This window comes from Tasmannia lanceolata, unplaced genomic scaffold (assembly GCF_043159265.1).
Source record: "Tasmannia lanceolata isolate RefF3 unplaced genomic scaffold, GAP_Taslan_0.1 ptg000026l, whole genome shotgun sequence".
In the NCBI taxonomy this organism is placed as follows: domain Eukaryota; kingdom Viridiplantae; phylum Streptophyta; class Magnoliopsida; order Canellales; family Winteraceae; genus Tasmannia; species Tasmannia lanceolata.
In genome coordinates this window covers 5,564,523-5,708,701 of record NW_027518703.1, presented here as the reverse complement: position 1 = coordinate 5,708,701, position 144,179 = coordinate 5,564,523, and the positions used below count along the sequence as shown (strand labels likewise).

Sequence of the window (144,179 nt, the reverse complement as noted above, 5' to 3'; positions counted from 1 at the left end):
TGTCAAATCAATGGGCAATGAAAAACTCGAGAGGATAAATTGATCCCTTATAATACATATTTGGAATCTCTGGTTAAAAAATTTAAGAATATCATTTTTACTCACTTGTCAAGAGTCAGGAACCATTTTGCTGATGCTTTGGCTACTTTGGCTTCGATGCTAGACATCTCTGCAACTATGGAGGTCCAACTCTTAGCTGTGAGATTACAGTGGGCTCCAGCTCATGTGAATGGGATTGAAAAATCAGCCAGGTGTCCAAATGGGAAGCCATGGTTTATGGACATAAAGAACCTCATTTCTGGTAAAGGACATCCTCCTGAAGCTTCAAGTAAAGAGATGAAGACTCTTCAGAGATTAGCTGCCAACTTCATCATTTGTGCTGAAGAGCTGTACAGGCAATCTTTTGACGGAATACAACTCTTATGTGTTGATGAGGATAAAGCTGCAGAGCTTATTGAGCAGACTCATGAGGGAGTCTGTGGCCCTCATATGAATGGGAAAATATTATCCAGAAAGATTTTGAGACTTGGTTTTTATTGGCCCACAATGGAAGCAGATTGCTTTGCCTTTGTGAAGAAATGCTACAAGTGTCAAGTCTATGCGAATCTTATTCATATTCCTCCTTCAGAGTTGCACTCTTTGTCTTCGCCATGGCCATTCTCAGTATGGGGAATAGACATCATTGGAAAGATTTATCCAAGATCCTCGAGTGGTCATGAGTACATTTTGGTAACTATCGATTATTTTACAAAGTGGATCGAGGCTGCATCTTATGCTTCCATAACTTCGAACACAGTTGCGAAGATTATCCGTGCAAACATTTTTTGCAGATACGGAGTACCTCATGAGCTGATTTCCGATAATGGATCACATTTAAAAAAGAGGTAGTACACCTCTGTGAAGAATTTAAGATAAAGCATCATAAGTCATCTCCTTACAGACCTCACACAAATGGAGCTGTAGAGGCAGCGAACAAGAATATCAAAGTCATTATCAGTAAGATAACTGAGACTTATAAAGACTGGTCGAACAAGCTACCATATGCCTTGTGGGATTATCGGACATCGATCAGGTCTTCGAAAGGTGTGACTCCGTATTCTTTGGTGTACGGAATGGAAGCAGTTTTGCCAGTTGAGTTGAGAATTCCCTCTTTGAGAGTGATGCTAGAGGCTGATTTACCAAAGTCTGAGTGGACAAAAGCCAGACACGATGAATTGCAGTTGATAGATGAGAAGAGGTTGAGAGCTTTATACCACATTGAGGGATATCAAAGGCCGATTAAGAGAGCTTTCAACAAGAAAGTTCGTGTCCAAGACTTGAAGCCTGGAGATCTTGTTTTGAAGTCCTATAGGGCACCGGTATTTGATCCGAGAGGTAAATTCAGGCCAAACTGGTCTGGTCCTGTGGACCCCGATCCGAGAGAGAGGCGGCGGCGGGGGGCGTGCCCCACGCTAGGTCTCAGGATCATCCACATGAATGGAGAGCTCTACCAAGGAACTCTCGAAAGAAGTGCCTCTCACAGCATGAGTGGCGATACAAAGGTGAGATACCTCTCGATTCGTGGACTAGCCCAGATTCGAGGCGTACCTTAAACAAAGAAGAGTCGCCATCCAAGGAAAAAGGCAAATGGGCCCTGGATCCCATACTATGCTCTGTTGCAACGGATAACCAGAGATATAAAAGAAGGTTCGTGCTTGGTTACGAATTCGGAAGGTCTAAAGAGCACCTCATCCGCCCAAGTGCAAACACCTGGTCTCTTATGCCATTTATTTATTAATTTTGAAGAGTTTTGGGCGAAAGTCAAATGAAATGGGAACAAATATCTTCGAGAAGACGTCTATCCAATCATGCATGTCTCGGAGATGAATAATAAACACACAAAAAGAAATAAAATAAGTGTCACCTAGGGGTAGCTAGATTCTGAGTGACAAGCCTAAAAAAAACTAAGTTATGAGTGACATACCTAATTGGTGCCTGAGTTCTGGTGTGCAAACACATGTATGCTACAGCTAAAGGTATAGGATCTGTACATGAAAGTAAGAAAACACAGCAAAATATATAACACAAAACAATTCTAAACATTACTGGATAAAATGAATCCTAAAACTCTAATGCATTGACTCGGACCAAGATGGCCGTCCATCTCAGCTGCTCTACGTATCCCGGCCTCGGGAAGAATCGGAGTCAACGTAGTTCGATGACCTATTCTAAACTACGATGCCTAACCATCTAGAACCACTATCCTAGACTCGATCCACTAGACTCGACTGATTTTTAAAGCTTTTTTGCACAATTGCTTACGTTCAAGTGAATTGTAGTTTTTAGGATTCTCTATATGCCCTAACTAATGCAAGTTGATTAGCCTTAAGCTAATGCAGGTGAGCCCTACATCCTATGTGTAACTAGGCTGTGCAACCTAAGGAAAACCACGGGCTGACTATATGCTTCCTAGTCTAGCCATCAGTTCGACTAAATGTCTAACCGATCGACTCGAGGCCTCCTAACTCTAGGGACACTCACACGATAGGACACACCATATCAATATAAATCAGGACAGACTCCTAACTCTAAAACACCCTAAACAGCTAAGACAAACTCCTAACTCTAGGGGAATATATTTTTGAAAAGGTTTTGAAGAATTTTATATTTTTTTTTAAGGTTTGAAATGTTTATTTTTAAAAGTTTGGCTGGACTTGGGATATGGATCCCAAGCTGCACTACGTACCCTGTTGAAAGGGATCAAGCCAACGTAGTTCGGAAAGAATTTCCTAACTACTCCTAATGACTCAAGATTTTTGAGATTTTTGGTTTTTTAGATGTTTTTGAATGTTTTTGACACAAAGGGACAAAATTCTATCATCATAAGGGCAGGATAGACTCCTGATATCCCGCAAAGGTTGGACAGCATCCTATGCTTTGCGGGGAAAAAAGACAGAATAACAACTCTGCAAGGGTTGGACAGCATCCTATACCTTGCAGGAGCGGATAAAAATCACATGATGAGAGGTTGGAAAGAAATCTAACCCCTATGATGATAGGACAGACTCCTGAAAGACTGACTCTCTAGCTAAAGACAGACTCCAATGCTAATGGAAAGACTCTTATACGAAATAACTGATTCCTAGTGCACAACCTCAAGAGGGGAGTGCAAATGAGACTAGGCTAGTCTCCTAAAAGAAATGGAGATAAAGAAGGATGCTAGTAAGACTGGAAAATTCTCCTAAAAAGAGAGAACACAATGATCAAAGAGACAAAGCCTGTCTCCAGAAGATTTGACTTCTCTGCTGAGACATAGCTTGTCTCCTAAAGAGATTTGATTTTTCCGATGAGACACAGCTTGTCTCTCTAAAAGGTTGGCTCCAGCTAGAGCCATCATTGCCTTTGCCATGAATGGAGACCTAAGATTTAAGGAATGTACCTCTAAAAGACTAGACAAGTCTTTTAAACAAAAGAGGGGAGCGCTACTTAGACTAAGCAAGTCCCCTAATGATAGGCTTGGGCTAGCGCCTTCATCGCCCGCAATGATAGGAGCTAGTGTCTAAGGGTGTCTAAAAGACTAAGAAAGTCTACTAAAAGGGGGTACGACTTTGTATCGAGACACAGCTTGTCTCCTAAAAGGGAAACTCCAGCTAGCACATCCTTATTATTATCAAGCTCCACCAAGCTAACATAATATTCACAAGCAGATAAATTTAGTAAGGATTACACAACTCGGATACATGACTATGTAAGAATAATTTCTATGCAAGACCAAAAGAGCAATATACCAAAATCTAGAACTAATCAGCTAAGGCACCCAAAGCTACTAAAGCATCATAATAGAAAGAAAAAAAATGATAAAAAAAAACTTAAGCAAATCAATTCGAAAAGAGAACAACCCGAGAAAGTATTGTCATGAATAGACCTAATTGTCATCAGGAATGTAATTGTCTCATATGACATGCAATTCAGTTGAAATCGTCTTCCCAGGCATGCTTTGAAAACATTCCATAAAAGATAGTGAGAAGATAACAATCCTAGTTCACCTGTGAAATATTTTGCAACTAAAACCTAATGCCCATTCAAGCTACTTTACATGCAAACCAACTGATTGACCACATTTTGACAATTGTTAGGATCAGATAATCAAAGCAACAAGGTATATGAGGCTGGTAACACAAAGAACTCGAGTAGATGATCCATAACTGTGTGGACAAGTAATGAATGCCTTAATTTTGAACAACAACAAAAAATGGGTATTGATGAAATGGTCTAATCTTACTCTCTATAATTCTTTGGAAAATATAAGAGATGAGTCTATCACCAAGATTAAACCATGGAATAGCAGCCAAAGAACATCAATGAATCCATCTCTAAATTACAGACCCACAGCTGAAAATCTCTTTCTTAAACTATCAAAATGATGATTTAAACTACTACTATCATGCTCTTATCATTTTCAAAACATTTACAAACATATTGAGATGTCTAGTATAAATGAAGATGACATGTCTTGGGACACTAGAAATTGAAATTCATTGACTGATATTCGAGCGAGGATCATATATATGGAACCCAAAACAAGGCAAATGGATCATGAATACTCCAACAGAACACAAGTGGGCTTGGTACACTTATCCAAACAAGGGTAGCATGAGATGAATTTGGAGCCCTCATCGAAATAGGGTTCACCCAACACATCATATGAATAATGGCTTTTCGCATGCTACACTGATAATCAACTCCTTTATAAAACTTTTTTAAAAAAAAGCGTTTCAAGTAACAATTAGCATATCTATATTATCCCAAGGGAACTCAATTTAATGTAAACATTCGGTACTTGGAGGCAATTAAGCAAACAGATCATGAGCAAGAGTAAAACACAGACATATCCTTTTTTTCTTTTTTTCTTTTTTTTTTTTAACCAAAACCAGATAAAGCAAGAGAAAACTGGAAATAATATTAAGAGAGAAAGATAGAGGGAGAGTACAGAAATCACGAGATGGAGCTCTTGGACCTTAATAGAGACGAAATCACATATTAGATCCTCGTAATAACTGATGTTCTTAAGGCTGCCAAAGCTTGAAATGGAAATGCTCGAATTGAGAGGGACATCAACAAGATCTCCATTACTATTAACAGAGCTTCGCCGGAGAAGATAATCCTTGCCGGAGCAAGTTGATTTCTTGATCGGAAAATAGAGATTGCAAGTTAGAGTTTCGAATGAATGATCTAGGGCTTGGATTTGATCGGAGCTTTACTGGAGGCTAGCCGGTGATCAATCGGAGAAGAAGGAATCATAGCCAAAGTTTACCGGAATCCGGCCGGAGTCTTGCCGGAGAAGATGATTTGCTAGGTTTTCAATCGAGATCCCCTTTTTCTCACTTGCTTTCTCTCAGATTTTATCTCTCCAAAATTAAAAGAAAAGGTCAGATCTGGTCAGAGCTCGCCGGAGAAAACGAATTAGTCGGAGAAGAAGACCGGTAGATTAGGTTTTCAGAAAAAAGGGATTTTCTCTTCTCTCTCTCTCAAACAAATTTTTTTCCTTTTTGAAGTTTATAACATTGGAGAAAATGAAATTGAATCCAAATTTTCAAGAAAAGAAACCTGGTCAGAGCTCGCCGGAGCTCAATCGGAGCTTGACCGGAGGGATCGGAGAAGAAGATCTAAACAAGAAACCCATTTTCCCCTCTCTCTCTCTCTCTCTCTGAAATTTTTTTTTTTTAAAATGAGATTAAGTCGGCATTTATAGAAAATTTTGGTGATGATATTGGCACTACCACTTTTTATAAGCGCGCGGTTGCGTAAACTTCTGATGATCGTGCGGAGAAATCTTGTCTTATTCAATCCATGCTCTGCACCTTCCAGTATAAATCACCCCCCTTCTGCGGTTTACGCTATGGTCTTCTCGCGGTTCGTTCGCTAAGCAAACGCACTCCGATTTCGACGAAATTTTATGGGAACCTAGCTGGAACCCTAACCTACCTTGGGGCGAAATTTGGGATCCTATAGCCTTAGTTTGATAGGGTTTTGCTCAAACACGGGAGGTTCAGGGTACGGTCAAAATGGGGTGTCTACAAGTCCTTACATTGTCGATGAAGTCCTGCCTGAAAAAGCCGTAAGATTCCTCGATGAAAATGGAGAAAACTTAAATGAAACTACAAACCTGAATCAGTTAAAGAAATATTATGCCTAATACACCAGGATGCCATCTTTGATTGATTTGAGCTTTGAGCCAACAACCTACATGTTTAAAATCATTTGCAAACCCTTTGGGCCAATATAAAAAAAAAAACTTCTTTCTTTGACAAATTCAAATCAGGGTCATCTTTTATAACTTGCATCATAAAAGATACTGGACCTGAACTACGTTATGAGCTGATCCCTTTCTACAGGGTACGTAGGCAGCCTGTTCATTTCAGGTTCGGTCGCAACCTCTCGCAACCTTTTAAAAATAAATAAATAACAATCCTTGAAGTCCCAATGGGCGAACTACGCAAACCTGATTCCCATTTCTTCAGGGATACATAGGCAGTCTGGAGGGTCCAGATTCGGTTTAAATACATTCAAGCACATCAATGTTTACCTTGTTTGAACCTGAGCCTACCTGAAAGTCCTTCTGTTGTATTTAAGCCCAGGTTTGTAGAAAAACAGAAAAAAAGAAAAATGATGGAGTCTTAGACCCGCTAGACTGAAAACCCGTACGGGCGGTCTAGGCAAAAGTAAGGGTCATTCACCCGCTAAGTTGAAAACCCGAAAGGGCGGCTTGGGCAAAAATTAGGGTGCTGAGCCTGCTGGATGAAAATTTTGCAAGGGCAGACAATCCAGGCAATTTGGTCATGGCAGCGACTTCATGCAGAGAGGACACAGCTTCTAAAAGCCAGCTAGACTTTCATTTTTCTTTGGCATCACTCCAGTGTCTGAGTAAGCACCAGTAGAGCTTCCTTTGGTACTCTTTGAGTTAGGGAGGTTGAAACTAAGCAATCCAAAGGGATAATAACCATGACGGAAATACTGAAAAGAGGAATAAAACATCTTTAAACACGGTATTCAAAAGACTCTAAGAGTGGTGGACTTTTAACCATTTTAAAATATTTATCAGACTAAGAAGCAGATTTCAGTCTCTCTTAGTGTTGAAGTCATGTGTTTATAAACGTCATCGTTCATTGTTCGTCAAAGTCCTTCCTTTGTCGAGTCGAGTTCAAGTTTCGAGGTCTTGTTAGTCTAAGTTCTCCCAAAGCCGGGGTGATGAGTAAAAAAAAACCAGAGAAAAGAGAACATATGGCTCCTGTGTGCAAAATGCAAAGCAAAGCAGAGTTCAGAAGGTGACAGGCTGTTAGCCCATTTTCAGCATCAGCAGATGGCATAGATGAAAGAAGATTTTGAGCAGAGCTATATTCTTGTACTTGTAAAACTTTGTAAACCCAAGTGTGCATTAATGGAAGCCTTTGGCCTTTCTCTTTTTGTGTTGCTCTCTAATGAATATTTTTATGAAAGTAATCATACTAGGGGTATCTTTTATAACTTGCGTCATAAAAGATATCAAATAAGCAATGGTATTTGAGATGGATATTTTCATCAAATAGAGATTGGAGAAGTTTGAACACTCTTTGAGATGAACTCCTCGATCAAGTTGCTTTCTTTTGGAGTCGAGTTTCTTTCAAAAATCTTATCCCCAGAGGAGTCTAGAATTTGCCTCTGCAATCTTTAAACCTTAGCAGAATGATTTGCGTCTTTTGAAAAGGGTTACAACCCGAAAATTCCTTCAAGTTGCTTGAGCCTGATCTTTGGTAAAGATCATGCGCTTTTATGATTCTCTTCGGGAAGTGTTTCTTCCATCATTGACGTATATCTGAGATAATCTTTTTTATTTGCTTTTAATAAGGAAGAAATCAATAGATTCCGTGATTCATGGCCTAGTTCTTTTCTTCCATCTTTTTTATAAAAAAAAAACCTTTAGTTTACATTTGGTTTGACAAAAATTCTAAAATAGCTATAAAAGAATCCTTGAGTGATTGGTCTGTACTTGTTTGATTTGTACTCTTTGAGTATTTGATTTGTATTGGCTTTGATAAAGCCCAAAAAAAAAGAGAAGAGACTCATTGAGTGTTACAGACTCTGAGTGTTGGAGGTGTGCTTGAGACTCTTTGAGTGATTGACACCCTTTGAGTGTTGCAGACTCTTTGGGTAGTTGAGACTCTTTGAGTATAAAGGTTTCTGTGTGTGTTTGAAACTCTTTGAGTAGTTGAGACCCTTTGAGTGTTGCAAACTCTTTGGGTAGTTGAAACTCTTCGAGTATAAAGGTTTATGTGTGTGTTTGAGACTCTTTGAGTAGTTGAGACCCTTTGAGTGTTGCAGACTCTTTGAGTAGTTGAGACTCTTTGAGTATAAAGGTTTCTGTGTGCTTGAAACTCTTTGAGTAGTTGAGACCCTTTGAGTGTTGCAGACTCTTTGGATAGTTGAGACTCTTTGAGTATAACGGTTTATGTGTGTTTGAGACTCTTTGAGTAATTGAGACCCTTTGAGTATTGCAGACTCTTTGGGTGATTGAGATTCTTTGAGTGTTTTGGTTTCTTTGGGTGATTAAGACTCTTTGAATGATTAGTTTGAGACTCTTTGAGTAGTTGATTTGTGTTTCTTTGAGTAAATAATTTGACTCTTTGAGTGGTTGGTTGAGACTCTTTGAGTAATTAATTTGCATCTGTTACAATGATTGATTTGTACTTGTGCAATTGAAATGATTTATACTCTTTGAGTGATTGTCTTTCGTTTGTTTTTGTTAAAGCTTGAATTTAGAGATAAAAAGTGTCTGTGTTCGGTATTTGTGTGTTGTTAATAGGAGTTCTTGTGGGCTGGTTTAGATGGTTGGGTCGTGAGCGTTAGAGAGAGGCTATCTCTTTGAGATGTCATTATTTTCCTGTTAAGAGTTGGCGAGAGATTATTCCCCTATTTCTTGCAGTCTTAGAGTTACCTTTGTAAATACTGTTTTAGAACTAAAAACCCAAAAATTTGCTTTGCTTTGTTTTTGGGTCGATCAAAATGTGTTGTTAGTTCAGCTTTGACATTCACGCGTCAGGCACGCTCTGCCAAAGAGGGGCATCTATAGACACCCCATTTTGACCGAACCCCAAATAGCTTGGGTCAATTAGAAACCCTATTAGATTAGTGTTTTAGAGCCCCAAATTATGCCATATGGTAGGTTAGGATGCCATTTAAATCCATTTAAAATTTTGTTAAAATCTGTCGAGGTTTGCCTAATAAGGCGAGCATAATTCATGAGATAGTGTATACATAATGTAGCAGAAGGGGAGTGCTTTATCCGGTTCAGAGGGTGATCCGGTCAGCATATTTTGCAGTAGATAGGTGTTCCTGGGTAACTAAAGGGGCGCGAATTGGTATCTTATTTCATTAAAAACTCTTCTTGTGGATCACCCTTACTCATCCAAAACTAGTGCAAACATGACATGGGGGGTGTCCAACAAACTTAAGGGGGTCAAAAATTTTCTAAAAATCTATAAATAGAGGCTTAAGGCCTCATTTCTCACTAATTGGGGATTTTGCTAACCCTAGCAGAGCATATTTTTTAGAGAAATAAAACGAGAGATCGTCCAAACCCTAAATTCGTTCCTTTTTCTTCTCCGATTACAAGCTCTCTTCTCCGGTCATGCTTCGGCTAAGCTCTGGCCAAGCTCCGGTCAGCCCTCACTATGTTGATCTTCATCATTAGTCCCTTCTACTACTGTCATTCCTCTTTGAGCATCTTTTAAACCTCAGTTCAAGTTCTCAAAACCCTAGTTTAGACTATAATCTTTAGATCTATCTTGGAAAGCTTTAGGTCTACTCCTCATACGCTCAGATCTAGAATTTTGAGCGAAAATCATTGTCCTTGGGGGTCTAATCTGAAAAGTTCTGATCTGATCTTGCATTCTCGGATTTTGTAATCTCTATTTTGTTCTTCATCACCGCAAAGCATTGGAGGAGTATTGAGAGAATTGAGTATTTCAAAAGGAAGAAGAAAAGCATAATCAAGCTCGAAACTTAAAGAAAATAGATCGGAATATTAGCGAATTTTCTTCAGGCTTTGGTCAGTAATTCCAAGCGCAGCTCATTTGGTGTCTATTCAGTCTCTACATCAGCATTTCAGGTAATATTCCTATACGTTTAAATTTTGGGGCTAAAGCTAGTCATTAGTTCTTGCTTTAATTCATATGATGTAAGTGATGCTCGTTAAATAATTTGATATTAATGTATGTGAGTTCAGGTTTTAGATGCTAGATTGCATGATGAACAATTGTTTTTAGCTGAAACTTTAGGTTATTTTTTAAAAAGAAATAAAATGAGCTTTAAGATCGAATTTTTTTTTTTAATTTGCTTCAGCTGATTTTCTTTGGATTATAGATGTGAATGACAGTTGATTTAAGAGATAAAAATGAGTTTTGGTTTAGGCTTAGTCTGTTTCAAATGGATGACAAGGTTTTATTAATTAGCCAATCAGTTTTTTTACAGGCTATATCAGTGCATATTTGTATTATCTGAAATTGGTTTTAAGATGCTTCTAGGATAACAAAATATTATATTTTATAACACATTTGTTGGAATGGCTATGAAAACGTCCCTCCATTAGGCATTGGTCATTTGCAATATCAGATTTCAATCAGTATACCCTGAGTGTTTGAGAAATTTTAAAAAAAAAAAAAAAAGAATGTAAGAGTGAAAAGTTTTGGTTTTTGAACTCTTTTCTACTTGGTCTTTAAAGAAGAATAAAGGTGATGTGTCTATGTAACTTATTTTTCTTTATGTTGGCCTCTTGAATGTATATACAGAAAAGTGTAAGATGATACTCTGTTTTCTTGTTATTTTTAATGCCATCTAAAAATTCATTTGTATTTACACAGCTATGTTTTCATTTGGACCTTAATTTCAGCAACTAAAATTACTATGACTACCAACCTGTCCTAAGTCATTCGTTTGTTTTTGTCTTTAGGCTTTTCTATTTCACAAGTGTTATACTCTGTACAAGTAGCATTAAGGTTGCTCCAATGAGAAATTTTTACGCAGTTAGATGAATAGTTAATTTTTTTTTAGCATAAGTGACAGTGTAAGTTCAATTTATTTCGTGTATGTACTGTTATCTAGATAGACTATTTGCTTTCACACTTGGTATACTTAGTTGAAGTGAAGAAAATTTACCTGCTATAAGAGGCAAAGTAGCTAGTGTAATTATTAAATATGGCTATGCTGATAATATTTCTTCAAGATTAATTAGGGGTGGCTGATATCTACATTATTGTGTTCTTGAAAATGGCAGCCCTCATCTATTTATGCTACTAACAGCCCTCATCACTTTGATTTTGGTAACGATTGATTTGATATTTGCAGTCCTTTCTTTCATTTTGTACTTTGGCAGCCATCATCTCACTATGATATTGGTAGCCCATTTTTGCATTTTTCACATGTTTCTACCCTTATTTCCTTTTCTTTATAATTGATATTACCAGCCCTCTTACCTTATTCCTTAGCCCTGCTATGTATATGAGAGGGTTAAACCATGTGGAGTTGATGAGATGGGTGGTTTTATAAAGTAATACTATTTTCAAGAGAGCTATTAGGGAAGGGATTTATATTTCAAAGTAACTTTTATTTTTATTATGAAACTTCACCTGATTATTTTTCTTTGGAGGTTATTGTTGTATTTGGTGGAATTGATGAATTGGTCTAATCTGGTATGTCTATTAAATATAAGCATGTCATGATAATGCAGTTTTGTTTATGTTTGGTATTGGCATGACTAATGGCTGCCCAAATTGGTGAACTTTAATTCTTCATTGGCCCTTTTCCATACATATGAGAATTCATAGTGAAGTTAGAATAATCTAAAACAGCTCTTATCAACGTGGGTTCTTTTATTTTAACTAAGGTTCGTGTTCATTAACAGATTGCGTTTCAGTGAAATGTTTGAGAAAGTAATGAATGTCTCTTAGATAGTTGATAGAAATGGTTTGGTTTTTATAAAAAAAAAAATGTTTTGTTCTTATATCCTCTCAGGTCCTTTGAAACAGTGAGCTCATTTGAATACATTTGGGTTTAATTTTCAGTTTCACATATACTAGTATAAATTTCAGACATTATTTTTAATGAGGGGTGTGTTTAATTAATTTCAAACGTCAGTTGAGATGGATAGCATAAGAAATGTTCACATTGATTTGTTGAAACTATTCAGGCTGATGTCTAAAAGATTGTTATATGGAATAGTGTTAATCTTAATTTGATTATGTTGGTGTAGTAGATATTCTTTAAAATATTGATTGTACAGAGCTATTCGTTGGTATTATAAGTATGCCTGATAATATGCTAAAGTGATATGGATTCTCTTTATGGCATACTACTGTTGGATTTATTTTTTCATGAGTTGGTTAACTAGTTTACATATACGTCACTTGGACTTGAGTATATATATATATATATATATATATATATATATATAGCAGTATGAACAATAGGTTTTGTCAAAAGTAGTAGTGTAGATAATGATTGTAGAATGTTGGAGCTAGTGGTATCTTCTTTTTTTTTTTTTAGTGATGGATCATCTTATTACTGTCACATTTTGTTTATTTCATCGACTTGTAGGGTTAAATTTATAACCTCATTCTTTTATACCTAAGAATGTTCACTGGTTAGAGGATTTTTTTCTTTAAAAAATTTTGGTTTAAGACTCTACTTTAGCTTTCCTTCATTGCAAAGGCGATGAAGACGTTAGCCCAAGCCCATCATTTTAGGAGACTTACCAAGTTCTAGTATTATTTTCCCCTCATTTAGAAGATTGTCTTAGACTCTTAGATACCATGGAACCTTTTCAATTCATTGTGAGGCAATGACGGAGTTATCTAGAGCCCCCATTAGGAGACACTCTCTGTCTCAATAGGTAGTTCTCTTTTGGAGACAAGCCTCATTTAGAGCCTACCCTCAGGGAGGTTACCATGACTTTGATAGATAATGTACCCATAGGAGGCATGCCTTGCCTCATTCATAGAGGTCCTCTCTAAGTTGTACTCCAACTTGTACCCGTACTAGTTGACGACTAACTTGGTCCGTTAGTTGCCTAATCCCTTACTTTATCATTGCAAGTGCAATGATAAAGATACTTGGAGCCCACCTTTGTGTCTAGGAGACATGTCTTGCCTCATTTATAGAGCCCTTATTTGGAGACAAGCCTTGTCTCATTTAGAGAGTTTGCCCTTTAGGAGGCTTACCCAGCCTCATGTTAGAGTAACCCCTTTTTTTAGAGCGAGTCTTTGACTTATTTGCCTTCATTTTGGTAGTATTATTAGAGAGTCTCTGACTCATTTGCACTACCTCTTTAGTATTGTTAGTTAGGAGTTTCTCCTTTAGAGTTGTTACTTCATCTTGGTTAGAGACTAACTCAGTCTTATTAGAGCTTTGCTTACTTGGGATCTTAGATCATTTTCATTGTTCTTAGGACATTTGTTCACTTGTTTGTGGATTGTTACATCTTGTTTTGGGATACTAGTTTGTTGGTTTGGGGTTTCCCCTTTACCCAAGGGTGCTACTTTGTGTGGTCCCTTTGGCCTTTGACCAAAAGGGTGAAAGCATTTAAAATTTTAAAATCCAAGAACATTGAAATCATTTGAATTTAAAAAAAATATTGTAAAACTTTAAACTCCAAAAATATTAGAAACATTTGAAAATCAAAAACATTTGAAAACATCAAAAGCCTTAAATCATCTAAAGTGTTCAGTTTTTAGTAGTAGTTAGGAAAGTTTATTTTTCAAACTAAGTTGGCTTGATCCTCTTTCACGAGGTACGTAGTGCAGCTTGGGATCTTTATCTTAAGTCCAGCCAAACTTTGTAAATTGACTTTATAAATCTTTCAAACAACTTTAAAACCTTATTTTTTTCAAAAGGATCTTCCTCTAGAGTTAGGAGTCTGTCCTAAATAGAGAGTTTTGGAGTTAGGAGTTTCTCCTTGATATGTTGCTTAGTTGTTGTGTGTGTGGTTTGTGTTTGTGTTAGAGTTAGGAGTTTGTTACGCCTCCGTCCGGTGAGTCGGCGATTCACTTCACTGATTGATGACTAGGTCTAGGATGCGTTAGTGATCCCATTGTTTTCCTTATGACATACAGCTTAGTTACACATAAGTTGTAGGAACCACCTGCATTAGTTTAGGGTTAACCTGCATTTAGTTAGGGCATATAGGGTGTCCTAAAATCCACAATCCACTGGAATTTAAATAATCCAAAAGAAGCTTTAATAACTAGTCTGGTCTTTTAGGTCAAGTCTATGATAGAGATCTAGATGTCTTAGGCATCATAGCCTAGAATATGTGCGAAGAACTACTTGACTCTGATTCTTGTGTAGGCGGGGATACTTAAGCTTCTTTGGATGATCATCAGATCATCTAAGGACTCAGGTTTAGGCATTAGAGTCGTAGGATTTGTTGTTAGTACTTCAGGCCTTATGTTTGTATATTAATTATGATTTCTTCCATAGGATCATGATAGTGTGTGATCATTTTTTTACTTACTCACATGTTTAGCTGTAGTATCCACTTATTTACTTGTTTTGATTACATGCTTAGCTATAGTATTATCCTACTTATTCGTCTCGATTACATGCTTAGCTGTAACACTTACCTGCTTTGATTATCGGTTAGCTGTAGCGCTTTACTGCTTATCATATCTGTCATTTACTGCTTTCTAGATGTGATGTGTTAGGATTTTATATTATATTAGGCGCTATGTATTCGCCCCAATGTATATAGGCATTATGTATCCGCCCTTAGGATTTGTAGACACCCCCATTTTGCTACACTTTAAAAAAGTAAAAGATTCTGTAGTTTGTCAAGTTTCGAGTCTGTATTCCACTTAGATTAGGCATCTGCGCTTTTTATGGTAGATTTCGCCTCGTTGAAAGAATTTTGAAGTTGATTCGCGATCCTAAAGGTTTCTAGGGTGTTCCAATGGGTATCTAGAAGATGAAAATTCAAGTTTCCAAGCAAGCGAAAGAACCTGCTATTTTTAGAATTTTCGGGGTTTTCCTTAGTCTCGCCAAATTCTTGCACCTCGGGATAATTTGGTCTTTTCTTGTGTAATTATTTTGATCCCCGAAAGGTGTCTGAGAGATTATGAATGATTTCTTGAATTTTGAAAAACCTGCTAAACTTTGAATTTCTCAGGGGTTTCGCTTAATTTGGAAATTATGAGTGTTGAGGGCATTTTGGGTATTTTCAGGGGATACCAAATGATCATGTTTGATATTGCTCACCGAAAGGACCCAGCTTTAAAAGTTTCTATTTTTTAAGTTTGACCACAAAGACTTTCCATTTTTTTATCAATTTTTTCCTTTTATGGGTGAACCAATTGAGGGTATTTTGGTCGCATTTAAATGTGTAATGGTCAAATAGGGGAATTTTGGTCCGAAAAGTTCTTTTCCCAAAAAAAGATGGTTTGATCACGTGTTAGGGGTACACTATAAATATCAGATGAGTTGGGTTCAACAATAAAAATTTTGAATTTAAAGGATTTTATTGAATTTTCATTGAAACAAACCCAAAATACATGTCATAAGGCCTATTGGGCTAAAGCCCACAAGGTGGGTCCATGTGGACCCACCCATGTGGGTCGGCTACATAAGTGGGCGCCCCACATGAGGAGGCCACATGCAAAAACGTCTAATATGTGATGAGGTGGTTGGTGACATCATATTTGTTTTAGAAGAATAATAAAGAAATAAAGAGTTATAATTAGAAAGGGCTTGTATGGTCAGGTTACTAAAACTGCCATAACGTTTTACTGTTTTGTCTCAAAATTTTGTTAATATACTTGTTTCGAACGTCTCGAAAAGATCTACAACTTTCTAGTTGATGACGTTTCCTGAATCAGCATCTAAATAGGTCAAAAATAAGGTCAAACGTCAGGCAGTCCTTTTTGAACGAAAATCATTCATAAAAGCTAGTGTCCTATGTGAGAAGACTTCTAGATTTATCTTGAATGATCTCCATTGTGTAATTTAGCATTGCTTGGTTTGCAAGAAATCAATATTAGAAGTAAATACAATTTAGAAGGTAAGGAAAAAGCAAGCCATATGTGAGAATTAAAAACTAACTAAAGATAAGAGTCCTCACATTGGAAACATTTAAATCCAATCTAACCCTAACTTTTTCTATAAAAACAAAGCAAGCACAACCTTTGGCCTGGCTCTAAAAAAAAATGCATCGCTCTCTCTCTTCCTCCTTGGAATTTATTCCTCTCTTCAAGTGTGTTCACTCTCAAGTGTTCTTCACAAAAGGGATTCTTGAACTTCTTCTTCTTCTCCAAGGCATCATATAATCAAGGATTATTGGAGTGTTATTTGGATCTTTTTTAGCGTATAAAAGGGTTGGACAAAGTGTATATCTCGGATTACCAACCCTAGAGACAAGGATCGCGATCAACGGTAAGGATCTCTCTTCTTTGCGAATTAGAACAAGCATGCTAGGGTTTTATTTTTGAAATATCAAATCAATGAGTTTTCTTTTAAAATTCCAGTATGTTATAGTATAGATTAAAGGCTTTCAAAATCCAAAATTTCAACAAAAAATTAGTTTTCCTCCATATAAATATTAATTTTCTTTCTTTACTCTTCAATATGAGTTTAAATTCAATTTTCAAGGCAAGTTTTTGAAAACATAATCTTTTTCAAAAAACAAATTTTTTTTAGGTTAATAAAAATTTTAAAACTACTGGAAAGTGAAATTTTGGACCACGGTTTGACCGCCTCGATTTCTGTTTTATTTTTCGAAAGATAACCCGGCAAAGGGTTATGTCATGAAGAATAAAATGGAAAACGGGTCAAATCAAATCCAAATTTCATGAAAATTTGGTTCCAACCTGACTTTTGGATTTCCAGTTCACCATAAAAAAAATTAAATTTTTAAATTTTTTTAATCTGGTTTTAATTTATTTTAATTTTGGGTTATTTTTAATAAATATCAAATGATTTTAAAATTTATGAAACTTTTCAGAACTCATGTTTAATTATAAATTGAAGTTTTCAGGGAATAAAATTTTGAAAAAAATATTTTCTTTACTGTTTTCTAATCGATTCTTCGGTTTAAGTGCCGTAATTCTTTTTTGGAAATTAAATTGGTAAATTTTTTAAAAATTTCTTTACAAAGCAGTAACTTAGGTTACTGGAATGTTAGAGAAAATTTTTCAAATGGTTTTGCAAAGTTTTTGTTAGCCCAAGAGTTCCCCATGGGTTCACTCAATTACCTTGTTTTGATGATTAACAAACGCAAATTGATTAGTCATTTATGGACTAATTATTTGCCTTGACTGTTGTGCTATAGACAGGTAATTCACAGGTCAATCCATTCTAGCAGACACACAGATGGCCTAAGCTTGAAGATGAACCAACCAATGGACAAAGAAGCTAGAGCATTCTTGGACAAATCACACCTTGGAGGATCCACCAAGGAGAAGCTCAACATCATCCATATCAAGCATTAAACATACAGAGAAGTTCATGAAGGCCAAAGCTGGAGGATCAAGAACCTAATGAAAAGGACCAAGGAGCTTGTACCTCAACTTGAAGATGTCAAGCATGGAAGCTCAACCATAGAAGATCCCAGCTCAAGAGAAGAGTTCAAGAGAGTGATAGAAAGGGTAGAATGTATTCCTATCTCTCTTGCATTTCCTCTTATCAAGGCACATCTTAAAACCCCTAAAAATATATTTTTCAAAGAGACTAACACACCCTTTAAAGACTTAAATGGATAAGTGAATGGCCATGGTGGTGTACCAACATGTTGGGACCCATATGGCATTCAACACAAGAATGAACAAAACAAAGTTCCGAAGCAATAACCTGGACCAGCAACTAAATCCTATCAAAACTTATTTATAACATTTTCAAATATTTTTGAAAATATTTTTAACAGATAGCTCTCATTTTTCTCATATCCGTAGAGTATAAGAACATCGAAATCCGATGAGAAACGAATGAGATATGAATTTTTCAAATAGGACACTGTTTGCTGGAAATCCAGTCTCGGAACTCCGAGAATTATTCTCGGAGCTCCGAGCTCGGAACTCCAAGAACATTCTCGGAGCTCCGAGAAATGGTCCAGGTTCTAAAATTAAAAACTCTGTTTGTATTCTTGGAAATCTGAGAATTTGGTCGGAATTCCGAGAAATGTTCTCGAAACTCCGAGAACACTACGAACTCAAAAAAAAAATAGTCGTTGGAGGACCAACGGCTAGTTGACTGTTTGACCTGAAAATTACTATTTTGCCCCTAAAACGGTAATATGGTGTTGGGAACTTATATATACTCATTATATGAGTTCTAAAGACTTGATGAACATGTTCCAACCTTAACAAACCCTAGAAACTTATTTGCAACCATTTTTGGGTGAAGCGCTTAGAACTCGGTGGAGAAGGAGAGTCATTGTAAAGGTGGACGGGCATCCTTATTTAATTCCCTTGGATTGTAAAAGCCTTGGAGCCGGACGTCGTGGAGTCTCAATAGTGGAAATCCTCAAGTGCGACCTTGAGTAGAGTGGAGTAGGCAGTTTGCCGAACCACTATAAATCTTTATGTCACTTGTGTTGGTATTTCTCTATCTCTCTCTCCCTCTCACTCTCTTATTTATTTGTGCTTGTATTTTTACATATTTGGAATTGAGTGAGTAGTTAGCATTTTGGTTGTGATTGAATATTTGTACCGTGCTAACTAGGCTATAAATCACCTAATTAAGCTTGCTAATCAACAAGGGTTTTTGAACTAATATTAATTTGTAATATCGTTTAAAGTTCAAATATTTCAAACTTAATTAAACAAGGGATAAGTCTTGGGTGAAATTTTATAAAAAGTTTCTAAAAGGTAAAGTTTCATAAACATCCTATTCACCCCCCCTCTAGGTTGCCAAACCAAGTCACTCCTTGGATTTCAGTTTTACTATTGTTTTGTAATTTATTTTAATAAACGGGTTTCAATTCTTAGGAACTAAATTCTCCTTTTCTATTTAAAAATTAATTTTATTGAAGCGATTTAATTTTTAAGTTTTAAAATTTTGATAGAGAATTTTATAATCTATTATATATCTACTAGAATATTTTATTTGATTTTAGGATACCATTAGGTTTGCTTTTAAGTAATTCTTTGGTATCATCCGATTTTTGTGTGAATTTCAATTGGTATCAAATCGTAATAAAAATTCATGAAAGTCATACACTAATCTAATCACTGTAAGAGTTTGAGTCGATTTGAAATTGATATGCTATAGGTTACTGTGTTAATATATAATCTGATTTGAATTTTGAAAAATCAGAAATTGATATCAAACCTACTAATTCATGAAACTTTTCCAGTAAGCTACAATAATCTATATCTTTATTCTGTGAAAGTTTGGATTAATTTAAAATTGATATGCTATAAGTTACTGTGTTAATCTATGAACTGATTTGAATTTTGAGAAATCAGAAATTGATATCAAATCTTAATGACAGTTCATGAAAATTTTCCAATAAGCTATAATCATATATATCTCTATTTTGTGAAAGTTTGGATTAATTTAAAATTGATATGATATAAGTTACTGTGTTAACTTATGAACTCATTTGAATTTTAAAAAATCGGAGATTTATATCAAATCTTAATGAAAATTGATAAAAAAATTTCAGTAATCCACAATCATCCATATCTTGTTACTGGAAAAGTTTCAACGGATTTGAAGTTTGATTAGTTAGGCCTTCTGTGTAATCCTAGCAATCTGGTCTTAATATTAATAAATCATAATTTAATAGCAAATCAACACAAAAGTCAGTAAGAACCTCCAACAAATCTTAACTTTACATCATGAATTTAATCCTCAACTTGTTTGAAACCGAAACCATAGGGTTTATAGATCTCCCATGTAAATTCGTTATACCGCGATAGTCTAACTGCCGAGATCGCAACCACAATCGTATACTAATTACGATTAATCCTGCATAATTGGAGTGCGTAAATTATAGTATGATTTTGGCTCCGTGGTTCACTATCCATGGAAATCCCAAGAAACATGCCAGGCAATAAGATAATATAACTTACATGATAAATTATACAAGGGTTGAGAGGACGATTCCCATCCATGGTTGCGATTCTAGGCCAAAACTGGCAAACCATAGAACCTTTGGTATCCCTTAGATATTTACGAATCGAAAATCCTTAAAAATAAAAAATCAGTCAATCTAAAAATCACCAATATCAACAAATTGAATTAACTTAATCAAAGTCTTATGAGCCGTTGGATTGCGGTCTCCTATCGTAGGAACCTTTTAGGGCCCCTTAGGAACACTTATGTCACGTTGTATCCTAGGTTTTAGGGGAGTTCAGCCTCATCACTGCCGTTTGATATGGATAGCAGCCGTGCCATAGATCTAGTTACACTAGTAACCCAATTTTTCCTTAGGACAAACCTAGTTACCTAGGATGTAGGTTAACCTGCATTAGTCTAAGGGACGACTTGCACTTAGATAGCACCATATAGCATCTTAGATGAAGTCCTAGGATAATAAAATCTTCAACTTGAATTAAACAATTTCTCTTAAACTGTTAAAACAGTAAATCCAGTCTAGATAGGTGTCCTAGATGAATTAGGCATAAGTAGCTTAGTTCAGGTGCACCGAACTACGATCGACTCTGATTCCAGTGAGGCTAGGAACGTAGACAACTTAGATACTTGAGTGGCATACCAATCCCGAGTCGGCTCCACACATAAGTGGTGGGGTTTTGTATATTAATCCTTAAATTAAAAGTAATTAAATCACTTAGGACTTTCCATGAAATTAGAATTTTAGGAGAGCTTTCACTTAGATTAAATTCAAACAAATTAAGAAAATCAAGATACACATTCAGGAATTACATTAAAATCTGATTTTATGATGCATGTCATGTAGTTCGCACTCAAGAGAGTTAACTATTGGAATTGAAGACCGGATTATCGGGCGAGGATGGTGCATGTGGTGGTAACTCACCATACCTTCCATTCTCATAACCAGGTAACGAGTTTAGATTTCTGGTTATTTATGGGTCCTAGATCCCTCATCTAGGCGGCAACTTTGTCATTCTTCTTTGTGTGAAATTCGGATTCCTTTAGTGATCCCAAGTTCACGGAAAGGATGAATTAAATCACACCTTGCTAGGCTCGCCGGCTTACCCCTGTCCTTGTGGGTACTGGGTTGCAGGTTTGTTTGCACCCTATGGCTTGGTTGTTGCCGGCTAGTTGGGTAATCAATAATAAATAAAAAAGGCACACGCCAATCGCGTGGGTACGAGAGACAAAGAGAGAGTATGGCGCCTCGCGCGCTCGCAACCCTCTCGCGAGATCGGGTCCCACTGACTGACGACTCTGTTGGGGACCACCTAACTTCATTAAAATTTCAAAGGATAACTCATTTGAATCTATTTTAATTGGCTCATGAAAACTCTATCTTATATGTTTGCTAGATTAGTTCTTTTGTCTTGCTTTATTTTCTCATCACATCATACTCAAACTTAATCTAACAAAACCTGAAGGCATCATAGATTGCGCAAACATATTGCACACAATTACATCACTTGCATCTAAATCCCTGCATCTCACATGCACACACGTCTTTTTAGGAACCCGAAGTGTTATCTAGCATGGTTGACTGGAATTTCATCACCTAGTGCCTCTGTGCTAGAGAAGCATTTCACCCTTAACCTAGTACATTTATGGTGCGTAAACAGATTCATTGGTTCACGTACTGATACGCCGGACACTGGTACAGTATATCGAACACGGATTCACGTTAAGGGAACTCTTGGCCTTACCCCTAGATTAACCCACACATGCATATAGTATACGAACACACGTACATCACGTGTGTGAGCCTACCTTAGGATATCCTACCCATTTGTGTCTAGATTAGGCCGTAGTCCATCTTCCAATGGCTACGATCGGTCCTTAGGTACACAAACAAAGTCAAGAGTCGAGATTCTTTCTCCACTCTGCTAGATTAGGATTAGGGTTGATGCCTTCAGGTAACCCTTGTTAAAATATAAAAAGATGAAAAAACTTTTTATTTGGGATTAGGATATAAATCCCACATTTCCTAAGTTCTCATAGGATTAGTCATTCCTGATCTACCAGTTGAAAGCAATCCTATGCAATCTCATCTAATCTTTTGATCGTGTGTCTTTCATTCTTCTATCATACGATTCGATCATATCTTCAAACAATCCCCTAACTGCCAGGAACAGAGTCTCACAATCTTTCGATTATGCAATCCCATGATCTGATCATACTTGGTCCAGATGATCCAATCTTGTTTTTATCATTGGTCTCTTCCCACTCTAGGGGTAGCCTGTTACAAGATTATTTCGATAAGCCCCTCAGAGTCTATTCCCATGACCCTTAAACTAGGGGTATCCCCTAGTGCATTCGTATCGCCATCATCGTGTCTCAGTTATTATAGGATTCATTCTATCATTTCAATTGCTTGTTTAACCCATAATCATCTTTCAGTCGTCACTCCTTGAATGTCAAGCTTACATCCTATGTTCCTTGTTTCCATTCCAAAAGCTGTCATAGGCATGTCCATCATTTCTCGGGTTGGGATCAATTCATTATTACAAATGAGGTCTGGCTCTCCACAAGCTTCCGTTGTTAATCCAGATTCTGCACCACCTCCTGCGTCAGCTCCTATGGCCGAAAGCTCGAGAAATACCCAGTCCAATACCACTCCTGATACCTTGGCTCTTATCCTCCAACAATTGCAAGAGCTTAAAGAAGAGAATCGCTGTATCATGGCTCAATTGAATGGGATATTTGGCTCAGCTGATGTTACCTCTAAAGGCAAAAGCCCTAGCTTCTCCATGGCTCATGGGTGTTCTCAAAATTCTGCGGCTATGAATTCTGAAAGATTGATTGTGAATCTCTCTAAACAAGTGGCCACCCTCGCACAGAAGATTCATCAAATGAAGCAACAAATGCAGACAAATTATTTCCACCCTCAGGACTCCAAGCACCAAGCTGATAAAGCGCAAAGCTTTGTTATATGGAACTCGGCCAGCCAAAGCTCTAAGGAACCACTTGAGTCTCTGACTCATGAGCATGATCATGGAGGACCATCCAAAGCAAATCACATAATCGAGCTCAGTAGCAGTGACAGTGACAGTGATTCAGATGTCGGAGGAGATCTAAACGTAGTGTTGCCAGAAGGATTCCTTGATCCTTTGTCGCCGGATGATCTCGATGCTTAGACGACCCAGGGTTAATAAAAGGAACAGTTCTAGTTATGAGCCAGCCCTCTCCGAGCCTCCAAAGCCAGACAGTTGCAACAGTTTCAGTCCTTTTATTATTTTAATTAAGTCCAGTCATGATGTCGAGTTCGGTTATCGAGTGCAGTCTTCTAAAAGTTTGAATAAATTCCTAGTCTAGTTGAGTCTTTTCTTACTTTTATTTTTGAGTTAAAAATATGAATCCTGAGTCTGTTCAGGATAAGTCTTATCAGATGTAGTCATTTTCAATTCAATGAAATTTGCTTTCTCTATACATTCCAATGTCTGCTTCTGACTTTAATAAACAATGAGAATAATACTCCCTCCTCGAATGAGAAAAGATGCCGACGAAACCCCTCTTGAGTTGCAGCCTATGCTCAAATAAGAGGAGGAGCGCCGAGCCCAGCCTCTAAAAGAGGAAATTGAAATGATAAACATTGGCACTGAAACTTTAATTCAGTATATGCCTGTTGGAAATACATTGCCCTTTGAAGAGTGTAAAGGATTGGTAAACCCATTTTGAGGATAAAGAGATGGTCCAGTAAGCGCTACCATTAATGCCAGGAGAAAGACCTAGATAGAAGGTTCAAGAAAGAATGAAGGAAGTGAATGTCACATGTTATACAAGGGGCATGGATTGGAAAAAACTTCCATATCTCTAGTCAATGGCCCTGGTCACTGGTTTCACTGGTGATAATGAAAACCCATCGAATTCAATATGAAAAGTACGAGAGCAATCATCTCAGAGCGATCATCAAAATATTAAGGGACACCGATTCAAGGATGAAAGGATGTCAAAAAACCAGTATGCACTCTCAAAGTCAAAGTACTTAACAATATCCAGAAGGAAGAAGAATCATTATCTCTTCCAGGGAAATGCCGTCAAACTCCGTGAAAAAGAAAAAATAAGCACCAGAGGTACTCTAGTAACCTAGATCGATTCCAATTCTGAACATCGGGAGGCCTCCTTTGGCCGAATAAATTCCAAAATCATAACTCAGCGTTAAACGAATACCGGTTTGCAAACCCTTTGAGCCTGAATAAAATTTTCTTAAAAACCCATCAAACTAGGGCCCTGACCTACGCGAGACCTGATCCCTACACTGGAGTACGTAGGCAGCTCGGTCAAACCGAGTTCGGTTATTACAAAAGGAATAAAATCCAATAGCTCCAGAATTGAAAAAAAAGAGAGGAAAAGAACAAGTTCTCAAAGAAAAGAAAAGAAGAAGAAAAAAGAGGGACAAGTTCCAAAAGAAGAGAAGTCAATCATTCTAAAAAGAAAGAAAAAAAAGAAAAATCAATTAACCTTCAGACAATTTACCTTCAAACTAGGGGCATTCGCCCTAAACTACGCACGACCTGATTCATACCCTGGGATACGTAGGCAACCTGTTCACAGGTTCGGTCGAAATCTTTGCAAAACCTTAAGTCATTCTTTAAAAAGCCCTATCCACCTATAAAGTCCTTCAGATGTTCAAAATCAAAGATCTAGGCCTAAAAAAAATGAACAAGAAAAAAGAACGAAGTTTGAAGATCTGCTAGACTGAAAACCTGAAAGGGCGGTCTAGGCAAAATTTAAGATCATTCCCCTGCTAAGCTGAAAATTCGAAAGGGCGGCTTAGGCAAAAGCTAAGGGGATAGCTTGCTGGATCGAAAACCTAGAAAGGTGGTTCAGGCTAAACTTAAGGCTAACACGCTCCGCCAAGTTAAAACCCCCGAAGAGGTGACTTGGTCACGGTAAGAGAATCATTATAAGAAGGCTACAGCCGGTATCAAGACTGAATATCAACAGAAGTTCAGGCAAATTCAAGTGTCATCCTCAAAACTCGAGGCATTGAATCTAAGCAATCTTAGGAGTCGTAATTAAATTCTTGAGGCATTACTGTTTTAAGGAAGAAGTCCAGTGTTTACCAATTGAGAAACTATTCCTCGAAATGATAGACTTACCAAACAAAATATTAACTAAGTCAGAAGCATCACTCTATTTGTCAGTATAGTCACTCAATCTTTGTTATTCTAAGTTCACTCATTCAGAGCTCCTTAATCCTTTGAGTGGTGCCTTTTATCTAAGTTTTCTCTTTAGAAATAGTCAATCGTCGTCCTTGTGTCCAAATGATGCGACTGTCTCTGTGAAGGAGGCCCAGCCTCGTCAGCTCCCTGCGATTGTACCTGAAAGAGCTCGAGAATCTAGTCAAACAGCTTCATTTCAAAGAAGATCAGCTCAGAAGAATTCAGAAGTAGAAACATCAGAAAGCCCAGTTCCCATAAGAAGATCATACCCCAGGAAGGCACCTTAAGCTTGGAAGAGCCTCAGATGCAATGGTGGTTAAGCCAATTTCTCAGAAAGATGAACCATTAAAATTCAAAATTTCCTTCCAGTTAGTTAAATACTATCCTGGTCAAGAAATGTTTATCTAAACACCAGTCAAGAGGCAAATCCCACTTTTCCATGTTAGTATCCAAGAGAGCCGTTGTTCTAGATTACCAATATCAGGTATTTAGATCAAGGTTTCAGTTATCAAAATTCCCAGAAGACAAGACCAACAGTCTCTTTGCGTAAAATCTTGTTGAAGCTTCATGAAAGTGTTCCTAAACCATTCTCGTTAGTCATACTTCTTCGTTCCTAAGGTTTGTTGTCTCGACATTCATCAAAGTCTTATTTTTCTATATCTTTATCTGGCACGATCTCTATTATCCCTAATTTCATTGATTTCAAAAAATCTAAAATTCATCAAATCCAGTCTTACATCAAAATTCAAATTCATCAAAAATCTCTAAATTCTTCGTTGTTGAATTCATCAAGCGAAGCTATCTCGTTTCTTAGAGCCCGTTTGAGAACGGTGTCTCATTTTTCGAGTCCATTTGGGAATGGCCTCTTATCTTCTTCGAACCTGTTTGGGAACGGTGCCTCATTTTTTGAATCCATTTGGGAATGGTCTCGTTTCTTCCAACCCGTTTGTGAACAGTATCTCATTTTTCGAGTCCAGTTGGGAATGGTCTCTTAAAATTCTTCGAGCCTGTTTGGGAACGGTGACTCATTTTCCGAGTCCAGATGAGAATGGTCCCTTAAAATTCTTCGAGCCCGTTTGTGAACGATATCTCATTTTTCGAATTCATTTGGGAATGGTCTGTTCTCTTCTTCGAGCCCGTTCATTGATTTCAAAAAATCTAAAATTCATCAAATCCAGTCTTACATCAAAATTCAAATTCATGAAAAATCTCTAAATTCTTCGTTGTTGAATTCATCAAACGAAGCTATCTCGTTTCTTAGAGCCCGTTTGAGAACGGTGTCTCATTTTTTGAGTCCATTTGGGAATGGCCTCTTATCTTCTTCGAACCTGTTTGGGAACGGTGCCTCATTTTTTGAATCCATTTGGGAATGGTCTCGTTTCTTCCAGCCCGTTTGTGAACGGTATCTCATTTTTCGAGTCCAGTTGGGAATGGTCTCTTAAAATTCTTCGAGCCTGTTTGGGAACGATGACTCATTTTTCGAGTTTAGTTGAGAATGGTCCCTTAAAATTCTTCGAGCCCGTTTGTGAACGATATCTCATTTTTTGAATTCATTTGGGAATGGTCTGTTCTCTTCTTCGAGCCCGTTTGGGAATGGTGTCTCATTTTCCGAGTTCATTTGGGAATGGTCTCTTATCTTCTTCAAACCCTTTGTGAACGGTGTCTCATTTTTTTGAGTCCATTTGTGAATGGTCTCATATCCTCTTTGAGCCCGTTTGTGAACGGTGTCTCATTTTCTGAGTCCATTGTGAATGGTCTCTTATCCTCTTTGAACCCGTTTGTGAACGTTGTCTCATTTTCGAGTCCATTTGTGAATGGTCTCTTATCCTCTTTGAGCTCGTTTGTGAACGGTGTCTCATTTTCGAAGTCCATTTGTGAATGGCCCCATATCCTCTTTGAGCCCATTTGTGAACGGTGTCTCGTTTCCAAGTCCATTTATAATTGGTTTCTTATCCTCTTTGAGCCAGTTTGTGAACGGTGTCTCATTTTCCGAGTTCATTTGTGAATGGTCTCTTATCCTCTTTGAGCCCGTTTGTGAACGGTGTCTCATTTTCCGAGTTCATTTGTGAATGGTCTCTTATCCTCTTTGAGCCCGTTTGTGAACGGTGTCTCATTTTTCGAATCCATTTGTGAATGGTCTGTTATCCTCTTTGAGCCCGTTTGTGAACTGTGTCTCATTTTCTGAGTTCATTTGTGAATGGTCTCATATCCTCCTTGAGGCCGTTTGTGAACGGTGTCTCATTTTCCGAGTCCATTATTGAAAAGCCTCATATCCTCTTTGAGCCCGTTTGTGAACGGTGTCTCGTTTTCCAAGTCCATTTGTGAATGGTCTCTTATCCTCCTTGAGCCCGCTTGTGAACGATATCTCATTTTCTTCTAAAAACCATTTGAGAACTATCTTTGTTCCTTCTCTTCAGAATTCATTCGAAAATGATATATCATTCTCTCATTGCCCGTTTGTGAACGGCACCGCATCGGGATTATTTTTCATTCTAAGTTGTGTGATTTTCGCTCTTAGATTGAACTCATTTCTCCATTTATTCTGAGCCACCAAACTCAGGGTGTTCAAAGTAAGTGACTCTTTTAATTTTTTTAATTCTAGGACTTCATCTATGGTTTTGCATTAGGAAGCATTTAGGTTGCATCGCGAGTAGTGAATATTTTTGTTGATTAAAGCTACGCAAAATGGTTCTATCACTTTCGCTTTGGCATTTGATGACTACGTCATCTCTACCAAAGAGGGGCATCTGTAGACACCCCCATTTTGCTACACTTTAAAAAGTAAAAGATTCGGTAGTTTGTCAAGTTTCGAGTCCGTATTCCACCTAGGATTAGGCATCTGCGCATTTTAGGGTAGATTTCGCCTCGTTGATGGAATTCTGAAGTTGATTCACGATACTAAAGGTTTCTAGGGTGTTCCAATGGTATCTAGAAGATGAAAATTCAAGTTTTCAAGCAAGTGAAAGAACCTATTATTTTTAGAATTTTCGGGGTTTTCCCTAGTCTCGTCAGATTCTTGCACCTGGGGTAATTTGGTCTTTTCCTATGTAATTCTTTTGATCCCTGAAAGATGTCTGAGAGATAATGAATAATTTCCTGAATTTTGGAAAACCTGGTAAATTTAGAATTTCTCAGGGATTTCGCTTAATTTGGAAATTCTAAGTGTTGTGGGCATTTTGGGTATTTTCAGGGGATACCAAATGATCATGTTTGATATTGCTCACCGAAAGTACCCAACTTTAAAAGTTACTATTTTTTAAGTTTGACCACAGAGACTTTTCATTTTTTTTACTATTATATTTCCCTTTAGGGGTGAACCGATTTGAGGATATTGTGGTCGCATTTGGATGTGTAATGGTCAAATAGGGGCATTTTGGTCCAAAAAGTTATTTTCCCAAAAAAAGATGGTTTGATCACGTGTTAGGGGTGCACTATAAATATCATATAGGTTGGGTTTATCAATAAAAATTTTGAATTTAAAGGATTTTATTGAATTTTCATTGAAAAAAACCCAAAATACATGTCATAAGGCCTATTGGGCTAAAGCCCACAAGGTGGAGTCCATGTGGACCCACCCATGTGGGCGACCACATAAGTGGGTGCCACACATGATGAGGCTACATGCAAAAACGTCCGACATGGGATGAGATGGTTGGTGACATCATATTTGTTTTAAAAAAATAATAAAGAAATGAAGAGTTATAATTAGAAAGGGCTTGTATGGTCAGATTACTAAAACTATCATAACTTTTTACATCTTTATCTAATAAATTTGCGAATATACTCGTTTCGAACGTCTCGAAAAGATCTACAACTTTCTAGTTCATGACTTTTCTTGAATCCGCGTCTAAATAGGTCATAAATGAGCTCAAATGTTAGGCAGCCCTTTTTGGACGAAAATTATTCATAAAAGCTAGTTTCCTATGTGAGAAAACTTCTAGATTGATCGTGAAGGATCTTCATTCTGTAATTTAGCATTGCTTGGCTTGCAAAAAATCAATATTACAATTTTTTCAGTAATCCACAATCCTCCATATCGTGTTACTGGGAAAGTTTCAATGGAGTTGGAGTTTGATTGCTTAGGGTTTCTGTGTAATCCTAGCAATCCGGTCTTAATGTTAATAAATCATAATTTAATAGCAAATCAACACAAAAGTCAGTAAGAACCTCTAACAAATCTTAACTTTAAATCATGAATTTAATCCTCAACTTGTTTGAAACAGAAACCTTAGGGTTCATAGATCTCCCATGTAAATTCGCTATACCGCAATAGTCTAACTGCCGAGATCGCAACCACAATCGTATACTAATTACGATTAATCCTGCATAATTGGAGTGCGTAAATTATAGTATGATATTGGCTCTGACGTTCACTGTCCATGGAAATCCCGAGAAACATGCCAGGCAATAAGATACTATAACTTACATGCTAAATTATACAAGGGTTGAGAGCACGATTCCCATCCATGGTTGCAATTCGAGGCCGAAACTGGCAAACCATAGAACCTTTGGTATCCCTTAGATATTTAGGAATCGAAAATCCTTGAAAATAAAAAATCAGTCAATCTAAAAATCACCAATATCAACAAATGAAATTAACTTAATCAAAGTCTTAGGAGCCGTTGGATTGCGGTCTCCGATCGTAGGAACCTTTTAGGGCCCCATAGGAACACTTACGTCACGTTGTGTCCTAGGTTTTAGGGAGTCCTAGAGTTAGGAGTCCAGCCTCATCACGGCCGTTTGTTATGATTAGCAACCATGCCATAGATCTAGTTACACCAGTCACCCAATTTTTCCTTAGGACAAACCTAGTTACCTAGGATGCAAGTTAACCTGCATTAGTCTATGGGACGACTTACACTTAGATATGACCATATAGCATCTTAGATGAAGTCCTAGGATAATAAAATCTTCAACTTAAATTAAATAATTTCTCTTAAACAGTTAAAACAGTCAATCCAGTCTAGATCGGTATCCTAGATAAGTTAGGCATAAGTAGCTTAGTTCAGGTGCACCAGACTACGATCGACTCTGATTCTAGTAAGCCTGTGATACGTAGGCAACTTGGATACTTGAGTGGCATACCAAGCCAAAGTCGGCCCCACACCAATGCCAGCGGATCTTGAGTCTTTTGAAAGAGTCTTTTTACCAGTTTACCTTTGTGAATGTCATTTTAGAACCAAAAACTCCAAAATTTGCTTTTCTTTATTTTCGAGTCGATTAAAATGTGTTTCATGTTCAGCTTTGGCATTCGTGTGTCAAATACACTCTGCCAAAGAGGGGCTTACTGTAGACACCCCATCTTGGTCGAACCCCTTTTATGTCTTGTTTTAAATAAATACCCTAATAAACTGGTGTTCTGAGGTCCCAAATTGTGCTTTAGGCTAGCTTAGGGTCCCACCAAGGTCCCTGTAAAATTTTGTCAAGGTCCAAGCATGTTTGCCTCGCGAACGAACCTAGACAGTATCGTGGTGCAAGTTCAGCATGGGGTGAATGTATCCTGAAAGGGGGTCATATTGTGGAAATGAGGTCGCCTGGCCAAAAGAAAGTAGGAGGGGGGCCAAATATACTATGTAGGGGCTGTCCATGGAAGAAGGGGGGTGAAATACATCATTTCCCATGTAAAGGAGGACATTCTTGGGAATTTATGTTGCTTCCCTCACAAGCAATCTTTGGTGGCCGTTAGATCAGATCAAAGGGTTAGGAATCATGTATAGCTGAATGAATTTTCGCCCTGTTTTCTCCTTGGGCCAACCCTGCTAACAAAAATGAATAGTTATAAATATACCAAAAGGGCTGTCTCGGAAGAAAAGCGGTGTGTGAATTTGTCATTTTCCTCATATAAACCCACTGAATTAGGGTTTGAGGAGGGGAGGATCTCATTTTTCGTAACAGAGAGAGAGAAGGGTTTGCTTTCTTCTCCGGCAAATCCATCAGACATCCGACCCATATCCATCTCCTATCTTCTTCTTCTTCTTCTCCTTCCCACCACCAGCCGAGCCACCCACTTCCATCTTATTCTTCTTCTTCTTCCCCAAATCCACCACCATCTCCAACAGCCACCACTCCCACCTTTCAAACCCACTTCATTTTCATACCCATTTGTTCAACCTCCATTAAAATCTGCCCACCACGGTCCATTATTTGACCTCTCCCATGGCCTTAAACCCTTGTATATCAATCTCAGAAGAATTTTGGTTTAGGATTACAAGCAACAAGAAGGCAGTTTCAAGGATTTTGAAAGAAGAGAAGAAAGGGCTGTGCAATCACACTCATCACCATCTCAGATCCGACCATCTTCTCCGGCCGGATTACTGGAATCCGGCCAAGCCACAGTCTCTTTTTCTATCTCAGATTTTGGGGGTTTTATTTTCATTAGAGAAACAGTGTGAGAGAGGAGAGATTGGCAGAGAGAGAAGATAGGGAGCCACCGTCCCCACCTTCAAACCCATTATCATTCCGCCATCTCCACCACCATACCTTCATCTCCCCTATCAAACCCTCTTCCATTTCAATCCCAGCCACCATCTCCTTGCCCCATCTTTTCCCATTTACAGTCACTTCCATCTAATTCCCAACCACGACCACCTCTGCAAGCTGATCTAACCCCTTTGAAAGCTGACTCCATCTTCCATCTCCAATCAGCTATAGGCCTATTTCTACCCCATTTTTTTCATCTATTAACGTCCATCACAACAATTCCCCATCGCCATTAGCCATCGAAGAAAGGAGCATAGAATCAATAGTTCGGTTAGCTCACGAGATCCACTTCGTTTCTACAATTCGATAACTACCATCATTATCAGTTCAAGTAATGTTCTACCCTCTTCTGGGGTTTTATATTTGTGTTAACATGCTCTGGAAAATGGCATGGAATTGGTTGTTGCATCTCAAATAATCTCTTAAAATAATTTCTAGTCATTGAAATTTTTGAGGTTGGGAAGAAATTGATCTCAAGGGTCTTCTACCTAGTCATGACTTGTTTAAAATGATACATCTGATGCTATAATCATAGGCTATATTGTTAATGTTTTATGTCATTGAATTAATTGGGGGAAGAGTACTTAGACCTAAAAATGATTGTTGGATGTTAGGGGTTCCAAATGCCTGCACGCATGTTTTTTTTTTTTTTTTTGTTGAATGGCTTTAAAGGAAAAGATGAAGTTCTGAACTTGTTTTTTGTTCCAGCATCCCTTAGTGTTAAAATTTTGAGTTACACATTTAGATAGCCCTATGATCAGTTTATGACGCCTAATTAATTCTCGAAACCCAAAGCGAATAGGATCTTAGACATCTGTTTTCTTTGTTCATTATTCTCCTGAAATTTAGTTACAAAGCTGAGGTGTGACAAATTGTCCTCCTTTGGAGCTTGTATTATTTCCCCTAATATCTCAAGTTGTGACTCATGATCATTAGAAGATTGCTTGCTTATCACAGGCCTGAGGATTGGGTCATCAAAAGGCTGAAAGAAATGTGGCGAGTTCGTTTTAATATCCGAGCTATTTTGTCCCAACTAAAGGCATTCCTCAGTTCTAATGGATCCAGCATTATTTAGATCACTCATCGGCTTATACATTTTAAGCATTCATCAGCTCAGGGGATTTCATGGAATTGGGAGCTTGGGTCAAACTTTCTGTATTTAGTGTGATTTTGGTTTTCATTTCCCTTGAGGCCTTGCTGTCACCATAACAATTAAAGATGAGGGCAATGAGTTTACTGTTTGAATTCTTTCATTATCTAGTCGCTCTTAGATTTTAATGATTGTACAAGGGAATGGGGCTTACTTGTTTTTATACTATCCTTAAGGGATGCACCTAGAATTCAAAGGATGTGCATGGAAGTACGTTAATCTTTAGGGACCTAACAAATTGTGCACAACATTTGATCCCTATATTGCAACCACAATTGTTGGGTTATGTTCCTTTAAATTCAGACATGTTGAATCGTTATTTGTTCATACACGTTTGAAGCATTCATTATTTTTTTTTATAGTCATGTACTGACTACCGATTTAAGTCCTTTGTGTCCTAAACCGCACATACTCTAGTGCTTTGATTATTTGCATTTTGATGATTGTTTGAATTTAATCAGTTTTCTTTCAGCTTAATCGGTCAACAAGATTGTGTTGTTGTGGCAGTAAGATTGTGTTAAGATGGCTTCTATGTCGTTTCGTATGGAAGGATGGGTGGAGTTGAGGTGACTATAAAAACAGAGCGTAGTCTACTCGAAGGATTTATTGAGGTCATGTAGTCTTGTTTAGTAATTCCACTAGATTTCATGGGAAATGTTGCTCACACCATTATACTTTAATGAGATGCCTTTATGTATCTCATCAAAGCATTGCAGTGTCGATGTCATTGCCCTTCCCTTGTGGTGAGTTAGTTTCTTCTTCTTGGCATTTAGCTTTGCATCACCGAGTATAAGTCGAAACCCCTACTTTCTTTTCTCTTGTTCCTGTCCAGGCTTGGATTTCATTTAGATTTCCTTGAGCATTATTTTGTTATTAGGGGTTCTCTTTAGGGCCTAGAGTTCTACTAACATTTGACTTACTCTATGTTTCTCGGGAACTTTCTCGTGGATTGTGGGCGATGAAGGCGCTAGCCCAAGCCCATCCTTTTGAGGGACTTATCTGAACATGGTAATACTCTCTTTCTTCTTTCTTCCTCTTCTTTAGGTAGAGGCTTCTTATCATTTTAGGTATCTTTAAACGTCAGTCCCCCCTTCATTGTAAGGGCGATGAAGGCGCTAGCCCAAGCCCATCCTTAGGGGATTTGCTCAGTCCAAGTAGCTTTCCCCTCCTTTGTATAGTAGACTTGCTTAGTCTTTTAGACGCCTTTTAGATATTAGTAGCCCATTTCTTCATTGCAAGGGCAATGAAAGAGTTATCTAGAGCCCCCACTAGGAGACATGCTTAGTCTCAGTAAGGTGTTTCTCCCTTGGAGACAAGCCTTATTGTTTAGGGCCTACCCCTTTGAGAGTCTATTTTAGTTTGATAGAGAGTTTATCCATAGGAAGCATGTCTTCCCTCATTTACAGAGCCCCTATTTGGAGACAAGCCTTGTCTCATTTAGAGAGTTTCCCCTTTAGGAGGCTTACCTAGCCTCATGTTAGAGTGGCCCCATCTTCTAGCGAGTCTTTGAGTCATTTTTGCCCCTATTTTAGTAGTGCTACTAGCGAGTCTTTGACTTATTTGCCCTCTCTTTTGGTAGTGCTATTAGAGAGTCTCTGACTCATTTGCGCTCCTCTTTTAGTGTGGTTAGTTAAAAGTTTTTCCATTAGAGACTAACTCAGTCTTATTAGAGCTTACCTGCTTGGGATATTTTAGATCGTTTTCTCTGTTCTTGGGACCCTTATTACTTGTTGTGGTTTGTCTCTTTGAGACGCTAGTTGCTTATTCGCGGTTTCCCCTTTAGATTTAGGACTTTGCCCTAGTTTGTGGTGTTACTTGCGTGTTCCCTTTAAGAGTGAAGCATTTAAAGGTCCAAAAATATTGAAGAATTTTAAAATCCAAAAATATTGAAATCATTTAAAGGTCCAAAATCATTGGAATATTTGAAAACTCAAAAACATTAGAAATTTAAAACATCAAAAACATTTGAAAACATAAAAAATCTTAAATCGTCTAAAGTGTTGAGTTTTTTTCGGAGTAGTTAGGAAAGTTTGTTTCCGAACTACGTTGGCTTAATCCTCTCCCACGAGGTACGTAGTGCAGCTTGGGATCTTTATCCTAAGTCCAGCCAAACTTTGTAAATAGACTTTGTAAATCTTTCAAAAATCTTACAAACAACTTTAAAATCTTGTTTTCAAAAAGATCTTCCTCTAGAGTTAGGAGTTTATCTTAGATAGAGAGTTTTAGAGTTAGGAGTTTGTCTTTGATGTGGTGTGTGTCTTGTTTGTATTTGTGTTAGAGTTAGGAATCTGTTACGCCTTCGTCCGGTCAGTTAGCGATTCACATCGCTGACTGATGACTAGCTCTAGGATGCGTTACTAATCCCATTATTTTTCTTAGGACACACAGCCTAGTTACACATAGGTTGTAGGAACCACCTGCATTAGCCTAAGGCTAACCTGCTGAAATTCCAATGATAGGCCAAAGTGGCAACCTAAAAGGGGATTAGGTTTATAAAAATAAAATTTACCTTTTGAAATTTTAACCCAATTATTTAAACTCTCTAATGAATGATTAAGAGATTAAAAAATAAAACAATTTAAGCAAGTAAGTTAAATCTAAAGTGCAATGCAAGAAAGGAGCAAGAGACAAGAAAGAGTGCACCCGAGATTTAAAGTTGTTCGGTCCTCAAACACACAAGGCCTACTCCACTCCACCAACCAAACCCGTTGATGGCTTCACTATATTGATCTTCTTAACCTTGCGAAGACCGGTGCCAATTACAATCGCTTTAACCTTGGTGGCAATCCTCACCACGGAGAGAGGGCTACGCTTCTCCGAACACTTGCCCAAATACAATGAAAGAAAATAAAAAATTACAACTTCCCTCTTCAAGGGTAGATAGCTCTTCAAGCTCACACAAATTCCACTCTTGAAATGATGTACGAATTCAAGCCTAGGTCTAATCCCTTTAGATATCCCAAATTGAGGCACAAGGGTGATTACCACTCTCTAATATGTTTAGAACATGTTTAGGAATGAGAGAGATGTGTTCTAAGGCATAGAGAACACATATATAGAGAAACCCAAATATGACCATTACAGGGGCATAGTCGTAATTCTGTGAATTTTCCCAACGGCTATAATTGTTTTTGCCTACACAGTGTTCTCGGAGTTCCGAGAGATTTTCTCGGAGTTCTGAGAAATTCTCTCGGAGTTCCGGGAATTGAAACAGAAGTTGGAAAATAGTCCCTGGACCATTTCTCAGAGCTCCGATAACTTTCTCAGACTTCCGAGCTCGGAGCTCCGAGAATATTCTCAGAATTCCGAGAAGCCTAAATCAGCAGATTTTCCAGATTTTTATGCTGATAATTTTTGGGCTTCATGGGCTTCCAAATTACACATAGATGGGATTGTTATTCCAATTAGGGTCAGTTATTTGGTGACTCCATTATGCCTCAAGGTGAGGTACCTAATAGGGATTAGATGTACAATCTAACACAACACTTAAGCCTTCAAATCTTCTACTTTTGAAGCACATCTTCAAGTCTTGAACTCTTGCACGGATCACCTCCATTTCTTTGGCTCTTCAAGATCTCTCCTTGAATCCTCCAAGCCTTCATCATCCTTTAGCTTCAAATGGTGTTCAAGGATGTACAAGCCTAGATCCATGTCGTTTTCCTTGATCTAAGTCTTTAAAATGCTTGAATCTTCAATACATGCACTTAAACATCAAACACGTTAGAAATACAACACATTTCAACTTGTGTTTGGAATCATCAAAACATAGAAGATTGCCAAGGTAAGAACCATTGGGCTTACACCTGCATTTAGTTAGGGCATATTGGGTGTCCTAAAATCTACAATTCACTGAAATTTAAATAATCGCATAAGAAGCTTTAATAACTAGTCTGGTCTTTTCGGTCGAGTCTAGGATAGAGGTCAAGATGTCTTAGGCATCATAACTTAGAATAGGCGTGAAGAACTACGTTGCCTTGATTCCAGTGGAGGCGGGGATACGTAGGCTTCTTTGGATGAACATCAGATTATCTAAAGACTTGGGCTTAAGCATTAGGGTCTTAGGGTCTGTTGTTAGTACTTAGGGCTTATGTTTGTATATTGATGATGATTTTTGCATAAGATCATGATAGAGTGTGTTTATTTCTTGGCTAACTCACATACTTATTCTTTCATCTGCCTGTATTTCTGTTTATTCTTTATTTCGTTTATTGTATCTTAATTCATTTCATGATTAACTGCTAGTTTTAGATTTCTCATCCTGTGCAGACCTTGCCTATCAGAACTTAGACACCTATTAGGCATGACACTAATAACCTAGCTATTATTAGGTGACATTTCTTTCGGTTCTTTTGTGTGTGCTTATTTTCATCTCCGAGACATGCATGATTAGATAGACGTTTTCTCAGAGATGGATGTTCCCATTTCACATGATTCTCGCCCAAAACTCTTCGAAGTTAATAAATAAATGGCATAAAAGACCAAGTGTTTGCACTAGGGCGAATTGGGGGTGCTCTTCGGACCTTCTCCATTCGTAACCAGGCACGAGCCCATATATATTTCTGGTTATCCATTGCACAGAGGATTTGTTTTTGGGGTTGCATGGCCTGTCCATGGATGGCGACTCTGAGTTTATTTAGGTACGTCTCGAATCTGGACTTGTTCCCGAATTGAGAGGTATCTCATTTTACATCGCCACTCGTGCTATGCTGTGAGGGTGGCAACCGTTTCGAGAGTTCCTTGGTAGAGCTCTCCTTCACATGTGAAGGTCCACAGGCTGTTGGGGACTTGGTCCTCAGCATTTCTCGGGTCGGGGTCCACACTTACCCCTGCCCTTGTGGGTACTCGGTTGCACGTTTGTTTGCACCCTATGGCTTGGTTGTTGCTGGCTTGGTTGGGTAATCAATAATAATAATAATAAGGCACACACCAATCGCGTGCGTACGAGAGACCAAGAGAGAGTATGGCGCCTTGCGCGCTCGCGACCCTCTCGTGGGATCGGGTCCTACAGGATTTTATTTCATTACTGCTTATCATATCTGTCATTTACTATTTTCTAGATGGGATTTATTAAGATTTATATTATATTAGGCACTATGTATTCGACCCAATGCAGATAGGCGCTATGTGTTCACCCTAGGTTTTATTTTATTATCTTTTTATCTACCTGTCATTATTGTTTATTCTTTATTTGATTTACTGTATTCTTAATTCAATTCATGATTAACTGTTAGTTTTAGATTTCTCATCATGTGCAGGCCTTATACCTTTAGCTATAGCATGCATGTGTTTGCCCATCAGAACTTAGACACCAATTAGGCATGACACTCATAACCTAGCTATTCTTAGGTGACATTTCTTTCATTTCTCTTGTGTGTGCTTATTATTCATCTCCGAGACATGCATGATTAGGTAGACGTCTTCTCGGAGATATATGCTCCCATTTCACATGACTTACGCCCAAAACTCTTCAAAATCAATAAATAAATAGCATAAGAGACCAAGTGCTTGCACTCGGACGAATTGGGGGTGCTCTTCGGACCTTCTCCATTCGTAATCAGGCACGGACCCATATATATTTCTGGTTATCCATTGCACAGAGCATATTTATTTTTGGGGTTCCATGGCCTATCCATGGATGGCGACTCTGAGAGTTATTTTAGGTACGTCTTGGTTTGAGGAGTTATACTTGGATCAAGAGGTATCTGGTTTATATCGCCACTCGTGCTATGCTATGAGGGTAGCACCTGTTTCGAGAGTTCCTTGGTAGAGCTCTCTTTCATGTGGAGATCTAGAAGATGTAAGGACTCGTTTCCTCATCATCCTCATATCGGGGTCCACACATTCTACCGAATTTTTGAGGACTAGGAGCGACACCACTTCTCATGCATCGTTGTTTTGCTGAAGTTCGGAGAACTCGGAGCTACACCACCCAACGAGTGACATTACGCCGCCGAATTTTCGGAGCTATACGTACTTTTTCGGTATATTTACATTACATTTCCAGGTTTCCATATTTCAATTATAAAACTTGGTAGTGGGTAGTTATAGGGTTTGGGGATCCTCTTGTCATGAATCCTCTAGCATAAATCCCTATACTTCCTCTTTGTAAATAGGGTCCCGTTCGCTCTCCTTATCCCATCACTCTGTCTCTGATCATACCATAGACAGAAGAGATATAGGTGAGAGCCTAGTGCTCCGACAGTGTTGGACAAACGGAGGGAATCAAAACCCACATTTTCTTTGTTTTAATTATTCAGATTAAGGTGGTCGCTACGTGATTCGGGTAAACTCTTGAGAACCCAAATCACACAATAAACACCCCTACTTTGGATAATATTAACTGATTTTTCTCGTTTATTCATTTTTATTCAGAATAGGGACATGATTAATTGTAATAAAGGGGGAAAAAGCGATGGTTTTTTTATAAAGTTCTTTAAAACTGCCAAGTCAAGTCAAGAGACCAGGGTAACCCGGGCATGAGGGGGTGCCTAACACCTTCCCTGAATGTAACCATAACCCTTACTCAGATCTTTGTAAAGACTGTGCTTTAAAAACAGAGTAAAATTACGAGTTCTAGTCCCTAACCTAAATGGCGACTCTGAGATTCTCTTTTCTATGAAATTCGGATCCCGCTCCCAAGTTCACAGAAAACGCAGATATACATTATGAAATAGTCAAGAGGGGGGGTGAATTGAATTTAACTCAATATTAGGCCTTTTGAAAATTACCTATGAACCCTAATTGGAATTTTTCTTCACTTAATTAAATATTTGGTTACTGCAAATATAATTGAAAAACAAAATGAAATGCCAAACCAAACAATGATGGAAATGCAAGAGTGAAAAATGACACACCGATATATAGTGGTTCGGCCAACGGCCTACTCCACTCTACTCAAGGTCGCACTTGAGGGATTCCACTATTGAAGACCTCCACGATGCCCGGCTCCGAGGCGGTTACAATTCCAAGGGATATTAAACAAGGATGCCCTTACACCTTTACAAAGACTCTCCTTCTCCGCCGAGTTCTAAGCGGTTGCTCTCTAGGGAATTAAAAACGGAATGCCCTAGCCACCTATACAAGATATGAAAGATTGATAGCTTGGCTTCTTCTTGAAAGCTTGATGCCCTTTGTAGTTCATTGATTGCTCTTCAAAAAAGATTTGCAAGTGATAGCTCTAAAATATCCAAACTCAATAGGTTCACAAGTGAAAGGCAAGTTTGGGAAAAACCAAAAATCTTAAGCTTAAAAGGGTTGCAAGTTAGCTTGAGTGCTTAAGAGGGTTTTTCAAAAATCAAGAGCGAGGAAATAATCCTCTAGATGTTGTATAAATAGTCTCTCCTCAAAATATGACCGTTTGGGGGTGTAGATAACAAAAATCAACTTTTAAATCAAAACCCAACGGCTCTTTTTTGAGCTGTCGCAAGGTTCTCGGAGTTCCGAGAATCATTCTCGGAGTTCCGAGAAATATTCTCGGAGTTCCGAGACAACGGCCAGAAGAAATAAAATTTCTACTGGACCATTTCTCGGAGTTCCGAGAAAATGTCCAGACGCTACTGGACCTTTTCTCGGAGTTCCGAGCTCCAGTCTCGGAGCTCCGAGAAAAATCTCTGAGTTCCGAGAAGCCTAAAAAATCTGATATTTTAATGTGTGATTTTTGGCTTTTGGAACTTGACTCCTATGATAATTTTGGAATGTTTATGAGGGTCCCAACATGTTGGTCCACCACATAAGCATTCACTAAACCGTTGAAGTTCTTTAAGTGTTATTTGAAAAACAATTTTGAAAACACTTTGAAAATACTTTGCCTTGACTTGAAACTCTAAAGAGAAAGGATGTACAATGATACCTATGCAATCTTCGATCCTTTTTTAGCTTTGGTCTTCAAATGATCTTCCATCTTTGGATGCTTGCTTGAGTGATGATGTGAGCTACACTTAGCTCCTTTGGCTCTTGTTTGGTACATCTTCAAGCATGACCAAGTTGAGTGTTGGTTTCTTCAACGATCAATCATATCTTAAACACAACACTTCAAAGCATATTGATTAGTATTCAAAAACACAATCAATTATGTTTAGAATCATCAAAACAAGATTCGAGAGTAGACCCTTGGGCTTACAATCTCCCCCTTTTTTATGATGACAAACAAAATTGATTATGAGGTGTATGTGGAGTGACATAGTAGGCAAGTGAATACTAGAACTCCCCCTCAATATATGCACACATATAAATGATACAAGTTATAAGCATGTGGTGCATATAGTGAATTTGAATAGATAATCAATTTCAAACCTTCTCCCCCTTTTGTCATCGACAGAAAGGGTGTAAAAACAAATTTAGGAGTAGATAACTCCCCCTAAATCAATGCTTATGGTATAAAAAAATATATAACCAAGTAATGCACATATACCTGTTCATGATCGAGATGTTGACATATGTCAAAATGTTAGGTATTTTAATTAAAGTGAAGATACCTCTCCAACTTAGAAAACTAAGAAGGCTAAGAATATCAATTGAGTGATTTTTAAGATTAAAAATTTGACATCTCATTCATGCAGATACTACCAAACAAAGATTATATATATAAATACTATATAGATAAGCTGGTTAAAGGCACAAAGTATTTATTTAGCTATTTCTTTAATTTGATCCGCACTCCAAATGTTTAAGGCACTTCGGATATAACAAATTCTATCATCACTAAGGGGTTTTGTAAAGATATCCGCTAATTGATCTTCAGTGTTGATATATTTTCAGCAAATATCCCCTTTTTGTGAGTGATCTCTGATGAAGTGGTGCCTAATCTCAATGTGTTTTGTTCTTGAGTGTTGTATGGGGTTTTTTGTTAAGCTTATAGCACTAGTATTGTCACATTGGATGAGAATATTTTTCATTTTGATTGCATAGTCCATCAATGTGCTTTTCATCCATAGGACTTAAGCACAGCAAGCTCCAGCTGCCACATATTCTGCTTCTGTTGTGGACAGAGCTACTGAATTTTGCTTCTTGCTAAACCATGAAACAAGTGATTTACCCAAGAATTGGCAAGTCCCACTAGTGCTTTTCCTATCTACTCTACATCCAGCAAAGTCTGCATCTGAATATCCGATGAGAGTGAAGGAAGATGATCTTTCATACCACAGTCCTAGACTTTGGGTTCCTCTTAAGTACTTGAAGATCTTCTTAACTGCTGATAGGTGAGATTCTTTAGGATCCGATTGAAATCGAGCACAGAGACAGACAGTAAACATAATGTCTGGTCTGCTGGCTGTCAAATAGAGCAAACTACCTATCATACCCCTATACAATTTCTGATCCACAGATTTGCCAAATTCATCTTTTTCTAGCTTAGCAGTAGTACTCATGGGAATTCTTGATGTCTTACTGCTATCCATGCCATACTTCTTTAATAACTCCTTTGTATATTTTTCTTGATTTAAAAATATTTCATTTTTGTATTGTTTAATTTGGAGTCCTAAGAAGTAGGTTAACTCTCCCATCATGCTCATTTCAAATTCATTTTTCATTAAGGTTGCAAATTCATCACACAATTTTTGATTAGTTGAGCCACAGATGGTATCATCCACATAGATTTGGACAAGGAGGATATCATGATTTTCTCTTTTAATAAACAAGGTTTTATCCACCTTTCCCATCTCGAATCCTTTTTCAACTAAGAAAGTGCAAAGCCTCTCATACCAAGCTCTAGGAGCTTGCTTTAATCCATATAAAGCTTTATCAAGCCTGAAGACATGATTTGGATGTTTGAAGTCTTCAAAACCTGGAGGTTGCTCAACATACACTTCCTCTTGGATATAGCCATTTAGGAAGGCACTTTTGACATCCATTTGATATAGTTTAAATCCTTTATGAGATGCATATGCCAAACGTATCCTAATAGCCTCCATACGGGCAACAGGAGCAAATGTCTCATCATAATCTATCCCTTCCTCCTGATTGTATCCTTGGGCTACAAGCCTAGCTTTATTCCTAGTGATAATTCCATTTTCATCCAATTTATTTCTATACACCCATCTCGTGCCAATGACTGGATGATCACTAGGTCTAGGCACTAGCCTCCACACTTTGTTCCTTTCGAATTGACTTAGCTCTTCTTGCATGACCATCAACCAATATTCATCATTTTCAGCTTCCTTGATGGATTTTGGTTCTAATTCGGATAGGAACGCCAAATTGTTACTCACACTACAATAGTATGATCTAGTTCTTACTGGCAATGTGGCATCACCTAAAATTTGGGATTCAGGATGATCTACCAATGTTCTCCTATCCCTAGGCAATGAGTCATCATCTTCATTTTCTACTTCCTCACTAGGTAATGTATGACTTGTTGATGCATGAGGAGGAGCACTCAATTTTGGAAAAAGATGTTCAATGGGTTCATCCTCATCATGTGGCATTTCTTGTGGTGTTGGCTCTCTTTCATCAAATGTCACATGCATGGATTCTTCTACTACTAGGGTTCTCCTATTAAATACTCTATATGCCTTGCTATGAGAAGAATACCCTAAGAATATTCCATCATCCGATTTCCTATCAAATTTGTGTAGATTATCTTTGATGTTTAAAATAAAGCATTTACATCCAAACACTCTAAAATAGCTTATATTTGGTTTCAAGTTTTTCAAAAGCTCATAAGGTGTTTTCTTAGAAATTGGCCTTAAATATACCCTGTTTATAATATAGCAAGCGGTGCTAACCGCTTCCGCCCAAAAATATCTAGGGAGATCATTTTCATGCAACATAGTTCTAGCCATTTCTTGGAGAGTTCGATTCTTTCTTTCAACTACTCCATTTTGTTGAGGTGTTCTAGGTGCGGAAAAATTATGTTTTATGCCATGTTCATTACAATAAGTGTCAAAATGTACATTTTCAAATTCCGTTCCATGATCACTTCTAATGTGGGAGATGGCAATACCTTTTTCATTTTGAATTTGATTGCACAATGTAAGAAAGTTTTCATAAGTTTCATCTTTATGTCCTAGAAATATGACCCATGTGAATCGTGAGTAGTCATCCACAACTACAAACACGTACCTCTTTCCACCTAGGCTACTAGTCTTCATTGGTCCAAAAAGATCCATATAAAGTAGCTCCAAGGGGTAGGAAGTTGAAATCATATTTTTAGGTGCAAATGAGCTTTTCAATTGTTTTTCTAATTGACAAGTTCTACAAATGTGATCCTTGATGAATTTGAACTTAGGCAATCCTCTAACACTTTCTCTTGAGGAGAGGGTCGAAATGAGATCCATTCCGGCATGACCCAACCTCTTATGCCATAGCCAAGAATCCTCACTAATGGCATTAAAACAAGTCACATTTTGGAGTCTAAGATCATCTAATCCAATTGTGTAAATGTTATTGTCTCTAGAACCTATGAATTTGACTACTCCATCTATCTTATTTTTAACAATGCATTTATCGGGATTGAAGACAACTTCAAAACCATTATCACATAATTGACTAATGCTAATAAGATTATGGGACAAACCATCAACAAAGAGTACATCATGTATAGGAGAGGTAGAGTTACCTATGGTGCCTTCACCTTTGACTTTTCCTTTCTTGTCATCTCCAAAGGTAACTTCTCCACCATCCTTGAGTGATAGTGATGCGAATTGAGTGAGGTCTCCAGTCATGTGTCTAGAGCATCCACTATCAAGGTACCATGTGTTCCTCTTGTTATGGATTTTAAGGCATACCTACATATGAATAGGCAAGTGAGATCCCTTAGGTACCCAAATCCTCATAATCTTGCTATGTTCATTTGTTTTTACTTTAGAGTTCAATTTGATTTTATCTTGTTTAGCATGTAAGCAAGCAACCTTGTAATGACCTTCTAGACCACAATAAAAACAAATTTTGGTACCACTAGAAGAAGCCTTTTCAAGTTTGTTTTTATAGTTAGATATGGTAGTATTCCATTTGTGTCCAAGTCCACTTTTATCACTTGACATTCTTTGAATATTAACAAGCCTATCCAATTTTAATGAACTATTTTCAAATTTTTCAAAGAGTTTCTTGAGTTCATCATACTCAAAAGATAGTTTACCGTTTTCATGCTTTAGTTTGTTATTTTCAATAGAAAGATTTTGTCGATTTTCATTCAAACTCTTAATGGTAGCATTTAGCTCATGAATTTTTACTTTGCATTTTTCATTTTCATCATCTAAAAATTCATGATCCTTTTTTAACCAACCAAATTCTTTTATCATGTTAGCAAGAGAATTTTCAAGTGATGCAATTTTATCAAATTGAATTTCCAGTTCATCATTTGCATTTTGTAAGGAATCTAGAACTTCTTTTAAGACAATAACATCATTTAAAGTGTTTACCTCATTGTTGTCGTTTGTTGAGGCCATGAAGCATACGTTCCTTGCTATCAAGCAATCTTCGCCATCATTTTGTTCGCCTTCGCTTTCAATTTCTTCATCCCACGTGGCGGTCATTCCTTTCTTGCCTTCTCTTCTCTTGAAGCGGTTGTTTGAAGTGGGTTCATTGTTGAGTGGACAATCCGGGCGAATGTGTCCAAGCTTCTTGCAACCGTAACATCGTGGTTGAGAAGATCCATCACCGAGTTCTTCTTTCTTCTTGAATGGAGGGTTTGTCCTTCTATTTCTCATCCCTCCCATGTTCCTTTGCAAGAATTTGATCCTTCTTGTTAGGAGGGCAACTTCATCTTCCATGTCTTCTTTTGCATCTTCATTTTCACCTACATTACAAGCAAAAGCAATTACTTTTCCTTTTTCGATTTTAGTTTCGATTTCGGGTGCTTTTGTTTTGAAAATCATTTCATGGGTGATCAAGGACCCTATTAGTTCATCTAGGTTCAATGTGTTCATGTCCTTGGCTTCGGTGATTGCGGAGGTTTTGGATTCCCAAGACAAAGGTAAGGACCTAAGGATTTTAGTCACTAAATCTCTATTGGAAAATTGTTTTCCAAGACCCCTTAATCCATTTACAAGATTGGTGAATCTAGTGTACATGTCGGCAATTGTTTCATCGGATGTCATTTAAAAGAGTTCGTATTGCCGAAAAAGATGGTTCATTTTAGATTCTTTTACTTGATTGATTCCCTCATGGGTGACTTCTAAAGTGTCCCAAATTTCCTTAGCCGAATTCAAATTTGATACTCTATTGAATTCTCCGGGAGATAGAGCACAAATAAGAGAATTCATGGCTTTGGCATTATAATTCGAAGCTTGTTGTTCGGCTTCGGTCCAATCATTTAAATTTCTTGTGGGTAAGATGTATTCATTATTAATTGCTCTCCACATTTGATAGTCTTGGGTTAAAAAGATTTTCATTTTGGTTTTCCAAAAACCATAGTTTGTTCCATCAAAATAGGGTGGCCTAGTGTTTGAATAACCTTCATGGTGTTGAGGGTAGTTTGCCATTTTAGAATCTTTACTCTAGACCGGTTAGGGTTTTCTAAAAATTAGAGACGATGCTTTGATACCAATTGAAATAGTCAAGAGGGGGGGTGAATTGAATTTAACTCAATATTAGGCCTTTTGAAAATTACCTATGAACCCTAATTGGAATTTTTCTTCACTTAATTAAATATTTGGTTACTGCAAATATAATTGAAAAACAAAATGAAATGCCAAACCAAACAATGATGGAAATGCAAGAGTGAGAAATGACACACCGATATATAGTGGTTCGGCCAACGGCCTACTCCACTCTACTCAAGGTCGCACTTGAGGGATTCCACTATTGAAGACCTCCACGATGCCCAGCTCCGAGGCGGTTACAATTCCAAGGGATATTAAACAAGGATGCCCTTACACCTTTACAAAGACTCTCCTTCTCCGCCGAGTTCTAAGCGGTTGCTCTCTAGGGAATTAAAAACGGAATGCCCTAGCCACCTATACAAGATATGAAAGATTGATAGCTTGGCTTCTTCTTGAAAGCTTGATGCCCTTTGTAGTTCCTTGATTGCTCTTCAACAAAGATTTGCAAGTGATAGCTCTAAAATATCCAAACTCAATAGGTTCACAAGTGAAAGGCAAGTTTGGGAAAAACCAAAAATCTTAAGCTTAAAAGGGTTGCAAGTTAGCTTGAGTGCTTAAGAGGGTTTTTCAAAAATCAAGAGAGAGGAAATAATCCTCTAGATGTTGTATAAATAGTCTCTCCTCAAAATATGACCGTTTGGGGGTGTAGATAACAAAAATCAACTTTTAAATCAAAACCCAACGGCTCTTTTTTGAGCTGTCGCAAGGTTCTCGGAGTTCCGAGAATCATTCTCGGAGTTCCGAGAATTCTCGGAGTTCCGAGAAATATTCTCGGAGTTCCGAGACAACGGCCAGAAGAAATAAAATTTCTACTGGACCATTTCTCGGAGTTCCGAGAAATTGTCTCGGAGTTCCGAGAAAATGTCCAGACGCTACTGGACCTTTTCTCGGAGTTCCGAGGGAACTCTCGGAGTTTCGAGCTCCAGTCTCGGAGCTCTGAGAAAAATCTCGGAGTTCCGAGAAGCCTAAAAAATCTGATATTTTAATGTGTGATTTTTGGCTTTTGGAACTTGACTCCTATGATAATTTTGGAATGTTTATGAGGGTCCCAACATGTTGGTCCACCACATAAGCATTCACTAAACCGTTGAAGTTCTTTAAGTGTTATTTGAAAAATAATTTTGAAAACACTTTGAAAATACTTTGCCTTGACTTGAAACTCTAAAGAGAAAGGATGTACAATGATACCTATGCAATCTTCGATCCCTTTTTAGCTTTGGTCTTCAAATGATCTTCCATCTTTGGATGCTTGCTTGAGTGATGATGTGAGCTACACTTAGCTCCTTTGGCTCTTGTTTGGTACATCTTCAAGCATGACCAAGTTGAGTGTTGGTTTCTTCAACGATCAATCCTATCTTAAACACAACACTTCAAAGCAAATTGATTAGTATTCAAAAACACAATCAATTATGTTTAGAATCATCAAAACAAGATTGGAGAGTAGACCCTTGGGCTTACACATTAACAGCCCCTTTGACAACTCACCACGACCTGCGCGGCGTGGGGGCATGGCAGGCCAGGGAGGGGCTCCCACACAACCTTAGATGTCTTTGTTCTTCCCTACTTAGAAAAGAAAAGAAACCTATTCTTGTCAGTTTTGACATTCTAAAAGTTATAATAACTCATGGGCAGTGATAAATTCACTCCAGGATAAATTCACCCCCTTCTCCCCTTTTAACCGGTTGTGAAGCACACAACCAGCTCTCGCTCTCTCTCTCTCTCTCTCTCTCTCTCTCAAAAATTGTTCTCTCCCTCTCTCAAACCATATACTCGTCTCTCTCAAAAACTACACACCCTCATAACATTCTCTCTCAACACAACTATGTTGAAGCAACTGAATGTTTTAGATCTTTGAACAGGTAGGCCTCCCTGTATTTAAAAAAAATGTGCGGAGACATTATAACATGTATTTTAAAAAGGCACTTGAGTACACCTTCTTCGAAGATCTAAACCGTTCATTTGTTGGGCCCAGCGTAAACAGGCTTTCCCCTAAAAAAGAAGATGTGAAAGCATGTTTCTCTCTACAAGAACAGTGTGTTCCGAGGTGTGAAGTGAGAGAGAAGGGATGTCATAATTGGGCCCTGCCATACAACAAATCGAAGAGTTAAGATCATCCCATGGAGATGATTTTTCTGAGCAAGGTGTCCCCAATGAATTTTCTAATAAATACTCATTATATGGTGTCGTACGCATAGTTGAGAAACTCGTTTGACTCGTACGGGTCGACTTGCGAGTCGAGTCGACTCAAATTTTTTCGAGTCGACTCAGAAGGGTGACTCACTGGTATTGGAAGCTCGTACGAGTCGTGTGGTGACTCGTACGAGTCGGAGCGAGCTGACTCGAAATCTTAGGACCCATACTAGTCACATAAATAATGTCTTTGCTATCTTTATTGTCCATTTACTTAAGATTTATGTGTAAATAATGGAATAACCCCCATTTGAATCTATTCAAAATAGTTTCAAGGCCAAAATTTAAAAAGATAAAAAGTTCAACTTTCCAGTTCTAGTATAAAATTCAAGAACAAAAATCGTGTCGGGTCAAAATCTTAACTTCCAAATGATGGAGTATTTTTCCAATTTTAAAAATTCATAAATTCTATCTTGTCCAAACATTATTGAATCCCAAAAGTCCGATAAAAAACTCGTAATTTGGTCTCTAAAATATTTTCATCTGGTCAACACAAGTTTTCACCTGATAGTGATTTTCCTTTAAGTAAATGTTGGATCTTTAACATATTTGGTCCATTTAATTGTTATTTATATTTTTCTAGCAATTTCTGGTTTTTTAACATTTTTAACTATTAAGAAAAATTTCTCGTCATAGCGGAACAAAAAGTTTCAAACGAAATGCGACCGAAATGAGGTGTCTACTCTCTCATGCAACAGATTTTGTCTTATTCGTGAGGTGTCTGCTCTCTCATGCAACATGTTTTGTCTTGTAAAATCAGGTATTTTACAATGGGAAATGATTTCAGCACAACCATAGATCAATAATTGCTCCGACCCATCTCGTATTTTCTGTTTTAATTGTCTTGTGAGAACTTTTTCGAAATTTTAATAACCTTCTGATACCTCTTTAAAAGCTAAAAGATAAGTTGCCTTAGTGAAAATATCAAAACTTGGTTATGATGATATCATTTCCCTTTTACAAATTACAAATTTACAAGGAAAATGTTATCACCACAACCATATTTTGATATTTGCACAAACCCAGCTGTCTTTTTTTTTCTTTAATTGGTTCTGAGAGCTTTTTGGGAAATGTAATAACCTTGTCACAGATCTTTTTATGTGCTTCATGCCTTCATCTTTTGATATATAATATAATTATAACTAAATTTCTATTCTTGTCAAAAGCTCTTACGAGTTACGAGTCAGAAAATTAAGAAATCGAGTCACATATTTAAAAAAATCACTAGGGCCCACTTTGTTCAAAGATCAGAAAGCTAGGATATAATTAGAAATCTCTAAGGATGGGAATAGGAAGTCCAGGATCACCATATGGAAATGAGTTTTTTGGTACCAATTATTTATGTTGGGCCTAACAGCTGAATAGTTTACATCTTTTAACAAGGTTATTTTTAAAAAAATGCATACACCTACGTACGAACACTATATAATGCGTATTTATTATAAAAGTCATTGGGCCCACCTTTTTCAAATATCCAAACTGTTCGGTTGTTGGGCCCTGGTGCAAATATCCTTTCCCATAAAAGCATATAAATTGGATCATCCTAAATCTTTGATCTGTTATACAGTGTCTTCTGTATAGAGATCGAAGGGTTAAGATCATCCTATGGAGATGATTTTATAGGCAAGGCCTATTTGCATTGGGCCTAGCAAATGAATGGTTTGGATTTTGAATAAGGTGGGGGCTGAGGGCTTCTTTTTTTTAAAAAAAAAAAGGCCTTATATGGTCTTCACAGGTAGTTGCATGCATGGTTTTAAATTTCGACCGAAATCCGAAATTTCGGATTTCAGTGGAGACCGACACCGAAATCGATCAAAACCGAAACGGTCATTTATTTCGGCCGAAATTTCGGAACTTCGGTTTTTCCAAAATTTGACCCAAAAAATCTGTTTTTTTTTTAATATTAATTTAATATTTCACTGAAATTTAGGCCAAATTTTAATATTGAATAAAATATTGGTTTCGGGTTTTGTACCAGATTTCGACCGAAATTTCGGTCGAAATTTCAAATTTTCAAGGTTCGAAACCGGTACCGAAACCTAAATTTTAAACTTGTATGTACCTTTTATTAAAATGGTGCGGTTTAGCCACCAAGGAGTTGCTGAGATAGAGAGAGAGAGAAAGTTGTGAGGGTGTGTGGTTTGCTAGAGGAGAGAGAGGATGTACTGGTAGTACTGGTGTATGCTGGTTGGAGGCTTCACATGTACTGTATAAAAACTTGTGGTTGGTCCCTTGTGGATCTTTGGCCATCAAAATAAAATAAAAAATATTTCTTAATGGGGAGCAAGAGTTGTACCTTCGGTCATTGAAGTTAGTTGGATCTTAAGCTTCCTCGGGAGCATGAGACATCTTTCTCGAAATCTTTAGTTTGAGCAAGAAACGCTCAAAGGTATTTTCTCCCGTCCTACTCTTCCAAGGCCAATGTAAAACCTCCAGTTTAGACATGGAAAAGGGCACTTGCTCTGAGAGAGAGAGAGAGAGAGAGAGAGAGAGAGAGAGAGATGTATAATCAATATGCATCAAGCATCTTGCTTTGTAAGATTAGCCTCTAATCTTGGTCATCAAACCGTCAAAGCCATATTGCCTTCTACAACTTTTGTCAAATACAAAGAATGTTGCTATGTTGAGAATGGCAAATGGCCAAAGTTTCCATAGAATGGGCTCACAACTAGGCCACCTAAGAATGGAAACATTCTAACATCACAACTAGGGCTGTAACAGGGTCGGGTTGGGTCGGGTTTTTCAAAACCCTAGATCCCATTATCTCGGCCCTGACAGACCCTGAACCTGAGTCAGGGCCAAAAAACCTCAACTCATTGCCCGCCCTACAGGGCTCAGTGCTGGCCTTGGCCCGCCCTGATTGGCCCTGATTGGGCAGGGCCAGCCCAGCCTTAATTGACCCTAGTGCAAATACATGTTAAGAGTGCCAAAAATAAAGCAACCACTTATCATATAGAACAAAATGATCAACAAACAGAGAAGGGGAACAAAATAAAACAATATGAATTCAACAACATGATGGGCAACAAAGACAATTAATAATAATAATCTAAAGAAACATCAATCCAAGATAATAGAAAACATTAGCAAAAGAAACATGCACAGATGGTTCAATTCTATAATAGAAAACTTAGGGTCGGGCCGGGTCAGGGTACCCGAGGCATTAACCCAGAACCCGACCTGACCTGAGTCAGGGTCTAAAAAAATGAACCCTGACCCGCCCTCAGGGTTGGAAAATCCAGCCCTGACCCTGTTCGGGCTCAGGGTGGGTCAGGGCTGACAGGGCCAAACTTGCACCCCTAATCACAACTCAGTAAAAGGAGGGCGAATACCGATTGCGAATTTATCAACGCCCAGTATTTATTAGAAAAATCTTTGGGGTTTACCTTGTTCAGACCGTTCATTTGTTGGCCCCAATATAAATAGGCATTCCCCTGAAAAATTATCTCCATATAGGATGATCTTAACTCTTCAATTTGTTATATGGTACCTTCCGTCAATAGATCGAAGTGTCATAAGGATATCTTGTAGAGATGATTTTATGGGCAAGGCCTATTTACATCTGGCCAACAAATGAATGGCATATATGGATCTTCGAATAAGGTGAGCCAAAGATTTTTATTTTATTTTTTTTAAATGCGTGTTATAATGTCTCTGCATGTAAGTGCACTTTTTTTTTAAGTACAGCGGGACCTATGCGTTCAAAGACCTAAAATATTTGTGAGGCCCCACCAAGGAGTTGAGAGAAAGAGAAGTATTTAGGGTATGGACGGTTTGTGAGAGAAAGTTGTGAAGGTCAAGGGCTGCAAACGAGCAGAGCCGAGCTTTCGGGCTTTCGGGCTTGGCTCGCTTAGTTTGAACAAAGGCTCGAGTTCGGCTCAGGTTTGTGACGAGCTCTTAATACAATAGGGCTGAAGCTCGGCTCGCCAAATATTCAACCAAGCTCGAGCCTGGCTCAGCTCGGCTCATCAAATTTATCAAGTTCGGGCTCGGGAATTTACAACTCCAAACACATTCCATGAACATGATATCAAATAAATACCATTAAGTAATATATATATATATATATATATATATATATATATATATATGAGAAAACTGTTGATACGCTTAAACACACCAAAGTTTCATGCGCTGAAGGCTTTATGAAAGCTTCCCATTGGCTGGTTTAGGGTGGCCCACATATAACGCAAAAACAAGAAAGAAAAGAGGTTTCGTTTCCACGCAACCTTCCCATTGGCTGGTCTAGGGTCTCTGCTTCTCCAAGAACCCTCCTCCCTCTACGGCCTCAAGCTCACGGCGGATCTACTTCTCCCCCAACACAGAGGTGAGTTATTTGATTTTTTTTTTTGTTTCTTAAGAAAGGGCTGTCAAGATTTCTCTCCTCCACACTGATTTCTGTAAAAAAAAACCAAGGTTTCAAGGCTCCCTCTTCGAATCTCTCTTCCCCCCTACGGATACGCCTCTCTTCTCCCCCACGGCTACCGACCCCAACGATTTCTGTCAAAAAAACCGAGGGTTTCAAGCTGATTTCTCTCGAACCAAGAGGGTTTCAAGTCTCCCTCGAACCAGTTTTATGCAGGTTAGTCTTTTAACTCTTTTAATCTCTTTCTTTTTGTCATATGAGAAAACCCTAGATATATCTCATCTCTCTCATCAGATTTTGTATTCCCTTTCTTCTTCACTTTTTTAGGGTTTTCCATTTTCATCTAAACAAAAGATCTGGTTCATCCTTCCATTTTCACGAAATTCTGCTCCTCAGGTATTTCTTTGCCCGCTAAAATCACTTCAAATTTTCATATAAACCGTTGTATGGAGAGTTAAATTGATTGTCTAATTCAAGTTCCCAATTTGGGATTTTCTTCTTTATTCAAGAACTCATGATCTGGTCGATGCTTCTGTATATGATTTTTTTTTTTCGCTCCAGAATTTCTTTACGGTTTCTATTGTGAAATATTAGGGCATTGTTCTGTATCTTGTGCTTTCTGCTGAATGTCTTACGGATTCTGGGGTTCGCTACCCACAGAAAACCCTAAATAAGGGCTTCTAAATATAGTTTATGGTTTATTATCTGTGAAAAAATGGGGTTTACTGATTTGTGAAAAAATTGGGGTGTTTCTGTGTGAAAAAATTGGGGTTTTCTGTGTGAAACAAATAGGGGCTTACTGATTTGTGAAATGCCCACAATCTCTTTGATGAAATGCCTAGAAGAAGAGGGAAAATATCACTCCCCTTTTGTCTTGTTTCAGGTTAGTTTATTTTGTGTTTTTTCTGTTTTTTTCTTGTTTCAGGAAATTTATTTGTGAAATGCCCACAATCTGTTTGATGAAATGCCTACAAGAAGAGGGAAAAAATAGGGGTTTTCTGTGTTTGATCATTTTCAATCCATTTCTCTGCAACTTAGAATTCTTTTTTTGTTTCAGGAATTGTTTCTCTCTGAAAGTTTAAAACGCCCCCAACCGAGCCACCCTCTCTTCTCCACGACTTTTTTGGGTGCGATTCTCCCCTACAGCTTCAAACTTGGTGACTGATTTGTTTTTTTTTTCCTTGTCTTGGTGATTGATTGATCTAACCCCTATAAGAAAAAAAATTAACTTTCAGAGAAAAAAATTGAGGGTTTTTTTTTTCCTTGCCTTGGTGATTGACTGATTTGTTTACTTTTTGCTATGGTTTGTTGTGGATGTGATATAAGATGACCTATTCAAGATACTATGAGTACAAGCCGTGAGCTATACCCGCCTTCTAGAGCCACCTCACCAGTAGTATACTCAACACCTGGACACTTCGTGTGTAAAACAGACATAGTTCGTACACTGGACGATAGTCACAGTATACAAGTAACTATGCACCCGGCCAGGTGGACCTCAGCCTTACCCCCTCTATATATTGGAACCATACAAACGATTTTCTTATGGTTATTTATAATGTGGGTACATTCTTATTTTTCTCTTCTTTCAATTACTAGAAAAATGGAACCAACCTCTTCGCAACCTTGTGGGTTACGTATCGAGGATAATGACCGTGCACAGTCTGGTTTTGTTGATGATGCTTTTTCGCAAGCCTCCGGATTAGGTATTGAAGAAGTTGACGCCCATGGTCTTATTGTGGTTGATGATGGGGGTGATGATGAGGTTAATCTGATTGAAGATAATATAGAATGGCCAGATACTGATATGAATGACGGATATGAGTGTGGTAGTACGCCCAATAAGGGTACTAGTGAGAATAGTAGTGTGAATAAGCCGTTTCTGAACCAAGTGTTTGATGATTGGATGTCTGCGTTTGAATTCTACAATTCTTATGCCCTGGCTACTGTTTTGGATTACGGAAATCCAGTACAAATAGTTCTAAAAAAACAAATAATGTGAACTCAAGGAAATTTGTGTGTGATAGAGAGGGGGTGAAAAAGTGTAAGGCAAAGAAAGTTGATGATGGTAAGGAAAGGAGGGAACGACGAGCTGTCAGATTAAATTGCAAAGCTAAGATGATCATAAAACTAAGAGATGGGAAGTGGGTAGTGACCACCTTTGATGACATTCATTCTCACATTCTGACCTCCCCACTTAAGAGGCAAATGCACTGTTCCCATAATAGATTCAGTAAGAGTGAAAGTGTTAAGACGTTGATTAACTGTCTCGATGAGACTCAGATGCCGGCTGCGAGGATTGCAAAGGCCATTAATTCAACAAACGATGGAATATCAGGTGTGGTAACACCTGATCAAGTTGCTTCCCATTTGAGAAAAAAGATGGTGAACAATATAGGCCAAGAAGTTGTCTTAGTCGCCAATCATCTCCAAAACAAGCGATCAAAAGACCCGAATTTCTTTTTCTCGATGGAGTTAGATACGGATGGGACCTTCCGATCTATGTTCTGGGCTGATGCTAGGGCTAGAGATGCTTACATGACATTCAGTGATGTCATTGTATTTGATGTCACTTACAAAACCAATAGGCTATCTCTGCCATTTGCACCATTTACGGGAGTGAACCATCATAGACAGTCGACCCTATTCGGATGTGCCCTGCTAGCTTATGAGACAAAGGAAACCTTCAATTGGTTATTTGAACAGTGGTTGACGTGAATGCATGGTAAAGCACCTGATGCAATAATAACTGATATGGATCCGGCCATGAAAAAGGCAATTGGAAGAGTTTTTCCAGACACCCAACATAGATTTTGTTCGTAGCACATACACAAGCAACTGCTTGAACATGTTGCAGAGATGAGGGATTCGACTAGTGATTTATGCCTCGATTATAATCGGTGTTTTTTTTCAAAAAACATGGAGGATTGTGAGCAGTTGTGGGAAGATTTGGTTTGTAAATATGAAATCGGGGAAAGTGATTGGTTATCTAGGATGTGGGAGCAGCAAGAGCATTGGGTTCCTACATATTGGCGAATCACATTCACTGCAGGAATGACTTCGAGTCAACGTAGCGAAAGCATGAATGCATTCTTTGATGGATATGTGAATAGCAAAATTGGCTTGCATGAGTTCTTAGATGCATGTGATAGGACACTGGTTCAACGTCGTAAAACGGAAGTCGAAGAAGATTTCAAGTCGAAATATTCGAAAGCAAGTATGAAAATGAATAGCCCATTGGAACAAGGGGCGGGATATTCTATACGAGGAATATGTTTAACATTTTTCAGGATGAGTTGAGGAATAGTACTGGTTGTTGGTACGACCACTTGAGCAAGGATGGGGTCATGGAAGAATATTTGGTAGGTCCTAGAAATGATGTGAAGAGTAGATGGTGTAGGGTATTTTATGATGATTCCGATGGAGTGACTGTCGAATGCGATTGTGCTAAGTTTGAAATGGAGGGGATCTTATGCAAACATATCCTTCGTATTATGGATACGAAACAATTGAAGAAGGTCCCCGACCATTACATGTTGAGGAGATGGTCTATTCAGGCAATGTATCAAGTAGGAGGTACAATATCTACAAGGCCACAAGTAGGTAGTAGCGTGAATCCATTTCAGAGGTGGTGCCTAATCTCAAGATGGCAACGACTGGTTGATTGACCCGGAAGAGATGAGAAAGTTTTCAACATGATGACTGAATTTTGTGATCTTCTTTTTGCTGAAGAAGAAAGAAAAGCAAGTTACATTGGAGGGTAGTGAGTTACCAATCGTTGGTAGCGAAGTATATTCAAACATTGGCGTGAGTCAAATACCTGAAATCACAATTCGAGACCCACCCGTTGCGAAGACCAAGTGCCATCCAAAGAATCCAACATGCTTGAAATCTGGCATAGAGACATCTGTATCCCAACCAAAGAAACGGATGTGCAAATTATGTGGCGAAAAAGGATATTATAAGTCGACATGTAAAAAGAAAGGCGAGGTTTGTTTTCTTCCATATTTATTCACTTGTATGTGTATATGGAATGATATTTGTTAATATTTATATATTGATTCTGTTATGGTGAATGCTAATAGAAGCAGCCTAAAAGAAAGCGGCAAGAGGAAGGTGACGTAGAGGAAGAGGCATAGGAGGAGTACGTATAAACTATGATCTATCTCATATATTTATTTGAACCACTTTTAGTTTGTTACTTTCTGAGCATAAGTAATTACTCTGTTCATAAACTTTCATACAGAGGAAGGAGAATATGTTAGTGCAGTTAGTATCATAACTTCTGCACTAGTTTTGTGGTCTGTTACTATTCCATGTCTTTTTTTCTTTAGAACGATTTGCATGTTCTAGTAGTTTTTATTCAGGCAGTAATATATGTATGTTTACTTCAAGGGATTTGTACGTAGATGACAAGTTTGTAACTGTTCAAACTCTTTTGTTGCAGGTCATTATGTGACTGTGGAACTGTTGAGGTCGTTGCACCCATTGCAGCCACAGTTGAGGATATCATGCTACTGTAAGCATTTTCTATTTATGAATATATATTTCTATCATATCTACAACTTAAGTTGTTTTGTGTAGCATTTTTCTAGTTATAATTATGAAACTCTATGCTTGTGATGATCAAGGTACTTCAAATACCTAATGAAGAGGAGGATATGATTGTTGCGTATATGTTAGAGGAACCTGATTGAGGAAATGTTTCATGTAACATGTTGTGCTTACATCAGATTTGCAGCTTGCATGAAATTTGTACCTTTTAATTAATATACATTTTGGGTTATTCTGTGTGGATTGTTGCGTATATGTAAATTTTGACCGCCCAAAATATAAATTTAATTGGAGTTTTGGCTATATGTCAATCTGATGATCAGCCATTGTTTCTTTGCAGGTTAACTTATGATCTTAAAACACTTTATCATATTTTAATGGAGGAGAAGATTATTGATAGGGGACCCATTACAAAATTTCAACAACCCAAAGGGTCCATTGGGCTCGTTTCTTCAATTGCTATGAAAGTGGTTGTGTGGGTAGATAAAAAGCTTATTATATGAGAGATTGAGAGGTGTGCTAGGCTCCATGTCCAATATTTTCCTATATTTTCTTACTTGCAAACCAATGTATTTGGGCATATTCTTTAACATTTATTTGATTGGACTATTGGGCCTGCCTTGATTTGTATCAGATTTAAAACAGCCCTTTTAAAAAAAAAATTAAATCTGATGGAGTTTGGGCTCACTGAGTTGGGCTGAAGCCCCAAACTGACATCATGAACCATCCACAACTATCTCATAAGTGGTTCCTGATTAAGCATTATTACTCCACATTTTGTACCTTTTTCCCCCCTTATTTGAGGAGTACAAAACGACTAGCATGTCACAGGAGATATCATAAAGATTAGGGAAATTGCACAACAATTTTAGCCGAAATAACAAGAAGCCTTGAACAATGTTTCAACTCCAACCATGAAAATAAGTACATTATAAACAACCCCATCATGTTTCAACCCAATTTACAACTGTCATTTCCAGAAAAAGATGAAAAAAAACCCTACAAAGACTAATACTTAAAGCATCGAAATTTCATGCTTTAACATGAACAAGGCACAAGAAAAACAAAATCCCTATAGCTGCTAAGACTTTAAGCAAGCTATTTTCATTCTTGAGGAAGGCGATCTCATGCGTTAGGAAGGCGATCTCATTCTTGAGGAAGGCAATCTCCTTCTCAACTGCTTTGATATGTTCTTCGTTTATCCCCTTCTCGACATCATCTGCGCATCCGGTGTTGAACCTTTCCTCCATACCTGGCCCGGCCTCGTCATCCCAACGAAAATATTTGCAATTGTGGCCCTGCATGTTATTTAAACATTACATTCCCACAAGTTTTCCAACAACTTTTTCAAAAAAGAAAATAGATAACAAGTTTACTCACAGGATAATCAGCACATGCCAAAAATGGACGGCCTTGGTTATTGTTTTTGTTGGTCCGAGTGATTCTTCGAACTAGTGGATTTTTACAATAACATAAGTTTGAGTCAAATCCATCACATAACGTACCACTATTATTTCTTGAAGATGCCATTACGTTTCAATTTGTACTGCAAGATAATTGGCATTAAAAAAATTCACATAGTCCCAAACAACATAAAACTAAGTAAGCAACTTGGAAACAAATGAGCATGAGTAAGAAGCTATAGAATGGGCCATTGCACATTGCAATCCAGTGGAGCGAAAAAAATGGTAGTGTAAGGCTATAGAATGGGCCATTGCACATTGCAATCCAGTGGGACTTAATGGTAATGTAAGGATATAGAATGGGCCATTGCACATTGCAATCCAGTGGGACTTAATGGTAATGTAAGGCTATACAAATCCCCATACTCTTCCCAATATTAATGGTAATGTAAGGCTATAGAATGGGCCATTGCACATTGCAATCCAGTGGAACTTATTGAGTAAGAGCTTCAAAGTGTTGCCCCAACCCTCTAAACTTCTAGTCACTAGTCATGCACAAAATTACATTCAAAGAACAGTACTAGAGGATATTCAACATTGGTCTATAAATGAGAGAAAACGCTAATTTTTCAGAGTTTGCTTGTCTATTAATTTCAGAGTTTGTTGTTGCTACATCTTGCAACCCTGAAAACCAACTCATGGAGTAAATGTTCTTTGAAAGTACCAACTCCAAGATACAGAAAGCTACATCTTGCAAGACATTCAGCAGAAAGCACAAGATACATAACAATGCCCTAATATTTCACAATAGAAACCCTAAAGAAATTATGGAGCGAAAAAAAAAATCATATACAGAAGCATCGACCAGATCATGAGTTCTTGAATAAAGAAGAAAATCCCAAATTGGGAACATGAATTAGACAATCAATTTAACTCTCCATACAACGGTTTATATGAAAATTTGAAGTGATTTTAGCAGGCAAAGAACTACCTGAGGAGCGGAATTTCGTGAAAATGGAAGGATGAACCAGATCTTTTGTTTAGATGAAAATGGAAAACCCTAAAAAAGTGAAGAAGAAAGGGAATACAAAATTTGATGAGAGAGATGAGATATATCTAGGGTTTTCTCATATGACAAAAAGAAAGAGACTAAAAGAGTTAAAAGACTAACCTGCATAAAACTGGTTCGAGGGAGACTTGAAACCCTCTTGGTTCGAGAGAAATCAGCTTGAAACCCTCGGTTTTTTTGACAGTCGTTGGGGTCGGTAGCCGTGGGGGAGAAGAGAGGCATATCCATAGGGGGGAAGAGAAATTCGAAAAGGGAGCCTTGAAACCCTGGTTTTTTTTTACAGAAATCAGTGTGGAGGAGAGAAATCTTGAAAGCCCTTGCTTAAGAAACAAAAAAAATCAAATAACTCGCCTCTGTGTTGGGGGAGAAGCAGATCCGCCGTGAGCTTGAGGCCGTAGAGGGAGGAGGGTTCTTGGAGAAGCAGAGACGAGAGGGGGAGAAGCAGAGACCTTAGACCAGCCAATGGGAAGGTTGCGTGGAAACGAAACCTCTTTTCTTTCTTGTTTTTGCGTTATATGTGGGCCACCCTAAACCAGCCAATGGGAAGCTTTCATAAAGCCTTCAGCGCATGAAACTTTGGTGCGCTTAAGTGTATCAACAGTTCTCTCTCTCTCTCTCTCTCTCTCTCTCTCTCTCTCTCTCTCTATATATATATATATATATATATATATATATATATATATATATATATATATATATATATATATAACGAACATAATCCGAGCTTTACAGCTCGGCTCGGCTTGTTTATGAACAGAGCCTAAAAGGTTCACAAGCTTGTCCAAGCCGAACTATACAAAGCTCGAGTTTGGCTGTTTTATTTGACGAGCCTAATTTTTGGGCTCGGGTTCGGCTCGTTTAGTAAACGAAAGAGCCCAAGCCAAGCTTTAAGGAGCCGAACTCAAACACGTTCATGATCCGGCTCAGTTCATTTGCAGCCCTAATTTTAGGTGTGTACGGTGAGAGAGAGAGAGAGAGAGAGAGAGAGAGAGGCGGCTCCGGGCTTAACAACTTGTTAAAAGGTGAAAGAGGGGTGAATTTATCCTAGAAGGGGTGAATTTTCAACTTTTCTTCCCTGGACCACCCCCTTTAGTCTATTTATAACTACTTTTTAACTAGAAGAGGGTGGCCAGGGAAGAAAAGGAGGCGAATATATCATTTCCCATGAGATAATACAACATAAAAACTAGAAATGAGCATTATTTACTGCTAATAATCTATCCCTAGGGAAAAATGATATTATGAGAATCATACCAAACAAACCCTAATCGCGGCTCTCACATGGGACATCACTATGATCCTAGCCCTTCATTTGGTAGACCAGACCCCGATGATGGCATGATCACAATAGATGGCTCGCAGATGGGCAATTAAAAAATGAGCATTAGTCCACATTCAAATTTCATGATCCAAGGTTAGAAATGTTCAGGCGGAGTGATTTGTTGTACATCATATACAAGTCGTGTGGCCTTGTTTGAAGGGTCTGATCTCCGTTTGGTTGCCGGAATTTTTTTGTTTCTTGGGATTTTTATGGAACAAAAAACTTCCTGGGAGATTGGTGGGAAAAAAAACTCCCTGGAAGTATCCCGGTAAAATAAAAATCCCATGTTTGGTTGACCGGACTATGGTGGGAAAAATTTGTTTGGTTGCTTGAACTTTTGGGAAGAAAAAAATTCTTCTACAAGCTTATTTTTGGTTCCTGGGATTATTTTGGTTCCTGGGAGTTTTTTTTTTTTTCATCCTCGGGTTTCGTGCGGGGTTATTTTGGTTCATGGGATTATTTTGGGCCCACCAACCAAACGTGGTTCCTGCGGAAATTCCACAAAAGTCCCAAGAATCAAAAAAATTCTAGCAACCAAACGGAGCCACACCTTGTTTGAAGATCCAAGCCATTCATTTGGATCGCCCCAACATAAAGATGTTGGCCCCAAAAATCATCAGCAAAGGATGATCCTAACCTGAGGTTGGGGCGATGCAAATGAATGGCTTGGATCTTCAAACAAGGTGGGCCTGCTATACTTTTTAAAAAAAAAACATGTAGACATTATATAAAACCTCACGTATCACATGGACATCATTTAGGTGGGCCCAAGTCAAGCTTCTTGTTGTATCATTTTCTTATTAATATTAATATATTCAACAGTTTTGACTAAGAGGAATGCTAATATTAATATAGTTGGTATAAATTTATAAGGCTACTGATAATGGCGTTACCATGTTTTGATAATTGCACTAACTCATCGTGTCTTTTATTATTTAAACAGCTGTCTAAGGTTATTACAATTTCCAAAAACTCCCAAAAGCCAATTAAAAAGGAAAAGTAGGACTGAGTTTGTGCAATTATTAAAATACAGTTGTGCCATTATCAGTAGCCAATTATAAAATCTTCTCCTATAGAAACTACAAAATATGTACTGTTAAGAGGAAGACATGCCATAAAGTTTGATGAAGACTGGTGAAAACGATTAGATCTCTTCGTCTTCACTGTGGTGATGACAAAGATACATATCTACTACCTGGTCTCTTGAAAAATATTTCTGATGAGAAAAAATTTTGTAAAAAAGAATGAACTTTTAGAAGTGTTTTTCCTTTCCAAACTTTTCCAAAAAATTTCTTACAATCCAAGCAGGGCCTAGTTTATCTAGAGTCTTTAAAGCTCATTCATTGCAATGATATGATCTTTTGTTTTTTTAGTGAGGGTGATGGATCGAACTAGATGAGTGGTCTAGATTGTGTATCTATCTTGAGTCATGGATAAAAGTCAGTTTGGGGCCCACAATCGGTTGTCACAATCTAAAACGAAATGTGGCCTTGTCAAAACTAGTTTTCCTCCTCTAGAATGAATGAAGTCTCAAGTCCATTAGCCTTTTAACCTAACCTGAAGACCAGAATTTTGTATGTGGTTTAGAATAATTCCTTAATTTAAAGCATTATTTTCCTTGGTTAAAAAATTAGACTAGTCACATACAAGGGATTGATTAGTCAGAATGGATGTTAAAGTATAAAAGAAAAATAACGCCTTTCTCTAATAGCTTAAGCTATTGGAGAAGTTTGGTTAGTTAACATGGTATCAGAGCCAAAGGTCTTGAGTTCAAACCTCCCGAATAGCAAAAATCCACATGCAATGGTCAGCCCAAAGTGGGACCACATGTGCCACGTGTTTGCCAAGTAGGCCACACGTGCGGGGGAGTGTTAAAGTATAAAAGAAAATTAATGCCTTTCTCTAATAGCTTAAGCTATTGGAGAAGTTTGGTTAGTTAACATGTTAGAATATGTGGGATCCAACGGTTGGTTTGTGTTAAGATCTCACCGTTGGATCATCTTGGAGGTAGATTTGGTAAATGCGGAGACTACATAAATTAGGCAAGTGGATTAGAAGAGGCAAGCAAGAAATATTAGGAAAGTCGATTTAATTAGGTAGATTTGATTATGATTTTCTTCCATAGTTATGTTGATTTCCCTTCTATCCTTATCATGTAAGTGCTCTATATAAGCTCTAACCTACTCTTTGTAATTCATCAAAGAATAATAGAAAGTCTCAATTTTTCATGGTATCAAAGCGGGTCGATCCTACCCGAACACGACCTTGATCACATCCCTAGAAGCTTCGATTTCCGGCGGCCAGCCGCACGGTCACCTCTTTTCCAAGTTTTTTCTACTCCTCCACGGTCACCGCATATCAAGGAGCCTTTGGAGAACAAGCCCATATACCAGATGAAAGAAACGAATGTAGGCTTGGCAGACACCAACGTTGAATGACATAAGCTGCAAGAAGAGGTAGGCAATTCTGACCAGAGACGCGTGCAAGAGAAGAGAGTATGGTGAGGCAGATGACGGAAGGAAGAAAGATAGTTAGGGCAAAAACCAAAAAAAAAAAAAAAACAAAACAAAACAAAAAAATCAAAGTTGTCGATTTTTTTTCCCTTGCTATTTGTCATTCTTAGCCGCATGTTGTCACTCATCTCCCATCTCTATACTTCCATATTTTCTCTCTTTTATTCCTTGATCCATTTCAGTTGAGGTACCTCTTCGAGGTGCGTGCCTGAAATCATTGCTTGACTCAGTTGAGGGGCCTCAATTCTTTGAGGTTTGTGCCTGAGAGAGTAGTTTCAATTTCCATAAGGATCGACCCATGGTGTTTAATCCCATGAGGATCGGCCCATGATGTCTTGCCCATCGATGCTTTGGTCCATAGTGACCCACTTTTATGAGGTTCGGTATTCCAAACCGGCCCATGATACTTACCCATCGAGGCTTGAGTTCGATTTAGCCCACTGAGGCTCTTCACGACACATCAATAAACCGGCACCATTTTTAGCAATCAACACGAGCCATCATCATCGGCAACATCGGTCATCATCATCAATGGATCTTCATTATTAACTTTCAACATTGCGCATTGAATTTGGGGGATTTTGAATTTGGAGAATTCTATTTTGTTTGGGAATTTTATTGTAATCAAACGTATATCGATTTTCAATCCATATACGTTTGAGGGGGCATGTTAGAATATGTGGGATCCAACGGTTGGTTTGTGTTAAGATCTCACCGTTGGATCATCTTGGAGGTAGATTGGGTAAATGAGGAGACTAGATAAATTAGGCAAGTGGATTAGAAGAGGCAAGCAAGAAATATTAGGAAAGTCGATTTAATTAGGTAGATTTGATTATGATTCTTTCTTCCATAGTTATCTTTGATTTCCCATCTATCCTTATCATGTAAGTACTCTATATAAGCTCTAACCTACTCTTTGTAATTCATCAAAGAATAATAGAAAGTCTCAATTTTTCAATGGATGCACACTATGGGGCCGCTTGGATACATGGATTTTAGAGTGTTTGATATCCTCAAAATCCTGGACATGAGACGAAAGAAGGAGACTGTCCGTCATTTTCTGATTTCTCGCCCTTCTTTTCTTCGAGCAGGAGATAGTCTCATGCTTCTATGTTTTAGAAATCTCAGGATGGGAGATATATTTCTAAAACCTGGTTTTCTTACTTAAAATTCAGGATAATAGATTGTTAAAATCTAGAATTTTACACCGCTTTCAAACTAAAACCTGGATTCTAAAATCCGGCTATCCAAACAGCCCCTAATAGTGGACAAACTATCTTACATTTTCTAAAATTCTGTGTACACCATATGTTAGAATATGTGAGATCTCTCAATCAGATTATGTTGAATTCACACCGTTGGATCACCATGGTGCTAGATTAGGCAAGTGGGTTGAATGGGGTAACCTGGCTAGATTAGTTAGCTAGCTTAAATTTGCAATTAGGCTAATCTTAGTAGGTAGGATTTCTAGAATTATCTCTTGCCTTGGTTATGTTAATTTCTTTCTATGTTTATCTTGTATGTGCTCTATATAAGCACACCTTGAGATCCATTGTAATTCATCCAAGAAATTCTAAAATAATAGAAATTCTCTAAAATTCTTCATGGTATCAGAGCGGTCGATCCGACTGACCTGCTAATCACAACTTCCGTGAGTGCGTCCTCCAGCGGAAGGCAAATCTAGCCGTCCACCAGGCATTGCACTCATCATCAGCACTTCTACCAGTTGCGCCAATCCTACCTCTTCTTCCTTAGGTTTTCTTTCCCTACTCTTAGGTTGCAGTCTCTGCCCTAATTTTTCGTTCCTTTTGTTTTCCTTGATCAGCCATTCTCCATCTCCATAATTGCACACCTTCTTTTGGTATTTTAAAATCCAGTCTTTTGATTAATGCACCACTTGATTTCATTTTCTATATTTCCCCTAGTATTTTTAATGTACTCATTTTCTTTCAAGACCCAATATTTGATATATGCACTGTTTTCACGTATTTTTTCGATATTTGTCATCTGAGCCGCTTGTTGTCGTTTTTTCCCTCTCCATCCCTTTTTCTTTGTCCTATTTCAGTTGAGGTACCTCTTCGATATGCGTGCCCGAAATTGATTACTCTATTCAGTTGAGGGGCCTCCATTCTTTGAGGTTCGTACCTGAGAGAGTCAAATTCCATGAGGATCGGTACTTACTGGCCCATGATTTTTCGCCCAACATGGCCCATTCTTGCCCATTGTAGCTCATTCTTGCCTATTCTGGCATTGGTTTATTTTGACCCATTTCTTGCTCATTCCGGCATTGGTCCATAGTGACCCATTTCTACTTGCCCATCGAGGCTTGAGTATCATCTAGCTCGTTTGAGGCTATGAACTATTGGCTTTTAACCCTCTTTGCGACACATCAACAAGCGGCGTATTCTTCGGCATTCAGTATCGGTTATCATCGGCAACAACATCAGGGGATATTCATCATCAATCTTCAGCAGTGCTCTTTAAATCAAAAGATTCTATTTTCTTATGGGGAGAAAATTTTATTTTCTTATTGGGGAATCTCATTGTAATCAAACGTACGTTGATTTTTCAATCCACATACGTTTGAGGGGGCATGTTAGAATATGTGAGATCTCACAATCAGATTATGTTGAATTCACACCGTTGGATCACCATGGTGCTAGATTAGGCAAGTGGGTTGAATGGGGTAACCTACCTAGATTAGGTAGCTAGCTTAAATTAGCGATTAGGCTAATCTTAGTAGGTAGGATTTCTGTAGGAACTAAACACAATTAAAAGATCTGATTTGAAATGAATCGTGCACTACACTACAATTAAGATTCCAAGGACACCCCAAATAGGATCAGGCCCATGAGGGATTCGAACGGATCGTTGTAGGTGGATCCGATCCGAACTGGATCCATTGACACCCATATTGAATAGGGCCAAGAGGGACAAAAGAAAAAATATTTCACAATTATACTTTCCTTAATTTCTATGAAGACACACTTTTGTCAAAGTTGTCCCAAACATCCCTTATAATTGGTTCACGTGTTTTGTCATTTTATATAAATGTCACTTTAACTATCAATGGTAAAAGACAACTTTGTTTAGTCCCACAAGAAGACATACGGGAACAAGATTAAAGTGATGCCCATAAGTATCTTTCATGAACGATCTTAAGCATGGTTTTTTTATAACCACTTTCATCTGGGCTATGTTTCTTTCATCAATGTAAAATGGGTGTAAAACAAATTAAAGTTCATTTGTAACTGAAACATGAATATAAAATTTGTTTTTCGCAAATTTTACTTTGAGGCTCCATTTCTTTCGGCGTAAAATGGGTGTAAAACAAGTTTTGAGCCCATTTTTGCACTTAAAAACAGGCGTAAAATTTGTTCTACGCATTTTACATAAGAATATTTTACGCCGAAAAAAAGATTGCAAAAATGGGTCCAAAACTTTGTTTTACACCCATTTTACGTATGAATGTTTTACGCCAGAAGAGATTTTTGTCATAGAAATGCTACAACACAGCGCAAGAGAGAGGGTTGTTAGGTCACCTTACATGGAGGCGTCTCTTCTTAGCTAACTCTTTTTTTATTAAGATAAAATTGAGAGAATATGGGCTATGTTTTGGGAGAGATGATTTACGGCCTCTTTTTATTTAACATGCACGCCTCTTACATCTATTACAGTGGTTTTATGACTGAAGACATAACTTAAAACTCACGGCAAGAGGCAATCATGGTTAAAAAGGGGTTGCATTTATCATTACCTTTGCATTTTCGTTTCCATGGTAAAAATAAATAAAAAATAAAAAAAGGAGAGGACAAATGCACCTCATTTGTTTATTAAGGCTGCCTATTTCTAGAGGCTACAAAAGTGACGCATTTATCGTGGCTTTCTTATAGGATGCATGCCATATTTTTCCATGCTGAAAAATCATGACTAGGTGGCCATCACGGTTTTAAAAAAAGGCTGCATTTATCATTGCCATTACATTTGCATTTTCATTTCTAGTCAGCGAAAAAGGAAAATAGGAAATTATAAATGCACTTCTTTTGTTTAGGCCACCTTCTTGTAGTGGCTAAAAAAGGGATGCATTACTCATGGACTGCGTTTGGATTGCCAGAATATATAGGAATTACCATCATATCCATAGAATGGAAAAAATATTTAGAAGGAAAAAGGAAAAATTGCCAATGGGAGACACCGAAATTCGAGAATTGTCAATGGGGGACACTCTTTTGAAAAATTATAAAGGGGGTCAAAAACGGGTTACCAAGTCAGAAAGGGGTTATCAAGTACATAAACAGTGAAAATCCTGCTAGGGGTTATCAAGTCTAAAAGGGGTTATCAAGTACATCAATAGGGATTGTCAAGTTCATAAAGACTTGATAACCCCTGTTTAGACTTGATAACCCCTTGTGAGACTCAATAACCATGTTGAGAACTTGATATCCCCAGGCGAGATTTGATAACCCTTTTTAGGTTAGAGTTGTTAAATCATATTTAGACCTGTTAACCAGTTAATAACCCATTTTAGACTTTGATAACCCCTTTTTAGACTTGAAGTTTTCCCGCAAATTTCGTTTAGGACCCCTATTTATAAGTTTTAAAAAGAGTGTCTCCCATTGGCAATTCTCGTATCTTGGTGTCCCCCATTTGCAATTTTTCCAATAAAAAATCCAGTAAAAAAAGTTCTTAAAAATATTTCATTTCGACTAGGGGTGTTCGTTCCGTTATAACCTAACCGAATAAACCGAAATTTGATAACCGAACCGATTAAAAATTCAGTTATTCGGTTATAACTGAATAACCGAATAGTGGGAGAAAAAGAGGGAAAAAGCAAAATCTAGGTTTGGATCGGAGGGCTAGGATCATCCTATCGAAATGAGTTTTTTAGCACAACCCAATTAAGTTGTGATCAATCAAATGGACGGTTTTGATCATCCTACGGAGTGCCCATATACCACTTTTTTTGAAAAAATAATGGTTTTTATCATAATTTCGGTTAACCGATTTTTTTTTTGAGATAACCGAATAACCGAATTTCCAAAAAAAAAAAAAAATTGAAACCGAACCGAACTGAACTGACCAAACCAATTTGGTTCGGTTCGGTTCGATTATTCGGTTATAACCGAATAATGAATACCCCTAATTTCGACGGACAGAATCATAGTACCACCTACTGTGGCGAGAAACATATTCCAGAATTTTCCCCATTGCCAAAAATTCCAGCCTATGTGCTTACACCTGTTTTTTTGGCATGATCGGATGAAAGACCAAATTGTCAAGTGCTGATTCGTTTTGACCAAATAGGTAGAGTTACATGGCAGGCTGGCATTTGATGAGAATGTAGGGGAAGGTGCAAGAAGTGGAGGCTAAAGGATTGGACAATTAGAGAAGTTCCCTCCTAATTGTGCTTATCTCTAAGCCCAATCAGTCAAGTGGGATAGAGTTACCAAGAGTCAAAGAAGTAGCACTGCAGTTGCCAATCGGGGGAAGGTGGATAGTAACCACCTGGAAGATTGGAGGACATGTAGATAAGGAAGCCTAAAATGGGCAGTTACCAAAAAGTTCTCTCCAAGAGAACGTGAGGTAATGAGGAGCAGTTACCCGAATAAAGCCATATAAGGGAGACATATGTGTCCATGGAAGAGGTTCCAAAACAAAATCCAAAGATGTTTTAGCAGTTTATCTTATCTTTACTTTCCAGCACTGTAGCTTTACGTTTTGTAGCTGTATTGTTAGAGTATAAAAGATAAATAACGCCTTTCTCTAAAAGCTTAAGCTTTTGGAGAAGTTGGTAAGTTAGCAGTTTTATCCAGATTAAGGAAGCAAGGAATTCATCTTCCCAGGTGAGTCTTTCTCTTTAATTCAACTATCCCTCGTATTGGTGTTTGTTTGCGTTGTTTTCTCATTTAGTTAGAATCGAACAATCCGTCGACCCTAAGAGTCGCCTACATTTTGTGGGCATCAACGGCTTCATTTGCGTTCTGCGCGCATCGGCCTTTCTGACCAATCGCGAGTCATTCATGTTTTATGCGTGTTGACGAGTCGTTCACATTCCGTGTGTATCGACATCCCCACATTTGACAGCACACTGGTACTGAAAAGTTCTTTCCACCTGTATAAAGGAGAGGAGCCCAAGGAAGAAGTGTCATTCTAGAAAAGTTTGGAAAATATTTCTACAATTTCTTACTTTTTTACACAAGAAAAAGACGACTTAAACAAACCATATCAAAATTACTTATGAATGGCCTTCAATTTATGACAATATCTCTCTAAATTATCCATAATCATATAATTTCGCTCCAAATTGTAGAAAGAAAAAAATTTCATAAGAATTTGTTTTCGTCAAAAATATTTTTTCTTGCAATCCAAACAGGAAAGGAAAACAGAAGGGGTGGAAGGTGAAAACTTCACTCCCTCTCAATATGTTGCACCCCTAGTTCATCAACTCACCTTAATAGACTCCTTTTTTTTTTTTTCCATTAGGGGAGTTGTATAATTTTTATGAGTCGTGAACATCAATTTGGAGTCTATCAATTCTACATTCCTAAACCAAATACTATTGTGGGTTCTCATAATCTAAAACAAGCAAGGTTGCAGTAATCGGATTGGGGTCCACAATCGGCTGCAACAATCTCAAATGAACAGGGCCTAAATAAGTAAGGCTCAGTGTTTTATTTTTGGATTTTTTAAGATTAATTTTCAGTCCATGGGCTCAAAATCAATTTTTAAAATTTAAAATGAACTTGGCCTAAGGAATAAATGAAAAATCAAGCACGAACTCGTCTAGATCAACTCCATTTACCTGCCAAGTTTTAGTTCGAGTTTTGAAACATTAATCTATCCCAAATTCACATTAAATTAAGAGATGCCCTCACATGTGCATAACTAAGGCCCTGTTCATGTTATGTTTACACGGACCTTTAATTTTTAATGAATATTCCTAAAATTTAACATTCCCCCTAAATTTTGGAAACCAAAAAAATTTCCTTAATAAATATTTTTCTGGCAATCAGAAAAAGCCTAAAGCATGGATAAAGCAAAATCTATGAATCTCTAGTATCTTGGATTCGCTATCCGCCAATAGAATACTGCCAAAGTGCACCAAACAAGGACCCTGGAGAGGAGAATTAGAGAAATTCTTAGCGTCACTCTACCATCCAACACTCCCATTCTCATGGCTCAAACATATATGTCCCATGCGCTATGATGATCAATATTGTTGTGGGCCATCAATACTTTCCTGTCCAGGAATTAGGATCGCCCATCTGATCTGGGACCCACTAAATCAATGGTCTTCAATCTCCATCGTCACACATATGGCTGTCTGATTATAGAAAGTAAAAGATGAGTAAAGGAGAAGGAAATGGATAGTGGTGCAACTTGGGTCGGGCTCAACCCTGAACTCGACGGGTTCAACCCGATTTTGGCTTGGTTGGGTTAGCCTTTCCTCGAGTTGGGTTAGGTTGGGAAAAGCCAACCCGATTCAATTTTGGTTGGGTTAGGGCTGAGGCATTGGCAACCTTACCCGATCCGAACCCGATCTTCGTCCTCTAATTTTATAATGGTTTTCTTTGGGTTATTAGTTTTGTTGTTTTTTTTTCTATTTGGCCCTAGGTGAATCCGAACCCAACCCAACTCAACCCAACTCAACCAAGAGACCCGATTTCAGGTTAGATGGGTTGTGCGTTAAGGTTGAGAGATAGGCGGGTTGGGTTAGTGCTAACCATTCTCAACCCGAGGCTCGGGTTGAGTCAGGTTAGGGTTGACGGAATGCTATCTCGGGTTTAGGTTAGGGTTGGCCTCAACCTGATCCAGCCCAACACGAGTCGCACCCTTAAAATGGGAGAGTGGTGCTAGTAAATGCTATTTTGTTTTTAATAAAAGTCAGGAGGGTTGTTTGTAATTTGTTGAAGAAAGTCGAGCACTTTTTGAACTTTGTTCAGAGTCTTCAGACAATCATTCAAAGAACCGAAATAAATTCCCGTTTGGAATCCGTCGGAATAAAATGCATCTCATAAAGGCAAAAGCTGAGTGAGAGAGAGAGAGAGAGCGCAAAAGGGGGAAAGTTCGAGATTAAAGAAGAACGAGAAAGGGTTTTGGAAATTTTAGAACAGATTTATACTCTTTTTCCACAAGCTCGATCCATGTAAACAGGTATTTTCCTCGAAAAATTTCTACCACTAAGTATAAAAATTGCAACGGATTCTGAATCCGTTTCCAGAAGCTCGATCAATGTAGGAAATGCAACGAAATCTAGCTTTTTTCCCCTTTCATGTCATTTTTTTTTACTTTCTTTTGTGATTTACAGTATTGTAGCTTATCTACATTTTAATGGATTGCAGAAATTGTGTAAATAATGCATTTTTTTGTGTACTATTTTTGTTGGATCCTGATAACTTTTAATGCTAGTGATTTTTTTAATATTCTATATGGATGCTGAATTATGCAGTCATGGATTTTAGTTTCCTGCTATGCTGTTGATCCATGTTTGGATTTTTAGTATAGATTCTTAGTGGTTTGGTTTGAACAGCTGAAAAATGCTTGGAGGTCCTTGATGATGTCTTTTTGTAAGTTAGAATCGGCAACAGAATGAGCTGAGCTTGCTGAGGGCTCAGGAATATGAGAATGACTGAATGAGATTGTGTACCTTGAGATTTGGTCCCCCTTTTATAGAGTTGAGTCCTAGCCAAGAAAGGAATCATGCCTTTCTGGGACTTTACTCTGATTGGTCCATTTTCCTAGATTTTAGGATTCCAACTTTATCTTTGGCGGCTATCGTTTTAGGATTTCCAAAAGAGGCGTGAAATTACCCTTTTACGCTCTCCGACATTTGAGCCTTTGTTTGTGTTTGGTTGTGCATGGGTGGAGAAAAGGCAATAATGATGTCTGAAACATGTTGGGGAGTCAAGTGGAATTTCATTGCAATTTTGGCAACCAAACAAGGAATCATCATTCATTGACATTTGAAATTCCAATGACTGTCCAGCGTTTGTCCAACGGAACATAGCCCTACAATGCCACGTGTCGATCTTTAGTTGGCTGCCAAATTTTGCCCCTAGGCCCTAACACATCCCTTGTTAGGTATGAAGGTTAAAATATTTGAAAATATTGGAATCATATATCTAGCTTGGGATCTAGCCTTACAGTGCCACGCATCTAGCTAAATTTTGATGGATCTAGCTTGGGAAATCTAGGGCCTGCTGAAATAAGGTGTGCTAAGAAACGATCAAGGAAATATTGTTTGGGCCTTCACGGGTCCTATTGGGGTAGCGGATGCTTAGGAAACCGAGGTCCGAGCTACTCATCAGAGCATCAAATGGGTTGGATAATGTGGTGGTTGAATGGGATTCCTTAAACGTCATCAAGTGGCTTAAAGGATCCCAAAAAAGCATGTGGAGGTTTGATAGATACTTTTGTTGAATAACATGTTAGAGCAGTTTAGGTATTACTGTTAGTGTTAAGGGTCTTGTAGTCTTTGTACATTAGATGCTCTATTTGGGCCTATATATATATATGTATCATTTACTTGAGGAGCTCCCTAGTGGAGACTCTCCATCTCTCCATTCCTGTTCTTCTTATTTTCTTCTGACCATAATCTCATTTCTAATATGGTATCAGAGCAATGATCCATGGGAAAGAAGAAAGAAGAAGAGTCTATCTCCCTCCACGCCATAATCTCTCTCTCTCTCTCTCTCTCTCTCTCTCGCGTGAGGTGCATGTCTCTCTCTATCTTTCTCGCAAGGTTTTCTTTTCTTTTTTCTTGTTTTTTCTTCCGAAAATCTTTCCTCAGATCTCCCATTTTGTTTCCTTTTTTTTGTTTTCCGAAAATCTCTCTTCAAATCCCCCAAAATCTCTCTCTCTCGATCTTGATTTCTCACTATGCGCAACCCCCATCAGCATACAAATCCTTCCTTTTTCTCCTTTTTGGGTTGCATAAATTCATTCTATCTTTCTCTTAGATCTCCTAAAATCTCTCTCTTCCTTATTTTTCCTAAAACCCAAAAAACAACAATAAAAAAGGAAAACCCATTCTTCTTTGCCATGGAGTCCCCCTCTTCTCATACGGCTATGCCGTAAGTCCTCCAAACCCTAAATCTCCTTGGAATCTCTCGGAATCTCTCCCTATTACTCTCTCTCTCTCTCTCTCTCTCTCGTTTGGGTTGCCGTATGGAGTGTTGTCTTGATTCTTTTCTTGTTGTTCTCTTGTTGTCATCTCGTTGTCATCTCTTTCTTTCCGCATGGAGTGTTGTCTTGATTGTTGTCTTGTTGTTTGTCAAAAACGCACACCAAGTGTTTGATAAAATGTCTAAGAGAGGTGCGGTGCCTTGTTTGTCCACGTCCCTTTGTCTTCTTCTCCATGGCACACAATAAGTGTTTGATCAAATGTTCGAAAGAGATGTAGTGCCTTGTTTGTCTTCTTTTCGTTGCATTGACCTTCAACTTGAGGGGGAGTGTTCTCATGTAGTTCTTTGTGTCTTTTTCTTAGTATTGTCTTTTTCTTAGTATTGTCTTCTTGGGGGAGTGTTGTTATATTTAATGTTGTTATGTTGGGAGATTGTTATTGTCTTCTCTTTATGTTCTCCGTTCGTCCCTTTGGTGATTATTACCGTCTTCCTTGCTGTTTTTTTCATTTTTTGTTGTCTCCGGGCTCATGTATTCTTGCCCGGAGGGGAGTGCCATTGCGTTCTTCTTATGTTTCTTCTCTATGCTCTTGGCGTAGGCTTTACACATTAGTTTTTGGTTTTATGCCTTATCTTTTCGGTTGATGGTGTCTCTATGTTGGTCGGCTCTCTTACAGGCGACGGCATTGATTTCTCATGGACCTTCTTTTCCGGACAATTGTATCCCCATTGTCGGTCGGCTCTCTTACAGGCGACGGCCTTCTTTTCCCGTCGACCTTATTTTTCGGGCGGTGGTTTCCCCACCGTTGGTTGGCTCTCTTACAGGCGTCAACTTTGTTTTCCCGTCAACCTTATTTTCCCGGCGATGGTTTACCCACCGTTGGTCGGCTTTATTCAGGCGACGGTTTCCCCGTTGACCCCTCTTCAGGCGACGATGTCTATGCTGTCAACCTTGTCTCCAGATGATGATGGTTTCCCCATCGTTGGTTGGTTATCTTCTCCATCCTTTTCCCGGCGATGGCTTCCATATCGTTGGTCGGCTCTCTTACAGGCGACAGTATTTTCCTGTGCTACATCTCTTTTTTGGCGATGATGTCACCATCGTTGGTTGGTTATCTTCTCTCTCTTTTTCCGGGCGATGGCTTCCATATCCATCGTTGGTCAGCTCTCTTACAGGCGACAATCTTTTCCCGTCGACCTCTCTTTTTTGGGCGATGGTGTCCTCATCATTGGTCGGCTCCTTTTCAAGCGACGGTGTTCATGCCGTCGACCTTGTCTCTAGACGATGGTGTCCCCATCGTTGGTTGGTTATCTTCTCCCTCCTTTTCCGGGCGATGGCTCCATATCCATCGTTGGTCGGCTCTCTTACAAGCAACGTCTTTTCACGTCGACCTCTCTTTTTTATGCGATGGTGTCCCCATCGTTGGTTGGCTACTTTTCAGGTGACGATATTCATGCCGTCGACCTTGTCTCCAGAGGTTATCTTCTCCCTCCTTTGCTTCTTATCTTTAGACGGCGATGTTCATGCCGTCGACCTTGTCACCAAACGATGGTTTCTTATCGTTGGTTGGTTTTCTTTTCCTTCTTGTATTCTTCTCTCCAGGCGATGGTTTTTCCGTCGACCCTGTCTTCGATGGTTTCCCCATATGTTGTTATCCTCTTCAATTGCCGTTGTGCGCTCATTTGGTGTGCTCCTTTTGCTTGTTGGAGCGTGGGCGTTCCTACCATGACGCCTCCATTGCTCGTGATATGCGGATCTCTTCGTCATGCTCTCATTCAGTGGGAGGCCCTATTTTTTTATTGCTCTCGCCATCATAATGATTCAGGGGGAGCTGCTCTGTTTTTTTATGGTCGTCGATCTCGCTGTTATACTCTTGGTTGTTGTGATCTTTTTTGTTATTTTTTCATTATGTATTTATCACACCAGCTTGAGGAGTGTCATACCAAGCTGGATATGTATGAGTAGGGCTGCAACTCGGGTCGGGCGGGTCGGGTTTTGGAGAACCCAACCCTACCCGAGAAATATCTCGGGTCGGGTCGGGTCGGGTTTTTTTTCGGAAAACCCACAATTCCCAAACCCGGCCCTACCCATGATAAATCTCGGGTCGGTTCGGGTCGGGTCGGGTCGGGTTTTTTCACGTTGACGCAATTCTTTAAGGAAAATTCTTATTTGGCAAGGCAACTCAACTCATAGAAGCAGAAATTACACTCACATTGCACTTGAATCAAACAATGATGTAATTACACTCACATTACACTTGAATCAGACAATGCTATAATCAAACAATGTTGTAATTACAATCAAACAATGCTGAATCAAACACTTGAATCAACTCAATTCATAAAAGCAGAAATTACACTCACATACAATAACAGTGGTTGCGTGGGTTTTCACTTTTAACTTTTAACTAACAATAGAAAAAAATGTACATACTATAACTTATGTAACTCGGGTCGGGTCGGGTCGGGTCGGGTCGGGTCCCTTCAAACCCGGCTCGACCCGACATTCATGCGGGCTTTTGAATGCTCAACCCGGCTCGACCCGAAACCCATGAAACCTGAACCCAACCCAGGCTATTTTCGGGTCGGGTCGATGCGGGTCGGGTAAAACCCGGCTCAAGTTGCAGCCCTATGTATGAGCTTATTGTACTTTTTGATGTGTGGTCCTTTTTATTATATTTTTAGTTGTTTGTGGTAGTCTGGAGCTTCATAGTATATACACTCCAGCTTGAGGGGGAGTGTTGAATACATGTAAGGGTAGTTTAGGTATTACTGTTTGTGTTAGGGGTATTGTAGTATTGTACATTGGATGCCCTATTTGGACCTATATATACATCATTTACCTAAGGTTCTCCCTAGTGGAGACTTTCCATATCTCTATTCCTCTTCTTCTTCCTCTCTTCTAACCCTAATCTCATTTCTAACAACTTTGATAAGATTTCAGATTGTACTAGAACCATGGCTCTATCCTTCAAGCATATTCGTCGATCGGCAAATGAGGTGGCCGATAGTTTGGCTAGATTGGGGGTGTCAAAAGAAGCTTTGGCTGTTTTTGATTCTCTTCCCCCATAATTGTTTTTTGCTATTCTCGCATCTATCTTTATTGTATTTCTTTTTGTTTGTACTTTGGCCACTCAGTCTCCTTTTTAATAAAATTGGCCATCATTCAAAAAAAAAAAAAAAAAAATCTAATCAGTTTGTAAGAGGAAAAAATGAACACGTACAATAATTGTTCAGCGGACTTTTGCATGTGAAAGAAATAAGAAATAATATGAGAATATTGTCATTCTTTATGCATTTCTTGGACTTCCAGGCAATCCTTTCCCAATGTAACGTGTGCGTAAATGGTTATCGAGGCTGTTGATCTCGTGGGGCATCATGCGAGCAGGCATAGTACCAAAATCATAGCAATTTGACCACCCCAATGGTCTGTTTATATGCAGATTAAATCCTAGGATAAGCATGGTTCAGGGAGGAGACAGGAATTGGAAATCCCCGAGACTTACCTGGGGTTTCCGCTGTTTGTTTATGGATAAAGTGGGATGTAGAGAATAAAAAACCTAAAAAAGGAAAAAAGGGGTTAAAATAAATCTGTAAATGACATTCTCGTGTCGCTCCCTTTTTATTATGATTTTCTACAGTAGCCTCTTCGTATTCCCGGGGGGGCTGGGTGGAGGGGATTGTAAAGACAAAAACCAATAGCCATAACTATTGTAACTATTTGACAGTGTTATACACTCCGTTAACAAGTACTCTTCTGCAGTTTAAATTGGAAACTTTTGTTTTGGATGACTAAGAAAACATAGAGAGGGCAATTGTTGTCTTTTACAGTTTTTCCTCTAAAAAACTGAATTTTCTAGAAACCACCCAAGCATTGCTCTCTTGACCATAACTATGCTTTAATTTATTCTACCAAGTCTGATGATTCAATGCATTAATCCATGCATTAAACTTTTAATCTAATAGTTGCTGAAGCTTGTTTCATGTTTGCTATTTTTATAGGTTTGTGTTGATACGGAGATGTGGCTTGACATCACTGTAAAATAAGGATCTTTTCTTTGCATGATGACTCAAGAAAGAGAGCAATATGTGGAGATGGGGGCCTCCAAAAAGGGCGTCATCGAAAACTCCTAAAATACTGTTTGAAGAAACTTGAAGCGCGTGGGGCGCTTTGTATTATGGAGGTGGTTTTGACACCATGCAAACATTATGAGAGTTTAGAAAGTGAGTGCATTCACTAAAGCCTTGCAATGCACACACAAACACATGGTTATGTATATAACTAAATCAATGCTCTGATGACTAAAATTTTAGTCTAAGCTGCAACAAAGCCCCAAGTATTAATTTGGAATTTAATGCACCATTTCCTTTGTTGGTAACCCTCCCATTTAACCCATCTAATAAAATACAGATATTCCCATCTGTCTTCAATTGTTAATGAAGAAGGTAACAAATTCCCTGCCATAGCTGTTTTTTTTGTCTTCATAGAATCCAACAATCCACCTTTACAAGATGGCCAATGAACACCAACAAGTCAAAATCATCGTCAGTTTGGAAAATCCTTATGAAAATCATCAGGGCCTAGGTTTCTTAGACCTTGCTGTAACCATCAACTTTAGCTTCACGGTTTGATTGTGCACGCTCACACACACAGGGAATTGGTATAGACACCCTTAAAATTTAGGCACGAGTCATGAAAATTTTCTAAAGGATTCATCAGTCAAACCCAACTAGTTTGGGACAAAGGCTTAGTTGAGTTGAGTCCATGCTGTTATGTCCTATAGGTAGAACAATGGAAGCAAATCAAATTATGATAAACTGACTTGTTGGAGTGCCTAAATTTATGTGTGTCAATACCTATTCCATAATGTGTGTTTGTGTAACCCTCTGTATAGCTTTACCAACTTTTGCCCTCCCCTTTTGGTGCATTTCAAGCCATAGATACCGATTACCAAGAAAAAAAAATGATGGGCCATTTCTCTTTGCTCATCATAGAAAGACAGATAATTTTTTAAACTTGTCATTCATGTTTGTAACAGCCTTTAGTAATTGGTATTTAATTTTTTCACTATTTTTTTTTTTTGAAATGGCGAGATATATTAATAAAGAAAGGGCGGCACCGAGATGGTCCACTGATTACAAAGAGGAAAAAACAAAGAAAAATACAATTACGGCGGTAAATAATCGAACCACTCCAAACTCTGCCTATTAACCCCTGATTTAGCTAGAACATCAGCTTCACCATTCGCTGTTCGTCTAACATGCACAAAAGATATAGCAGGACCCCAACACCCAATCAGAAATTTCGTCAATAAGGCTGAGAAATCTCCATGGAGGAGGGACGATGCCTGAGAGCCATCTAACAACATTAGATGAATCCCCTTCCACAATCACCTTATCCATAGCACTTCTTTCCAGGTGAAGAATGCCATAATAGGCTGCTTTCACTTCAGCCTCTGACGAATCAGAGCTCCCATTTGGACCAGAGAAAGCCCATTCCACTACACCTTCATGATCCCTCAAAAGGCCGCCAACACCTGAAGGACCTGGGTTTCCAAAAGATGCACCATCAAAATTTAACTTGCAGAAACCCAAAGGTGGCGGGGCCCACTTTTGAATTACCTTTGGCTTACTTACCCCCTCCTTATAGACAATTTCTCACCTGTCCCACAAATCATAAGCCGTCACGAACCTGGACAATGGAAGACTTCTTCGCTCATTCGACAGATAAGGCCATAATTCTTAGAAATATGCTGTAGGCTGATTTGGCTTTTCCTTCAAAGGCCCTTTCATTTCTTTTTTTCCAAACTGTCCACCACAGAGCTAACAGGTAGATTCTCCACAGCACCTTCCCTTTATTTTTCCAGGGGACAAAATCCCATCCAAAATAAGAGGGATTGATTAAGGGAATACCCAATGAATACCAAACCTTACCAAAATTAAACCCCAAATAACCCTTACTACTTTGCAATGCAGAAACAAATGATCAATTGATTCACTATCCTCCAAACATAACGGGCAATGGTAAATTAACCATAATCCCTTTTTTCTCAGGAATTCAATGGTTTGGATACGCCCACTGCAAATAGATCAGCCAAAAAAACTCACTCTAGGGGGCACTAAAAAGACCATACCGTAGCCGCAAGAGAGTCATCGCCGCCCAGCACAAGTTTAGCATAAACATATTTCACCGAGAAGATGCCTGAGGAGTTCCATGTCCAGATTCTTTTATCCTCTCTGAATCTCTTTATATAGCATTTCTCAATCAATTCAAACAAACATGAAAGAGACACTAATTCCTTTCGAAAAAATTTCTTATGAACCTCGGACACCAAATAACTTTCTTCTCCAATCTCTCAAAACAATCGCAGACACGTACATTCTGATCTGCTGCAACTCTCATTAAATCTGGAAATAAAGAACCCAATGGCTCCTTTGCACACCAAACATCAAGCCAGAACCTACTACGCCTTCCAGAATACACTTTAAAGCAGCAACCCTTTCTAAACTCATTCCTCAATCCTAATATATCTCTCCAAATTGTTACTCCCCTCTTCTCGAATGTATCATCCGACTCCCATTTACCAGAAAGCACACCATACTTACTCCCAATCACCCTAACCCACAGAGACGAATCCTCCGCCTCAAAACGCCATAACCATTTACTCAGCAGAGCAGAGTTAAAACCCTTAATTTTCCTGATTCCCAGTCCTCCTTTCTTAATCGGTACACACACCTTCTCCCATTTGACCAAGGGAATACCAGTCTTGACATTCGACCCCCCCCCCCCAAAGGAACCTGCGTTGAATCTTCTCTATCCTCAATCCCACACTTATAGGGCATTTGAATAGAGATAGAAAATACACAGGTAAATTTGCCAGTACTGCTTTAATCAAGGTCAATCTGCCCCTTTCGAAACTAATCTTCTTTTCTAAGTCTCCAACCTTTTCTCAACTCATGCAACTATAGGTTCCCACAGAGATTTATTTGGTCTCCCCACTCCCAAGGGAAGCTCGAGATAAGAAGAAGGAAGCTTGTTTACCTTGCATCCCAAAGTAACAGCACAACTTCTAGCTTCCATAGAGGAGATATTTACAACGAACATACTTGATTTCACAAAATTAGACCTCCGACCCGATATCATCTCGTAGCATCTAAGAGTTGCCTTTAGATTCAACATTTTGATTTTGTCCGGAACACAGAATATTAAGGTATCATCCGCGAATTGTAGTATCGAGACTTCCACCTTGTTCTTCTCTTCCTTGAAACCTTCTATCAAACCCTTCTCACCACTTTTCTGGACAAGCTTGCTTAGTTTCCGCCACTATGACAAATAGGAATGGGGATAAAGGGTCCCCTTGCCTCAAACCCCTCAAGGATTTAAAGAAGCCTTTTGCCGAGCCATTTATCAGGATTGAGAACCAAGCCGAAGAGACACATCTCCTTATCCAGCATCTCCATAAAATGCCAAAACCCATTCTACCAAGGAGATAATCCAAATAGTCTTACTCTACTCGATCGTATGCCTTTTCCATATCCAACTTACAAACCAATCCTTTATCTCCATTTCTGAGATAATAGTCAATGGCTTCATTTGCTACAAGCGAACAATCCAAAATCTGCCTTTTGTTAACAAAAGCACTTTGGCTATCGGAAATGATCTTTGGCAGGACCAATTTTAAACGATCCGCCAACACTTTTGCAAACACCTTATACAGACATCCCACCAGACTGATAGGCCGGAATTCTGAGACCTTTGATGCGCCTTCCTTCTTGGGAATCAAGGTAATAAAGTAGCTCCCGTCCCTTTATCAAACTGTAACCTCATAAAATTCTTCAAAGAATTTTAGAATATCACACTTTACAAACAACCAACAAGACTAAAAAAAGGCTAAGCAAAAACCATCTGGCCCAGGAGCCTTGTGTCACGGACCTATGGTTTGGGATTGAGGTCCGTGCGGCACTTGCGTTGCCTCACAACAAGCAAGTAAGCCTAGCAAAGTTATGAGAATCAAACCTACAAAACAAACACAAATGGAGTGCTAAGTTTCCAAACACACACAAAGCAATAGGGCACGCGAGTAGGCAAATGTTAAGCTTTATTGATGATTCTAGAACAAGTTACAATAGGATTATGCCAAAAGGTCTACAACTCCTAAGGGTCCCCGATCACCCGTTGACTAGAATGGAATCCCTGCTAGGATATGCACTAGCAATGCACTACTCGATGGCCAACCAAGATCTCAGGGTAAAGAGCTTTAGCAACCAACCCACTTAGTGGCGAGTGGCGACCAAAGGTGCTATAAACAACAACTTTCCAAGACGCAACGAGACGAGCTACGTTTGGATTTTAATACCAACTACGTCCTCACTACAACATGTACATAGGCATGAGTCTTACATATTACATTGATAGACCAAGTCAGGGCCATAGGCAATGCAAACAGCGCTGGACGAAATGGCCACGTGACACTCCCCCACCCAATCATGTCGACGCCCTCATCGACATTGCGTCCGTGTAGGTACGTATTTCATCTTCAGTGAGGTGGAGCTTTTCCCTTGGTTCCCAGCTGGCTTCTGAGTCTGGTAGGCCTTTCCACTTGATGAGGTATTCTAGTGTCGGTCTTCGAGAAGTTCCTCGCGGCTTGGTGCGTTCAGCCATGATACCCTTAACTTCAGGTGTGAAGGAAGTTGCGTGCGGTTCCTCTCGAACTGATGTGTTTCTGGTGTTGTCTTCCTTATCGGCTCGATAGGGTTTCAAACAACTGGCATGAAAGACAGGATGGATTCTGAGCCATGAAGGGAGTTGGACCCTGAAGGAGACTTTTCCAACACGCTCAAGGATGGGAAGGGGTCCTTCATACTTTCGAACCAAGCCTTTATGCACTTTGCGGGTAAACTTGAGCTGGCTAGAGTTCAATTTAACTAACACCAAGTCACCAACTTTGAAGTCATCTGGTCTTCTATCCTGATCCGCCCACTTCTTCATCCTCCTTGAAGCTTTCTCCAAATACGCTCTGGCGATGTCTACATTTGTGTGCCACTCTTTTGTCATATGATAAGCAAGGGGGATATTGCCGATATAACCAGCAGCGATGGAATGGGGGGTGGAAGGTTGCCGGCCAGTCGCTAGCTCGAAGGGTCTTTGATTAGATGCAGAGCTCTTTTGTAAGTTGCAGCAAAACTGCGCTATATCGAGCAGGTGAACCCAATTTCGTTGGTTGGCGCTAACAAAGTGCCTCAAGTATTCTTCAAGTAAGCCATTGACCCTTTCTGTCTGCCCGTCGGCTTGAGGGTGTAGGCTCGAGGAGAAGTTTAACTTTGTGCCCAACAACTTAAACACTTCGGTCCACAGGCGGCCTGTGAATCTTGGGTCCCTGTCACTGACAATATTCTGAGGAACGCCCCAATACTTCACAGCATGGCGGAAGAATAGTCTAGCTGCCTCCTCTGCACTGCAATATAATGGCGCTGGTATGAAGGTTGCATACTTTGAAAACCTGTCCACGACCACTATGATTGAGCCAAACTCCCCAACTTTGGGTAAGCTCACAATAAAGTCTAGGGAGATACTCTCCCAAGGTCCCTTCGGCACTGGCAACGGGTCTAAGAGTCCCAAGGGCTTGTCCCTTTCCACCTTATCTTGCTGGCAAGTGAGGCACGTCCGAACATACTCTTCCACATCATTGCTCATTCGGGGCCAATAGTAATTAAGTTCAACCAGGGCGAGAGTGCGATGAATCCCAGGGTGCCCTGCCCACAGAGTATCATGGCACTCTCTCAAAAGTTCCTTCCTTAGGTCACCTGATCGCGAAATGTATATTCGACTCCGCTTGGTCAGTAGGAGACTGTTTTGGGTCAAAAAACGTCGTGATTTCCCCGCCTTCACAAGCTGCATGATAGTTTGGGCGAATGGATCTTTCTCAAGCCCTTCACGAATACGGTCTTGTAGGTTGTTCTTTATTTGACACATGGAGGCATGTTCATCCAATTTCAAGGTGGCCAACTCAACCTTTCGACTGAGTGCGTCGGCTACTTGGTTCGATCGGCCCGGCTTGTATTCTAGAACCATGTCAAATTCTGCAAGGAAATCTTGCCATCGAGCTTGTTTTGGTGACAACTTCCTCTGGGTTTGGAAATAGCTTGTGGCTACATTATCGGTCTTGACAACAAACTTGGAGCCAAGAAGGTAATGTCTCCGAACTCGCAAGCAGTGTACTATTGCGGTCATCTCCTTTTCTTGCACGGTGTACTTTCGTTCAGTGTCATTGAGTTTGCGGCTCTCATAAGCAATCAGGTGCCCTTCTTGCATAAGCACACCGCCAATAGCATAGTCTGAACTTCAAATGGCAGCGAATGGTTTGGCAGTTGTAGCACTGGCTCCACCATAACATCCTTGAGATTCTGAAAGGCAGTATTACATTTTTCGGACCATAACCACGGGCGATCTTTCTTCAACAAGTCTGTCAAAGGAGCCACTCGATTTGAGTATCCTGATATGAACCGCCGATAGTAGTTAACAAGCCCGAGGAATGACCGGAGTTCTCCCACCTTGGTTGGAATTTGCCACTCTTGGATGGCACGGACCTTCTCATTGTCCATGCGAATTTCTCCTCCACCCACTTCGTGACCCAAGAACATAATACGCTCCTGAGCAAATGAGCACTTCTCTAGCTTCACATAGAGTTGGTTATTTTTTAGTACCCCAAGGACCTTCTTTAAATGATCTCCATGTTCTTCGAGAGTGTTGCTATATACTACAATGTCATCGAGGTAGACCACTACAAACTTATCTAGAAACTCATGAAACAACCCATTCATCAAAGTACAAAAGGTTGCAGGGGCATTAGTAAGGCCAAATGGCATCACCAAGAATTCAAAGGCACCATACCTTGTTACACAGGTTGTCTTGGCCTCATCTCCTTCTGCAATTCGCACTTGGTAATAGCCGGATCGCAAATCCATCTTGGAGAAGTATCTGGCTCCTAGGAAGCACGGGTACTCACCCGGGGCTCCCGCACCAGCACCCGACACGTATGGGGTGCGGGTACGTCCGGATACGCCCCGGGTATGTACCCCATTTTAAAAAAAAAAAAAAAACTAGTTTTGGTGGTTGGGTGCGCACCACGCGTACCCGACACGTCCTGCTTCTTCCTGCTGCTTCTCTTTCCTCTCCTGTACTTCTCTCTACTTTCCTATACTCGGTATTTACATGTAAACCATTTAAGTAAATGGACAATAAAATAGTAAAGACAATAAAATAGATTTTATGAATTTTTAAAATTTGAAAAATACCCCACCGTTTGGAAGTTAAGAAAGTTAAAATATTGACCCGACCCTTTTTCTTTGAATTTTGTACTCGAACTGGAGAGTTGACTTTTTTTCCTTTTAGATTTGGGTGTTGAAACTATTTTTAATAAATCCAAAAGAGGGGTAATCAAAATTTTAACTTTCTTAACTTTCAAACGGTGGGGTACTTTTCAAATTTTAAAAATTCATAAAATCTATTTTATCCAAACATTATTAAATCCCAAAAGTCCGGTAAAAAAAATCTCATAATTTGGTCTCTAAAAATTATTCATCTTGTCAGACACTGGTCAACACACTGGTGACAGACTTTTTTTTTCTAATAAATGATGTATTGATGCCTCATGTTATGAAATATGGAACTTAATCACTTATGAAATGAAGAGTAATATTAGAATTTTCCATTTTGGTGATGTTATTGTTATTTGATTGCTCTACAATTTTTTTTTAAATTTTTATAAATATATAATAAAATATTAAAATATGTTATTATATTCGGCGTACCCGAACGTACCAGCACCCGATTATTTTGGCAAATCACGTACCCGTGTCGTGTCGTACCCGCACCCCGTACCCGTACCCGTGCTTCATAGTCTGGCTCCTCCCAATTGGTCAAACAAGTCAGCAATTAGGGGGATAGGATACTTATTCTTCACAGTCAGCTTGTTGAGGGCCCTGTAGTCAATACACAATCGTAGACTCCCATCATGCTTCATTTGGAATAGAACTGGGGCACCAAAGGGGGCCTTTGAAGGCCTAAGAAATCCTGCTTCTAGTAGCTCATTGAGTTGCCTCCTAAGCTCTGCTAACTCTGGAGGGGCCATTCTGTAGGGGGCACGGGCTGGGGGTATGCTGCCAGGCTCTAGCTCGATTTTATGGTCCACTACCCTCCTTGGCGGCAGCTTCTTGGGTAGCTTCTCAGGCATGACATCTTTAAATTCTTCTATAACATCTTTGATGCTCGGGGGAATGAGGATCTCCCCCACCAGTGCCTCTCCCATCTTTAAGGTTGCCACGAAGGTGGGTTCCCCTTTCTTTAAACCCTTCTTCAGCTGAAGAGCCGTTAAGTGTTCGGCGTCTTTCCTCTCTTGTCTAGTGGCAGGAATCATACAAGGTGCTTTTTCTCCAAACATACATAAGGAGTTTAAGTAGGGCATTGGAACTGCTTTGGCTTGGTTCAAGAATTCTATCCCCAAGATGACATGAAAATCATCTAAGGGTACTACCATGAGATTGGTTGTTCCAGACCATGGCCCGATCTTGATTGGTACACTCCTTGCTTTCCCAGTGACGGGGCGGGCCTCTGAGTTTACTGCCTTCATTTTCCAGTCATCTTTTTCGAGCTTCAACGTCAAACGTTTTGCCTCTTGTTCCGAGACAAAGTTGTGTGTAGCACCTGTATCGATCATAGCCCGAGTCATCTTTCCATTGATGCATGCTTCAATGTACATCAAGCCTTTGGATGGGACTCATTTAGAAAGAATTTTCTTGGCACCTTGTCCCTTGATAGCAGTGCACAGGCTTAGAGCTGTCATCTTTGGTTCCTCCTCATCTTCTTCCTCTTCGCTCTGAGCGTGGGGTGAGGAAGTTGAAGCTAGCAAAGCATTGACAGTCCCCTTTTTTGGGCAAAACCGAGTATAATGTGAACCGGTGCATATGAAGCACGGCCCCTGTGACGCAGAAGTTGGTGCCTCATTGTATTGACTGGACCCTTCTCTGGGATAGGTTCTCCTATCGCCCCCTGAACCCTGGATTCTTCCTTTTGTGCTACTAAAAGACTGACTAGAGGTATTCATGCTGCTGGGAGGCCTGTTGAAGCTGCTAGATGGCTTGTTGTTGAAGTCTTTCTTCCTGTTTGTTGCGTCATCCCCCACATGATCAAATAACTTTTCTGCTTCGATCATTGCCGTGGCAAGGTTCTGAACTCCTCTTCTTCGGAGCTCTGTCTGGGACCAAGGCTTTAGCCCCTCCATAAATTGAAATAGCTTGTCCTCTGACATGCTCTTTATATCAAGCATGAGAGTCGAAAATTTCTTCATAAATTTTCGAATCGACCCGGTTTGTTGAAGGCGTCGTAGGTTCTTTCGGGCAATGAACTCTACATTCTCAGGCATGAATTGTGCCTTAAGTTCTCGCTTCATGTCTTCCCAACTGTCTCGCTTCATGCCTTAATACATCGTCCCGTTTCAATCTCTTCATAACGGGTTCTCCACCACAATTTGGCATCATCACTGAGGTACATGCTGGCCGTAGTGACTTTGGCCTCCTCATCAAGATGTGTTGCACGGAAAATTTGTTTTATATCGAACAAGAAGTTTTGTAACTCCTTAGCATCACGGGCACCGGCGTAGCATCGTGGTTCAGGCACTCGTACCCTGCTACCCTGTCCATCACCGTGACCACCTATGCCATTACCGATGGTCCTCATGAGTAAATTCACCTGGCCAGTGAGGGTCTCAACTTGCTTTCGAAGATCCTCCATCGCGGCCTGATTCAATAACTCAGCAAGAGCATGGACTCACTCTTCTACCTCTTCTATCATGCCCTTGGTCTCCACACCAAGGCCTTCTGTCAACTCGGCAAGATTAAACTGTTGTTGCTCTACTGCTGTCACCCTTTCCTCAACACCAGCAATCCGTTCTTTTGTACTTCGCACCGGTATTGGTTCTTGATCATCACGGACCTGACTAGACTTCGGAGGGAGTGTTTGGGTAGCATTCTTCTTCGCCATTTCTGAATGTAGGTAGGAACTTCTGCTCTGATACCAACTATCACGGACCTTTGGTTTGGGATTGAGGTCCGTGCGGCACTTGCGTTGCCTCACAACAAGCAAGTAAGCCTAGCAAAGTTATGAGAATCAAACCTACAAAACAAACACAAATGGAGTGCTAAGTTTCCAAACACACACAAAGCAATAGGGCACGCGAGTAGGCAAATGTTAAGCTTTATTGATGATTCTAGAACAAGTTACAATAGGATTATGCCAAAAGGTCTACAACTCCTAAGGGTCCCCGATCACCCGTTGACTAGAATGGAATACCTGCTAGGATATGCACTAGCAATGCACCACTCGATGGCCAACCAAGATCTCAGGGTAAAGAGCTTTAGCAACCAACCCACTTAGCGGCGAGTGGCGACCAAAGGTGCTATAAACAACAACTTTCCAAGACGCAACGAGACGAGCTACGTTTGGATTTTAATACCAACTACGTCCTCACTACAACATGTACATAGGCATGAGTCTTACATATTACATTGATAGACCAAGTCACGGGCCATAGGCCATGCGAACAGCGCTGGACGAAATGGCCACATGACACTTGTCTCTAGGCAGGGAAAACAGAGCTCTTTCAACCTCCTCCTCACCAAACGGCCTTTCCAGCTTTGAACTATCCGCCAAAGATAAGCTATTAAAAACTACACCCTTCGGGATAGGGCGGGAGATGTTCTCGGAGGAATATAAAGTAGAGTAGAAATCTATAATGGACGAAGAGATGCCTTCCTTGGACGACACCGTCAGACCATTTTCATTGAGCACTACAATTTTGTTCCTTCTCCGCCTTGCACTTGCCATGGCATGAAAGTATGCTGTATTTTTATCCACTTCCACCAACCACTTTACTCTGGATTTTTGCCTCTAAGAAATTTCTTCATGTAACAGAATGGCCTACCCATCTCTTCCCACTCCTCAACTCCCCCAGACCACTCTCTTCTACAGCAACAAGCTCCACTAATCTATACTCCAGCCATCTTTTCCTCTCGACCAAACCTTCTTTCTTTTCCACTGCCCAATCTTTCAGTTTCTTCTTCACAAACCTTAGTTTCTTGCCAATCACCACGTCTGCCGGCCCCACTACATTACACATCTCCCACCATTCTCCCAACTTCTCCTCCATTTGGGGGTAATCAAACCACGCAATTTCAAACCTGAAAGGAGGAAGGCCCTAAGACTCCAGCCTAGAATCAAGCAGGATGGGACAGTGATCCGAAACAGAGTGGCTTAAAGCCTTTTGGAAAACTTCCGGGATCAAGTCCGACCACTCAGAAGAAATCAAGAATCGATCTATCCGACTTCGACTATCACCTCGAGCCCATGTAAATGATGATCCTGACAACGGAAGATCGATAAGCTCATTGTCCGCAGTAAAATCAACAGAGTTGCATGTTCTAAGATAGCCTTGAGCATCCAAGCCTCCCCTCAACAGCCTTAATTTCATTGAAATCGCCACCTATACACCAAGGAAAGGGGCAAGAGCTCCTGACCCTACCCAATTCCTCCCAGAAAGCCTTCTTAGCTTCTCTGGAGAGCGGATCATAGACTCCTGAAAACAGCCAAAGGGACTCATCCTCCACCTTCTTAAACGCCACAGATAAGGAGAAGTTGCCCCTCCAAATGTCAATTTTCTTCCAACTACTTTCATTCAAAGCTACTACAATGCCTTCAGAAGCCCCCAATGATAGAATAAAGTCAAAATCCCACTCTGCCCTGATACCAAACTCCTAATAGATACCCAAACTCCTAATAACCCCTCTCGACATCGACTCCATTTTTGTTTCTAGAATACAAATCAAATCCGGTTTAGCACTACTAATCATAATCAACTCCTTTACTTGCAATTTCTTCCCCTGCGACCCCAACCCATTTGAATTCCAAGACACAATCTTCATGGATAACAAGGTTTAGAAATAACCCTCCCCTTACGCCCCCAGACTTCCTTCCTCCCTGCTCAGCAAGGGACCCATCTTCATTCAGACCTCCATTGTAATTGATCCCAGACTTTAACCTCTTTAACTCTCTTTCTTTCTTCTTGGCTGACTCTGCTGCTCTCCTTACAGAAATTTGAGCTTCCATATCCCTAACCTCTGATGATCTTACTTGATCCTTAAGATCCTCCTCACCCCCTGAAGCTACCACACCCAGATTTTTAAACACCCCTATAGCATGGTTTACCCTGAACTCTCCTCCCCCTGCCCCCCCCCCCCCAAATCCTAATATCCTCACAAACCCCCCCATCCCTGATATCTACATAGCCCCTCTCACTATCCCCAGGAGCAATGGAATGAGGCTTTTCCGATCCTCCTTCCGGACACTGCACCTTCAGCAAGATCTTATCAAAACCGTCAGGATTGTGATAATCTCCTACCCTAACAGAACACAACCCATCTATGTCCCCAGAATTTTTAGGTTCCCATGGAACCGGATTGAAACCTCCCACCTCTCTTGGTTCCAACAAACCTCTAATTCTATGCATTCCAAGGGAGTCTGCAAGAATACCTTCCACCCCAGAAATATTCTCCATAGAAACATACACCAAGTTATCAACTAATATATTCAGAATTGGACCCTCATCTAAAGCTTCCATTGTTATGGTAAGGCTCTGACTCGCCTTTGAACTCGCTTCAGCCTTGAAAAGCTGACCCCGCAAACTATTGATCTTTTTTCGCAACAAACCCCCACCAAAAGGATTAATCGCAGCCGATCCAGACCTCAAAAGAGAATTCGCTTCCAAGATCTCACCTCTCTCATGTTCCACCATGCTATTCTCGACAAAGAGAGACTCCTCTACCTTGAAGTCCAGACACATAGCAATTCCCTCAAGATTCCTGCATCTCCGACTCAAAACCAGAGATCTACTCCCCCCCTCAACTCCAGACTTCTCTCCTTGCAGCAACATTGAAGCCCTGCTAAACTTGTTTAAAGATGGATGCCCTCTATCCCTTGCACCTTCACTCAATAAGCCCAATGAAACATTAGAACCGACCTTCTTGGACCCACTGACTTGGATACTTAAGGATCCAGATTTGAAATATAAATCAAAAGATAGTGGGCTAGCTCTTAGCCCACAATCTTCAGAGACCTCTAAAGAGTCCAAGGCCCAATGGTTATTTCACCCACTGGGCTTCTTTGACTAGAGGCCCAAGAGCTATTGGACGAGGATCGGCCCACCATATGATAACAATTAGGAGAAAAGACATTTAGAGATTCAAAATATCTATCCAGAAAAGACGTGGGGTCCATCACTGCAGCCTCGATAGGGCTACCCCCTAATATGCTATGCCACCTGTACCCATTGGGAGACACCGTTTTGAATTTCAAAAGAGCCGCCATGTGTTCGGATGCTATCATGCGCCCTTTGTAGCATAGGATAGCACCCAATGCTATCTTGCACCTCCTCTACTTCTCCGCCCACCTCTGAATCACTTGAGCACCCACCGCCCTCCTCCCCAACCACCATCACTCCTCCAACCAAACTCAGATCATCTTCAAGCGAAGAGCTTTCTTTTTCAACTTGACTCCCCACCATATCACTATTCTCTGAACTTACTTCCTCTACCTCAATATTGCTTCTCCCTTCCACCTCTCGAGATGCTCTAACCCATCTAATGGAACTCCTTAAAGATACTTGAAGAACAATTTCACTACCTGGGACCGCTTCTGTAGCAATTAGCATTCTAGTGAGGGCATACCCAGAACCTGCCCGGCAAGAAGGATCCAACTCCATAACCTTCCCAATCCTTTCCCCTATTTTCGCAAAATTCTCCTCACTCCACGCCTCAGGAGGCACCCCTCACCACCATTGAGATCTCTGATCCCCTCTAAGTTTATCCACCCATAAGGAGATTTCACAAAAAGGGGAATTTACAGCCTTCTTCCAAGCCTCCATAGACTGCAATCTATTCACCCCCGCCTGAAGAATAATTAGGATCTCCAAATCAGCAATCTGATACACCACAATCTCCTCATGGCCTCCACTCCTTTGAGATAGCCAAGCCTCCATTGCCGGTAGGTCTCCTGACCATCCGGTCTAATCGACCCCCAAATACCCATATCTACATTGCTAATAGATTTCAATGGGATTACTTCTAAATTGATAGCCACTCCTTCAGATGTCATCGGTGAAACCTCCCCATGACGAATCTCTGATCCTTTCTCTTTTAAGGACCCAGATTCTGATCCCTTTGCTCTTTGCTGAGGGGGGAAGTCGAAATCTCTACCCGACCACACTTTGTTACACTCCCAGCAGTCCAGCACATCAGCCTTTTTTTGAAGTTTCTAAAACCACACCTGCAGCATCTCCAATCCCCAAACCCTCCTTCCAACTGCCTTCTAGCAATCCTATCAACTCTTTTTGCTCTCTTTCCTTTTGAAATAGTCCACCTTTCCTCCGGCCTTAAGATAACCCCGCTAGGACCTCCTTCTACCAGCCTGCTAACCCCTGATCTCCCAGCCCCCAAAGGAACTGAATTAGCCCCACTAGCAAAACAGGGAGGACCCCCTAAGGCCCCTCCAACCCATCCTCTTAAGAGACCCCCTCCAGACGACGGGCAAACCATAGTGTCTGCAAGGGAAGACTTGAAGGGCTTGGGCCCCGAAAACACCAACCTTCAACAGCTACATTAAGAAGACTCGAAAATGTGCAGAGGGATACCCAAGCAGGATTTCACCACTACCTCCGACTCCAGCACCTCTTCCACCACTGATGAAGGGATGGAATCTGAAGAAGAGATTGGAGAACCAGAGGTATACTGGGAAGCGGCGACTACCTCTTCAGAAGAGACAAGCGAGGAAGACGAAGAAGAAGAAATAGATGACGAAGAAGGCAAAGAGGAAGCAGGATATGAAGAAGACAAAGAAGAAACCGAAAGAGATGAAGCAACAGAGAAGAAGAAGAGGAAAACGCGGAGAAGATCAAGGAAAAGAGATGGGAATACGACTTTTAGCATTTTGTTCCAAATCCAAATCCACTATTTTTTCACTATTGAAGCATGTTTTTACGACTTTTAGCATTTTGTTCCAAATCCAAATATCCGAATATTCTTTTTTCTTCATTTATTTTACATTTTGATTCTGCAAGTTCATGATGCTTATGCTTATACAGGGGATGGATTTGAGGTTGCTTGGGTTGGGGCTGTAAGCTGTTCATTCATGGACAATTGAGTGCCAGATCACTTGTTTTATTGTATGTAAATGCTGCCAAAGGGCTAGTTGAGCTATGGAGTGCTTCAGGGTCATTACCTGTGTTAAATGTAAGTTTTCAGAGAAAGGTTACAAGTTCTATATTTCACACTTGCAGTTTGTGATATCACATATGTATTAAGTTAACTAGTGTGCTTATTGTCTTTGCAATTATTGGATGAACCTTTGCATTGTGCTAATGCTTTCTTTGATTTGATTCAGTTTGTATATTTGAGTTCTTTTTTTTTTTTTTGGTTGGTATCATGCAGCTGTGAAGAGGATTTTTAGTTGCCATTGTTGAGGTTTCATTCCCTTTTTTTTGGCGGGGTATCGTTCATTCGTTCCTTTTATTATGTGTTGTATTTTTCATTATTTCATATATATGATGGTTTGAGGGTCAAGATTATAACTAGGCTGTATCTTGACCCTCAAACCATCATTTATATATGAAATAATGAAAAATGCAGCAGATAATAAAAAGAATGAAACAATGAGGTGTAGGGTTTGAGGCAATAAGTACTCTGTTGCCATGGGTGGGAGGAAAGGTCTTCAAAAAAAAATTAAATAAATAAATAAAAAGAACTAAGTCCTGCCATTAAAAAAGAAGAAGAAAAGATTATGGTCTAGTTGAATTAATTTGACTCAACCTGAAATGTGGACTTATCAGATGTTAATTTTGTTAAATTTTCCAGTACTCTCAGGCATATTTTATTTTCATCAGAAATGATTTACTTTTTCCATACACGACTTAAATTGTTCATGTCCTTTCCTGAAATTTTTGACGGGTCGCCATTTCCGCACTTAGTGTTTTATGCCATGTTTAGTTTTTTGATTCATTCAATTGCTTACACGGATGATGAAAATGTTACTCAGGGGCGCATCTTTTGCTTGCAGGTTGTTTGTGTCCTTTGGTTTTATTGTTTATAATTTGGTTATCTGGTTTCCAAGCTGTGCTGGCGGTGCAGAGTCAACCTCTAGCCAATCCTCATGCTCGTAACTCATTTGTGCTATCTGACCCACCCATTGGACTCTTTGGACCCATAGAAATTTCACCCGCTGTGGTTCCCCGCTATCCATATCCCGGGGAACCATTGCCACCAATGTATCCTTCCTTTCCAAGCACGTACGAGCCAATATTGACTGGAAAATGCCTCGTAAATTTTTCGTCTATCTCAAGCGTCTTGGACAAAGCAGCATCTGATTGTTCCGCACCTTTAGCGGGACTTGTTGGGAATGTGATATGCTGTCCCCAAGTTAGTAGTTTACTGCACATTTTCCAAGGGAATTACAGCAGTGGGTCCCATATGCTAGTTCTGAACAAGGCAGCTGCGAATGATTGTTTCTCGGATATTGTTAGTATATTAGCCAGCCGAGGGGCAAACAGTACAATCCCTACGCTTTGCTCTGTAAATTCATTCAATCTCACCGGGGGGTCTTGTCCCTTGAAGGATGTAACAACCTTTGAAAAGATGGTAAATACGAGCAAATTACTGGATGCTTGCAGCACCGTTGATCCATTGAAAGAGTGTTGCAGACCTGTTTGTCAGCCCGCAATTATGGATGCGGCACTTCGCATCTCATTTGGGGGCTCGAGTCTTGCGGAGAATACGAATATGATTGGTAAGCCTACTGAGATGGATGTTCTAAGTGATTGTAAAGGAGTGGTGTATGCATGGCTTTCTACAAAGCTCTCAGCAGATGCTGCCAACACTGCGTTTCGGATATTATCTAGCTGCAAAGTCAACCAAGGTATGGTGTTTAGTCTATTCTTATCTAGCAATAAAAAAATGTTTCCTTATCCATTGCTTGAAATTGTCTAATGTGCATTCGACTATTGTTTCATTATTTAGCAAGCATTTGAAAGTAAAATCAGATTTTTCCTTCTTCTGAAATTGTTTTATTATTGACAATGGAAGGCACACTAGAAGTAGATTAACAGCTCAATCATTTAAAAGTGAACAAACCAAAACTATTCCACTAGGTAGGAGGAATAACATTAACTGTATTCTTTAACTAGAAACAAAGCCCAATTGTATTGCACCCTTTACTTGAAATCCTGAAGTAGATGCCCAACTTTCAGGAACCAGTAACAATAAATCCGTATGAAGCAGAAATACATAGAGATGTAGAAAGTTACCCAAATAAAACCTGCTGATGCTGAATATGCAATATGCAACATACCATTGTCTCATTGCGTAGAAGTAACTGACGCATGTCGTAGGTATTGAACAGATAATAAGAGATGAGAACATAAACTTGCATATATTTATGATGAAAAACATCATGATAATGTTATGCTAAGAAAAATGACATAATCACATGCTCAGGGCTAAAAACCAAATTGCAACACTCAAACAGCCAGACAACCATTCAGTATAATAATCCTGACTTTCACATAGAAACATGACCGCAACAGTAGAATGCACATAACGTAGGACGATCGAGTAATCGATGGAAGGACTAATATATTTCGCTTTGATACCAAACCAATGTATGACGAATCTATGGAAGGGATTGTCTACTAAATTTTAATCACGGATTCAGGAGTTTAGAGTATGTTCTTGAAGGTGTTTGAGTTTCAAAGAAATTGAAAATTCTGGATGATTTAATAATATGGGAAAATATATTTGGGAATAAGGGTGAAAAGGATGGGTGGAAATTAGGATTTTGGGTCCTATAATTTGTGATTAAATTGGAAAATATTCCTACTAGGTTGAGGGTATGTTTGAAAAAGTGCAGTTGTATGTCGGGAAGGTGCAGACATATGCCAGGAAGTTGCATACGTTTGCCCGGAAGCTGGCAGACGTATGCCGAGAAGTTGCAAAAAGAGTTTGGAGCAAGATTAAGGGGCACATGGTTTAGGCTGACATGGATGGGTAAAACGAAAGGAAAAATTAGGGTTTTGAGGTTTTAGGCAAGGAGAAACAATATTTCTGGTTCGTGAGCATATTGTTTTTCTAGAGGAAACTAAGAAAAGAAGAAATAAACTAGGATAAATCTAGATTTCAAGAAATGAAAAAACAAGATGCTTATCTCAAGGCATTTCACCAAATGTTTTCTTTGGCATCTCTCCTTTTATACTTATCTCAAGGCATCCCACCAAGAGTTTTCTTTGGCATCTCTCCAAAGGTAAAGGTTTTGCTAGAATCACACTAGCAATACGCTAGGCATCACATCCAGATTCTAGGCTTTGCACCTTGGAGAAGATAACGCATCACACCTTGAGGATGAAGGCTTCACACCCACAATTTTGCAAAGCAGCAAAGAACAATTCTTTTCATTCATTCAGCCATCCATAACATCCATCATTATCATTATTAAAACGAAAGTGCCATGGGGCTTACAATATATGTGAAAAAGAAGAGAACTAGAAAGTTCTCACAACCTTAACAAAAACTTTATGACTTTTAGATTAAAATACCCTCTAATGACTTAAAAGCTTGTTCACCACCTAAATTCCAGTAATACATGTGTGACGCCTACTTAAAACACTCATAACTCAAGAAACTTAATTGATTTTGTTGGCAAAAGGCCATGGTACCCCTACTATAATTGAAGGGACTTAAAAGATACCTAAAAAAAATATTAGACCTTGGGATGGTCCCCATCGTACACCTTCGCTTAAAAGACATGAGTCGTTCAGTATAATGGTCAGGATTAGTAGTAGGAGTTTGTCAAATATGATCCTCACACGTGTCACAAATGATTGTCCTTTCTAATGAATTAGATACTTCCAACACACAAGTAGCTTTAGGTAATCATTTTGTTGGTATGAAATAATATAATCATAAGGTGTGCCTTCGGCGTACTCCTTGTGCTTTGACCATCACAATAGATAAAAAGCATGTTCGTCTCTTATGGTAGCTTCCTCTGTCTTAGTTCTAATACCTTTTGATAAGGGACAACCTTTCCACCGGACTAAATATTTCCATTTTAGTATGTCAGACAATCGTTTACTCTTTTGAGTCCAATCTAAATCTTGATTCATTTACAATGTAGACCTTTAGATTTCTGACCACAGATGGAATAAAAGTCATATTTAGGGGCACTACATCATCATGTCCTTTTGCACTAATAGAAACTCTCGCAGACTTTGTCGAATGATTATTCTTTTCCAAACGCTTTGAATAAAGACCGTCACTATCTTTATCTCCGTGTAACGCGTATGAGCTACATATCGGCAGAACCACCTTTATATAACGGTAGTGCTCTGAGTCGTTGCTCTAATTACGTGCTCCCCATAGAAGGCATCAACAATAATTGTTTTGGTGCGAACTTCTGTCTGTCTGCAACCTTTGGAGTCGAATAGATGATGTGCATGAAAATCTTGGTGAATGCGATCCAAACTGTTCAAATGGGATAGCAACCCTTCAAATTTGGAGTATAAGCCTTCTAATAACTCAACTATTTGATTGGAACTGCATCTAGACGACATGTTTCCAACTTGAGCTTTGTTACTAAATCTAATGCAGGATGGAGCTAAGGAAGGACTAATACTTTGCTCTGATACCAAATCTAGTGCAGGACGATCGACGGAAGGACTAATACTTCGCTTTGATACCAAACCGATGCTGGACGAATCTATGGAAAGGATTGTCTAATAAATTTTAAATAATGGATTGAGGAGTTTAAGGCGGGTTCTTGAAGGTATTTGAGTTTCAAAGAAATTAGAGAATCTATATGGTTTGAGTATACAAGAAAATATGTTTGGGAATAGTAGTGCAAAGGACAAGTGAAAATTATGGTTTTGGATCCTAAAATTTGTGATTAAATATGAAAATATTTCTACTAGGTTTAGGGTACATTTGGAAAGGTTTAGACACATGCCAGGAAGATGCAAACATATGTCGGGAAGCTGCAGACGTATGTTGGGAAGACATATGTTGCAAGGGTTTTGGATAAAATTAAGGGACGAAGGGTTTAGGTTGAGATGAGATGGGTAAAGCAAAAAGAAAAATTAAGGTTATGAGGTTTTAGGCAAGTAGAAATAATATTTCCGGTTTGGCATATTGTTTTTGCTTGGAGAAATCTGTATTTCAAGTAATGAAAAACAAAGTACTTATCTCTAGGCATCCCACCAAAATTTTCTTTGGCATCTCGCCAAAAATGAAGAAGATTCTACTAGAATCGCACTAGCAATACCCTAGGCATCACACCAAGGTTCCGGCTTCACATCTTGGAGAAGATAAAGGCATCGCACCTTGAGAATGAAGGCTCCAGGCCCACAATTTTGCAACGCAGCAAAGAACAATCCTTTTGATTCATTCAACCATCCGTAGCATCATTATCATCATTATCAGCATTATCAAGAGAAAAATGTCACTAGGCTTACAATATATATGAAAAAGAGTACTAGAAAGTTCTAAAAACCTAAACTACAACTTCAACACTTTTTAGATTAAAATACACTCTAATGACTAAAAAATTTTGTTCCCCACTTAAAATACCCACAATTCATGTGTGGGGCCATTTAAAACACTCATAATTCAAAAAACTTCAGTGATTTTGATGGGAAATGACTATGGCGCCCCTACTAACTTAAGGGACTTAAAGGACACCTAAAAAATAAAATTTGGACCTTAAGTTGGTCCTCTTGAAGTTCCAAAAAAAAAAGATGATCCTCTTCTGCACATTAAACAATTTTGAGCGATGAGACAAATGTTGCATGTTTAGCATCAACAGTTTTTATTTGGTTTACTTTCTACATCTCTATGGATTTCTTCTACATACAGATTTATTCTTACTGGGCCCAGAAAGTCAGGCATCTACTGTAGGATTTCAATTAAGATCGGATTTACTTTGTGTTGTATCTGAAATGAATCTTGTCTATTTCTATCCTTCAACTCCTCTCTGGACTAGAACTTTTGGGTTTTTCAGTCAATTAACAATTGCGTTATTTTTCTAGTTAAGGAATCGAGTTAATGTTATTTCTACTACTGCGTGGAATAGTTTGGGTTACTTCTTTTTAAATGATCGTGCTGTTAATGTACTTCTAGGCCTTTCATTATCAATGATAATAACTCTGTTTAATTTGTCTGCGGGGGAACTGAGCACATGAAAATGATTTTCTTTTCCACAGTGGGACACCAAACATGCGTGATGGCTTATATTTTGTTTATGCAAACACCTGTATCAGACATGCTTTATGAACTGCTTGCCCATCCAGAACTAGTCAGTAATCTTGCCATTAAAAAAAACTAATCAGTGATCTCACTCTTGCAGTTTGCCCATTGGAATTCAAAGAGCCTTCAGAAGTAATTAAGGCATGCAGCGATGTGGCATCTCCCAATCCATCTTGTTGTAGCTCACTAAATACTTACATTGCGGCAATACAAAAGCAGATGCTAATTACAAATAGGCAAGCCATAAACTGTGCAACATTGTTTGGATCCATGTTACAGAAGGGTGGTGTTATGACAAATATCTATGAGCTTTGTGATGTCGACTTGAAAGACTTTAGTCTTCAAGGTACATTTTCATTTTATGACTTTTTACTTTTTGTCCCTTCTATCTAAACATGAAATCCTTTGTTTCATTCATATATTCTATCTGATCTGTCATTTTTTCCTTTTCTTTTTTGTCAAAACGTGCCTTGCAACTGGAGCAGCATATGGACAACAAGGTTTGCCATTTTCTACTGATTGTTTTCTATTAGGTCCTGTTTGGATTGCAAATAAAACATTTCTGGCAGAAAAAAATTTGCTGGGAATTTTTTTTCTGTGCATGATTTAGAGGGGAATAATGTGATTATGATTAATTTAGAGGGATATTATCAGAAATTGAATGTCCCTCTAGGTAAAAATTGAATAGGGTCGGCTCAAGTTATCTTTTTCATGCGTTAAAAAAGTAGGGAGTTTTATAAATATTTTTTCCTTTCCAAACTTTTCCAAAAAATTCACGCAATCCAAACAGGGCCTTAGTTATCACCTCACAATGTTTCTGTATCTGAATCTGATATTTTAGAAAATTTAAACATTGTTTCTGTTGTGCCTTTATCTAAACCCTAAATTCTGTTGCCAAAGTGTAGGTTGTTTGCTTCGAAGCTTGCCTACGGATATAGTTTTTGACAATTCTACAGGCTTTAGCTTTACATGCGACTTGAGTGACAATATTGCTGCACCATGGCCTTCGTCATCCTCGCTTTCGTCCTTGTCCCTTTGTGCTCCTGGTGAGTAAAAATGTTAATCTGAATTTTTTACTCTAATCCACCAATGATTAACTAATAAGACAAAAAGCAGAAGTCTGTTTACCGAGCAATGATAGAATGAAGGGTGCCCTTGCAAAAATCAGCTTCAAGGGCGCGGGGCGCCCCTATTGCTTGATTTCAGCGAAGTCAAAGTCGTTTCCACTTTTTTTGGCATCATCCACTTTCTTTGGTCCCATCCATAAATGCACTTTGCTGAAATCAACCAATAGGGGCGCCCTTGAGCCCTTGAAGCTGATTTTTGCAAGGGCGCCCTTCATTCTATCATTCCTCCTGTTTAGCATATGTAAAAAGAAACAGAGGCTAGAGTTGCAACCCATATGGCAGTAACAAATCTTGTCAATAATCTTCAAATTTTATGTTCTGACCGTGGCTTCTGAAAAGCTGCAGAGATGTCATTGCCAGCATTGCCAACATCTCAGATCTCTGGAAGCGCTGGTGCGTATGACAGGCTAATTGATTTACTGCTTGCTGTCTACATTCTTCTACACAATTTATTTTGATTAGGCCTTTTTTCATTGTTCTTTCAAAAACTGTTCAGTTCCATTATATATTTCAAAGGATCAATTAGTATTACGTGCTCAGGTATTTGGGCTTTTGCATGGTTCATGTCTTTCAACTTTATACAAGCTTTTTACTCTCTGGTTAAACTTCACTTTTTCACATATCTCTTATTAAAGCAATTTGGTACTTCATGGCATCATTTTGTAGGTCCCATTTCTGTTAGACGTGTAACCACATTGCACAATATTTTTCTATCCTTAGACAAGGTTTTAAATTTCGGTTTCGGTACCGATTTCGGACCCCACCGAAATCCAAAATTTCGGCGAACTCCGAAATTTCATTTCGGGATTTCGGCCGAAATTTAAAACCATGTCCTTAGACATTCCTATCGGTCATCATCATTGAAACAAGCCTTTATAATTATTTCTTTGTTTTTTTTTCTAAAGTATGCAATCCAGACTTGATATTTGTTTGTTGTATTTTACTTAAATATAATGAATTGCGAATTACAATAGGACTGCACCAACGATCAACTCTAAGCCCTTATCTTTTTACGCTAGTTATGGATGAACTTACGGACGGTATCCAGGATGAGGTGCCATGGTGTATGTTATTTGCAGAGATGGTATTAATTGACGAAACCAAAACAGGAGTTAATGCTAAGTTACAGGTATGGAGAACAACTTTGGAATCCAAAGGTTTTAGACTGAGTAGGACTAAGACAGAGTAAATGGAGTGTAACTTTAGTAATGTAAGGAGGCGGGGCGAGGATATAGTAAATATGACTGGACAAGAGGTTCCTAAGAGGGATATCTTTTGCTATCTTGGTTCAATACTACATAAAGAGAGATTGAAGAGGATGTTAACCACATAATAAGAGCAGGTTGGTTGAAGTGGAAGCATGCTTCTGGAGTTCTGTGCGACCATAGAATACCTACCAAGTCAAAGGGAAAGTTTTATAAGACAACCATGAGGCCTAGGGCTGGCAATTTCACCCGTGAAAATGGGGATCCGGAGCGGGGACGAGGATTTAAAAAATTCCCCGCAGCGGGGATGGGGATAGATTTGGCCCCGCCCCGCCCTGCCCTTTCAATATCCAATCATTAATTTATTTTATTATTATTTTCAAGTGTTCTACTATTTTTTGTGAGAACTAGGAATATATTTCTTATAGGCTAGTGATATTAGCACTACCGTATTTTGATAAGTGCACAAATATAGCTTGTCTTTTCTTCGTATATTAGTATAAACATTTGACAACTGTTCAAAAATTAAAAGACAAGATGAGTTAGCCGAAAATATCAAAACATGGGAGTGCCAGCATCAATTTCAGGGCAGGGATTTTGTATTTTTTTTTTTTTTTGTATTTTTTTCCCCAATACATTTGGGTGTGGTCCATCTCGGTCCCCCCTTCTTTTAATGATATCTCTTTGCCATTTCAAAAAAAAAAAAAAAAAAATTTAGGGCAGGGATGGGGCGGGGATTTTGTCCCCGTAGGGTGCGGGGTGGTGATGGGGAGGGGATGGGGATTAGATATTCCCCACCGGAAGGGGACGGGGATTCCCCTCCATCCCCGCTGCGGGGAGGGGGCGGGGGCGGGGACGGGGGATGCAACATCCGGCCACGACCCGCCCCATTGCCAGCCCTAGTGAGGCCAGCCATGCTGTACGGCTCAGAATGTTGGGCCACCAAGAAGCAGCATGTACATAAGATGAGTGTAGAGAAGATGCGATTGCTTAGATGGATGTGCGGCCACACAAGGTTAGATAGAATTAAAAATGAAGACATACGTAAAAAGGTCGGGGTGGCACCAATTGAGGAGAAGATGAGAGAGCACTGCTTAAGATGGTTTGGGCATATCCAACGTAGGCCTTTCGATGCCCCAGTGAGAAGAAGTGACTCGTGCCAAGTTGATGGAGTAAAAAGAGGAAGGGGCAGACCGAAAACAACTTGGGTAGAAACAGTGAGGAATGACTTGATGGCTAGGAACATAACAGAGAACATGACCTTGGATAGGAGAGAATGGAAGAAAATGATCCATGTAGACGAACCCAAATAGTGTTAGACTTGGTCAATTTGAGCCGGGTAGATTCTTTTACCTTCTTCATGAAAATGTTCTAAAGGATTCATTAGCCGACCCCAACTAGTTTGGGACAAAGGCTTAGTTGAGTTGAGTTTAGTGAATTGCGAAAATGGGACAGCACTTAATAGCTTAAGTTTGCATTTGATGTTTAGACTTTAGATTTATCAGGAGCATTTATTATATAGAATGACCCTCATGAAATGTCAAACTGCAAGAATGAATTGTATATAATACAAAGGGAAGTGATATATCCGCCTCTTTTGATTACTTGGGACACCCAGCAGCAGTGCATCAATGACTGCAGAGGGGCTGATGTACTTCACATCAGAATGATTCAATGGGCCTGATTGCCACGTACACTGCTGCGCTGGGTGTTCCAAGTAATCAAAAGGGGCGGATATATCACTTCCCTAATACAAATAGACATAATGTGGTTGGCAATATTCTTATTAGAAGATCAATATTGGTTGTGAACATGAGAGAACGAGGGAGAAAGATGAAAATGTGAAGCACCTAAGATTTGGGTAACTAGTACTACAAAACGTACAATTTTACTTACTAATGATGGATCAACCAAACAACACAGCGGGACTTTTGTATGGAGGATCAGGTGGTTACAAGAGGAAGGCACTCATTGGCTAATGATAACCAAGCACTGGATATTCATTATGTACAGAGATTGTGAGAGATCCGTGTGCTTGCATATGTAGGTCCAAAACTGTAGTCAATGTTCTTGTAGACTTGGTGCTTGGAATTTCTGCCTTGAGTTTTAGAACCATGGTTTAAAAACTTTGATCAAAACATAGTAGTATCAGCCGAGTGATTAGTGTTGGTAACACTGTGACTTAAGATGTATGTGGGCAACTATCATATGGATTGTTGTGCATATCTTTTGGCAATGTTCCGGTTCTTTTTGTTCAAAACAGTCAGAACATTCGCAAGCATCTTGTGGATTGGCCTTTAATAGGTGAGGGACTGTTTTGACCGTTGAAACTGATCTGAACCTGCATTTGAAGACTTGCCTCTCACACCGTGTTCAATGGCCACTTCATTTTGAGACCACTGCTTAGGAAATTCTATTTTCTTGTCTTCTCCATGTAAGATTAAAGCCACTGTAGGAGTAATATGCAACCTTTTTAGGAGCTCTACAAAACTTGCTGATGCGTAGGTCTCCAAACAAATGCGAGTAAAAAAGACTAACCATCAAGGATCATTTTATCAGGATTGTCCTAAGGCACACTCTTTCATTGGCTCATCCCTTTGTAACCCACTGTGTAATGACTTTCATTAGTTAGTAAAATGTCTCCCTCGCCATTCCTCATTTTGATGCTTTATCCCTATGTAACCCACTTGGTAGAGACTTGTTTTAGTAGATAGTATGTTCTGACCTCACAAAAAATCCCCTCCTTTGTAACCCACTGTAGATGCTATTGAGAAGTTATCCTCTCGTCAATAGCACTCGTAGACAAATCTGTGATGCTCTAATAATCAGTGAGGGACTACAAATCTATGTGCCTGAAGGCAGGTACATAGTCTATGAATTCACTGAAAATTACAAAAAATGCACTCTAATCAAGGTCCTTAAGAACATTTCAAAAAAGAGAAAAAAAAAAATCAAGGTCCTAAAGAACACTATATAACCATATCCTATGAAGAGAGGAATGATAGCCCTACCCCCTAGATCCAAGCCCACTGTTTTGTTTGAAATTTGGTTAGTCCATGTTAGGCTATAGAGAACATAAAAGTAGTGGATTTGTCGTGCCATGATTTCCCACCCCAGAGCTCCAACTTGAAGAACCGAAGAGCTCAACCAGTCTATATTTGACCCCATAGTTGCCAGTGCGGGAAGCGAAGGCTCTTGGGAAGGCATGAAGTGTGAAGGGTCAGGGAAGCGTGAAGGGTTGCAAAGGGGAAACGTCAAGGGAATCGTGAAATAATTGAAAAAATGTTAAATTTTAAAAACAAGTGAATTCCATTTCCATCCAACATAAGTCAAGATGTTTTGATCAAGAATCAAACAAGAGATCACAAAAAATCAAACTATAACAAAAAAAAACAGAGAAAATTGGGGAAAACTGCGTCCCACATGATTCGGAACGCTCTTCCCAAATTGGGGAGACGCGCTTCCCAAGTTAGGTTCAGGAATGCACTTCCCCAATTTCTGGGATGCGTTGCATTTCCTGCTTCCGAAATGCCCTTCCCAGGGACCTTCCAGGGACGTTTCTGCTAACTTTATTCAATCCTTAAGACTAAAGAGTACATCAACCTACCTCTATTCATGGGAGGGATGTCTTATTTCTAACCCAAACTTAAGAATACACACCTCTCACAATGAGTTTCCAATTTAGCCAAAATTTCGATATTTGTTCTTGCCAAACGTTTTTAAAGAACCTCATGTAAATTTGATGTAATTTTCAGATTTCACTCAATGTTTGTAGATGTAAAATGTTTTGGGTATGTCTGAGTTGGAGTGTGTGAATCGCCTTCCATTTTCGATGTTAGTTTGTTGGATGGGTCATGTATCAAAATTTACTCCCATTGGATAATTTTAACATTTCCATCTGCGGCCGTTAAATTGAAGATGAGATAACAAAGAACAATGGCTTGTATTCACGGCAAAATATTGGAGGGATAGAATCATCGGATGAGAGCAGATTTTGACACATGGCCCCCACGTATATCAAAGCTTAACAAATATTTATTTTCTTAAAACTTTTGGGTTTATATCAGAAAAACTAAAAAATAAAATATTTACAATATATAGAAGTGTAAAATTTAAGAACAAAATTGCTACAATAAATAATATTACTTTAGAAAATATGAATGTCTCAATGATTTTTATCTCGGGATTATGTCATTTATCAAAAAAAAAAAAAAACAGAAGCAAAAACTCACAATATTTAAAAAAATTGGGGGATATTTGTGAGTACGTTTCACATGGGGCCTAAGGACACCTAGCATTCATTTATCTTTGAAGGTTTTTGAGTAGCACAACACACAATCATTGGTGATGCAGGAGAGACACTATACATTTTGATATTGCCACATGGTTGAGTTATACTGTAAATACCCTAATCATAACTCATAAGTTGCACATGACCACTCGATCACACATCCCTACTGTGCTGCTTACAGAACTTGCAATGCAAGCAAGCGTCTATCATTAGTTTTTTTTTTTTTGGTCTCTATACTGAAGATGGAGTAATTTCTGAGCTGACACTGCCATTTTCCTGTTGCCATGCAGGCCACTGTGATACTGGAGCGAAATTTCCTGCGCCCATTTGTTTGTTTTTTGTTTTCAGCATGCTGTTTTGAAGGAGATTTTGATTTTTACTCTTGGCCAGATTACATGTAAATTGAAGCTGCATTTGGCAACCATTCTCGAGCAATTCCACGCTTCTGTCGCTCCAGAGAATGGCTTTTGTTACCCGGACCCCTGCTTCTGGAATTTTGTAATTCCGTGGTGCATTTTAGGCAAATTTTGCAAAGCCACAAATCACTTCGTCAGTTTGCTGGAATCATTTCGAGAATCATTTCCAAACCTGGCCTGAGTATCCATTTCATGTATAGCAGCTGCCTTGTGGGGCATTTGTGATTGTTTGCTTTTCTTAATGGATTTGAATTACAGATTTTAGTGTTTCTATTTGGGAAGTTGCAGAAAAGTCCCCATAATCTCTGGCTTTTTTGGAGTGGGGTTGGGTTGTGTTACAGACATGGTAGGTTTATCTATAGGAAGGTAATGATTAAGTGAAAGGGTACTCTCTGCATTTCCACTTCTCCAGGTTTCTCATTGTTCAAAGGTGGTGATGCTAAAGGCCCACACTCCAGCAAGACTTTTTGGTTTTTTTAAACCTTGCGTGCCACTGCCACTGCCACCCAACATTTCCCATTATATAGTAGAGAAGTAATGGTAGATATTGTTAAAGTATAAAAGATAAGTAACGCCTTTCTCCAACAACTAAAGCTTTTGGAGAAGTTTGTTAGTTAACATGGTATCAGAGCCAAAGGTCTCGATTTCAAACCTCCCGGATAGCAAAAAAACCCACATGCAATGGTCGGCCCAAAGTGGGACCACATGTACCACGTGTTTACCAAGTGGGCTACACGTGCGGGGGTGTGTTAAAGTATAAAAGATAAATAACGCCTTTCTCCAACAGCTTAAGCTTTTGGAGAAGTTGGTTAGTTAACAGATAAATAAACTCTTAATTTTATATCTTGCTCAACTCAACTCTACTTTAGCCTTTGTCCCAAACTAGTTGGGTCAGCTAATGAATCATTTTGAAAATTTTGATGAAGAAGGTGAAAGAATCTACCCGGCTCAAATTGACTAAGTCTAATCCTGATACTAGTTGGGTTTGTCTGCATGGATCATTTTCTTCTATTCTATCCTATCTAAAGTCATGTTCTATGTTATGTTCCTAGCCTTTAAGTCTTTTCACTGTTTCTACCCAAGAAATTTTATTTCTTGCTATGTAAGTTTATTAATTTCTATAAAAATTTACATTTACAAGGCTTTAAATAACCATTTTTCTTGAGAAGTATTTATTAATTAGTGAAATTTACATTTATAAGGTTTTAACTAACGGCTTATTCGCATGCCAGCCCAAGCTTTCCTTTTATTTTGTTTTGATTTTTATCCTAATTATATGTAGTACAGACTAAAGAATACTGTTTTAAATAACTTTACAGATGATTTTTACTCATAATCTTCTAATATATAAAATATTTGGAATGCAAAACTGAAGGGCGCCCTGGGAAAAACCCATCCCCAATGGCACCTCAATGGATCCATGTCAGCACGAAAAATGTAAACTTAAGCATAGTGATAAATGTGGTGAATAATATGGATCCTCCTTGCAGTTAGGTTTTTGGAAGGGGACCCTTCTTTTTGGCATTCCTAGTAAAATATATAGTAAAAAGTTGCATTTTAGAAAATGTTTTTGCAATGAATCCCTAAATGCAACTTATGTTTAGATACACAAATTATTTTTAACAAGAAACTGGGCAAGCTAAGGGTGTCTTGGGCACGATCCCTTCATATTCCTTATGGGCCAGATTTTTTTGGAGTGTTTTTTTATCCTACGTTTTAGTTCCAGGTCAAGATCCATTTTGAATCTGATTGTCCATCGGAGTGCCCTACATCTTACTTATGTTGTTGGCTTGGTGTCCCCTTACTTACGTTGTACACAGTTAGGGCTTGGTGTCCTATATCTTACTTACGTTGTACACAATTAGGGTTTAGGGTTAAGGAAAGAAGGAAGAAATTTGAGAGAGAGAGAGAGAGAGAATAACCATCGACGTATTGTGATATATGTTTCTTTTCAACTTAGCATACGTGTGGCCTATCCATTTTGCACGCCATGAATGTGCCCACCATTTTACACCCATGAGTGGGCCCACAGTATGTACCTAGATCGACGCCTAAGGTGGGGCCCACCATTATACACATGCATGCTATGATAGGGTGGGTCTCACGAACTCCACTAAAATCCATGCATCCCATGGGACCCACCATTTTACCTCATGTGTTTTGTTACTGTGGTTCCCACGCTCTCCACTCAATACACCTCATGTTTTGTTGGGATGGGGGCTATTATTTTATACTCATGCATAGCATGCCCCCAAGAATGTTAGTTATCATATAAATGCTCTTGATAAGGAAACTGATATATTCTCCTCTTTTTCTCCCTTGGAACGGCCTCATCTTTATGACTGCTCTTTGTATACTACAAGCTAGGGTGCAACTCGGGTAGGGTTCAACCCGATTTCTGGGTGGGTTGGGTTGGGTTGGGTTGCGGGTTGGGAATTAATAACCCGACTGATAATCGGGTTTGGTCGGGTTGGGGTATCAAACAACCCGACCTGAATTGTAACTCGACCATTTTTTGCTATGTTTTTTTTTTTTTCAAATTTTAGTAATATTTAAGGTTATAGACTTTTATTCTTTTACTTTTGGACTTTTATTAGTTATGACTTTTGGGGAAAGTCACTAATATCGCTTGGCTCTTTCTGGGGCCGTTTGGATACGCAGATTTTAGAATCTTGGATTTCCTCAAAATTGTGAATAGGAGACGAGAGAAGAAAGAGACCGGCCGTCGTTTTCTAATTTCTCGCCATGACAGCAAGAGAGCAAGAAGAGATCGTCCTATGTTTCCAGATTTTAGAAATCTCAAGATGGGGGAAAGATTTCTAAAAGCTGTACTTAAAATCCAAGAAACATTGTCAGGACAGCATACAACAGCTTGATCATGAACCCTCTTTTACATTGTTTTCAAATTAAAACCTGGATTCTAAAATCAGCGTATCCAAATGGCTCCTCTGTCTTTCCCAAAAATCAGAAAATGAAACCCTAAATCTTTTCCTTCTTTCCTTCTTCATCCACAAAACCCTAGCTCCCACATCTCCACGGCTCCATTGCTTTATCTCCACGTCTCCGCGGCTTCACCTCCTCCTACGGTAATTAAATGGGTTTACAAGTAAGGCTTCACCTTCATCTCCACGTCTCTTAATTAGTTAATTAGATGAATTATATGACATGTGCATATTTTCTAAGGAAAAATACTGGCAGCACAAGTATTAGTGGGGCCACACATATTTAGATGATCTAAACACGATTCAATATGGAAATCAGGTCGGGTTAAGGAAATTGTTTTTGGGTCGGGTTGAACCTCGCCGGGTTGAAACTTGGGTCGGGTCGGGTTAGATTGGAAAAATGGGTTGGGTCGGGGTCCAACCCAAGTTGCTCCCCTCTTAGCCTAGGGAAGAAAAAGTTGCGACGATATATAATTTCCCCGAACTCAACTCTCACTATTTCTATCCCATAAACCCTCTCTCTCTCTCTCTCTCTCTCTCTCTCTCTAGAAATGGACTCTATCAGAAAGCAGCTCGATGTTCTGATGGGAGCAAATAGAAACGGAGATGTAACGGAGGTGAATCGAAAGTACTACGATCGTGACGTTTGCCGTCTATTCCTTGTAGGCCTTTGCCCTCACGAGCTCTTCCAACTAACGGTAACACTTTACTCAAACCCTAGAAATTTTTTTCCTTTTCTTCACAATCTTTGAATCGATTTCGAGTTGATTTCGTTTACTTTCGGTCTATTTTCTTTTATTTCTCACCTTGTTGTTTGAAAGTAGAAAATAGTGTTCCATAAACCCTAGAAAATGGTTGCATAAACCCTAGTTTTGATATAACTCTTTGTTGGGTTTGGTTGCATATTCTTTTAGGCCCCGTTTGGATTGCAAGAAAAACATTTCTAACTGAAATTTTTTTCTTGAGATTTTTTTCTTTCTTTCCACAATTTAGAGGGAAATGATATGATTATGGTTTATGTAGATAGATGATATTAAAAACTATCATTAAAAAAAAAAAAATATATATAATATCATAAACTGAAGGTTCCCATAAACTTAGGGTTCCCCTGAGTAAAAATTGAATAGGATTAGTTCAAGTTATCTTTTTAGAGAGAGAAAGATGTTTGTGCCTTATATACGCTCGAGTGCCAAAAACATATGGGGCCCGCATATTTAGGGATGATCCAAAGCATTCATTTGAAAGGTCCTTACATAGTTAGGGTGTGTACCAAAAATCTGCTCCATAGGATCATCCTAGGGTCTCCATTTGTGGTAGTTAAAATATGCAGACCTTGTTTCTCCATAAATCTGCCCATTTTTTCCCTCCACAAATGGAAGTGTTAGGATGATCCAATGGAGCTGATTTTTTGTGCACACCCTATCTATGTAAGGGCCTTTCAAATGAATGCTTTGGATCATCCCACAAATATGGACCCCATGTGTTTTTGAAGCTCGAGCCCGACGCTTGTATTGCTCTCCCACAACCCCGTTTTCACGGTTTAGGCTGCTCCCATTTCGCTCGCCGCTACTACGGGAATCGCTTTTGCTTTCTTTTCCTCTGGCTACTAAGATGTTTCAGTTCGCCAGGTTGTCTTTTTTTTTTTTTTCAATTCGTTTTCCGGTTATATATATATATATATATATATATATATATATATATATATATATATATATATATATATATATATATATATATATATATATATGAGAGAACATTTCCTACACACTTGTGTAGGTAAGTTACCTACGCACTACCTTAAAATACAGTGGGGGCCCACATTTTTTGGGTGATCCAAACAATTCATTTGAATGGTCCTCACATAGATAGGGTGTCCACAAAAAATCAGATCTATAGGATCATCCTAACCATTCAAACTATGGAGGCAAAAAATGGACTAATTTGTGAAGGTTTATACACGTCCATTTTACCTCCACAAATCGTAGGGTTGGGATGATCCTATGGATCTGATATTTTGTGGACACCCTATCTATGTGAGGACCATTCAAATGAATTGTTTGGATCACCCAAACAATGTGGGCCCCCACTGTATTTTAAGGTAGTGCGTAGGTAACTTGCCTACACAAGTGTGTAGGAAATGTTTTCTCTCTCTCTCTCTCTATATATATATATATATATATATATATATATATATGAAGAAAGTGTTCCTGAGCTATAGCCCAGATAAGCTTATCTGAGTTATATCTCAAAAACACATGTGGCCCCACATGCATATATATATATATATATATATATATATATATATATATATATATATATATATATGAGGAATGATAGATACAAGGGAGCCCTTGCATAAAGAGCCAAAAAAGGGCTCTTCATTGGATCCACGTCATCAAATGTAACTGATTTTACTCTTTCAACTGATTTTAAAATGTAACTGAAAATGATGTGGATCCAATGAAGAGCCCTTTTGCGGCTCTTTATGCAAGGGCTCCCTTGTATCTATCATTGCTCATATATATATATATGAGAAAAGGGTTCCTGAGGTTAACCTCATATAGCTTATATGAGGTAGCGCTCACAAAACATAAGGGGCCCACATTGTTAGGATGATCTAAAGCATTCATTTGAAAAGCCCCATCATAGATAGGGTGTGTACAAAAAATCAGCTCCATTCGATCTTCCTAACCGATCCAAAAGTGTAGGGCAAAATGGACAGACACTTTTTGTCCGCAAATCTGCCCATTTTTGCCTCCACTTTTGGAGGGGTTAGGATGATCCAATGGAGCTGATTTTTGGTACACACCCTATCTATGATGGGGCCTTGCAAATGAATGTTTTGGATTATCCAAACAAAGTGGCTGTCTTATGTTTTGTGAGCGCCACTTCATATAAGCTTATATGAGGTTAACCTCAGGAACTCTACTCTCTCTCTCTCTCTCTCTATATATATATATATATATATATATATATATATATATATATATATACACACTAGTAAAATATATAATATCATAAACTGAAGGTTCCCCTGAGTAAAAATTGAATAGGATTAGTTCAAGTTATCGTTTTAGTCCGTACTGCGCAATAAAAGTATGGACTTTAAAATGATATTTTTCTTTTCCATAAAATTCTTGTCATCCAAACTGGGCCTTAGTTTCTAAGCTTTATTTTTTCTCAGGTTCAATTTTGTTTTTCTTGAAAATCATGGTTATTTTTAGAAAGTTTGTAGACCTCAGTTTCGGCTCTATACTTTGTTATATGTTATTATTTTTAATTGAATGTGGGAAATGTTAGGAAAGAGTAGTACTCAAGCATTAGATTTGCTGGATTTTTCTTTTGTTGTTTTGTTTTTCAATTCTAGTGTTCCTGCTTTCCATTTCTGGACACTTAAATCAATTTAGTTTTTAAACACAGATTTCAGTAACTCAATTTTCTTTTCTTTGGATCGCACTAGATGCGTGCTATTCGTGTCATTATGCCTTTTTTGGATGGGCTGCTTTCATTTTTCAATAGGATTTTGCAATACACTTCCTTTTCCTACTTGACGTTTACAACGAAAAATATCTCAACAGCTATTGGTTGGTTGTGTAATTTGTTCATGTTCGTTATATTGATATTTGTGTTTGTGCCAGAAAATGGACATGGGCCCGTGTCCGAAGGTGCACTCGTTGCAGCTCAGGAAGGAGTATCCTTTACGCTTATATTACATTATTTCCTTTTCATTAATTAATTAATTAATTAATTTGTTTTTAAATACTGGCATACGAAACAAAATGGCCGGATCCATAGTGCTAAGTAGCAGTTAATCTCTGCATGGGTCTCATCTACTATGAACACAAGATGTGATATGTATTTGTTAGATTGCCCCTTGTTCTTCAGGAAATGGTTGTTGTGATCCAATATCTATGTAGTAGTGAGAAAAGGCCCACTGTTTTTTTCTTTGAGTGGTGAAAATTTTATTAAAGAAAAAGGGCCAGAACCCAATTTTGAGATTGTCAAGCAGAGGTACAAACCATAGTTTCAAAACTCTCCCGCGTCATCGTGGACTCTTCCGAGTCGACTCCCTTTTACCTTAGCCACGTTCTTGTTGGATTTCACATTTTGCCCTTTAAAGTCAATAAAAACTCCTTTGACTCTTCCGAGTTATGACCATGTCAACATAGTACTGCATCTTGGCCTGCATCCGCGTTTTAAAAGTGATAACCCCTCCCAAAACACCACCACCCACCCAACTGCCACCCCCACCCCCAACAAAAAAAGAAAAAAGAGAAAACAACCAAAGAGAAACATCCCAACAGTCAATACACCTTCAAGGTCGAAAATGATCAAGTTACAAAATTGCCTCTGTCAGCACCTGAACGAGAAAGTGAATCCGCATCCGAATTAACCAATCATCAAATGTGTCAAATCTCAATATTATGATCCTTCATCATGCCCAAAATCTTTTCTATAGCATTCTCGTCTCTCACGTATCTGGCCACGTTGAGGGAGTCTTTATCAATGATAATATGATTTAGCTGGGACTGATTAGCGAATTGAGTCTCATTAAGAATAGCTTGAACCTTTGACTCAATTAAAGTCCTCCCCGATAGGGCCCAAAAAAGGCTATAGCACCTCTCTATTACGTTCCTGAAGTCCCTCACCTGCTATCTGGGCCTAGGTTGCCAATACTTGAGCGGTTGAGCCATCAAAATTCAGCTTCAACCTCCTAAAAGGAGGTAGGCCCATATGAGCTGAGGTCCTCAATATAAAACTGCTCAGCCTAATCTCCTCCTAAGACATGTTGAAGAAGGTATTCGAAATTCCAGCAGACAGATAGATTTGATGCCCACTAAACAACCCCAAAGAAAATTTGCCTTAGAATATTGTGCCCTTTCGATACACCTTTAAAAACTCTTGTTCCTTTCGTTCCATTCGAGCCTATGAGTGGCTGCAAAGAATATGCTCCATAAACCATTAAAAAAAGAACAAATTCCACAGTCCTACTTTTAGAAGGCCATGAGGCGAAAGCTCAAGATGACTAGAAACTCAAACTTGGGTTCTCATAATAAAAAAGGCTATTATGAAGTTGAAACTCAAATTAGGCTTAATAAATACTTCTGATTTCACTTACTGGCATTTACTAATTAGAATAATTATAAAGTTGAGAACAATTATGCCATGTTCCTTTTTTTCTTTTATTATCTACTGTGCTATTCGTGTAAGGTGTTTTTTGACATTTATTGCATGGGAAGCCTAGTGCCCTAGTCGATTGTTAATTGTCTTATATTTGGTTTATCTAGTGTTATATACCAGTGTTTCAGGGGCAGAGGTGTGACGCAAGGTGTTCAACCCTCTTGTGAGGCTGAGCCATAAGTCTCACAAAAAAAAATTGATTTTTAAGTAAAACTCAAATAAGAAATTGAAAAAATAAGAAAATTGCTAAAAAATACTTATATAAATCCGTTCCCTTTCAAAAAAATAAAATCCGATGCTTCATTTCCTACCATATATATCAGCATTCAACTAAATATTAATTAGAGACAAAAGAACAGAAAGACCAATGAGGTCTTATAAACAGCAAACTAAAATAGAAAACAACAATAGACTAGAAGCAAAATAAGATAAAAAGGAAGAAACTCAGACAGGAAGATGGCCAAAAGTCATAAATGCAAATTTATCTACACCCGAGCGCAAAATAGTGACGGTGTTCTTATCCAGTTCCGAAGTTGTGCATTTTTTTTTGTATTGTTCTTCCTGAACACCTAATAGATATGAGGAAGCCAAAACAAAAGGTGTTCATAATTACGACAGGGACCTTGAAGATGTAATTGATAGGCTTATTGTGGAGTGTGAACGGAAAATTACACGAGCTCTTAAGCGTTTGGAGGATGAGGATGCTAAGGCTGCTATCGCCATATCTGTGTCCGAGGTTACCCAGGTAAATCCGTAAATGCTTGCATGTCTTTCTGGGAATATTCATGGAGCAACTGTCACTCCATTTATAAATCTTTGATAGAACATTTAACCTTGGGTAATGTGCAGTCGCCTGAGGTGCTTGAGTTGTCAAAGCAAATCAGGGAGAAGCTCAAAGAAGTTGATGCTCTTGGTAAGCCCTTGGTCATAGTTGGCTGAGTTTTTTCCATTGGTACTTCTGCTGATTATGGCAATTGTTGCGTGTGACTTGTGGGTGATAATTTGTTTGGTTTGTATTGGAGATTTTTATATATTTACTAGTAAAAATAGGTGGCTCATAGGTCATCCTTTCTCAAGAGTGAATGGCATCATTGAATTCTAAGGGTGCGATAATATTGGAATTGGGGAAAACTGGATTTATTATTGTCAATCCAGCTTTACTGTTATTTGAGTGGCAACCACCTTTGTTGCATTCCTCTAAAGATCCAAAATTATACCATTTTGGTTATCCTGTTGAATTGCATGAATTACAGCTTTCTTCTATCACCCACGTATGTGCACTATATCATCTCCCCATATGATTTTCTGGCTTGTATTGACCTTAATGCACTTATTTAATGTTAATTATACTTTATGTTGTATTTGGGTTACGAGAATAGGGCAGGGAGGCTTTACAATGAGATTCACTTTCAACTAGAGATGATTGTCAACCTTATTAATTTTGTGGCACAGAAAGGAAGTATTGTTATGATAATTCATAGGTGATGATAAATGCACCCTTTGTAAGCATGAATGCTCCCTTTGTAGTGGTTTTATGATTATTAATGTTTTCGTCTTTAATCATAAAACCACAAAAAGCAGGGCATTCCTAGAAAACACAGCCGGCAGCGATACCATTTCTTTCATTCATTACATAGTTTGTGCCTCTATGTGGTGGGCTTGCTTTTGCCGTGAATCGAGTTGGCAACACATGCACTTCCATTATTCAACTTTGATTCCGTAGTTGCAAGTTTTATTTGGCCTGTATCTTCCTTTATTTCCCAATAACAACTTGCTCCTTGGGACCAATAGCATCAAAATGTAAGCCAGTGGAGTCATCGTTTGGATGTGTTGATTAGACGTAATTGATTGTATATTTTTTGTTTATGAACTGTTTGCAGTTATCAAATTGGTCCATTTATATAATGGAAGTGTGAAGATATTCATTTTTTTTGTTTTCTTTATGCTGAGCTTTGCGAGTTAATGCTCTCTCAAATCTCATCAATTTGCAATCTGAAATTTGTCCCCCACCACTTGTCACTTTGATCATGTTCTTCACGCTGCTTGTTGAGTTTCTAACCTCATTAGATCTTCTGCTATCTTTTTTATTGGATTCACTTTAGAAAAGGCCCCATATAGATATTTTTTCTAGTCTGTTAATTGTCCTTTGGTTACACCATATCTTTGTTAGCCATGAAAAAATCATCCTCAATTTTTCTGTTTTATTCTTATTTTATGTTATTATGAACATATGCATCCGATGAGAAGCATCTGATGTGAGACAGACGGTGAGATTTGATATGGGCAAATCTTGTTAATGGGGCCCAACATGCTGCCTCCTACAGGAAAGGTGGCATGTGGACCCAACATCGATGATTGGAAGCATATCTTGTGGGGGCCTTATAAACAAGTCTCAAAGCGTTATGCACAACTTTGAGCTGGATAGTTGATCAGCCTCTCTTTCTTTTCTTTTCACCTTGACATATTTCTATGTTTGGGTCAATATTGGTACTCATCTTTCTTTTTTTTTGAATGGTAACAGGATTCATTAAAAAGAAGACTGAGAAGGTCCCCCTTCAAGTACAAAGACACAGATACAAACCAAGAAAAAAGAGACAACCCCGCAATTATACAATTAGGGCGGTAAAAAATCAAAAAGCTCTAGAACCTGCTTAGAAACTCCATCTTTTGCCAACTTATCTGCAATAGCATTAGCAGATCTTCTCGCATGCTGATATAAAACCGAAAGCCCTTCCGATATGTCTTTTATCTCATCAAAGAAACGAAGAAATCTCCATGGAGGAATCAAAGAGCCCCTGAGCCATCTTATAACATTAAGCGAATCACCCTCTACAATGCAACTGCCTAACCTATTCCTTTCCATACACAAAAAAGCCTTGATGAACTGCTCTTACCTCTGCTTCACTCGAATCTGCTGTTCCGATCGGACCGGAATAAGCCTTAATGACCTCTCCGGCGCAGTCTCTCAGGACACCCCCTATCCCAGCTGGGCTAGGATTACCCAAACTAGAGCCATCGAAATTTAACTTTAAGAGCCCATCAGGGGGAGGACGTCAGGCCTGAATAATAACATCAACATTTTCCTTACTATTATAGACTACTCTCCAACCCTCCCACAGTTCGAAAGCCGAAACAAATTGGAAAAGCGGAAGAGCCCTAGCCCATGAGATAGTTAACGCAATGGCCTTGATAAACAGAAAATAAGAAGATTTAGCTTTATCTTCGAAAACTCTAGTATTCCTTTCGATCCACAGAATCCACAATGTGGCCATCAATGAGAGCCACCATAAAACCTTTCATTTTTTCCTCCATGAATTACAGGACCAACCTTCAAATAAATCTTTAAGAGTGGAAGGAAAAACCCAATCCATTCCAAACCTTGCTAAAATCCTGCCCCATACCTCACGGGCAACTTTGAAGTGAATGAAAATGTGATCCACCGACTCCCCTGATTCTATACACAAAGCACAATGATCAATAATTAGCAGTTTCCTCTTTCTCAGAAAGTCCACCGTTTGGATCCGACCTCATATCGCTGACCAGCCGAAGAAACAAACTCTTGGAGGAGCCTTGATTTTCCACACCCTTGCTGCCATTGGATTTTCCTGATAAGGAACCAGGCCCTTATAAAAAGACTTGACTGAAAAGAAACCGGAAGAATCTAAAACCCAAAGCCTTTTATCCACCCCTGATAAACTGATGTAAGTCTTTTCAAGGACCTGGAAGAATCTGAGCACCGAAGGCATTTCTCTATCAAAGAAATTCCTCCTAAAAAGAGGTTTCCAAATAACTTTACCAGCTATTCTCTCAAAACAATCTTTCACTAACGCTGACTTATCACCAGCAACTAAAAAAAGATCAGGGAATAAATCTTTTAAAGGGGAAATAGAGCACCATCGCATGGACCAAAAGGAAATCCTGTCTCCAGAATACACTCTATATCTGACACCACGATCGAAACTGGAGCTTAAACAGAGAATATCCCTCCAGATTGTCACTCCAGGTTTGCAAAATCAGTTTAAAGAAACCCAGTTACCTGGTTCAACACCATATTTTCCTGATATCACTTTAGCCCATAATCTCGATTGCTCCTCCCCGAACCTTCACAACCATTTCCCCATTAATGCTTGATTAACCTGCTTTATCCTTCTAATACCGAGGCCTCCTCCTTTGACTGGCTTGCAAACATTTTCCCAACTGACTAAAGCCAAAGATCTATTCTTCTCCGATCCCCACCCCCAAAATCTTCTCTGAATCTGTTCAATACGCTTGACAACACTCACAAGACATTTAAATAAAGATAATTGATAAATGAGAATATTAGACAAAACTGCCTTAATCAAGGTTAACCTTCCTCCTTTAGAGACCAAATTCCTTTTCCAAGTATCAAGTCTTCTTTCGATTCTTTCCACATTGGGATCCCATGCACATTTGAGAGGTCTTCCCATCCCCAAAGGGAGGCCCAAATAAGAAGAAGGCAACCTTTCCAATGGGCAACCCATGTGATTGGCTAGGCTAGAGGCTTCTGCCTCTTCAACATTCACAGCATACAACCTTGATTTTGAGAAATTTGATCTTTGCCCTGTAAGTATTTCATAACATCGGAGAATCGCTTTAAGGTTGAGAATCTTCGAGACCTGAGGGGAGCTAAAAAGTAAAGTATCGTCCGCGAATTGTAAGTGCGACACCTCAATCCCATTCTAGCTCCATTTAACCCCTGAGACCAGACCCAAAGATCTTCCTTTCTCCATCAGCAGACTCAAAGCTTCAGCTACAATCACAAATAGAAAGGGAGATAAAGGATCCCCTTGGCGTAAACTTCTCGAAGATTTGAAAAAACCTTTTGGAGAGCCATTAATAAGAATGGAGAACCAGGCCGAAGATAAACAACTTCTAATCCAACCCCGCCATTTAATACCAAAACCCATCCTTTCAAGAAAATAATCTAAACAGTGCCATTCCACTCTGTCATAAGCTTTTTCCATGTCCAACTTGCAAATAACACCTTCCTCACCTGTTTTTGCCATCCAATCCACCATCTCATTTGCCACCAACGAGCAATCCAATATCTGCCTCTGACTAACAAAAGCACACTGATTCTCGGAGATAATAAGAGGAAGGACCACCTTTATACGATCCGCCAACACTTTTGACAAAACCTTATAAAGACAACCCACAAGACTGATAGGCCTGAAGTCAGAAACTTTCACAGCACCTTTAACTTTTGGCAAAAGAGCAATAAAAGTGGCGCCAGTTCCTCTTTCCAACTCTATGCCATCGTAAAACTCTTGGAAAAATGTCAATATATCTTCCTTCACACTCTCCCAACATGCCTGAAAGAAAGCTAGGCAAAAACCATCCGGCCCCGGAGCTTTATCACGATTCATCGAAAAAACCCCTCTTTCCACCTCCTCCTCCGAAAAGGGCATTTCCAAAACCGATTTATAATTCTCATCAAGAGATTTAAAAACCACCTCATCTAGCCTAGGCCTGACTAATTCTTCCGAAGAATATAACGATCTGTAATAGTCCACAGTTTCCTTGGAAATCACATCTTTGCTGAAAGATAAAGTTCCCTTAACCTCCAATGCCTCAATTCTATTGTTTCGTCTCCTAGCACTTGCAATGCTGCGATGGTAAGCAGTGTTTTTATCACCCTCTTTTAACCAATTTACTCTGGACTTCTGCCTCCAAGATATTTCTTCCTGCAATAGAAGAACTCTGTGTTCCTCCTTTGCTCTTCCCAGATCATTCAAATCTTCCTCTGAGGCTAACCTCTCCTCATCAGCCAAAGAAATGTCCCTGATTCGATTTTGTAACCATAATTTTCTCTCAGAGATTGCCCCTAACCTGTGGGAATTCCACTCTTTGAGTCTCTTTTTCACAAATCTGAGTTTCTCCCCTATAATAAAATCCGCCGCCCCTTCAACCTTGCATGATGCCCACCATCCCCCAATCATCTCTTCAAATTTCGGAATTTCTAACCACGCTAAATCGAACCTGAATGGAGAATGTCCCCACGAATCCAGTCTTGGATCCAACAAAAGTGGGCAATGATCAGAAACGGAATGAACGAGCACCTTCTGGCACACCTCCGGGAAGAGGGATATCCAATCGGGACAAAACAAAAAACGATCTAAACGACTTTTACTGGAATTTCTGGACCAAGAAAATTTAGCCCCCATCATTGGAATATCAAACAATTCATTCTCAGCAAGCAGTACTCTTTTGCCAATATGGCCCTTTTGTGTGATTTTTAATTTGATGCTGTTTTCTTTTATCTTGCATAGTTGGCTAAAATTGATTGCTCGTCTTTTTTTTTACAATTATTGAATTGGTCGGTGCACTATTTCACTTTTGGGGGCCATTAAAAATCCTCCTTTAGCATCGCTGTTGTACGCTACTTACTAAGAAAGCCTCCAAGGTACATATATATAGTGATGTGAAATGTGAACAATATTGATTTGCAGATTTGGAAGGGATGACTGATAATAAAATTCGGGTGTTGGAAGTGGTGGAAGAGCTCAGAGCCAAAAGAGCAGACAAGCAGGTTTTCACGTGCACTTTTTTTTCTGTTAATTTAACCATTTAACGAATCTCTAGTACCTTTCGATGAAGTGTAGTGTGTAGTGTTTCACATACATTAATAAATGGTTCTAGTTTGCTATCATATATAATGAGTTAATTCTTATCCTTTACTGCAGTCCGTTCTTCTTCTGGACGCCTTTAACAAAGATAGGGCATCTTTACCACAACCACTTCCAAACGCTCCACCACTGGCTCCGTTGCCTGTTCTCATTCCTCCAGATGCTCGCACCCAGGAGATGATAAACGAGAAGTTGAGGAAGGCGGAGGATCTTGGTATGCTCTTAATTTAACCAACATATTCGAGAAAAGTGTTTCATTTCTAATTAGAGACAGTACTAATCTTATTGTTGTGATTTTGGGCCTACCTTTTTTGCTATAATTGCAGTAGCTGGAGCTTTTTTTTCGAATTTCTATTAATCCATTATTAGCTTTAAAAAAGATAATAAATTGAAGCTTGTTTCTGCTATACTTCTCTATAAATTCTGAAGATTTCATGTGTAGCTTCCATTCTGAAACATGTTTTCGTCCAATCTCCGCATTCCTCTCTTATGAGGTCCCTGCATTTTCTTGATTTCAGAACATATGCTGAGTTCTTTTGTTCATCTTCTTTTTCTGTCCTCTTTCACTTGTGTTTCTCTTGTTATGTTCTATTAGTAGATGGAATGAAGAGTTCTGTTTTTTTTTTTTTTTTAATTTTAAAGGTTCACTGTTATGTTCTATTGTTGAGTTGAGTTGAGTTGAGTTGAGTTAAAGGTTCACTGTTGTATGGTTGATTTCAGAACATTTTTGGAGTTTTTGTAGTTGTCGTCTTTATTTTCTTTCATTTTTCCTTTTCTCTTCTGTCCTCTTCCTTTCTTTCACTCGTATGGCTCTTTTTATGTTCTCTTAGGGCATGTTCGACAAGGTTCTCATTCTCACCCAAATAATCAGGTGGAAACGGATCTCCAAGAATCTGCGGAAGCGACTCCAAGTTGTTCCGCAGAATCCCATCTTTTTAGGGCTGCAAAATAGATAAAATCGGAAACGGGCTTTGCAGGCCTGAGATGCCGAACGTGGTTTTTGGGATTCCAAGGTGTTTGCATTCTCCGCACCTGAAAAAGTGGCAAAAGTGATCAGAATAATGGTTGCCGAATATGCTCTTAGGATCTGGAATGAAGAGTTCTTTTGTTTTTTAAATGAGTATTTAATGTAATGATAGGGAAATAGGGAGTAAAGAGACGTTTTACAACTGCGGCAGCCATTCTTGTGGTACATTGCGTAGTAGGACCACATTTTATTTTCTTAGACAATGTGTTCTTGTATTTAAATTCCTCTTTTGGGAATGTAGTGTGGAACTTATGTATAATGATCATTGGGAGTATCTTACAAATGATGACATTGTCCAAGCAAGGTTTGAAATTTCGGTTTCAGACCCAACCGAAATCGATTTTTTTTTTAAAATTTCCGTCATTTCGGTCGAAATGACCAAATTTCAGCCGAAATCAAACCCGAAATCTGAAATTTTAAAATTTTGGTCCAAACCAAAATTTAAAACCATGTGTCCAAGTTTATGGTTCCATTGCCTTCTTATGTGCTTTTATATTTTTTCATGTTATGTTCCATTCAAGCCGACCCCAACTAGTTTGGGACAGGCTTAGTTGAGTTGAGTTGTTGAGTTTTATGTTCCATTTGATGAAGTAACACTAATGTTCCATTCAATAAAGTAACACTAGGGAATGTTGGAAATTTAAATTGCTTTGGCTAAATGTTGTATTTTTATTAGTTTTGATACTGCTTTCTTTCTTTCTGTGAGTTTTCTGATTGTGGTAATTGCTGAATTGTGTGCTTGTAGTAATTGCTTTATGCATGGTTTCCAATACATGAGTTCTGCAGGTGAGCAAGGAATGGTAGATGAGGCACAAAAAGCATTGGAAGAGGCAGAAGCACTGAAAAAGGTTTTTTTCCATTAATTTTGTTCAATCTATATCAACTATTTAGGAGGATCTCCTCAGTATCATTGTCTGTTTGCCAAATCTTTTAGAGTGTGGTTTCAATTGCTTTTGTATACGCTTTTTCCCCATCTCTTATTTCTTTCCTGTGCTATTTATGGATGTATTTTTTTTTTTTTTTCAGTTGGGTGCAAGGCAGGAACCAATTCTGGATTCTTCAAAGTATACCGCTGCGGATGTGCGCATTGTGAGTTTGGTTAAATTAGTAACTTCTCTTTTGTTTACTTTTGGCTTTAGAACATCATCATTGGTCATAATCATGGTTTTAAATTTCGGCCGAAATACCAAATTTTGGATTTTGGTTGGGACCGAAATTTAAAACCGAAACCGAAATTTAAAAATTTTGGCCGAAATTATAAGATTTTCACCGAACTTTCCACCGTAACTGAAATTGCCATCGAAATTTCCACCGAAATTTCATTTTCGACTGAGGCCGAAACCGAAACCGAAATTTCAATCCTCGGTTATAATTATAGTAACAACCATGGTTTTAAATTTCGACCGAAATCCGAAAGTTTTGGTTTCGGTCGGGACCGACACCGAAACAGCACATACCCGAAACAATATTTTATTTCGTCCGAAATTTCGGAATTTTGGTCGAAATTTCGTTTTTTCTGAAATTAAGTCCGGAATTCTGAAATTTCACCCAAAAGCCTGTTTTTTTTAAAAATTAATTTAATATGTTACCGAAATTTGGTATTGAAGAAAACAATGTTTTTATCCTTTCGCCGAATTTCGGTTTCGGTGAGGTCCGAAACTGAAATTTAAAACAATGGTAACAACCCTTGGAAGGGGCCACACGAGTGCTCTGCTTAGCTAACTTTACATGTTTGCTGATAATGGATGCTTACAAGCATGTTTTGCATGAGCCAAAATTCATTTCATTCTAAAATGTGGTATCTCTACAGACTGATCAAAAGCTACGTGTTTGTGACATTTGTGGAGCGTTCTTGAGCGTATATGACAGGTAAAATTCTGGTCTTCACATTTCGTAATCATGGTTATGTTCCTGATATTAGTATTTGAGGGCAACAAAAGACTAGTATTTGAGGCTTCTAGTCCTTCAGCTTTTGACCAGGCATATTATACCTCCTTGTTACCAGCAGGCTTTTGGGCCCAGTTTTACGAGGAAAACTTTTGCAGCTAAAGAATGTGCGTGTTTTCTGTTTTATGCTTGTAGATTATAAATGTTAGAAACTTATGGGTCCACTATGCATTGACTAGACATAAGAGCGGGACATATAATGGTTTCACACATTCTCTATTGAATAGGGCATTTTTTATTATTTGTATGGTTTTTTGCATGGTTTTCAGTGACCGTCGTTTGGCTGATCATTTTGGAGGAAAGCTTCACATGGGTTATATGCAGATCCGTGAGAAGTTAACGGAGCTCCAGGTTAGATTGTGCATCTATTTCTTTCATATTAATTGATATGTTTTTTTTTTTTTTTTTTTCATTTTTCCTTTGGTTAGATCTTGGTTTATCCACTTAACTAGATTAACCCTGTTTTGAACCACATGCCACAGTTATTAACTGAATTAGTGCATGTTTTATTGGGCGGGATCTTTCTGTTGTTTTACTAGTTATGTTCGTTAACTTCTTTAAAGTTGGAACTCTGAACATGTTGATTCAGGTGATGGTAACTCTTCCTATAGAGAGTCTCAGTTAAATATGGCATCAGTGAGTTTTCTAATCTCAGAATAAGACCTTGTGGGATATGTCCTTTTTTTTATCCTTTCTTTCTTGGTAGCATCAGTTTTCTTTGCCTGATGTTGAGGTTGACTTTTCTCTTGGGAAGACATTGAGTGAAAAAAAAAGTAATTGTAATGGAGTCGATTTTTTTTTTTGCCTCAGTATCTTTTTTCCTTTATTCAATCCACATCAGACCTTCACTATTGCCACGATATGATTGAAATCATGGCATTTTTAGCCCAAAAAAAATGCATCTAAAGCTATTTGGTTCTCAAAACCCCCAAAATGGAGATGAAAAAACATTTTAAAACAACCGAAAGAGTACCAGGTATCATCCCCCCCCCAAAAAAAAAAGAAAAAAAAAGAAAAGGAGAAAAAAGACTTTCATTCATGATGCTTCTCAGGTAGCCTATAAAAACTATATGCTTCTTTTATTCATGTCCAAGTTCCAAGCCATATGGTTGTGAAACTTTATGTGATCAATACCATGAACCAGTTTCTAGCAGTGCGCTTTTAGGACTTTAAAAATCATATGGCTCTTTTAAATCAACCACATTATCTGAGTCATGCGGTTGGTCAATTACTTGAGCTGGTTTGTCACCTTCACTTTCTACAATCCTAAATTTTAATCACCTATATTTGACGATATTGTCTGATCAGTAACTTGAGGTGGCAAACATGCTCAATGCAGCCTCATAATAACTTGAGAGATGACTTTCATTCATGATGCTTCTCAGGTAGCCTATAAAAACTATATGCTTCTTTTATTTATGTCCAAGTTACAAGCCGTATGCTTGTGGGACTTTATATGATCAATACAATGATCCCTTTTCTTATGGTAAGGAACCATATGATACAAGATGTTTTTTTTTTTTAATGGGGAAAAAGACCTTTGAAAACAAAGAAACAATGCCCTAGTAATGTGCTTATAGGGCTATAAATATCAATGGTTCTTTTAAATTGTAGCTCGAACCATGAACCACATGATCCATGTCATGCGTTTGGTCAATAACTGAAGCTGATTTGCCACTTTGACTTTCTACAACCCTAAATTTTAATCTTATGCATTTGATGTCATTGATCACACAGTTACCTTAGAGTTATCTATCACATGCCCAGCGCAGTCTCATAATAAAATCATGGTTGGTGGCTTCCAATTTTAAATTTTGTCTGCCTGCTATAGGTCGCATTTTGTTACTGGATATGTTTCTATAATTACTTTTCTTTCTTCATATGTTTCTAATTTTATGTTTTGTGGGAGAAGTGACAAACATGTATAAATGTGACTGACTTTGGATGTTAGCTCCAAGTCTAGAGGTCACTGTTGTGCTTCTTCATGAGCAGCAAGAATGTTTTCTAGCACTAACACAGTTCAGAATTTTCTAAATGAGTATGTGGGCCTCTTTCATTAATTAAGCCGTAGTTACATAATTCTATGCTTTTTATGAGTGAAAATTCTGATATTTATGTGCGTTTCTGTGAGATTTCTCTTACCGCATGCTTACATTTTCTTACAGCATCGGCTTCTGATTGTTCTTATGTTTCCGCATCACATTGACGCATCATCTTGGTTAGATCTGTTAGATTCTAATCGAATAACCTTCTATTACATCTTTAGTTTCTTATGTATTTCATGATTTGTAACAATATTGATTGTATTCAGTTCTCAAACATTTAAGGATGGCAAGTAAGGTTTCTTTTGCACTCTGCATGAGCGCTGGTGGGGTGTAGATTTGCCCAAGTCTGTGTGTATGTGTTACATGTTTGCATGCGTATACAAATGTACAGGTGCTCCTGCATGCATATCTTTTTTGAAGAAAATAATTGCTATATTAAAATTGGAAAAAAAACAGCTACATATCTTCGGGCAGAGGTTGCCCAATGTATTACGGATCTACCAACTCCGCTCCTGGGGAGCCTGTCCGCCACCTCTCACACTTCTTGGGATTTGCGAAAAGGAGTGTTGCTATCTCTACATCTTTTTTTAGTGATACTCTCTCTATGTCTTTCTACAATTTCATCAATGTAATTTGCCAATCTCCACGGGCCATGGGTCACCTTTTTCAATGCAATCCTGTTTGCCTAATCACCTTCAACCACGAATCCACTTCTCCGAGCCTCTTGAAAAATATGCAAACCATAAGCATCTCACGAACCTAAGCTTCGTTTGTGCCGGTTCTCCTAATTTTCCTTGCATGCACATTTACATTTTAGATACATGGATAAATACACATTCACATGCATTCATCTACACATGTGTTGTCATGCAATACAAAAGAAACTGATGATGATCAAAAAGTCTTTTAACAATATTAGGTGTGTATGTGTTTTGTTTTTTGCATGTGTGCATGTGTACATGTGTTCCTCCATGTGTATGTAGATACATGGATATAACGTACACATGCATTCATCTGCACATTTCGTCTGTATACATAATCATGTCATGGACAAAAATATTATTACTGCTAAGCTTCTTTGGCTGTTTGGTATCTTATCATATTGTTGTTGTATCCATGTGAATATCTGCACATTTCATCTGTATACATCTCATTTCATGGAGGGGAAAATGGACAGACACTGTTTCTGCCCATTTTTTCCCTCCACAAATGGCAGGGTTAGGATGATCCTATAGGGCTGATTTTTGGTACACACCCTATCCATGGAAGGGCCTTCCAAATGAATGCTTTAGATCCCTCCAAAAATGTGCCCCCCCCATGGTTTGTGGCAGCCATGCACAGATAAGCTATCTGTGCAGCTGCACACAAACCATTTCCTCTCTCTCTCTCTTTCTCTCTCTCTCTCTCTCTCTCTCTCTCTCTCTCTCTCTCTATATATATATATATATATATATATATATATATATATAGAGAGAGAGAGAGAGAGAGAGAGAGAGAGGAGTGTATCTACACGATCGTGTAGATAACTTATCTACTCTGTCGGCTTAAAATATAGTGGGGGCCCACATTGTTTGGATTATCCTAAGAATTCATTTGATAGGCCCTCAGATAGATAGGGTGTGCCCAAAAAATCAGCTCCATAGGATCATCCGAACCCTTTGATTTGTGGAGGTTAAAATGGACGGGTATAAATCTTCACAAATCTGTCCATTTTTTGCCTCCACAGTTCGAAGGTTTAGGTTGATCCTAAGTAGCTGATTTTTTGGGCACACCCTATCTATGTGAGGGCCTATCAAATGAATGCTTTGGATTATCCAAACTAGTGTTTAATAATGCGGATTTGACGTGGAACGCCGACAAGAAAAATCCTTGTCAACTCAGCGTGGACGCGGCCAAGAACGCAGCTGACGTGGTCAACGCGGTCATAACTCGGGAGAGTCAAAGGAGTTTTTATTGACTCTACAGAGCAAAACGTGGAACGCGGACGTGTGTGATGCGGAACGCGACCAAGAAAAATCCTTGTCGACTCGGGTGAGTTCCTTGTCGTGTCAAGGAGTGTTTAAACACTGATCCAAACATTGTGGGCCCACTGTGTTTCTGGTCAACGGAGTAGTTAAGTTATCCACACAATCGTGTAGATACACTTATTTCAGGTGAAATGCAAACTTGGGAACTATTTGAACAAAAGCTTACGTCTATTTTTTCTTTGAGGCTTATGTCTGTCCTTGGCTTCAAATGACTTGGTGTTTATTGGGGAAAAAAGATATAGAAGATAAACCCTTGTTTTCTACTCTGCCTTACACATGATTATGTTACATTGTCATTACATCTCGATTGGAAATAACAGTTGACAAATTTCAAATTGGTGTTTTGAGCCATACATTTTTTGGTAATGTAATTTTCTCAGGAGGAGAGAACTAAGAGTCGTAAGGTAGATCGGCCAGAAGATGATAGAAGGTAAAAAAAATTCTTGTTCCTTTTTGCATGTTACTCCCTCGTGAGATCTGGTAATGTTTGTCAGTTTTTGTCTTCATGAATCTCTGCTATTTATTCTTATAAACTTGCATGCATCTTTTGCTTTAGATCGAAAGAGCGAAGTCGGGACCGTGATAGGGAAGTTAGCAGGGAGCGAGGTAGAGAGGATCGGAGTGATAGCCGAGAGCAGGGGAGAGATCATGACCGTCAAAGTAGAAACCATGACCGCCATTACGATCGTGATCGTGGGTACGATCGGGAGCGAGGGAGAGATTCAGATCGCTCTCGCAATTATGATTCTAGGAGTCGTAGAAGATCACGGTCAAGGGAACATGCAAGGGATTATGATCGCCACAGGTACTGGTTGAGACTCCTCTATGTGTGTATTTCATTAGAATCTGGTACAATGCTTTGGCTTAGTTTTGGCAATTCTTCATTCAGGCAGAGTTATTATCATTTTCCACAGATAGAATATTCCCACAGCAGCATAACACCTATTTATAAGGGAAATGATATCAGCACTGCAGTGTTATAATAATATGAGCGAAGTATGTTGTCGTTTAGCATTTAAAGAGCTTGAAAAAGCTTTTTGAGAACCGTAATACCCCTCTGACAGCCCTTTAAATACCAAACGATAAATGCTTTCGGGCATCTTATTAAAACGGTGGAGTGTTGATACATTTCCCATTTATAAACATTGATCTGAGTATTTTGATTTTGTCTTAATTGATCACAGTAACGACAGCAAGTATGGGAAATTTCTTTAGGGAAATGATATCACCACTACCATATTTTGATGATCCCACTCCTCACTTTATTAAAAAGTACGGGATGGCCAGCACCATAGGATGATCCAAACCGTCCATTAGATGGGACACGGTCTAAATAGGTTGTGCCCCAAAAATCATTTCCATAGGTTGATCCTAACCCTCCGATCTATAGAGGGTACCCCTCTAATATTCAGTCCCTCTATAGATTGGAGGTTTAGGATCAACCTATGGAAATGATTTTTGGGGCACAACCTATTTAGGCCGTGTCCCATCTAATGGACGGTTTGGATCATCCTATGGTGCTGGCCATACCGTACTTTTTAATAACGTGAGGAGTGCGATCATCAAAATATGGTAGTGGTGTTATCATTTCCCTTCCTTTATTATGAGATTTTATATGGTGTAAGCCCTTATAGTCCTTTATTTTTCAAAAAGTATTGTATGGACCACACTATAGGATGATCTAAACCGTCCATGTGATGGGTCATAACGTAAATAGGTTGTGCCCAAAAATTCATTTCTATAGGATGATCCTAACCCTCCGATCTATACAGGAACTGCTATTATGGAAACCACTATAGATCGGAGGGCTAGGATCATCCTATGGAAATGATTTTTGGGGCACATCCTAATTATGTTGTGCTCCATCACATGGACATTTTGGATCATCCTATGATGTGGTCTGTATAGTACATTTTGAAAAATTTGTTTCAATTGGAGGATGGATCAGGTTTTAATAGTTTTAGACTGTGTTTTCCCTTGAAATCTGAAGCTTCCAGATGCTTAAATTTGGAAAAATATTTTGCTGTATCTCATGTATCTATCGCGAAATAGGCCTTGTATTTCCCTAAGCTTTGCTTGCTTATAATAGTTCTTTTTTAATGATGCTTTGAATAATTCTTGTAACCTATGTTAGCTTCTTTATGGGGATCTTTCTCTTATATATATTTTTTCTTATCAATGAAATCTGTTGCTATTCGGAAAAAAATGTTTGCTTCTTTATGGGAAATTCCAATTTATTTGAAATGCGATAAATTTTGACCTCTAAAACAAAATTTTAAGATATTGAGATGGCAAGTACAATTTTATAAAGAAGTTGAAGAAATTATACATGTTACCCAGTGGTGCGTGGGTGGGGGTGTGTGTGTGTGTGGGGGGGGGGAGGGGTGGGCGCAGAGTTTTGTCTTCTTGGCCCACAAATTGTATGCGGTAAATTCATCATTAAATCTGATCATTACTAATGAATGCCAGCTAGTTTGTCTTGATTGTTGTACAAGTAAAACTGTGTACTAAACTAATTTCTAGTCTGGAATTTATGATCACAATGTTGAAGTTGCTTGGACATTTCAAAGTTCAATACGGAAAAAGGAACTAAAACTTAAGACATTTCTTTATCTAGGTTTTCGTAGTTTAACTTATTTACCAATGAATGTAAAAAATAAGACATATTGAATCCAATACAAGAAGTAAAACCGTGTATCAATCTAGCTTCTATCCCAAATTAGATGACAATGTTCTAAGCTTTGGTGATGAGAAGGTGCTTGCTAGAAATCACTAGGAGATTAAAAGTTCAATAAAGATGAAAGACGAACTCAAACCTAAGATGTAGTATATAGTACATACTACACAGTACAGAGTTACTAGAACAATTGAGCAGAATTAAGCGTACGCTATTTGGTGTTTCTTTTTCTATCAGACATTTATCTCATCTTTATTAGTTTTTTGTGAATCTTTTGAGGAGTCTTCTAACAGAATTATAACATCGTCCTTTACTATTTCCACGCCAATGGTTTGTTATGATTGTAAATTCGCAATACCTAGCGAGCCAACTCGGCTCTCACTACTGAGTCAACTCTGTCAGTTGTTGTTACAAACCTCCATTGGCCTTTTGAAGTACCGACTACACACCACTGAGTGAACACAATCTTCCTGACTCAAATACCACGGTCAATGCACACGTGTACTGCCAACCAGCTGGCTCACGCAGTCAACTCTGGAGAGGAATCTTGATCTGTCCTCTTCATCGCAGATAACGCCATTACCTCACTAATGTCTGCACCATCTAACCTATCAACACAAGTCTATGCACTAGCTATGAAAGAGACCCTATGCAAATATTTTCATTCACACGCCGTTTCTAACCATCCATCGTGATCTTACTAACGCCAGTCACCATGTCCCTGTACACCTCTATGCAATTCTCACATGTCATTAGGAACATGCAGCCATGTGTAATTTTCATGGCTCTGCCTTCAAGTGTAGGCCAACAACCCATGGAGTCCAAATGGCCAATCGAAATTAGATTCCTATGCGCCTTTGGGACATATGCTACATCACCCAAAGTGAGCACCATTCCATCAAACATTTTTATTTTAACCGTCCCAACTGCCATGACGTCACAAGTGAATCCGCTACCTAATGACACAATGCCTGCCCTACCTTGTTGGAGCTTTTCAAAATAATCACGCAGGGAGCAAATATGAACAAAATACCCTAAATATACCCACTCATCAACATGAGATAAAGTGCGTGTACCTTTAGAAAATGTGAGTACATCTCCATCACAATTGTCATGCTCACACCCCCCTATAAGTGAAGTACTCCTTGAGTTTCTGCCAGCCTTTTTATCGGTCTGTTGAGGACTATTCCACTTCACATGACCATATTCCTTTTGATAAAATTGCACTCCATTTCCGCATACGCTGGATTTTGACTTGCCTTTGCCTGATCCCTTGCGACCTTCCCCCCTTGTTTTCCACGACGAACAACGAATTCATGCTCTTGGCCTCATCAAGAACATGTTTCTTCCACATCTTCATTAGATAAGAGCGACGTCGCAACTCTACCTTTATTGTATCCTTACCAGAGAATAGAGGATCTATGTTCAAACTGGGAAGTGAGGGAAGATTTTCTCTTTCTTGCATTTTCAGGCCGTACAACTGGTCTCATATATAATTGGTTGGCCATGCTTTTCGACATGTAAAGCGTCTTTAACTTCTCCTATAATTTAGGCGCTGATTTTTCTTTCATAACGTTGAACATAATGTTATCTGCTAGATATAATCGAATTGTGTTGACCGCCTTCGACTCGATGTCCTCCCACTCCGCATCCGTCATCTTCGTCGGCCTCTTACTCCTCCCCTTCAACATATTAGCAAGGATTTGTTGAACAAGGATGTCTTTCACTTTTATTTACCATAGAGTGAAACTACCCTTTCTGACAAACCTGTTGATGTTGAACTTGGTAGAACTCGACTTTATCATGATTTTAGATCACCCACACCTCTACTTATGAAAGATGAATTGAAAACTTCAATCCTAAATTCATACAATAAAATTCTGAAATTGTAGAAAAATATTTAATAATAAAGAACTCGTTGCAGAACTCCACCTTCCAGCAATTTTTCTACCTCTACCATTTAAAAAAAAATTCTACCTCTGATGTCCTTCTCTTACAATCACTCTACCCATGATCCGACCATGTCACCCACAATCGTTCCATCTTCAGCTTTGTTACCACTGTGTAGAAAAATCCATCGGGCGAAAAACCGATCCAATTAGAATTTGGTATAAAGAAACAAACTTGATGTGAACCGAGGCATGGTTTTGGTTTCGGTGGAAAACGAAACGAAATTCACAGTGAGTCGGAAAAGTACCAAACTTCGTCGAAACGTTTCGGTGAAGTACAAAATTTCATCGGAAATTTCGGTGAAACGTTTCGGAAATTTCCGAAATTTCGGTAGGTGAAATTTGTACAAGATTTCGTCCCAAATTTCATACCAAAACCGAAACCGAGATTTAAAACCTTGAACTGAGGCTCTGATGCCAAATTGATGTGAGCCAAGCTCTAATACCAAATTTGATGTGAACCTAGGCTTTGATGCCAAATTGGTGTAGACCTAGGGTTCACAGTTTGACTTCTGGGAATTTAAGAGCAATACAAGAGTTCTAATTCAATAGAAGACAACAATTTCATCCCTGAATTCAAATTAAACATGCCATAATGATCAAATCAGCCAAGGTTCTTGTAGAAATTATAAGCTTTGGATTTCATTCATCAAATAGAAATTAAAATCCGATCTCAACCAAAAATATGTCATAACAATTAGATCTATTAGTCTACCTAACAATGGCCCAAAGGAATCTAGAAGGGGTAATGGAGTAAGGGTAGGGGCTAAATGAAGGAAAAATCTATACTTGGGAAGTGTGTAGGGCCTTGGGCTTGGTTGTCTAGATGTAAGTAGCTCCCAAGAGAACTAGAAGATATAGCTAGAGATGCGAGGAGTGGCTGATCAAAGACAAACAGAGACAAAGGAAAGGGGAGTCAAGACAAAAAAAAGATCAAGATCCGAGAGATTTTTTTTTTGAAAGGTAGAAGATCCGAGAGATTAAGATCAGGAAACGATCAATTTCAAGCGTCAAGACAAGAAAGGAAGATCGAGATCAAGAAAAGTTCAAGATCCATAGAAGATCAAGGAAAGAAAGATGATCAATGGGAATAAAATATAAGGGGAAAAGAGGGAACAATTTATAAACCCAACAGGGAAGGGAGAAAGGGTGAAAAGAGGGAACAATTTATAAATTCAACTGGGAAAGGTGAGTAACAAGGGAGATTATGAATGTAGGATGTATGGGAGAGAGGGAATGAATTTCGAATGGAGAAAAAGGAATGGATGTAGGATGTAAGAAGGGAGAAAAGGTAGATGAAATAGTAGAAGAGGGGAGGTTGTAGACACCCCATTTTGTCAAGGTCATGCTAATGATAGGTTGTCGCGAGGATGCTTCCTATGATGAGTCCCAGAGCTTCTCTGGTCCTCTCTATCTCTCTCTGGTCTTCAGAATGAAAATATTTCCTTAAAACGAATTTGTTTGAAAGTTAAACCAAAGCCCGTCTTCGCACGACACCTGCCTTTTATGACGCCACCAAATAGTCCATTTTTACATGGCACTAAACCAAAAACTAACTTTTAGAGCAAAAAACTGCTTATCGGAAACCGAGAATCACTCTCGGAAACCAAGAATCAATTTCAAAGTATTAAACCATCTGGTCACGTACTCCTCTCTTTCCCCTTTTCAACCGGAAAAACCTCAAAAAATAAGCATGTCTGATTTGAGTGGTAGCTTTCTAGACTCGGACGCCAAGTACATAATTCAGTGTTTAAAAACTCCTTGACACGACAAGGAACTCGCCCGAGTCGACAAGGATTTTTCTTGGCCGCGTTCCGCGTCACACACGTCCGCGTTCCACGTTTTGCTCTGTAGAGTTAATAAAAACTCCTTTGACTCTCCTGAGTTATGACTGCGTCAACTGCGTTCTTGGCCGTGTCCTCGCCGAGTTGACAAGGATTTTTCTTGTCGGCGTTCCGCATCAAATCCGTGTTTTTAAACACTGACATAATTACCGCATTTATTATCAGGGCTTTTATCGCTCTTTTCTTTGTTATCGTCATCCTCTTCGTGACCAAGTGCTTTTGGGGCCGCAACGCTAACTTCACCTTCCGCCCTCACCGGGACTCGACTCTCACCTTCGGCCTTGACCAGGAGTTGGCGCTCATCCCACGCCATGGGCTGGACCCTTTTGACTTGGCTCTTATCCCAAGCCAAGGGCTAGACCCTTCTATCGTCCGATCCCTCCCTGTTGTAATATTCTAGTTCAACGATTTCAAGGACGATATACGATGTGTGGTGTGCCTCTCCTTCTTGTCGGACGGAGAGGAAGCCCGATCGCTCCCCAAATGTAGTCATGGCTTCCATTTGGAATACATAGTCACGTGGTACCACTCCCGTTCCAATTGCCCAATGTGTAGAAATCCAATTGTTGATTCTTATAGTCCAGTCCCTGAGGCAAATCAACGACCAAATTTCTCGACGAATATCCTGTTTTGGGGTAGCCAAAATCAGGTAAGTACAGGGGGAGAAGTGATTTCTTCTTCTTCGATTACAGCAGGGGGAATGTGATGTTCGTGATTGTGATACCCACACGATGATTTTTTCTTGTAAAGAGGGGTAATGATGATTTTTTCTTGTAAAGAGGGGTAATGCTGTGATATATTTTCTATGATTTTTGTAAATAGGGGCAATGCTATAGTATGTCTTGTAAAGTGGTGCCTCCCGCTGTTTTTTGGGCTGCACCGCCTACCGTATAAATTCTTTGTTTTACTGATTGACATAATGAGGCTAACAATTATATATAATCATGGAGAAGATTCTAGAACCTTCTGGACATCTCTAAAATTATATAGAAGAATATTCTAGAAGATTCTACATAATTATAGAAGATTCTAAGAATATTATAAATATATTCTAAAAGATTTTCTATAATTCTAGAATCTTTTAGACATCTCTAGAATCATGTAGATGATTTTAGAACATTTTACATAATTAAAGAATCTTCTAGACATCTCTAAAATATTGTAAAAGATCCTAGAAAATTGTAAACTTCTCTTGAATCGTGGAGAAGATTCTAGAACCTCCTAGACATCTCAAAAATTATATAGAAGACTCTACATAATTTTAGAATATTCTGGAAGATTCAACATAATTTTAGAATCGTCTAGACATTTTTAGAGTCGTGTAGACGATTCTAGAACATTCTACTTAATTTTTGTTACTTTTAGACATCTCTAGAAACATATAGAAGATTCTAGAAAATTATAGACTTCTCTTGAATCATGAAAAAGATTCTAAAACCTTCTCGATGTCTCTAAAATTATATAGAAGATAGAATATTCTAGAAGATTTAAAATATATTGTAGAAGATTTTACATAATTCTAAAATCTTCTAGACATCTCTAGAATCATATAGAAGATTCTAGAAGATTCTATGTAATTCTAGAATCTTTTAGATATCTCTGGTGCCTCTTAAAGGACACAAGCAAGGTTGCTCCTTCCTAAAGTGCCCGGTTGGAATTTTCCAGCTGCTTTTAGGTCAATTTGCCACTCTACTGTTGACCTAAAAGAAGCAGTTGGGCACTTTAGGGGGAACCTTGCTCTTGTCCTTGCGTGCTTTCCTGTCTACTAGTACTCTTTCCTCCCTTGTGGGAAGACCTAAGGCTAACCATTATATAGAATCATGGGGAAGTTTCTAGAACCTGGACATTTCTAAAATTATAGAATATCTATCAACATTTTAAATATATTCTAAAAGATTCCATATAATTCTAGAATCTTCTAGACATCTCTAGAATAATTTAGAAGATTTTAGAAAATTGTAGACTATCATGGAGAAGATTTTTTAATTTTTTTGAAAGATGACAATTTTCATTAATCAAAAAGTAATTACATAGATTTGGACCAGTAGTCCCTCATACATAATATTTGGAAGGTCAAAGGATATTAATCCAATGACCGAGGAAATTCCACCAAAACTATCTTAGACAACTCCCCATGGTGTTCATTCCAATACCAAAAACATAATTCATTTTCACCCCTGCCTCTTCTCACCACCCTAGATTGAATCCCAAAAAGTTGGCCCACCGCCAGGAGAAGAAAAGAAACTAACTAAAAATTCTAATAATATCTACACCCACCCTGTAGATATCCATCCTCTACAAACACTTTTTCAATTCCCTCAGGAGGTTGTCAACCTCAAATTCTAATTCTGCCTCTTTTGATATAAAGACAATGGCGTGCTCAGGGACTAGTATCTCTTCCATCGGATCTATTTTTACGGCGATGAGTTCCTCTAGCTTCCTAATACACAAAATTTTGTTGGCTTCATTTTCACTCCCCCTGGTGTTCTAAAATCATGGAGAAGATTTTAGAACCTCCTAGACATCTCCACTCTCTAGATCGTAGGGCCAGGATCATCCTATGGAAATGATTTTTGGGGCATACCCTGTTTACATTGTGGCCCCTCAAATGGGTGGTTATCATCCTATGATGCAAGCCGTATAGTACTTTTTGAAATATAATAGACCATACGGGCCTACACCATTTAAAATCTGTAATCTACAGCTAACACACTTACACTTCCGATTTTTGCAAGTGTTCTGGCTTATGCATTTTGGTGGGGATGACTAGGAAAATATTCCGATCATTTCGTGTATGTTTCGGTGACAATTTAAGATTATATTTTATTTCTTTTGATTTAATCTGTCAGGTAACATCTGATATGAGAAATATTATGATGATTTTCATGTATATTCGTTTGTTGCAGGCGATATGACCGATATGATCGGCACTGAACTATGTACAACTGGTCAGAAATTGGAATGATTTGAGGTTAGTATGATGAAGGAATACTGTCTGTATTCTCTCAGGCATGCATTTTGCCATCTGGAGAATTTTCATTTGATAAACTGCAACCACTGTTTCGGTAAAAATCTTACTTTTAAAAGTGGGCTGCAGTGTCGAGCAAGGATCATCAGAAAGCAGGCAGAAAACAGGGTGTGGATCATTTTACTGCTTTAGAAACACTCAGTTCATGGGATTTGAAAGGAACATGGATTTTTATATATCGTTTTTTAGTTTTTCATGTAATACTCTTTGTTTAGTTTAGAAAAACTCTAGGTTTGTGATCTGGGGTGCTCCCGAAATTCGTAGTTCGATTTGATTGCTTTTGTGATTGCACTGCAAGCCGACTTTTCTGTTAATGATATTAGGATTTATTAGTCAGAAAAATTAGAAAGAGGAAGAAAGTGGACACACACACACACACATTCTCTCTCTCTCTCTCTCTCGGGTCTGTTTGGATGCTGGGAATGAAATCTGAATCCGAAAATATCAGAAAAGGTGACAATGCCAACAGGGAAAGGTAATGCTGTTTTCTGATTCTAGTGACTATTTGGCGGACAGGGAAAAAAATGGAAAATATTCCTCGAATCCTCATCTTTCCTGCTTTTGTGAAAAAGCTAGGATGGGTTCTGGGATAGAGAAGAAGCCCTCATTTGCATAAACCTGAAAACCTTGATATGCAGAAACCCTTCAAGCAGAAATCTTTGTTATTTTTGGGTGGATTTAAAGCAGAAACCCTGATAAAGCCCTTATAAGCAGGAATCTTTGTTTCTGTTTTTTGATCCATGATCTTTGCTTTTTCCTGGACAGATTTCCCCACTTTTACCTTTTAATGGATAGGGGCAATTTTTGTGGGAAGAGTTCCATGGGCCGACCGGTGGGAGACAAGGCTTTTGCCTTTTTAGAGAACCAATTTTTTTAGAGAAATCGTATGGTGTAAGCTCTTGTAGTTCCATATTTTAAGGCCCTGTTTGTTTTAGATTATGACAACTGATTGCGGAGTCCCCAACTGATTATTGGACTCAAATTTAGTGCAATTTTTTGTCTAATAATAGGTTGGGGACTCCACAATCACCAGTCATAATCTAAAACAAACAGGGCCTACATTCCACGGTTATAATAATAATAACATGCGCGAAGTATGTTGCCGTTTAGTATTTAAAGAGCTTGAAAGAGCTCTGGAGAACTGTAATATCCCCTGACAGCCCTTTAAGGGTGTGTTTGGCGTACCGTTTGAAGTAGCGTTTTGCAAAACGGGGCAAACGGAGGTATTGTGTGTTTAGTTGCAAATGCCCCAAATCGGAGTTTTAGTGGTAAAATGGCCAAAAAAGGGCATTGTTTGGTTGGCCTCAATGTAACTCAACTACTCTCTCATTAGGCATAATATTAAAAGGTCATTAGGATCTCATTCAAACACTATTAAAATTAAACATCATTGCCAAAAAAAATGGTTATACTTTTGGGGTTCTTCTCCTTATTCTTCTTAACGGCCGGATTTGCTGGACGAGTGGAGGCGCTGAGGTAGTGAGGCATGAGAGGGTTTGCAACTTCGCAAATTAGATGAAGAAAGTAAGAAACTAGGATTTCTTTTAATTCTTTTGTCTTTAAAAAACCAAAATTGAGAGATCATATAATGATATCATTAGCCCTTTGTTTTGAATTAAATATTATCAATTTAACAAATTTGTGTTCTCAAGAATGATATTAACACCCCACTTTTTTGGTATTTGACGTAACGCATAAAATCGCACGCATATACGTAAAAATGGGTTTTGGTGAGGGCAAACACGTAAAAACCTACAGCCCAAAAACTCCGTTCAAAACGGTGTTTTGCAAACGGACCTCCCTCCCTCTATTTGCAAAACGTTGTTTTGAGGGTTCAAAACAGTGTTTCACGGTGGTTGCACACCCAAACACTCCCAAATCGCCGTTTGGCCCCAAAACGGTGTTTTAAACTGTACGCCAAATACGCACTAAAAACCGAACAATAAGATGCTTTCGCGCATCTTATTAAAATGGTGGAGTGTTGATATCATTTCCCTCTTTAAAAAAAAGTACTGTACGGACCACACTATACTATAGGATGATCCAAACCGTCAATATGACGGAACACAACGTAAATAGGTTATGCTCAAAAAATCATTTCTATAGGATGATCCCAACCCTCCGATCTATAGAGGAACTACATATTATGGAAACCTCCATAGATCGAAGGGCTAGGATCATCTTATGAAAATGATTTTTGGGGTGCAACCAATTTGCGCCGTGTTCCATCACATGGACGGTTTAGATCGTCCCAGTATTTTTCAAAGAGTACAGCGGGCCCACTTCATAGGATGATCCAAACCGTTTATTTGTTGACCCACAACGTAAATAAGCTGTACCCTCTAGATCATCTTCATAGGATGATCCTATCCCTCCGATCTATTGAGGTTTCAATAATGTGCAGTCCCTATATAAATCGGAGGGTTAGGATCAACAAATAAATGGTTTCAATCATCCTATGAAGTGGGCCCATGTACTCTTTGAAAAATACTTGAGACTTCACACCAACTCACGAACTCGGCATATAATTGCTTAATTTCTCAAAAAAAACCTATGTAGACTCGTAATTGTAGAATAAGTAAAGGGTATTTTGGTACTTTCATCCTTCACAGTCTATAACAACAAAATTAAGATTTTGTTCTAGCATTCTCAGCAACAGAAATCTAGGGCTAACAAAACAAGATCGAGTCGAAGGAAGAAAGAAAGAAAAAGGTTCGTAGTTCTCTCAAATTTATAACCCAATATCATCTCACCAAACCCTAATTTCAGCAAAAATCTGTTGATCTGAGAAAGAATATTTCATTTTTTTTTTCATTTGAAGGATTGAGAGGAATTTGGAAAATAAGTTTAACAATTTAGGGTTTTCTTCTAAATCTCAATTCATTTGGTAACTCAGATTTCATTGGCTTTGTTTGATTGCACCCAAATAGCGAAACGTGAGTAGTAATTTTTTGGTGCCTTAGAAGTTATTCTTTATAGGTTCTAAATTTTTTTAGAATATCTTTTTGGGGATCTAGGGTTTATTTAAGGACACCCAACAGTTTAGATTATTTTGTCTGTTTTTTACTTTGGGGTAATTGGTACAAAAGGTTTAGAATGGAAGGCTATTCTGCAGTTAATTGATATTTTGGGAGCTGATTATTTTTTAGCAAGGAGTTATTGTGCCCTAAGCTGAGTTCAGATATTGGTTCAATTCTGAATTTTTTTATTTATTTGTTGACTGTTGAGGAGAGGTTAATATAGTAATTGAAAACCCTTTCTATTGTGTTCTATTAAGAAGGCAGTTCACAAAAAATGATTGGGAGATTATGAATTTTTGGTTTCATTACTAAGAAGTAGAAGTGTGAAAGTTGCAATTTAAAAGGCTAAGTTTCAGATTCAATGCAACTCGGCGAACCATGACTTGGGTTTGATCCAATTTGAAGCATTTAGGTGTTTTGTGTTGTTAATTGTAATTTATCTACCAAAAGAGGGAAATAAGGCTTGCAATGGGGAGGCCACTCATCTATGAGATTGTGCAAAAGCCTGCGACTAGCTGTATCATAGGAATCTGCAGTGCAATTTGGTTCTACATACAGAAGAAAAACATTGGGTATGCCCATGTGGGGTTGAGTTATGAAACAGCTATTGAGGGGCATTATTGGAGACTCATTACTTCGGCGTTTTCACATATAAGTGTGCTTCATCTGGTTTTCAACATGAGTGCCCTTTGGAGCCTTGGCGTGATAGAACAGTTGGGTCACGTGGGTCTTGGAGTCGAGTTCTATCTCCATTACACACTTGTTATGGTAGTGTTGTCTGGAGTGCTTGTTCTGGGGGCTTACCATATTTTGATTCAGAAGTTTAAGTTTGAGTATTTCAAAAGAGTGACAGCTGTTGGTTACTCTTGTGTTGTCTTTGGGTGGATGACTATCCTTGCCGTAAAGCAGCCTACTTCGAAGTTGAACCTTTTTGGGTTTCTTTCATTGCCAATTAGTTTTGCTCCATTCGAATCTCTTATCTTCACATCAATAATTGTTCCACAAGCGAGTTTTCTTGGTCATTTATCAGGAATTATTTTTGGTTATTCCATTGCATGGGGTCTCATCCATGGGATGAGCAATTACTGGGCCATTTCAATGCTTGGGTGGATTATTCTTGTGTTTGTATTCAGTTTGAAGCGTACTGGTACTTTTGACTTTACTTTCATTGAGATTGAACCTGTTACAGATCCTTCACTACCCACCGTGGGTTTCCTTGGTTCAGAGAACAGTAGAACTTTACAGATGAATGTCCTACCATTTAGAGGCTCTGAACTTGTCTAGTTCATGATTGAGATAGTGCCTTTCTTTTTGGATGATGGTTTCACTGCTTAAAGAGTTTACTTGCTTGGGAATATGTTCCTATGTTCTAATTCCATTTTATTATCGGCCCATGTTATTTGGTCAAAGTGGAAGCTTCTTCGTTTATTATTCTAAGAAGACTTGGCCTGCACTGCAAGAGCGTAAGTTCGGTTAATACATTTGTGAATCAGGCATGCCCAACAGACACTTCACTCGATACAGTCTGCTCTAACCGAACATGTCAAAGCTTATAAGTCACTAATAGTTTGTGTTGCTTCTATTGGTGATACACCAGCAGCGTATTTCTTAGACCATGTGATGTTAATAAATTAACAGTTTACAGTTGTAATGCACTTTATATATAAGAATTTCAGCATTGTTTTCAATGATTGTCCATATATCAACCATATATGCAGAATGTTATTTGGAAATGTCAGATTATTGCCTTGCAAAATTTGTTGCTGTTTTTTTATTTGCAGTGACTATTAGCCAGTAGGGTATAATGCATGAGGAATCCTCTTTTAAGATAGTCTTCAAGATTTATATTATGATCATGGATTTTGTTTTTATTTTTGTTTTTCTATTATTATAATGAGGGAATAAATACACCAGAAGAAAAAGAAAAAGTAAGAATATTTGATGCAATTAGGAACCACTTCAGTTTATGATGTTCCATAATTACCTTGATGTAGGCCTCCTGGGCTCTTTGTGGTTTTCGGTGATGAACTGTAGGAGCTTTTGTTTTCTGCACTAGTGTAGGTCTAAAGACGACAAATGCTGCATCTGCATTTCTTAGAAAATATTCCACATCATGATCTTTTTACTAAAAAGGTTATAATTTCTTTCTTCACATAACCTTGTTGTTGTTGTTGCATAAAACCATAGTTTTAAAACTCTCACGTGTCATCAAGGACCCCTCCTCTCCCCCTAAGTCAACTCCTTTTTACCATGTCTGTGTTCTTGTCTGAGTACGCATTTTGCCCGACAAAGTCCATCAAAATTCTTGACTCTCCCGAATTATGGCCACCTCAGCTGAGTACTGCATCAACCGAGTACTCAACTGTGCCGTGCCGAGTTGACCAGGATTTTCTTTGGCGTTGTTTTAATCCGCAATCCGTGTTTCGAAACACAGCATAACACGGTTGCTTATGGAAGACTCTGACTTGGCAATTCTAAGTTAACTGCAGAATCAACAAAAGAACCCTTTAAAAACTTTGTTATGATTTAGAAATCACTATTTGTCGTTTTGTTTTAGAAATTATTAATTACACATCTTTTATGTTTGAAAGGATTGACATCACATATAATCATATCTGTTGAAGAAGTATTTTCTTAATTTTTATGCATTACATTAGTCACTGTTCAATGAAGACAGTTTTGATACTCCAGTTTATAGTCCTTGAAGTTTGCTTGAACAACCATAAATGCTATGACGCATGTGTGGTTAGAACTTAGAGCTGTATATCATGGGAAGTTATATGTCTATGAAGGGAATTCTTTCTCCTCTGTTCTTCTTTGTTTATGGCCCCACATTTCAGAAAGAGCATCCAATGCATTTGATTCACATTTGGTTCTTTCTTCTCTACTCTATCCTCAATAAATTTCCTCCCACGACCAACTTTTTTGCCTACTGGCAATCTTCAAAATTCTTGACCTTGCAACCAGCTTTCCTTAGTTCAATACCTACTAACTCACAATATTTCTTCACTACCAGAACTCTCCTACTGTCCGTTTCTGTTACCTGCTGCTGCCTTTTGCTGTTACTCCCCCTTTCTCACCTTTTTCCATGGCTGCGTGGCATAAGAACAACCGAATTTTTGGTTGGCATTGCAAGACGCAGAATGCCTTCCATGGCTGATTTTGAATAGGGGGGGATGTTTGAGTAAGGGTGCAATTTGGGTTGGTTTGAGCTTTTGCTAGAAAATGAATTGAAATTAACATGAAAAAAACTCAATGGTAAAATCTCAACTAAAGTGGCGGAAAAAAAGCTCTGAGATTTTGAAGGCAATTTTTTAGGCGATTTTGGAGCTCCCTCCCTAGGTCGATGGAAACCCAAGGGAGGGAGGGGTTTTCTTCCCTCTCTCTCTCTCTCTCTCTCTCTCTCTCTCTCTCTCTTCCCTATTTCTTCTCTCTCCCGTC

The 144,179-nt window shown here is 38.8% G+C and overlaps 3 protein-coding genes and 2 long non-coding RNA genes across 11 annotated transcripts in view; all 5 read left to right on the top strand.

Annotated features, from left to right (window-relative positions):
- The window catches only part of LOC143858772 (uncharacterized), a 67,197-nt gene extending 9,039 nt beyond the window's left edge, over positions 1–58,158 (top strand). The window contains exons 2-3 of the long non-coding RNA XR_013239037.1: positions 57,446–57,517; positions 57,893–58,158. This is a non-coding gene — a long non-coding RNA (uncharacterized LOC143858772). The remainder of the gene's footprint in view (positions 1–57,445; positions 57,518–57,892) is intronic.
- Positions 9,315–33,269, top strand: LOC143858771 (uncharacterized). Its single transcript, XR_013239036.1, has 2 exons — positions 9,315–10,123; positions 32,712–33,269. It is a non-coding gene; the product is annotated as an uncharacterized LOC143858771 (long non-coding RNA).
- A 13,694-nt stretch (positions 58,159–71,852) lies between the features above and the next one.
- On the top strand, positions 71,853–106,685 carry LOC143858537 (GPI-anchored protein). Of its 3 annotated transcripts, none has more exons than XM_077369188.1 (9): positions 71,853–72,012; positions 77,982–78,203; positions 93,167–93,314; positions 94,138–94,992; positions 99,466–99,711; positions 99,851–99,865; positions 100,271–100,411; positions 100,838–100,885; positions 106,279–106,685. In XM_077369188.1, the coding sequence occupies exons 3-9, from the start codon at positions 93,281–93,283 to the stop codon at positions 106,347–106,349; spliced, it is 1,410 nt and encodes a 469-aa protein (XP_077225303.1). In that variant the 5' UTR covers positions 71,853–72,012; positions 77,982–78,203; positions 93,167–93,280; the 3' UTR covers positions 106,350–106,685. The 3 variants fall into 3 exon arrangements, with proteins under 3 accessions (XP_077225303.1, XP_077225301.1, XP_077225302.1); XM_077369186.1 differs by having other exon boundaries at positions 100,832–100,885; XM_077369187.1 differs by lacking the exon at positions 77,982–78,203 and having other exon boundaries at positions 71,854–72,012; positions 100,832–100,885.
- Positions 106,686–109,835: 3,150 nt separating this feature from the next.
- Positions 109,836–138,018, top strand: LOC143858376 (LUC7 related protein). 5 transcript variants are annotated; one of them, XM_077369011.1, is made up of 14 exons: positions 109,837–110,044; positions 112,985–113,037; positions 115,104–115,272; positions 115,377–115,440; positions 120,998–121,077; positions 121,232–121,388; positions 122,988–123,049; positions 123,228–123,290; positions 124,012–124,070; positions 124,418–124,499; positions 128,601–128,650; positions 128,777–129,025; positions 137,597–137,661; positions 137,788–138,018. In XM_077369011.1, exons 1-13 carry the CDS (start codon positions 109,898–109,900, stop codon positions 137,622–137,624), a joined length of 1,263 nt encoding a protein of 420 aa, XP_077225126.1. In that variant the 5' UTR covers positions 109,837–109,897; the 3' UTR covers positions 137,625–137,661; positions 137,788–138,018. The 5 variants fall into 5 exon arrangements, 3 of the variants coding, with proteins under 3 accessions (XP_077225127.1, XP_077225126.1, XP_077225128.1); XR_013238937.1 differs by lacking the exons at positions 128,777–129,025; positions 137,597–137,661; positions 137,788–138,018 and adding an exon at positions 124,210–124,255 and having other exon boundaries at positions 109,836–110,044; XR_013238936.1 differs by lacking the exons at positions 128,777–129,025; positions 137,597–137,661; positions 137,788–138,018 and adding an exon at positions 124,207–124,255 and having other exon boundaries at positions 109,836–110,044.
- Positions 138,019–140,354: 2,336 nt separating this feature from the next.
- On the top strand, positions 140,355–142,426 carry LOC143858513 (RHOMBOID-like protein 13). Its single transcript, XM_077369153.1, has one exon. It carries the CDS (start codon positions 141,207–141,209, stop codon positions 142,020–142,022), a length of 816 nt encoding a protein of 271 aa, XP_077225268.1. The 5' UTR covers positions 140,355–141,206; the 3' UTR covers positions 142,023–142,426.
- The last annotated feature ends 1,753 nt before the right edge of the window (positions 142,427–144,179 follow it).

Coding starts and splice junctions, on each gene's coding strand:
- LOC143858537 (XM_077369186.1), top strand. CDS start 93,281: ATGGAGTGCTTCAGGGTCATTACCTGTGTTAAAT. Junction 93,315..94,137: donor GGTCATTACCTGTGTTAAAT/GTAAGTTTTCAG, acceptor TTTTGCTTGCAG/GTTGTTTGTGTCCTTTGGTT. Junction 100,412..100,831: donor CTTGTCCCTTTGTGCTCCTG/GTGAGTAAAAAT, acceptor GCTTCTGAAAAG/CTGCAGAGATGTCATTGCCA.
- LOC143858376 (XM_077369011.1), top strand. CDS start 109,898: ATGGACTCTATCAGAAAGCAGCTCGATGTTCTGATGGGAGCAAATAGA. Junction 110,045..112,984: donor ACGAGCTCTTCCAACTAACG/GTAACACTTTAC, acceptor TGTTTGTGCCAG/AAAATGGACATGGGCCCGTG. Junction 123,291..124,011: donor CCGCTGCGGATGTGCGCATT/GTGAGTTTGGTT, acceptor GTATCTCTACAG/ACTGATCAAAAGCTACGTGT.
- LOC143858513 (XM_077369153.1), top strand. CDS start 141,207: ATGGGGAGGCCACTCATCTATGAGATTGTGCAAAAGCCTGCGACTAGC.